The 103,890-nt window shown below is 33.0% G+C and overlaps 8 protein-coding genes, 1 long non-coding RNA gene and 4 pseudogenes across 11 annotated transcripts; 2 read left to right on the forward strand and 11 right to left on the reverse strand.

The window, feature by feature from the left end:
• Nucleotides 1-15,442: 15,442 nt before the first annotated feature.
• LOC120146561 lies at nucleotides 15,443-21,779 on the forward strand (annotated as a pseudogene).
• Nucleotides 21,780-23,937: 2,158 nt separating this feature from the next.
• Nucleotides 23,938-27,935, reverse strand: LOC120146609 (beta-fructofuranosidase, insoluble isoenzyme 3-like). Its single transcript, XM_039160125.1, has 7 exons — nucleotides 27,755-27,935; nucleotides 26,918-26,926; nucleotides 25,970-26,826; nucleotides 25,743-25,904; nucleotides 24,844-25,082; nucleotides 24,646-24,736; nucleotides 23,938-24,105 (listed from the first exon to the last, which is right to left on the reverse strand). The coding sequence occupies exons 1-7, from the start codon at nucleotides 27,933-27,935 to the stop codon at nucleotides 23,947-23,949; spliced, it is 1,698 nt and encodes a 565-aa protein (XP_039016056.1). The 3' UTR covers nucleotides 23,938-23,946.
• Nucleotides 27,936-29,303: 1,368 nt separating this feature from the next.
• On the reverse strand, nucleotides 29,304-29,677 carry LOC120146548. The gene is made up of 2 exons (XR_005518234.1): nucleotides 29,576-29,677; nucleotides 29,304-29,468 (listed from the first exon to the last, which is right to left on the reverse strand). It is a non-coding gene; the product is annotated as an uncharacterized LOC120146548 (long non-coding RNA).
• Nucleotides 29,678-36,830: 7,153 nt separating this feature from the next.
• LOC120146650 (ubiquitin) lies at nucleotides 36,831-37,348 on the reverse strand. Its single transcript, XM_039160160.1, has 3 exons — nucleotides 37,189-37,348; nucleotides 37,026-37,112; nucleotides 36,831-36,931 (listed from the first exon to the last, which is right to left on the reverse strand). Exons 1-3 carry the CDS (start codon nucleotides 37,289-37,291, stop codon nucleotides 36,831-36,833), a joined length of 291 nt encoding a protein of 96 aa, XP_039016091.1. The 5' UTR covers nucleotides 37,292-37,348.
• Nucleotides 37,349-37,879: 531 nt separating this feature from the next.
• Nucleotides 37,880-38,634, reverse strand: LOC120146651 (annotated as a pseudogene).
• A 1,020-nt stretch (nucleotides 38,635-39,654) lies between these two features.
• Nucleotides 39,655-41,225, reverse strand: LOC120146576 (40S ribosomal protein S14-like). The gene is made up of 6 exons (XM_039160101.1): nucleotides 41,134-41,225; nucleotides 40,681-40,800; nucleotides 40,554-40,599; nucleotides 40,225-40,310; nucleotides 40,011-40,140; nucleotides 39,655-39,909 (listed from the first exon to the last, which is right to left on the reverse strand). Exons 1-6 carry the CDS (start codon nucleotides 41,134-41,136, stop codon nucleotides 39,842-39,844), a joined length of 453 nt encoding a protein of 150 aa, XP_039016032.1. The 5' UTR covers nucleotides 41,137-41,225; the 3' UTR covers nucleotides 39,655-39,841.
• Nucleotides 41,226-45,196: 3,971 nt separating this feature from the next.
• LOC120146629 (sorting nexin 1-like) lies at nucleotides 45,197-52,653 on the reverse strand. Its single transcript, XM_039160142.1, is given in 11 exon segments — nucleotides 45,197-45,641; nucleotides 45,730-45,790; nucleotides 45,966-46,045; nucleotides 46,314-46,382; nucleotides 46,543-46,676; nucleotides 46,796-46,955; nucleotides 51,197-51,271; nucleotides 52,003-52,136; nucleotides 52,274-52,409; nucleotides 52,511-52,635; nucleotides 52,638-52,653. Coding segments are annotated over 11 exon segments (1,200 nt in total). The 3' UTR covers nucleotides 45,197-45,431.
• Nucleotides 52,654-55,122: 2,469 nt separating this feature from the next.
• Nucleotides 55,123-58,148, reverse strand: LOC120146648 (vacuolar protein sorting-associated protein 55 homolog). 2 transcript variants are annotated; one of them, XM_039160158.1, is made up of 5 exons: nucleotides 57,949-58,148; nucleotides 57,488-57,633; nucleotides 55,779-55,818; nucleotides 55,601-55,685; nucleotides 55,123-55,444 (listed from the first exon to the last, which is right to left on the reverse strand). In XM_039160158.1, the coding sequence occupies exons 2-5, from the start codon at nucleotides 57,518-57,520 to the stop codon at nucleotides 55,264-55,266; spliced, it is 339 nt and encodes a 112-aa protein (XP_039016089.1). In that variant the 5' UTR covers nucleotides 57,521-57,633; nucleotides 57,949-58,148; the 3' UTR covers nucleotides 55,123-55,263. The 2 variants fall into 2 exon arrangements, with proteins under 2 accessions (XP_039016089.1, XP_039016088.1); XM_039160157.1 differs by having other exon boundaries at nucleotides 55,150-55,444; nucleotides 57,488-57,539.
• A 4,820-nt stretch (nucleotides 58,149-62,968) lies between these two features.
• LOC120146652 (protein trichome birefringence-like 8) lies at nucleotides 62,969-64,491 on the reverse strand. Its single transcript, XM_039160161.1, has 4 exons — nucleotides 64,133-64,491; nucleotides 63,662-64,051; nucleotides 63,427-63,585; nucleotides 62,969-63,341 (listed from the first exon to the last, which is right to left on the reverse strand). Exons 1-4 carry the CDS (start codon nucleotides 64,489-64,491, stop codon nucleotides 63,002-63,004), a joined length of 1,248 nt encoding a protein of 415 aa, XP_039016092.1. The 3' UTR covers nucleotides 62,969-63,001.
• Nucleotides 64,492-76,203: 11,712 nt separating this feature from the next.
• Nucleotides 76,204-78,052, reverse strand: LOC120146646 (annotated as a pseudogene).
• Nucleotides 78,053-85,805: 7,753 nt separating this feature from the next.
• LOC120146600 lies at nucleotides 85,806-86,892 on the reverse strand (annotated as a pseudogene).
• Nucleotides 86,893-94,561: 7,669 nt separating this feature from the next.
• On the forward strand, nucleotides 94,562-95,683 carry LOC120146684 (secoisolariciresinol dehydrogenase-like). Its single transcript, XM_039160183.1, has 2 exons — nucleotides 94,562-94,693; nucleotides 94,759-95,683. Exons 1-2 carry the CDS (start codon nucleotides 94,662-94,664, stop codon nucleotides 95,558-95,560), a joined length of 834 nt encoding a protein of 277 aa, XP_039016114.1. The 5' UTR covers nucleotides 94,562-94,661; the 3' UTR covers nucleotides 95,561-95,683.
• Nucleotides 95,684-96,219: 536 nt separating this feature from the next.
• LOC120146607 lies at nucleotides 96,220-97,147 on the reverse strand. 2 transcript variants are annotated; one of them, XR_005518240.1, is made up of 3 exons: nucleotides 96,930-97,147; nucleotides 96,644-96,752; nucleotides 96,220-96,434 (listed from the first exon to the last, which is right to left on the reverse strand). XR_005518240.1 is itself a non-coding variant. In XM_039160123.1 (3 exons), the coding sequence occupies exons 1-3, from the start codon at nucleotides 97,112-97,114 to the stop codon at nucleotides 96,347-96,349; spliced, it is 372 nt and encodes a 123-aa protein (XP_039016054.1). In that variant the 5' UTR covers nucleotides 97,115-97,147; the 3' UTR covers nucleotides 96,220-96,346. The 2 variants fall into 2 exon arrangements, 1 of the variants encoding a protein (XP_039016054.1); XM_039160123.1 differs by having other exon boundaries at nucleotides 96,644-96,742.
• Between the last annotated feature and the right edge of the window lie 6,743 nt (nucleotides 97,148-103,890).

Consider the following 103,890-nt stretch of genomic DNA (forward strand, 5'->3'; position numbering starts at 1 on the left):
TACATTCTAGAGAAATATATAGGTGTAAGTTGATTTTTGGAAAAAATCGCCCGGGTCTTCGATTTTGGTTTGGGGATCGGCAGATTCTGACATTTTAGTCGACGAAATCGAGGAGTGAAAATTTGAGGGAACGAATGGATGAGACCGGTGAAGACCGGAGTGAAAACTGCTAACTGAAAAACAAAATAAAAATACCAGGGTTTTACGTAAAAGTATCAAACAATGTTCCGTTTTTACCAAAATATCACCTTTGAAAAATGGGGTAAATTACATAAGCGGTCCTCTTACTATAGAATATTATTTTATTGAGTCCTCAACTAGTACTAAAAGTTATAAAATGGTCATCTGTCTATATGACATTAATTTGTTGAGTCATCCGACTATTAAAAGTTACAAAATGGTCTCCCGACTATTAATGTGTTTGAAACTCATATTTTTATGTTAAAAAATTGACGGTCGTCTAAGATGAATGTTAACATGTTAATTGGGATATGATAAAATTTGATATTATAATAGTTAAAGATGTATTTTGTGGATCGACTCTCCGTTTATATTATGTCGTTGAGCCATGTTTGGAAGCAATGTTAACGCTAATATACATCATTAAAATATAAGCTTACCATATAATAATCAATAGCTTAACGTCCAGCTCACACAACCATCAATTTTTTAATATAAAATGATGAATTTAGAACGTATGAATAGTCAAATAACTATTTTGTAACTTTTAATAGCCGAGAAACTCAACAAAACAACGCATTATAGTTGGGAGACAATTTTATAATTTTTAATAGTTGAGATACTCAACAAAACGACATCCTATAGTCGGATGACCATTTGTATACTTTACCCTAAAAATTAATTTCCTAAATTGACTTTTATTTTTCTTATTAATGTTCGGAATTACATTCTTTTCTAACATATATCATAAAGATCATTTTGACATCCTCATCCTTGAAAAAGTATATTTTACGTGTGTTTTGCGGGACACGTTTTTATTACACTATAGATTCAATCAACAGACTTTAAAACAACATTTACGTGAAATACGCAATCGAAAAATTACGTGTTTTAAAGATTTTAAATTTTAAAAAGATAAGGGAGACGGAAAAATGTTTCCTCTCGCTCGTCTTTCTTCTCCACTCACTCCTATAAAAGAAAATTATTTCCTCACTCTAAAACGTGAAGTGAATGAAAGAAAAAAAATCTATTATTATTATTCTATTAAAAAATAACGGAGCAATCTGAATTTCGATATATAATATTTTAAATAATATTTAATTTAAAATAATTATTTTATTTTTAATGATTATTTTATGTTTCATTATTTATATATTTTATATTTTACTATAATTATTATATTTTAAATAGTATAAGGCGATTATAAAATTGTATATGTTCAGACGTAACTACTCAAACCAATGATATATTGATATTTAAGGAGAATAATATTTTCTTTTATCATTGTAATCAGTTGACGACTACTTTTATATAATTATTTTATTCTATATTACAGTTTAATCTTATATTTAATTAATATTCTATATGTAACATATTTTTGTAAAGTTAATATATTTTTATTATTTTTAAATAACTATTGTATTTTATTTCTCTTGTTATAATTAAATAACTATAAAATATTTTGTGTAGTTAATATATTTTCTGTATAGAAATTTATTTTTATTCTAAGAATAATGATTATATTTGTAATAATACTTATGTTAATATATTGTAGTTGAAAATAGAAATGTTTAGATTGGATGTGGATCATATTTTACTCCTAATCATATATGATAAGAAAGTTAATTTTATTATTAATTATTATTTAATTAACATTATCTTCTTACGAAACTATTTATATATTTATTCTGAAAAAAACGAGGAGGATTATATTTTTAATCTATCTATTTACAATTTGAATACAATCTTGATAAGTTGTATTAAGGGATACGTAAGTCAAGTCGATTTTGAGTACATTTCTTAAATACTTAGAGATTAAAAACTACAATTAATATTTATTTTTGCATACATTGAGAGACGAAGGTTATACACATCTTTCATCTTTCGTGTAAAATTGTCAATAGTACATAATCACTTTAGAGCAGAAATGAACCTAGAGTGGGTATGTGGGGGCGGTCGTCCCTCCTAAAAGTTTTAAATTTTTTTATATTTTAGATATTTTTTTATTGAAAATATGTTTTTACTCCACCTAAAATTTTATAAGTTCTTCCATACTTAAAATTTTATAAGTTCATCCATCTTAACATGAAATCTTGTGTTTGTCCCTACTTTGGAGGATGTTCCACTCTAAATAGATCTCTCGATCAATGATGTGTTGTGACCAATATGAGTACTAGTAATTGGGTTGGTATGTGCCACAACTTAAGAGATCCCATACGAATATAATAGTGGTGGAATTTCACTAACGTGGCTCCAACAAAACTTTGACGAGTTAGACGAAAGTTGTTTAGAAGAGAACGTGAAGACATTTGCACCTGTTTGTTTTTTGTCAATTATGGGAATTTCGATGCTTGATAAATCTTGCGACTAATAGATTTCTAAGAAGAATACACCTTGAGTTATAGATCAATATTTTTGGCATTTCTTTTAGAAAATTATACAAGACAATCGATCCAAAAAATGATATCGACAGATGTCAATCATTTTTGCAGTTATATGTATCGTATTGCATGTTTTTTCTATGTCCACTTGTTAACGAGTCATTCGTTTTTTCTCTCGTGATTAGGTATTTTCATTTCTTTTTTAATGAGTAAATAAGTCAAATAATATTATAATTTCAACGTGTTAATATAAATATTAGTGTCTCTTGAAATAGATGGTCAAGAAATTTAGATAATCGCAATATTCTGAACAAGTTTCGAGATATTATGTTACTAATCGTACAAAAAACATGGGTAGAGTACATGTTAATAACTAGAATTTTCATATTACAATCGTGATAATAAAAAAGTTATTTATAAGTTTGTGTTTGGTAATAAATATATATATTTTTATTTTAGAGTATGAATGGACGTCCTATTAAAATGATGAATTGAAGGATTGTATCTCATTCAAGTTGAGTGTTCTATTGCACGAATGACAAGTTATTGTACCTCTTGTTTGTTATGTAACTATTTAACCGTATTTGAGTGGTCGTGTTATACATGTAAATGAATCGAACATTTAGCGAACTGTTCATGAACCGTAAAGTTAGGTACCAAATTTTGGGCTTTGTGGAGGTGCAAATCATTCCCCACACGTGACCGACTTTCGTACCTATTTGTTGGTTTTTGCAAACCCTAAAACTTGATGTTTTGATAAAAATAAAATATTTTATTAAAATCATCCAAATTTTATTGTATCCCAATCACACCTCAAAATGATTGGTGGCGACTCGTCACATTTGAAAACATTTTCAAAGAAAACACCTAAGTTGGTACAAGTTTTTCCCCGTCTAGGCGAAAAACGGTGTCGACACAAGACTCACACAAAAATCACTTGTATTTTTTTAATTATCTAGCATATGATTCATTAATTGATTAATTTAGATCCGTATATCACAGAGAATTTTCTCATTATTAAAAATTTAACCTCTAAATATTATTTAAAGGATGTACATTTCATTTCATTAGATTAATTGATTGTTGATAATAATACTTACATTTTTAATTCTTTTAATAACAATGCATTTTATATTTATATTTTTAAATTTTAACATATTTTAAAAAATATAACTTTTAAAAATATTTTTACACACTTGTGGGTTGATTCATTCGATTCCATAAATTAAAGTTTTGACTTCAAATGTCCTTCACCAAACACTATTTATTGTCAGTGTCTTGGTGACTAGGAGGGGGTGGGAAAGGTTAGTTAAACTATTGAGATAGTATCAATGAGTTTTGGTTTAATGCTATTGGATAGAAGATAAAAGCAGACAGAGGAAATAGAAAAATAAAAACCAAATTTGTTCATAATTTGGAAATTAAAAAATAAATAATATTACATATTAAAATGAAAATTTGTTTTGAAAATTAATATCGACCAAAATTAAATGTCATTTAATAGAATATATGTACGACATAAAATAAAAAGGGTTTAGTAGTAAGACTGGAACAGAAAGAGCAAAACCCTGCATTGTAATTTCCGACCTCCTCTACTGGATTGTAATAAACAGGGTCCCCCACTAAAAATTGAATTATTGTGAAGTATATGAAACAGCACATCAATAGTGATTTTTTCTACATACGTTCCAGCAGTCACCATCAACGTATTAACTTCGGTGACCCCTTTCTCTAAATAACACGGACCATAATTGTTTTGTACTTGCTTCTTTCGCCAAACAGCATCTTCTTCACACTTCTAAATTACAAAACTTAAGTCGGGGTAAGTTTCGACCCTTGGATTTAAGGGGAATAATTAACATGAATCTTGACCGTTCATAAGAAGAAAAAATATTGAAACCGGGAGAAGGCCTCACCGACAAAAGACTTGAAAAGAAAAGAATTTAACAGGCGTGAGATAATAATATATTTGATTTAAGGCTTGAAAAGAAAATAAAAAAGAGGAGGAAAAATGGAGAGTATGGAAGAAGGAAAAGAGGGAAGCCGTCATCTCACACCGGATTTTAATCTTTGTCTACAAATATTATTAAAGTTAATTTTTTTTTCATTTGAGTTTTATTTTAATATTATAAATTCTTAAATGTAATATTTTGAATTAGTTACTAAAATATTACAATAATATTATATTGCCAGAATCGATAATATATTGTATTAATTACAACAAAGAATTTAATATAAATAATACATAAATTAATTGTATTTTTTGTCAATTAATTATATCTTTATATTTTTTTTGATAAATTTTAAATCTAATCTTAGGGATGTTTGTTTACTCCCGAATGATTAAACGCTGAATGATTCAAATGTTGAATGATTCAGAGGCTCTGTATGAATTAGCTCTGAATGTGACATGTTGTTCGATAATGGCTCTGAATCATTCAGAATGTATCTTTGCTGAATCATTCAACACTGTTTGCTGAATCAGTCAGCACTGAATCATTCAGAGGTGCGAAACAAACGCGCTGAATGTTGAACGGTTCAGCATTCAACGCTGAATGATTCCATTAAGATGCAAACAAATAGCCCCTTAATCTTATTTAAAAGGGAAGAGAAGAAGAACTCTAGGGGGAAGGAAGGAGAGTGCTCCTAGTAGGTCTAAAATCGATGACCTAAGAAGATATAAGGAACAAAAATAGCAATTTGACCAACCGATCAAATGTACTTGCTTATCTTTATTATTTAAGTCAAAGAATCCTTTTATTATAGTATAAGTTTAAACTTCCACGTATATACAATTTAATAAAAGCATACTTGAAACTTTTAATATTGTCATGAAAATATTACTCTTATAAGATATTCATAATTCATTTCGCTTAAATTCGTTCATCTAATTTGAGTGTACTTATCTCAAGGTTCTATTGTAAATCAAACAATTAAAATAATTATTACATAAAAAGATAATTAATCATTTTATTCTTGATGAATGATGTATGTTCATGTTTACTTTTCCCAAATTATCACATTTAATAGAGTTAGAATCCGAATTTGATCCGACTCAAATTGATTGGAGAAAGTAAATAACTTAAGAGAAAATAACCTCAGTGACCGAAAATGCCTTATAATATATTATTTTAACCAATTTTTTTTGATTTGTCAAAATGACCAACAAATTTACAACGTGATCTCAAATTCGCAACGCGAACTCTAATTTCGCAACCCAATTTCCAATTTCGCAACGCGAATCTGTAAATCGCAACGCGAATTTGTAAATCGCAACACAGAAGTCAAATTCGCAACGCGATAGTCAAATTCGCAACACAAAAGTCAAATTCGCAACGCGATAGCCAAATTCGCAACGCGATAGTTAAATTCACAACGCGAAACACAATATTAATTTTGCAGCACAAATGTAAACAATATTATCGTAAATCATAACCTAAAACCCTAAATCACAACTCAGTCCCATCTCCATCTCTCACTCTCTACGTCGACATCCGTCCCTCATCTCCGACAAAATCTGTCTCCATCTCTGGCGAAATCCGTCTATCTCCATCTCTCAGAGCAACCCTCTCAACAATTTACGGTCAGAAATGAAAAAACAACCACCGAGAGTTAGTTTTTTAATCTCTTATTTTCATTTTGAATTTTTTGTATTATTATTAGATTTTTCTTATATTGATGATAAATTTACTGGTAATTTCAATATATATAAAGATTAACCATTTCATTGAGATTGCTTAGTAAATTCATTCGGTTGCTGCCAATACTGCTAAACTGTTTAGTCTTTAACCCTGTGAAGTTAGTATTTGTCTTTGTTTTGTCTTTTTGTTGAAGAAATGCAATTCATTCAAGTTTCAATTTGCAGAAGAATAGTTTTTGAAACTTAAATTCGTAACACGAAAATGAAAATCGCAACACCAAAATCGCAACACGAAAATCGCAACGTGAAAATGAAAATCGCAACGCGATTTTAGTTTCGTATTGTGATTTTCTCGTTGCGATTTTCATTTTCTCGTTGCGAATTTAAGTTTCAGAAACTACTCTTATTATGCAAATTGAAACTTGAATGAATTGCATTACTTCAACAAAAAGACAAAACAAAGACAAATACTAACTTCACAGTGTTGCTAATTTAAGTTTCAAGAATAAACTACTACTCTTTATGTTGTTCTTGAACCTACACTAAACCTATATGTTGTCCTTTTAAATGTTTATATAAGTGCTTACTTCTCGAATGTTATTTGATGCATTTTGTGAAATATGATGGAATAATGACATCATGTGAATACCGTGCTAGTTTGAAACATATTTTGGCTTTGTTTTCACTGTTTAATATCATGTCTGTTTATAGTGGATAATTTGTAGTTTTTAGTATATCCAACTTGGTATGTTTATTGTTTTTGTATAAATTTTTTTCGGCTGCATTGACCTTAAGGAATAAATTAAGCCTAGCCACTAAAATTGCGTCGACACTTACACCTCTACAAAGAAATTTGTTTGAGGATACTTGCTTCGGGAAATGGCTGAAAGTACAACATACGGATGGAGATGCTATGTTGACACATTTGTTTCTTCAGACCATGACTAACGATCTACCCGAGAGGATACAACGTGGTGATGAAGAGATATGGTTTTATTTTCCTCCGGCACCGACGTATACTTGTTTTGAGCGGGAGGAGTTTTGCTTAATCACTGGTCTACGCTTCGGACACAATGAAGTAACCCGGTACACTAGTCATATCTTCCTCCCATCATGGTTATCTCGGGTTTTTCCTGAGCTGGCAAAGTCGAAGCCGAGTTTACACGTCGACGACTTGAAGAGATTATTTGTTAAAGATGGTTTTACTCGGATGGATGACCTTGATGTTGTCCGAGTATGCCATTTATTACTTCTGCATGCCAACTTTTTAGGCAAAGAGAACAGACAACCTATCTCTGAGGACCTAATATTATTGGTATAGGACCTAAATGCATGAAACCTGTTTCCGTGGGGTTCATATCTATGGAAAACTACCTGTAAGAAGTTGTCGTCTGCCTTTGAGGACCGAAAAAGTTTGTGGGGCGATGGTTCTAAATACACTTTGGCAGGCTTTACTTGAGCCTTTAAGGTAAGGATTTCTATATAATGTTTCCAAAATTATAATTAATTATTTAACAATTACTAATGTTTGTGTATTATATTGTTTTGTAGATTTGGATATTTGAGGCTTTCCTCAGCATGCGGACATATGCGATAAAAAGATCAAATGATATTCCTAGGGCTATTACCTGTAAGAGGATCCGAATGTTGGATTGGGAAGAGTTACTCCCATATACGACGATGAATGATGTAAGTTAACACATAAATAATACCATATATAAACAAGTTATTACTAGTACAAGTTTAACTTTGTTTGAGCTTTTATATTGTTAGGAGGCCAACTATCCATTACAGAGGCTGACATCCATAGAGGCTGAGCTTGCCACTGATTGGTGGCAAGCTAGTAAGCAATTTTTTGATGGGACGGATGATGAGCACCCCCCACTTCGAGATCCATCACCTGATCGGGCCGATTCTACAGCTCGACACCCAGAGCCATCACCTGATCGAGCCTCTTCTCCACCTCCACCATCACATATTCCATCACATCATCGAGCCTCTTCTCCACCATTACCTCATGATAGACGACTTACAAAGAGGCCACGACATTTATCTCCATGTTCTCCACCTCCACGGGATGAGTTAGGGGAGTTACGTGATGAGGTCGGTGCTTTGCGTCATGAGGTCAGTAATTTATGTGAAAATAATGGTGCATGGCGTGATGAGGTTCGGTCTTTATGTGGTGAGGTGGATTTTTTACGCAATGACAATGGTGCGCTACGTGGTGAGGTATCTACTTTACGTGATGAGGTTGTCGCTCTATGCGAGATTGTTTAATCGTTGCAGAATGAGGTTCATACTCTACGCAATGAGGTAAATTTGTTTAATACTATACTAAAAATGAAAATAACCTTTTTTCAGCATTATTTATTTATTTATTTACTGATTTATGTATTAATTTATTTTCAGCGGCCCGATAAGGTAGATGCTTTATGTCGGGTTTTTATTGCATGACGGGATTCACGCATCAGACGTCGTGCATGTGTCATTACGTCTATGTTCACCCCACTAGTGCCAAGACTCCGTAAGAATAATGCCGATGCACCTATCATCATTCAAGAGGCGCCTCCTATCGTTCAAGAGGCCCCTCTCATCATCGAAGAAGCTCATTCCACCGTTCAAGAGGCCCCTGTCATCGTTCAAGAGGTCCCGTTCGCCGTTCAAGAGCTCGATTCACATGGCGTCATATGTCGACATATTGATAAACTCCCTCCCGCGCCCGATATGATGGATGAGAGTTGGCTTTCGTATGTATTACCGGCCAGTACCATTCCTCAGCAGGAGAGGGAAACACTACCGGACACAATTACGGATAACACCCTTTGGGTTAAGACCGTAGTTGATTTTTATCTACATGAGCGGAGCAAGAGATGTTATTCTGACCTATGCCAACTCGACGATGTTATTCATTTGTTTCTTGATCGGTCTTGGTGGGGTATTTTATTAGGGGTTGAATATAATGACTATCTCGAAGGGGTGGTAAGTCTTATATTCTTCTTATATTGTTCTTATATTGTATTTTGATTAAATTTTTTTAAATTATTAATAAATTCACTAATATATGCATTTTTTTTATAAAACAACATATTGATGCATGAGTGTCACGTCTTCTAATAATAAGGAAATTGAGGAAAATAAGAAATACTCGATGGACTATTATGCCGACGTCTTTTCACATAGCTCACTTGAAGGAACCGAGAGATGCTTTATATATGTTGGGTAATGGAAAAGCTAAACTCTATCCTGCATGGTGGGAGATCGATAAGATTAGTATTTATTTTTTGAATATTTTAAAGGTTTTCATAAATTTTATTTGATGTGTGCAATTATTTATGATTGCAGGTGTTTATCCATGTTTTTGAACGTCGTCATTGGCTTCTCGTCGAGCTTCAGCTCCCATCCCTGAAGACAATGGTATATGACAACATGTTGAATTACATACCATTGTTTGATTTGAGAGAAATTATTTGTAAGGGATGGAGAGCTCATTTGGCGAAATACTTGGACGCGGTTGATTATTGGACTAATTATGGAAACAAGAAGCCAAAAAAGTTCAAAGTTGCAATGATCAGAGACGATACTGTGCCACAACAAATGGAGGGAGCCAGAGGGGATTGTGGTCCTCTTGTATGCATGTGCTTGGAGCGTTTGACGATAGGAAGTAAACACATTCTACCTCCCACAGATAGAGATAGAGCTGCAGTAGGCTTATGGTTTCGACATTTTATGGCTCGAGCGATATATACGAGATGTTGCCTACCTGCATCCGCATGCTGAAAGTTTGCATAAACAATTGGTAAGTTTGAGAAAGTATTGTTAACATATATACTCTTTGTTGGTTTGAAAATGTTTGGTTAAGTACCTATAATTCAATAATTTGTTGTTTGTTGGTTTTTGATGTGTAGAAAGTGTTGTTTGAGCAAATGTTTGGTTTATGCAGGTTATTCCTGACGTTAGCTGCGTGAAATTGATGTATTTGTGCATAAACAACAGTCTGGGGTACACTTTTTTGCTTGTTTAATTGAATTTTACATTGAAAGTTGATTTGTTTAATTGATGAAGAAATAAGAATTATTTTTTGCTTATTTAATTGATTTGTAAAAGTTGATTTGTTTAATTTGATGTGTAAATAAAAATTATTTTTTTGCTTGTTTAATTGATTTGTAAAAGTTGATTTGTTGTTTTAAATTCAATCTGCATTATGTTGAAGGCAAAAAAGACCTGTTGAAGGTATAATTTCGCAACGCGAAATAAGCGTTGCGATAGTCAAATTCGTAACGCGAAAGTCAAATTCGCGTTGCGATTTTCGGTTTGCGATTTCGCGTTGCGAATTTGAATTTCGTGTTGATCGCAACATACAACATCAAGTTATATACAACATCAAACACATTCCAAGCTATAAATACAAGCTAAGGACAGTTGAATAAGCATGAGAACAACTATCCAAGCAATCAAACACAAGAGAAAATCCCAACATGATAAAACCTGAACAGATCATAGCAATGTTCAAACTCAAGTTACTAATGAATGTCTAACTGAAAATGTATGCATTCACACATAAAATAACATAATACAACGTTGCATTTAAAAATCACCTAAGTTAATAAGTCCCAAAAGGTGAAGCCGGTTGTGATTGAGATTTTGATTTTGATTACGATTTTGATTTCCTTTTGCTTGACACCATATGAGCTTTGTATTTTGATGAAGATCCATTTTTTGGTAGAGGAAAAGATGATTGTGATAGAACTGGTGATCCACAGGTCAACCTTGTATGACCACTTTCCTTGCACCGACTACATGTCGATATCCTCTTCTCTTCACCCTTAGACGGTATACGATCGTGATTTTTTGGTCGGTCAGGTAGCCTGCTGTCCATGACTGGTGGCAAAACTGTTTGTAAGTCATCTGGTATGTCCCACTCAGAAGGATGTGGACATGGGTAGACAATCTCGGCATAAGTCTGTCGATATACTTATGTAGTGTAGCAATCCATAGCGTATGCGCTTGAATCATCTTGGTTTAGATGAAGAGCAACTTTTATAACATGGTCACACATATAACCAGATGTTTGCCATTTCTTACAACTACACGCCTTTGGATTTAGATCGACAAGCCAATTTGACTATCGCGTTGCGAATTTGACTTTTGTGTTGCGAATTTGACTATCGTGATGCGAATTTGACTTATGTGTTGCGATTTACAAATTCGCGTTGCGAAATTGGAAACTGGGTTACGAAATTGGAAACTGGGTTACGAAATTGGAGTTCGCGTTGCGAATTTGTTGGTCATTTTGGCAAATCCAAAAAAAGTTGGTTAAAATCGTATATTATAAGATATTTTCGGTCAATGAGGTTATTTTCTCAAAACTTAATTGGATTGAAAGTATGAACTCAATTTTCTTATATGTTGATTAATATTAAAAAACCTACTTTGAGTATATTTCTACTACATAAGTTAATTTCTTTTAAGTCAAGTAACTATCCCTATTAATATATACTAGGCATTAGGGTTAGATGAGAAATTGTTTATCTAAATCCTCTTGTTTATCTGATGTATATTTTATTATATCATCATTATACCTACCTTATCTTTTAACCACAATATCATTGAGAAGATGTCATTTATTCTTTAATGAATTATGATTTTCATATCTATAAATGCATATATACATATATGAGTCACATACCCAATATATTATCTATCAACTTACTAATTTATTTTTTTGTAATAAAAAATAAAAACAAGTAAAACTAACTATGGAGGCTTGTTAAGAAGAAAAGAAATATTATTGTTGTAGCAGCAATTGCAGTTTCGAAGATGACCAGTGAACTAGTTGCAATCCTAAGGATTGGTGTTCATCGATCTTAGCTTGAAATTCGCATCTTTGTTTGCTCCGCGAGGTGTATTAAGTACGTCCCACGTCCCACTCCCGATAAGGAAAGTTTGGATCGGGCTATGGTCGACCTATGGGACGAGAGAAGAATCACTGCAGTCAAGCAATCTGATGCAACTATTACTCGACCCTGATCAACTTACTACTTCTTGATATATCAAAGTATCAAATCATACATACAATGTCTTACATTTACTTAGACTAAGATAAATATTTTAACGTCATAAATGAGTTTAATCTTTAAATAGTTAAGATCTTGTATTCGATAACCAAGATAAGTTCTCTCTCCATTTGAACTTTAAACAACATAATAGTTCTTCTGAATTATTGCTCACGATAATTTATAAAATACAAGCTTGTTTTAGACTATTATCTTTCTTATTACAACCAACCTTATAATATAATTTATATTAATAGGCATAAAATCCTACAATTTTAATATCTAAAATATGATTTATATATACAAATAAAAGTTAATAAATATATATTTTAAAATATATTTCTGCATCATAATATCAATTATTTTTTTTTGTTTTTTAATCAAACATTTAAACAAAGTTATAATCGATTGTCACTCTAAAACGATTTTAGAGTCATTATCAACCTTCTTCGTCACATTATCTTCCTTCATCAATTTTGTTTTATTATTTTTTTTCTCCTCTTTTTTCTCTCTCTTTCTTTATTGTCTCATTATTTTTTTCTGACGCTCAACTACCATTCATGTCAACTCGATCAGTGCTTGTGATGAATCATCACCAAGAGATTTTAGATTATTTACAAATCTATGAATTATTTTGATCAAAGATTTTTTTCCTTATTTACAAGTCTTTTTTTAAGCGAAAATGGTAGAAATGGTAATTTTTTATCTTATCTCATACAAATTATTGATTTAATAATACAACTGTGTCTTATAAGATAATATTATCTCAAACACAGATTACTTTAATTGAGAGTTATTTCATATGTTTTGTTTTTTATTAATGATGATAATAGTTTGAATGTATTGGATAAATTTACTGATTTGAAAGTAGTCGTTGATCTGAAAGTTTTATATGAATGAAATTCTATATTAAAAAAAAGAAATTTATTAATACATCTTAACGTAAATACTCAAAAGAATTGAAATTAGAAAAAGACTGAAGTATATAAAATATGCTCAACTTATGGTTGTTTTTCCAGTGTAATGCCTAACATTTATTTCATTTCAATTTGGTGTCTAACGTTTCATTCCGTTATTCAAAATGGGTCAAGTCATGACAGACCCTTAAATTTGACCGTTAACCCATTAAAAATATCACCTAACATGTTTTTATATTAAAAAATATTTTTTGAAATAAGAAATTAATTAAAATGCACTTCCCTCCAATGTACCCTAAACAACATTAAATCATTACAAATAAAAGTTAATAACACAAAACACTCTAAAGCAAACAAGACTACAATTCAATAAGAAAATTATAACTTTTTTTTCCTGGAAACAAAAATCATGATTAGAATTTTACATTTCTTCATTTTCCCAACAACCAATAACAACCCCACCGGGGCAAGAAAGCAAATTTAGAAAAATGCTAAGTTTTTTGCCCAAACATTCTTCCATGCATGCAAGTTATTACGTATTACAGTGAACTCACAACTGAGAAACTCGAAAAAAAAACCCTCAATACCAAAAAGCCAAAAGGGAAAACGTTAACAAACACAAATGTTAAAAAAATCTCAATTTTTTATTTGAGATCGAGTAGCTTTACCTTCCATAGCTTTTGGATTTTTTTCTCTGGGTACCATTGTTTTTTCTTAAAGTTTGTCCTTCGATAAAACTCAAAATTGGAACACCAATATTTGCAAGAAAAATATGAGTTTTTCATTGCAATACTTACCACTAAAATCAAATCACACATAAATTTATTTTTCAGACTTACCTTTGAACTTGACCTTCATCAACACTTCACTTCTTCGATAGTTCTTCTTCCTTAACTCTAATTTTTGGTTCGCTTTGGGTAGTATATATTTCACATTCCTCAATTGCAACGATAAACATGAATTATTAGGTTCCTTGCAAATTTTTAGATTATCTAGAAGGAATGGGAAAGAGTGGAAAATAATTTAGAGTTAAATAAGGTAAGAGTTAATTTTTCATTTTAATTAATTTATTATTTTTAGAAATCATTTTTAAAATTAAAAAATATGCCAACCACATTTAAATGGGTTAACGACCAACATAATGGTCTGTCATGACTTGACCTATTTTGATTAACGAAATAAACGTTAGGCACCAACTGGAACGAAATAAACATTAGATATTAAACTGGAAAACACACAGGTTAGGCACCTTTTTTACTTAAGCCATAAAAAAACACATTTTTAAATACTATCTTTTCATATAAAATATTTAGAGGGTTAAATATATCAAGGACTTTTGTACTATTTCAAAATTTAAATTTTAGTATTTACTTTTTTTTTAATTTAAAAATCTTGATCAGTTCCTTAACTTTTATTCAATTTCACTGTTAACTAGTTGACCTAACAATTAAAAAAAAATATTTTTAATTCCTTACTTTTATAATTTTTATCAATTTGACTCTTAATCTTTAAAGTAAATAAAAATATTATTAATTGAATAATATAATTTGTAATAATTTGTGTCTATAATTTTTAAAAGTCAAATTGATTAAAATTATAGACATGAAGAAATAAAAATTATTTAATTTTCTTATACTTGTTAAATCAATAGTTAACTGTAAAATTAAATATAAATTAAAGAAGAGATCACAATATTTTAAATAAAAATAATACAAAATCTTAATTTCATAAAATATAATACAAAAATTAAATTTTAAATATTAAAATAATAAAAAACCTTCTATATATTTGAATCGAGTTGGATGCTAATCTTTTATGAATATGAACCAAGAACAAAATTTATGAAATTCTAGAAATTTAGAGCATCGAACAACTGTGTATCAAACGGATGAAAATTTATAGGGCTAAGTCCAAGTATAAATTATGTGGGCCAGGCTTAGCCAGATCATACGGGTAATCCCTGTACAATTTAAAATATTGACCGTCCGATTAACATTTCCAACAAAACCTCACCCGTTGATCTAACAGCTTCTTAAAATTCAAATCCCATTCTAAAGCCCGCTCTTTCATCATATTTTATTTCACAAGCATAAACACCCCCCCCCCCCCCCCCAAAAAAAAAAAAACAAGAAACAGAGAACCAATTTCAAAAGCGGATCTAACAGTAGCAACATAAAAAAAACATAGCTGAACGCACACAACAATTACAAAGAAATTTTTTTAAAAATCGAAAATAGGTTCGTGTGATTCTCCTTCTTTCGACGATTTAAAATGTCCGGTCGCCACGAAAAAGAGAGGCGTCACGTTCAAGTTCTCCTTCGTTGCAGGTTTTGCTTAGTTTTTCTCACATTTTGGCTTTGTTTTGTTAGATTCTTAGTGTTTTTTTCGGTGTAAAAAACAAATTTATAGGCCGTTTAGCGAAGAGGATTAAGGAACCATGCGCCGGAAGTGGTGAAGTGTAACGAGTACCAACGGAAGTCGCTGTTTCTCAGAACATAGCCGGAAAACAGTTCGATAGAGTTTCACATTCGATAAGGTGACTTTTTTGTGATAATTAATTTAATTATTATTATTAATTCGATTTGTTTGCTGCTGTAAATGTTGGATGTCTTTTTAATGGTGAATAGGTATTTGGGCCATCAGCACAACAAAGGATCTATATAAACAAGCTGTTGTTCCAATTGTTAATGAAGTTTTAGAAGGTTTTAACTGTACAATTTTGCATACGGTCAAACCGGTACTGGGAAAACTACACTATGAAGGTGAATGCAAGAGGGCAAAGGTAATAAATTTATTACCTAAGTTTTATTTCACTTCTAATTTTATCCCTCTGTGCAATGAGTGCTCTAATTTGTCAAATACATGTTAACAATGAGACAGACGGGTCCTACTGGCGAATTGCCAGCAGGGGCAGGGGTTATTCCAAGAGCAGTTCAACAGATTTTGGATACACTGGAGGCCAAAATGCGGAATACAGCGTAAAGTAACATTTCTGGAACTGTATAATGAAGAGATTACTGATTTGCTGGCACCGGAAGAAATTTCAAAAGTTGCTTTGGAGGAAACAGAAGAAGCAGTTGCCATTAATGGAGATGGGAAAAGAGCAGTTCAACAGATTTTTGATACACTGGAGGGCCAAAATGCGGAATACAGCGTAAAGTAACATTTCTGGAACTGTATAATGAAGAGATTACTGATTTGCTGGCACCGGAAGAAATTTCAAAAGTTGCTTTGGAGGAGAAACAGAAGAAGCAGTTGCCATTAATGGAAGATGGGAAAGGGGGAGTTCTTGTGAGAGGATTAGAAGAAGAAATTGTTACAAGTGCTAGTGAGATATTTCTTTGCTTGAAAGAGGGTCTGCTAAGCGCCGAACAGCTGAAACTTTGTTGAATAAGCAGTCAAGGTAATGGTTCTTTTGTCTGCTTTATATGCTTGAACTTGAGTGAAGTTAAGCCGTTTTTTCTTTCACATTTTGTTGATTGAAATACATTGGTCTATTTCAGTCGGTCGCATTCTCTTTTTACTATTACAATTCATATCAAGGAAGCTACGCCAGAAGGTGAAGAGCTTATAAAGTGTGGGAAGCTGAATTTGGTTGATTTAGCAGGCTCAGAAATATATCCCGCTCTGGTGCTAGGGATGTATGTATTTCTTGCATATTATCCAATCAATTTGCCTTTGGACTTTGTTACCTGATTATATTTTAGTTAAAATCATTAATTTTTTGTTTGATGTTGTTATTTACAGGGTCGTGCAAGAGAAGCTGGTGAAATTAATAAAAGTTTACTGACTTTAGGACGAGTTATAACTGCCCTCGTAGAGCATCTTGGGCATATTCCGTACAGGTCTGAATTGGCTCTTTTAGTTTCTTGGTACCTGTATTCATTTCATGTTTTTCTCTAATCGTTTAGTTTAATGGGAATTTAGGGATAGCAAGCTTACTCGATTACTTCGTGATTCACTTGGTGGACGGACAAAAACTTGCATTATAGCCACAGTTTCTCCTGCTGTCCATTGTCTCGAGGAGACCTTAAGTACACTGGATTATGCTCACAGGGCAAAGAATATAAAGAATAAGCCTGAGGTTTGTTGTACGCAATAATTAGCCAACAAGTTAATTTCCTTCCTCATGTCACCTTTTGATTGGGTTTATCTTTTCTTGTATTCCTTGAACAATGGCTAGAAACAAGCTAAAATTTACAGTTAATGTAAATGAGTCCTGCTATAACTTCTGGAATATGCAACATTGTTTGCTTTAAATTTTAAACTGAATTTTGATAAATGAAAGTTCTATGTTCCTGGAAACCGATGTATCATTCATGCTTCAACCAGTACTCTGAATTCCCTTGGAGTTTCATGCGCTTGAAGTTGGTTTATAATCTTCAGATTTTCTAACTGTTATTCATATAGTACCGTGGGCTATATATACCTGTGGAGGTAAGTAATTATTCTGTACTATATCTCGAATGTAAGTTGAATATAGATTGCAATTATGCAATCATTTTGCTATAAAAGTATCCACTTATTGTTTCTTGTCCCCACTATGCAACTTCTTGATGTTTTATTGTTATTGGCTGTTATATGACACTCTTGTTTGGAATTCAAAAGGTTTGGCATGTAACCTATTGATTGCTTTATGTAGGTTAACCAAAAAATGATGAAATCAACTTATAAAGGACCTCTATGGTGAAATTGAACGTCTAAAGTCAGGTAAAATGCTTCTTTATTTGGACTTTGTTCTAACAATTAAGGATGTTAGACAATATAGTATTCTTTTATAAACTACATTGACTGTTATACATTGCTTTTTTTTTGCATGTCCATTTATTCAGAGGTGTATGCTACTCGTGAAAAGAATGGTGTTTATATTCCAAAGGAGCGATATTACCAAGAAGAAAGTGAAAAGAAGGTGTGAAGTTTGGTTCACACTTCCCTATTAGATTTAGGGTGTATGTTTACGCCTATAGCAGAGGTTTTATTATTTAGTCATTTCTTTGATGATTTGTTAGATAAGATAGTTTGGATACTACTGGAAATTTTGGTGTGTTTTCTACTCTATCTATGAGTTTTTCTATTCAAGTATAATTGAAGCCTTTTATTTAGTACACTCATTTTTCAGGGCTACTGGATGTTTCCTTTGATTTGTTATTATTCATGTGGTTTAACTGGCATTTGTTTAGGCAATGGCTGAACAGATTGAACAAATGGGGTCCTTCTAGAAACACATCAAAAGGTTAGCCTTTGCTCTGGTGCAATTTTTAATGAGGCCTGGTCATGAGATCCTTGTGTCGTTGTTTGATTTATCAGACTTACCACTTGCTATCTGTTTTTGGTTTGTTACAAAACAGCAACTTCAGGAATTGCAAGATAAATACGTTGCCCAAGTTCGACAATGCTCTGATTTTAGTGGAAAGCTTGAGATTACTGAGGTAAACTGTCTTCAGGGTTTTATCTGATCCTTTATATTGTGGATCATGCTAATTAAATAGGTGGAAAATACAGAATAACTTGATTGAAACAGCCAAATTGCTAGCCAACTCCGAAGAAGAACTGAAGAAGTGTCATTATGTGTTGAAGGAGAAAGAATTTATTATATGTGAACAGAAAAAGCAGGTACATATCGAGATGTACTTAAATCTTGACTATTATATATTTTTTTTGCTGACATAATTCATGTTCCTAAAAATTGGTATGTTGTCTGCGTTGTTATTCATATGTAGTGTTTATGAACTGTTGAATTATGACTCTATGGTGCTTTAATTTATAGGAAGAGAAGACAAACTGAACTCTGATAATAGAGTAGTAACAACTTCCAAGTAGATCTAGCCCAACAAATTGGTTCGCTTTGCAACCTGGTGGCATCAGGTCTCAGCAAAATGAGCCCTTCACAGTGTTGAGAAACTCTGTTGCTCTTTTACCGATATACATGATAAGGTACCGAAGGTTTCCCCTTGAACGAACCTCGAATATTACTTTTAGCAAACTTGGTAGTTCTTTTGTGGATATCATCTATTGCTGAAGCTGACCTTTTATCATAAATCTTGCTTTTAGGCAATCTTGGAAATGAAGAAAAAGGCGACTACTGCAAGAGCTTGCATGTTTCCCATCTGGAGGCAGTCCAAAATGTTGTGCGATTACACCAAGAGCTCCAATGCTGCCTTAGATGAAATTTCAGCTCTGGCTTCTTCAAATGGACATTCTATTGAAGAGGTAAGCACTGATATTTGAGTTTACTGCATTTTATTTAATTTTTTGGAGTTTTTCTTGGTTAATGTCTGCACTTTTGTTTATTAATTATGCATCAGTTCCTTTTGTCCGAGGCCTGCAAAGCAGCTTCAATATTTGATGATCTTCAGGATAGTTTTGTAACTCACCAGGATGAAATGGCTGTTTTTGCAAAGGAACTAAGACAGGTTGTGCTCCATTGTTGAGTTGAGTTTGTCTTTGAAGCGGTAATGCAACTGATTCTGAATTTCTGATACCTTACCTTTTTTTCTCTTTTAGAGCATAGCAATTTAGGAATTGCATTTATTCTGCAATTATTTTTTGTTGCCTACAATTTTTTTGCTTGCACTATTTATATTTAGCATAATTTCCTATAGATGGGTTGCATAGCTAGACTCTTTCTTCTCTTTATATTTATTTCCTTTTCCTTTCTGATTTCACTTTTTCTCCGTTCTCTTTTGATTAACAGAGGTTCCATGTCAGTATTGAGCAAACAAAGGACATTTCTGATTATAGCAGTGAAATTCTGGATAAGCTTTCAGAAGAGTCTCTGAGGGTTCAGAATCACGCTGTGCAAGCTGATAAAGTTCAAATGAAGAACATTGCTAGCTTCCAGAAGGCTTACGAGGTATAATATGCATTTTACTATTTCTTGACCTGAGATACATTATTGAAGTTTCTTATTCATCAAGCATATGCCATGTAGGAGGAATCGAAATCTGATGCAGATAAGCTTATTGCCGATATGACAAATCTTGTGTACAACCATGTTCGTCGGCAAAAAGAGCTGGTTTGTTCATTCCCTATTTGGTTTCTAGTTTTGCTTATGGTTATTTGAAGACCAAGCAATGATTTCTCTGGCAGGTGGATGCAAGGCTTGATGCTATCAAAGAAAGTGTTGACGCTAACAAAACATTTTTGGACGGACATGTTTCCTCCATGGACGGTATTACAACAGACGCCAAACGAAAATGGGAAGCATTCACCACACAAGCAGAGAATGATGCTAAAGACACTGCTGACTACTCAGCTGCTAAACATTGTCGTATCGAGGAACTCCTACAGCATTGGTAAATTATGTCTTGAACGTATTTTGAATCCTTTTCTTCTCATTTTTTGGTTTTGGTTTTGACTTTTCCTTTTTCTGTCTTTAACTCAAGTGTGACTACTGCTGAATCTGCATTCAAGCACTACAAAGTACTCAGGAATCTGTGAATGGAAGGGTAGTAAACATGTTCAGATATGTGTCACTTATCAGGTTGGTAGTGAACATCTTTTGCAGAGTATTTGTCATTGCAAATGCATGCAAGTTAGTTTACTTTTCTCCTCAAAAGATAACAATAAATTCTTTCTAGAGCTAATTTTTTTGTTGGCATATTAGTGCACATGTAATTGGTTCCATTTTGTAGTATTTTGTTGTCTCCTGGAAGCTAATTTCATTATGTTTCTATCAGGAATGCTACTGATGCAAATGAGCAGCATGATGCTGAAATTGATACTGCCCGCATTGTGGCTGAGCAAGATGGCTTGATAAATACAGATGATACCCTTCAGTACATTGATAGTGAGTCTCTTTCTGTATAGCATTTACTGTAGAGTTTATGTTTGATGCCAACTGTTGGCTTATCTAAGATTGGTTTTGAAATATCTTGCATTCAAGGGGACACAACAATTCGTTTGATTCTTTGGTGTCAGATGTTTTAGTGTTTAAACTGTGTGCAATTTAGTACTTTGATAAGGTGAAAGTACCACAAGAGACAAAGGAAAAGTTAGCTTCAGCATGGGAATCCTCTAATGAGATAATTTCTTGGTGGAATTCTGCACAGGAATGTCAGAGCAGGAACAGGGAATAACACGGGGAATTGTGGACTCCATTAAAGCTCATAGGAAAAGCCTGGAAACATTCCAGGATGATCATTCGAGTCAAGCTTCAACGATCAAGCAGAGAGCAGAAGAAACATTCCAACAAAGATACATGGTATGTATGTTAGTGCATAAAGCTTTTGACTTAACCAACCATGTAGACTAAAATTTGTGCATCGACAAAACTATATGTATAGGATTATGAGCCAAGTGGGACAACACCAACACGAAGCGAGCAAGATGTTCCAAGCAAAGGGACGATTGAATCACTACGAGCCATGCCAATGGAAGCTCTGGTCGAAGAATTTCGTGAAAACAACTCGTACAAATCATTTGAGGGGAAGGAATTGAAGGTATCATTAATACCACGCTCACCCCTTACTCAAATCAATTAAAAAAACTCGGTGGTGTTGACTTGTTCATTGTGCAAATCACGTTTATGTGTATGATTATTGTAAAGTGTTATATTCGAATCATGTCTTGGAAGATTGTAAGGATGTAGCGGTTTGGAGGGTTGTATAAATAATCCTTTCTCAGGGTTAGCAATTTTAAGCTTTGAATGGAGAAATGCAAGCTTTGCCCAAACCCCATTATTGGGTTTTGGAATATTATCACCATTTAATTTTTATTTATTGTATTTTACCAAATTTGTCGGTGGATATTGTATTTTTATTTTAATTATTATTATTATTATATTTCTAAATGACATCATGAAATGTGAATTTCAAAATGAATTTACAAAATTAAATACCATTAATTAAAATACTCAGGAAAAATTCGTTGATTTTATTTTCGAGTCTTATTTTCGTAGAAAACCAGCTGGTAAAAGATTTCACCTATATGGATTATGGAGTATGCTACTTCACTAGTTCCAAAGGTTCTTCGTCCTTCGTTTCTTGCTGGAGCATGTGAAACTAAAGGGTACTCTACTATTCATTACTCTTTGTTGTGGTTAGAGATGCACATAGCTAGATTTAAATCCGATCCGGTTTTTTCACTAAGCCAAAAAATCGGTTTATAAAAAAACGGGTTCGGATCATAACCGGTTTGGAGGGCCGGATGATGTAACCGGTTCGGTTTGAAAAAAACCGGTTTTAAAAAAAACGGTTTTTAATCTGTAAAAAATCTGGTCATCCAATTTTTTAAACCCCAGACCGGATTTTTTTCCGGATAAAAACTGGTTTTTTATCCAGCTTTTTTCAAACCGGTTTTTAATCCGGTAAAAAATCCGGTCGTCCAATTTTTTTCTCAAACCGATTATACTATCCGGTTTTAAAATTATCCGATCCGGTTTAAAAAAACCGGTTTTTCCTAAATCCGATTTCGAATATTTTTACACAAAATCGGATATTCAGATTTTTTGTGCACCTCTAGTTGTGGTGATATGTGGATTAGAGGAGTCAAATTGGTTATTTTGGATAAAAAGTTGAAGTTATTTTTTAGGGTTGGAACATCAACAAATTTATGTCAACATTTTAAGTGGATTTTAGGCATTTTTGGGTCAATATGTTTTCTTGCATTAAAATTAGTTGTGTTTTAGTTTTTCAATGCATCTTAAACTTCTTAATTTAATGCCGGAAGTTCAAGATATGTATATTCTAATAAAGGCGACAGATGCAAATATTCCTAAACGGAGTTAATAATTATGAATTTTTAATAATTTTATTAATTATTTGTAATTTAAATAAATTTAGGGTTCTACAATATTTATTATGATTAGAATTTAATTTTAATTCAGCACATATAATAATTTGTGCGTTTGTAATTTCAACTGTTGAATCAAGATTAGATCTAGGATTAAGCAACCTATGCGCCTATCCATGTCATAATCTTTGTGTTTAGCTTATCTTGCAATTTTATTCATTTGATCTAGAAGAGATCAAGAGCTAAGATTGCAACCGCTCAATTGTATTAGGGTTTTAGGTATTCATCTTTGATATTATGTTACCAGAGTTATGCGTATCATTCTCTTATAAATGGGTGCAACCTTTTCACTTGTTTTTTCATATCTTGAATTATAATTTTATTTCATATATGAGTTTAGAGTATATTTTTATAAGTACTTTTACTTGTGTTTTCGAAATTGTAAGGATGAAGCAGTTTGGATTAGTGCAAGATCTGGTGTATTGCACTGTCTTAGACTTCCTCAGGTTTTAGCAAAACTAAGCCTAAACCCCACACCTAGGTTTGTACCATATATCATTACAATATCGTCAACGTTTAATTTCCATTTACCGTATTTTGCCAATTCTGTTGATGGATATTGTACTTATTTTAATGATTATTATCAACTTTTGAGAAATTAATTTACAAATAATGTTTTTAGTAAAACAAATTAACTAATGTTTTTTCTTATAAAATGACATAATGTTCACATTTTAAAAGCGATATGTGCAACTGCAATCAAAAATAAAATTGTATATTCATATAATATAAAAATGTCATAATATTCATATTTATTTTCTAAATTACCTTTTAATTGATTTATATTATTATATATTGAATATATATTTATTTTCTAAATTTAAAATTTATACAAAAATATTAAATTAAAATCCTGTTATTATTTTATAATATAAAGTGCTAACATGTATGATTAAGAAGTAGTAAAGAAAATAAAGAGATATTGAGAAGCATTTGAGGGAAACAAGTGTTTTCATTTGTTCATCCTTTCAGGCCTTTGCATGCTATAAGCACAGGAGCGCGCGTTCCAGAGTGATTGGTTCAGTTCCATTGTTGAATGCAAACACATGAGCCATCTCAAATACTGCTACTGTTGGATATACCCTGTTGCTGATGATTGTTTTCCCACCTGCTGCAAAGCTCTCCACCACCGAGTGATCAATCTGCCAAAACAAAGTGTTTCATTTTTTAAAAAAAAAGTTTGAAGTGATTACGAGATACTATTTGTTTAGAATTTTTCTTAGTCAATTATGCACACACACGCAGACGTAGCTACTTGAACCTAATAACGCTCCCTTTAACTACTGAGACAATTTGATGGGTTCTCAAAATCTTTCTTAGCAATTAATAACGCGCATGTATCCTTCGAATACAGTTGTTTGAATCCGAAACCCCTAGAAAGAACAATATTCATTTTTATCACTGAGGTCGCTAGATGAGTTCAAATGTTTTATATTTATATATATAAAATTTTTTGAATTAATAACTAATATTTGATCCATTGGATAGAGTAATTTAAATAAGATTTTGTAGAGGTCCATTATGGGACGACGCTGCCAATCCAGTTTGCTTCCTTCGTAATCGTCAGGGTACAAATGTCTTACTTAAGAACTCTAATATCTTATTCCCACTAGACCAATGGGTCCTTGATATATTTATATATTTTTAATTGCACACCACTTTATAACAAAAATAATACGTACCAAACTTCTGAGAGAGAGTTTTTTATCAGCCAAATCGACATCTACAAAGCCACCGTACATTGGTTTATAGACATCAGTCTTCAGGGTGGAACTGCAACAAAGAGATCAAACAAAAATCAGGTTAACACTAATGAGTCGAATCTTTTATGTATATATATACATGTAATGGATGAATTAAACTCAGAATGAGCAACAGACTGTTCTTCATCAGAGCACATGAGAACAACAGGTTTGTTGTCTTTAGCTTTGAATATCCTGAAGAAAACTGGAGTGAATTCTTCTAGCTTTTCCGTAGCCAACACCATCAGACCGAACGGACCGATTGCGCCCTGCACTGATTTCTTTTTGAAACAAAGGTCTTGAGGATCTTTCCAACTAGGATCGAACGGCTCAGCTTTGTCCAAGTTGGGTATTGAGAAAGTGACTACAACATCAGCCTGCATAATAAAAGATGAATTTCCACCCTCATTCAATTAATCACGTTGTTTATAAATAAGACATAATATCAAAATTAGCTTACAATGTTTACCAAAATGGACATTTTGGCCCCTATTATTTTATTGGAGTATTTTGGTGCAACGTTTCATTTTAGCAAAAAGTCAATTCGTAAATGAAAACGGTTAGTTAACAAACATTTAACGCTACAAAATATGTGCATTTTAACCCTAAAATAAAATGTTGGGGCTATAATGCAATTAAATGTTAGGAGTCTTTTTACTTTAAAATGAAACGTTAAGGGTCAAAATGCTCCATAAAAAAGAATAAGGTCAAAGTGAGTAGTAGCGAATCTAGAAATATTTATCAGGGTGGACACATGTAGAAATTTTTCGTATGAGGTAGACACAAATAAAATTGTAGGGTAGACACCATTAGTAAAATGAACATCCAACAAAAAGAAATTCGAATTTCAGAGTGGCCATGTACACATACATCCGCCACTAAAAGTGACTATTCAATCAAATATTAGGGACCTTCTTGTCGTAGAATGAAAAATTGAGGCCAAATACTCTAAAAAAAGAATAGGGTCAAAATTACCATTTTGATAAATATTGGGAACCAATTTTGACATTATATCTATAAAAAAAATATGACCAAACCTGAGCGCCAGTTATCCCTTGGGATAGTTTAACAGGCTTCCCTGTTTCAAGCTTATGATTGCTCTTATGGATCATTTGCCCCCTGAGTGTCTCAATCTCTTCAACAGGCCATTGCACCAATTGCTTTCCACTGGGATCAAGCAACACTGTTCTAGGAATCAACTGACACAAAAACATCCATTAATGTTCATCACCATAACTATATATATGTGTGTGTGTGATGGTACCTGAATTCCAGCCCATCCTTTTTTAACATCATCTTGCTTAGTATCGGACTCATTACTCCAACCCCATACAATCCTCCTGTGCTTCACTGGATCAAAGAACGACTTCGATGCATAAAAGTTACCATAATCTAATCTAAGTCCATCCCAGCCATCAGCCTGGCCCTTGTCGGGAACATACTTGTCTTGGTCCGGGAAATAAGTTCCAATCGTGTAATAATCATATCTTGTCGCGTCCAAGCTCACTTTCAAAACATGTTTCACATCGTTCCCTAGTTCAGAAGTATCCAACCCCGTCTTACCAGAAATCGAAACAGGGTAGAAATCCGGACATTCCCAGTTGCCTGTTCCCGGGACCTGGTGCAAAGGAACAGGAGTTTTGACCCATGTCTTTTGATCCTTGCTCTTGAACAAATAAGCTACACCGACGTCGTTTTTCCTACTCCCGACCAATATGTGCCAATACCCATTTGCTTGCCATGCGGTCGTGGGATCACGAAAGGAACTGCCGTTGATCTCATTATCGGGAACCACCATCGGGTTTCCTTCCTTGGGCTTTTTCCATTTACGTAGGTAAGGATCCGACGGGTTCTCCGGTACGGCGTAGTTTTGTAACTGCTTTTCCTTGGCGTCGATCCCTGTGTAATAAATAACCACTTTATCGCCTGGGAAAATGGTGGCTGAACCTGACCAAGTGCCCTTTATATCAAAGGGTTTTGAAGGGTAGATTGCAGGTTCAAGGGGTTCCCAATTCACCAAATCTTTTGAGACTGAATGTGCCCATACTATGTTGCCCCACACCGACCCCTTGGGGTTGTATTGATAAAACAAATGGTAGAATCCATTATAATACATGGGGCCTGCGTGATCAAAAACATTATTTCTCAGGATCATTACTTGCAAAACTATAGGTTAACTTGGGTTCATTAAAATGAAACTAAAAACACTCACCATTTGGATCTATCGTTCGGTTTTCAAACGCCCCCGGTGGAAAAGAAAAGGAAGAAGCCAAAAACAAAGAAACTAGAAGTCAGTGACAATGTCAACTTTGTATCTATCATGATCAAATTGATATACTGGGATCAATGGATCATAGGTGACAATTTATGCAATAAAGATGTGATTCCACTGTTGAAGAACAAAAAGCAAAGAAAGTTGGCAGTGGTTAACTAGTTCTTAGAAGTAGGGTGAGTAAATCTCGACTTGAATTTTTTTTTATATTCGAATAATAACTCAAATAATTTGAAATTTTTAGTAATCAGTAGATTGATTTTTAAGTTTGAGTCGAGCCCCTCAATTATGTATGGTATATTTATATCTCATATGAAGAAATATGGATATATATAGAAAGTTATTTAAATCGGAATCAAATAGTATCATAATATTATAAATATTTACAATTAAACTTAAAAAGAAACTCGAACAACTCGAGTCGAAAAAGTTTTAAATAAAGTTTGAGTTATAAAATAAGACTAATTAATTTGAATAATTCAAAAAAAATTTACTCAATACAATCAAACACTCTTCCCTACTAAAAATATTTATCCACCAAGTAATGGGGACTCTATATAAAATAGAGTTGTAAGTTGATTTTAACTTTGAACATTTCCCTTTCATGTTCACTTCCAATATGGAAGTATGCGTTTGACCTTCACCTTTTTACAATGCTTTCTTTTCTTTTATGCGAAATTATAAGGTTCGAATTTTAACATTTATCGTATATATGGGTTACAAAAGAAGAAAAAATAATATCGAAGTGAAGTATAAAAGCATTGATGGAGAACATACCATTGATCCAATGCTTTGGAGGCTGAAAATGGTAAACCGTTCTATGGAGTTGCTTAACGGTTGTTGCAGCCAAAAACTGATATTCAGGGAAAACCCTATGAGAAGCTTCGACTCCCTTCAGTAATGAAATGATAAGATTCCATAGTAGCAAACAAAGAGAAAGACACTTTGAAACTTCCATCACTAAAGAGGCCAAGTTAGAATTTACGGTAATAAACTAATAATATGGATTGACCATTTATAGCGTTATGAGATCGGTGGTGAATGGTGCCGATCGATTTTCGGAATGTTAACTTTCATTGAATCGATTATATATACTGAAATTGGTGTAATTTTAGATATTTTTCGTTGCATATATCACTAAAAGGTGGTTGTTGACCAGTGATTAGGTCCTCGCTTACACTAGAATTTCAAGAAATTATATTTTAGAAGCTTAGATAACAAAAAATGTAAGCAGACGCTTTAGTAATTATTTTATATTTACATATACTCTGCAGGTATTTCCACTCCAGTCTAGGCCATCCCCACTCTTCCGTATTTCAATCAATATAAATTGAGGTTATAGGTTAAAGATTAATCGATGGATTGGTCATTCACCTGAGCTTCCACACATGTATATCTTTTTCATAATCAATGGCGGATTCAAAAATATTTTTGAGGGTGAATTCATATATATTAATGACATAAATTTTTTATATGAAACGATCACAAATAATATTTCAGAATAGACAACATTAATAAAATAGATAACTAATAAAAAAATTCCTCATGCCCCCAGACTATAAATCCATCCGTCATTGTTCATAATGCCCGTAGTTTTAATTATGAAGGAATGTATGTTTTGAAGTATAATAAGTAATTTGATTGGTATGGTTTTTATTATAATATTTAAACGGATGTGAGTTTGAACATGTAATCGTATTAAACCATAACTTATACACCTGGATAGATCCCAATGACAAGTCCAAAAATATGCTGTCCCAGAAAATTATCTGACGCTTATCTACGAAAATTGATCAAGCCAGCTCATCTCAACCCGGTGGATCCGATGAAGGTGTTAACGCCAGTGCCTTCCTGGTGGTCAAACAGCCGTTGGAGAATGATATTTGGCTGAAAAATGAACCACAGAGGGATAGGCTATCTGCAAAGAAGCAGAGATTTCTTTCATTGAGTTAAAACCAAAGACCCTTTATATTCAGCACCCCATACAGGCACGTGGAAATGGCCTGGTTTTTACCCAGTTTTGTTTATCAGATAAAAAGGGTATGAACACATCTGAGGTAGATGAAAGTAAGCTTGGTACATGCGTAACTGATATAGATCCATATGTGAACGATAATACATCTGTTGATGGCTGGAGTGGCCGTAGATACGACTATGGGAGTCTTTATGCGTCAAAGATTTTCCTTGATCCTGCTAAAAGAGGATTTTATGCATTCACCTAGGGCTTATCCTACATTAGCAGTACTTCAGAATGCTCATTTGCATACACATTCAACAATGGGAGTCTGACAATTTACGAGGAAGTTACTATAACATACATTTGAACATCAATTTAACTCAAATTCTTTATCAGTTGTCAAATCCAGAATCCACACAAATAGAATAATAGCAAAGAAGTAAATGGAAAATTTTCCAAGTCTGGCATTCAAATTGCTTTAAAGCAGACAGGATAACCCTACTCAGTCTACTTGATCTTCTTCTTGGGACTCAACTGCAACAAGTGAAAGGAATATTTAGTTTCATTTCACATTTGCAACAAAAAAGGAAATGAAAGATAATAAAACCTACAAGAACCCAAAAACATAGGGATATGCAAACCTGATTGCTGTGACCACACTTCTTCTTGCGGCAGTTCACGGCTCTTGGATGCAGACGAGCATAACACCTAGCAACCACACATCATCAAGTAATAATTAATTCCAACAATACACAATATTAGAGCAAAGCAGTAACCGAGAGCATGCTACTAACTAGTTCTTGTCACTAGGCTCTTCAGATTAATCATTTACTTGATCTTACCGTATATAAAACATCAATCTCAATAACAATTGAAATAAATAATGACCACATGATTAAAATATTTAGCGATTATGCCACTAAATTGGCTTGATCATTAATTATTAGCTAAAATGTTAACGTGACAATTAAATAAATTCGTATAATTACATATTGGATCTTCATAACTTACATCCTATCAAATTGATCCTAATTTAATTTATTTTTAATAAATTTATTCATCTTAGATGATAACATGTGTTATTATTCATTTAATTTTTGTATTTTTTATGTTGAACTATGTTTCGATATAACAATTTAAGGCAAAATGGTTTTTGGACTTGAATTGAATTTACAAAATGTTTTTGGACTTAATTGAATTTATTCAAAGTTTTTAAAAGGTTTAAAAAATAATTCAAAATCAATTAAAATTCGGATTTGAGCCAAAAATATTTTAAGGGGTTTCAAGATTGCCCAGGGGGTATAGATTCCCTATGAAGGGGTACCGATTCCCTCTATTCTGGGCAACCTTTTTGAGTATAAAAATCATCCCCAAACGGCTCCAAAACATCCCCAACGGCTATATACAACTTCAAACTCATTCCAAGCTATAAATACAAGCTGAGGACACTTGAAGAAGAAAGAGAACAACTATCCAAGCAATCAAACACAAGAGAAGAGTTTTTCATTCTTATTTCATCTTTCTCTTGTAAATATTTTGTTCTTGTGAGCTCAATCTTGTAAACACCTACCTTAGAGAGGTTTTCTTGTTTACATCTTTTATCCTATTGTAAAGGGGAAAGGTTCTAGCTAATCCCGTGTAAAAGCTAGGGAAAGGTTCTAGTTTAGCCCGGAAAACTAGGGAGTTTGTAAGGTTACTCTTTATCCTCAAAAGAAAGAACAAATTAGTGAATTTGTTGGAAAATCCTTGGTGAGGAGCTAAGGTAGTGGACGTAGACTTTGATTGAGAAAGTCGAACCACTATAAATCGCTGTGCAATTCTCTATCTTTCAATCTCCTTACTCCCTAAACACAAAAACCGTTCCGACCCCTCTTTGCAAATCATTCCAGTTGTCGTTTCGAGCTTCCGAAAATCCCAACAATTGGCATCAGAGCCTAACTCGTTAAGAAGGTTTAACCACCTTGAGACGATCCTAGAAGAAGCTCTATCAATTCCCGACGCAACCGAGAAAGAAATGACTTTTTCCTCCGGTGCTTATTATCTTGAAGAATATCCTATTATGGATTCACAACCGGTCAACAAGCCACCCTTCTTCAATGGAGCAAATTATGCACATTGGAAGAATAAGATGATGTACTTCATTCAATCATACAATCTAGGAGCTTGGTACTCAATCATGGACGGTTACTCCTTTCCACCCGGCAAGTACAACGATTGGAGTAGAGAAGAGCAGAAAAATTTTCAGCTTAATTCTAAGGCTATACATATTCTATTTTGTGCTTTAGGCCCAAATGAATATGGAAGAGTCTCATCTTGTTCCAGTGCCAAAGAGATTTGGGATAAGCTCCAAGTCACTCATGAAGGAACCGACGAAGTGAGGGAATCAAAGAAAAGTCTTCTCAACCATAGCTATGAGAACTTCAAGATGAAACCCGATGAAGACATCAAAGCTATGACGGATAGATTCTCTATGATTGTCAACGGTCTCAATGGATATGGAGAAGTAATCCCAAATGAGAAGCTTGTGAGGAAGATGATTTACTCTCTTCCAAAGGAGTGGCAATCAAAGAAGACGGCCATTATCGAAGCAAGAAACCTAAAGTCTCTCACTCTCGACGAGCTAATTGGTTCCCTTCTCACTCATGAGATGATGGTGAAGGAAGATGAAGAAAGGGAAGAGAAGAAAAACAAGCAGAAGAAGAATGAGGACGTAGGCATCAATGAAAGCTATCAAGATTCAAGTGATGAGGTTGATGAAGACGATGATAAACAAAAAGAAGAAATGGTCAAGCTCTTGAAGGAACTCAAGAGATTCATGATTTCCAAGGAAGTGAAACATGAATCAACCAAGAAGAAGAGTCCCCCGGTATGTTTCGATTGTCAAAGAAAGGGGCATGTCATGTATGAATGTCCTCTTCTAAAGAAAAAGGGGAAGAAGACATTTGTTGCATTTTTGGAGTGATGAAGATGATTCCAATGATGAAGATGAAGTAGTCAACCTATGCCTCATAGCCACTCATGAAGAAGTTGAAGTATCTTCTAACTCAAATGAATTTAATTCATTTACTTTTGATGAGTTACAAGATGCTTATAATAGGTTGTATTTGGGATTTGAGACCATGAATTCCAAATATACGAAATTAATTTCAAAACTCAAAATTAAAGATAATTTGATTTTGAAAGCAAAAGTTGATTTTGAAAATCAAAATCAAATTTTGAAAAATGATTTAGAGCTTTCAAAAATCAAAATAAAAGATTTAGAAAAGAAAAATTTTGAGTTAGAAGTTAAGCTTGAAGGCTTAACAAAAGAAAAAGAATTAATTTCTAAAAATAACCTATTATGTGTAAAAATGGCAAAATGCTCACATTGCCATTTTCATGGTCATTTGGAACATACTTGTCCTTTGAAGAAAGGAAAACATTTTAAAATTAGACAAGTATGGGTTCCGAAAGGAACAAGGGGCATTGAAACTAACGTCCAAGGATCCAAAGCAATTTGGATACCAAAATCGAAATGAATGTCTCTTGTAGGTGTGTGTGAGCAATGGTGATGAAGATGATGATATTCAAGATGCTCTAGCCACACATGAAAAAGGAATGGGTAACCTCTAAGCTTAATGCTTTTAATTTTGGTTATTTGGTTGCTCATTTAATTTTAAGCATGCATGAGTTTTGATTTTAAGTAATTATGTATTATTTTTAATCTCATGTATGTTAAAAAGAAATTATGATGAACATTTTAATGTCTTAATAATTTTTCAAAATTTTTAGTTCATCATATTTAAAATTTTGGTCAAAATTGGTTGTAATGCAATTGATATCTCTCTAACAATTGATATCAATTTTTCAAATACTTTGATTTTACAAATTTTAAAAATTTATGACCTAAATTTGAATGTTTATGCATGAGGTTTAAATGAAAATGATATCTCTCTAACAATTAATATCAAAATTTTCAAATGCATAACATTTTTTGGAAAACTTTATGCATATGCACTTAATTTTAACAATTGGTATTAATATCAAATTTCAACAATTGGTATTGCATAAAGTATTTTAGACTTCGATATATTGAATTTCATGTGCCTCTAACATGCTTGTTATTATTTGTAGAAATTCAATATTTTGTTTAAGTGTCATGAACTTAAAAGCTTAATTTTATTTGGAATGCATTTATTCAGGGGGGTTTTGATTTTTCAAATGATTTTTAAAATGTCAAATTTACTACTTACTCTCCAAAGTTATTTTGAACTTCAAAGATTGAATTATTTTTGATATAACAAAAAGGGGGAGAGGTTATGGTTTGAAAAATTCAATTTCTTAATGAAAAAGGAGAAAATGGGGAGCTTAACATTTTCATATGTTTTCCAACAACTAGTATCTTTTTCATTAAACATTTTACTAAAGGGGAGTTTTGTCAAAAACAATTTTTCAAATGTTTTGTTATATCAAAAAGGGGGAGATTGTTGAACTATGTTTCGATATAACAATTTAAGGCAAAATGGTTTTTGGACTTGAATTGAATTTACAAAATGTTTTTGGACTTAATTGAATTTATTCAAAGTTTTTAAAAGGTTTCAAAAATAATTCAAAATCAATTAAAATTCGGATTTGAGCCAAAAATATTTTAAGGGGTTTCAAGATTGCCCAGTGGGTATAGATTCCCCCCCAGGGGGTACAGATACCCCGGGTACAGATACCCCCCAGGGGGTACAGATACCCCCTGCAGGTTTTTGCCTCTGAGAAAAACAAAATGTCCAGGGGGTACCGATTCCCATCTTGTTCAACAGCCCAACGGTCATAATATTTGAATATTATGAAGGGGTACCGATTCCCTCTATTCTGGGCAGCCTTTTTGAGTATAAAAATCATCCCCAAACGGCTCCAAAACATCCCCAACGGCTATATACGACTTCAAACTCATTCCAAGCTATAAATACAAGCTGAGGACACTTGAAGAAGAAAGAGAACAACTATCCAAGCAATCAAACACAAGAGAAGAGTTTTTCATTCTTATTTCATCTTTCTCTTGTAAATATTTTGTTCTTGTGAGCTCAATCTTGTAAACACCTACCTTAGAGAGGTTTTCTTGTTTACATCTTTTATCCTATTGTAAAGGGGAAAGGTTCTAGCTAATCCCGTGTAAAAGCTAGGGAAAGGTTCTAGTTTAGCCCGGAAAAACTAGGGAGTTTGTAAGGTTACTCTTTATCCTCAAAAGAAAGAACAAATTAGTGAATTTGTTGGAAAATCCTTGGCGAGGAGCTAAGGTAGTGGACGTAGACTTTGATTGAGAAAGTCGAACCACTATAAATCGCTGTGCAATTCTCTATCTTTCAATCTCCTTACTCCCTAAACACAAAAATCGTTCCGACCCCTCTTTGCAAATCATTCCAGTTGTCGTTTCGAGCTTCCGAAAATCCCAACATTTTATTTAAATTTTCTTCTTCAAATCAAATAATGACGTGCATCACAATTTAACTAGTGAAAAATAAATGAAACAAGAAAGGAGAAAGGAGAAAAACCAGCAACATATTTGATAACATTACCTTACCTTATTAATAGAAATTAAAGAAAACAAAAATATGATGCAAGGATTTGAACTTGGATCTAATAGGGCATGAGGAGTTGCTTAACAATTGAGTTAAACATAATACTTGATTAAAAATAATATATATAAATATATATATTTCAAATTATAATTAATAACTATTAATATCATAATATATTAATAATAAATTTTTAGTTTAAATAATATAAAATAAACTATTAATATAATTAATAATATTTATAAATAACAAATATTACTAATTACATTAATAATTCATTATATATTATTAATATATTATAATTTTAATAATTAATAATTATATTCAAAAAAATAATTAATAATCATAACTTATACAATATTTAAAAAAAAACATTAGATTCAATTCAATGATTATTTCTCCTGCATGTCTTTATTTTTCTTTCTTTAATTTTCACTAATTAATAAAACATGTCAAGATTTAGAACCTTCTGACTCACATACACCCAATTAAATAATAATTTCTCATTTGACACCCAAATCGAATTAATCTTCAAATTAGCACCCTTTTATGTCACATAAGGCATTTAACTTTATAAATTTAAAAGACTATAGGTGTTAATTTATATAAACATAATTAGATTGTTAACCTTTGTTTATTATTAATGTGAAATTCAAAGGTAAATATAAAAAAATAGAATACTTTTTATCTTTTGAATCTTACATTGATAACAACAAAAATCAATACTCCAATAATACTTATATAAACCAACACCAACAGACTTTCTAATATATAGAGTCAAGTTATACCTTTGCTCTATAACTCTTAATTTTTTGAACTTTTTGAAAGATGCATTTTATTAGATGCACTTTTCTGTCACGTGAGTAGAAAGCACATTTTAAGGAAAACATTTTTCGAAGGCGTTTAAAAACAGAGCAAACGCCTAACCATTTAACTAGAGATATTTTATATAATATATTATATTACCATCACAAAATAAATGATTTCCATTTAATTTGAGATTTTAACCTAAAATCAAAAGCAAAAATAATCAACCATTTAGAATATATAACTCTTAAATTAAAGACTACTATAATTTCAACTGATATGAGAATAAAAAAATTATTTATAAATTTATTATTCAATTATTTTAAAAATTAAATCTATAATAAAATATAAAATATTTAAAATTTAAAAATATTATAAAAATTATATGTTCTTTTATTTAACTAATCTAAATAGAACTTAACCCATACTTTAGTAACAATACACATAATCTACCTCGTAATTTAGACCGACTGACAACGACAAATTGAATTTTGGAAACTAAAATGCCCTCCTTTTCATTCTTTGGTTCAAGAGGGGTTTCAACTTGCAGTATCAATTATTTGCTATACTACTACAACATACTAAAATTGAGACAAAATTCTTGCATTTTTAATTGTGCAATTCATGAAATCAGCTGTCAGAAAGAGTAGATCAGCTAACAAAGCAGAAAAATGGTTACAATCATTATTGGGACCTTTTTTTTATAGGAATCATTATTGGGACCTCGTATGACCTCTATCTCATTTCAAATTAACAGAGATTAAGGTGATTTATTTTTGCAGAGGTAAAAGTATACAATTGCGGACCACATCTGCAGGCAACTACAGCAAAAGAGGTGGACCAAAAGTCTGCAGCCTGCAAGAAGAAGACTGTTTGTTTTTTAACATCTGCAGACTGCTAAAATGAACTGAAATATAAATAAACTGATTTTTAAACTTAAAAGAGTTTTGCAATACTGATTTAAATAATTTTAGTTTTACAATACTGAAATTTAAATAATCCATACAACTACAATAATAAATTATTTAAAATAAATCAATACATACTAATAAATTATTTAAAATAAATCAATTCATACAACTACAATAATAAATCAATCCATATTTTAAAATAAATCAATACATACAAATAAATTATTTAAAATAAATCAATCCATACAACTACAATAATAAATCAATCCATATTTTAAAATAAATCAATCCATACAAATAAATTATTTAAAATAAATCAATTCATACTAATAAATTATTTAAAATAAATCAATCTATATTTTAAAATAAATCAATCCATACTAATAAATTATTTAAAATAAATCAATTCATATTTTAAAGTAAATCAATTCATACTAATAAATTATTTAAATAAATCAATCCATACAACTACAATAATAAATTAAAATAAATCAATCATACTAATAAATTATTTAAAATAAATCAATCTATATTTTAAAATAAATAAATCAATACTAATAAATTATTTAAAATAAATTATGTTAAAATAAATCAATCCATATTTTATTTAAAATAAATTATTTTATAATAAATTATTTTATCATCTTGTCTTGGTTGTATTTGCGAGCCAAAGCCATCAAAGAAGGCTCAATAATCCCACCTCTCAACCTCAGAACAAGATGAAGCGTTGATTCTGCATCCAAAAAAATAAGATTCGAAGTATGTTGATGAACCGAAATGTAGAAAATATCGCTGAAAACGAAAGATGAAAAATTCAATAGATTAACCTTTCTGGATATTGTAGTCAGCTAAGGTACGGCCATCTTCGAGCTGTTTTCCGGCGAAGATGAGACGTTGTTGGTCCGGGGGGATTCCTGTGTTAGTTCGTAAAAAAAATCGATCTAAGATGTTAAGGTGAAAAGAATGGAAATTGGAATGAGGAGCAATTACCTTCTTTGTCTTGGATCTTAGCTTTGACATTGTCAATGGTGTCGCTGCTCTCGACCTCGAGAGTTATGGTCTTGCCGGTTAGGGTTTTCACGAATATCTGCATCTTCTCTGGCCTGTCTCTCCGCAAAAACAATGAGCGGCTCTAACTGTTGATTCTTTGGTTTTTGTAGTCATATTCTAGGGTTTCCTCTTTGAAGCCGAAATAGTATTAGTCCTTTTTCTTTGGGCCTAAAACATTTAGGCTTAATAAATTACACAAACGAATTTGTGAATTACGACTGGGTTTATTCCTTAAAAATTTTAGACAAAAACGTTGAGACAATATATACTATAATACATTAATGATAAAACTCTTTTTTTAAAAGAAAACATTATCATGATTCTTATATTATTTTTAACTTTAAATAGTCACAAACAATTTTATTTAGAAAACCATACCATCAAATGAAGTGTTTGAATATTAAGTAAACTTATAATCTTTTTAATTTAGTATCTCATGTATGCATATATATATATATATATATATATACAAAAAAATTAAAGATAAATTATATAGATGATCCTTTCATTGATTTTGGTCACCGATTTTTAAAAAAAAAATGATTTTGATCCCTACAAAAATCTTTTTCTTCTTCCATAAGGCTAGCACTTTCAAAGAATCCCGATAACATAACGATCAACATCTCTCCTTTTACACTCCAACACATCGAAAAAGATAGGCAACAGTCTGGGATATTCGCTGCATGTTAGTTGCCACTATGTTTCCAGCTTTGCTAAGGAAGTACATGGCATCATCGTCGTTGTCATTCGAATCAGTTCTTTACAATCATCGATTTTTCTCCTCAACATAATCTCATCTTCCCAGCAGTCAGCACTAGAGTTGCAAACTTCGAACGAAAGCTTCGAAAGATCACGAGAGACTAAGACTAGCTTGTAGGAGTAATTGGAATATGCATTCACTGTTGTAGCATGAAGTGGCCGATCGAGAGAGCCCAGATTCACCGAAGGTAGTTCACGACATGATCCTGTCACCGGATTGCATACAAAGTAATCACCGGACATATTGCGGAAACACACAAGCCCATCAGCCGCTACAACCGGGATGGAGACACATTTAGGAGAGACGGATAATCGAGTTTTTTTCCAACTTCTTTCAGCAGAGTCGAAAAATACTGATTGATTAAGATCGGGATCCACCATGAAAAACCAAGGTTCCCTTGAAGGAATCCTAGAGGAAGCCAGCTTAAAACCTTCAGAACCAGAAACCATTTCATCTCTTGCACACTGAACGGAGGCGAAAGAACGTCGAGGTAGGTTACCATGAAAGGCCCTTTCAAAGAGGTCGTCAGTGAGCTCATCCAAGGAGAAATTCAACATATCATTGTCTTCTTGAGGCAACTTTCTCTTCTTAGAAGACCTCAAAATGCAGCCATTAGCCTTCTCCATTGGAAGATTATTTAAGAAAATAACTTGCAATGATAAAGAGAGGACAACAACACTATTAATGAGAGATCACTATCACATATAGCATCATACAGATGAATCAAAACCCAAATTCCTTTTCAAATTTATCCACATCGTAGAGAATATATGAAACGATACAAATAAGGCTTGAATATCACATCAATTAAAAATTAGGAAAAATTTGACAGCCTAAGCATTAAAGGTCCACACATGACTAGAAAGCACTAAGAGGCTCTTTCCCCCCCCCCCCCCCCCCCAAAAAAAAGGTGTCCAACAATAACACGAATCAGTTCTACCCAATTTATCTTCAATGAAGAGAGTAAATTCTTCAAGAAAGTTACAAATTTACCCCTCTTATAGATTTAATTCACCTAGTAGTAGTAGAAGTAGTAATAATTTATCACTTAATTTTTGAATCAGTGACCAAATTGATTAGACCAAAAACATAAGAGACTATCTATATAGTTTACCCTAAAATCTAATATACTTAACATTTTAATTTTAGAATTCAATTTAGATAATAATAAGAGATTTTTATTTTCTATCTTCTTAAGTTTTTATTTTTTTAGGGTGCCTACTAAGCTTTCATCTTTTGTATTGTTTCTAAATGTCCTTTAGGTTTTTTAATTTAGTTAACAAAATATTCACAATAATAATTTATCATTTTCAATAAAAAGAGAAAAATATAATACAGGATAACCTAAAAAAATACTGGTGCACATTATATAAAATTCTTTTAATATCATGCTCACAGTCATACATTCACAATATTGATTGCGAAGGAGAAGAATAATTAGAATGGTGAAATAATTAATTTCTTTCAGCACAATAAAAAATAATCATTTAAATATTGTGTTAATTACCCTGGCGGGGAAGATCAAGGAGACAACAATTCATTGGGGCAAGAATTCTATCTAGATATCGAAAACATTACCGCCATTAAACAAGTTGGAAGTTCTCATTGGTGAAAAGGCCAAAAGACCCATAACCGCATCCTCCACATTCGAAAACCAAGGATATTAAATGGTAGTTCCAAAGATTGTCTTTCCAGATAAAAGATTAAAATCCATTCAAGAAACTAAATGAGCAGCAAGAGAAATGGACAAAACAAGCTTGACTGTAAAAAAATTTGTTCATTAAAGAAAGATAACTCCGAGCATCACTGCAGTAGTAGATATGAAGCAGAGAATCACAGCCTTCTTCCACGTCTGCCACCCTTTCTGCGGGTGCTGTCCGTGGGAATGGGGGTAACATCCTCTGAGGAGAACAAATGGATACATGTCAGTGTACGTACAGGAGTTAAAGGTGACTGAACTCAATAGAACAATTTGCGAAATGAAAGGATGATGGGAATGCACCTATTCGGCCAATTTTCATGCCTGAACGAGCAAGGGCTCTAAGTGCTGACTGGGCACCAGGACCTGGGGTCTTGGTCTTGTTCCCTCCGGTAGCACGTAGCTTTATATGAAGGGCAGTAATACCCAACTCCTGCAAATAACAAACACGAATTGGCATTAGCTCACTACATATTAACTATATACTGAACCATAATTCATAGGGTAGGCTATAAACCTTGCAGCGTTGAGAAACATCTTGGGCGGCAAGCATAGCTGCATAAGGGGAAGACTCATCCCTGTCGGCTTTCACCTTCATACCCCCTATTGTTTGGAAAATGCAAGGGATAAGTTGGGAGAATATTCTTCATATGAGTAAACTCCATACCAGAACATTAATATTACCACATATTGCAATGTGTAATTAACATCCTTTTTAAAATTTGGCCTTTGAATAACCAGTCAGTTTCCTCTGAAAAACCGACAATTTCAAAGGCCAGCAATGGTAATAACACAAAATCCAAGATAGACGAATCACTCATTTTCTAACAGAACCATAAACCATACCAGTGATGCGAACCATTGTTTCCCTTCCAGACAAATCAGTCACATGCTGCGAAATTTCAATCAGAGAATATCAGGCAGAATTTGCAGAAAAACAAAATCAACGTGAACAGAGGGTGTTATAACTTACAATAAATGTATCATTAAATGAAGCAAAAATGTGAGCCACCCCAAAAACATACTCGCCCTCTCTAACAGCAGGTCCAAGGGTAGTATTCTCCTCCTTGGGCTCCCTAACTTTTCTTCTTGACTACAAAATAACCCGAATCAAAGAATACGTCAGCAATATTGATATGCACCCAGGTCTTAATCTAGCAGTCCTATATTAACCAGAAAACCCCAAAAACCTCATTCTCATAGACTCCATTCAATTCTGAAACAAAAATCGTTCATAGAGAGTGCCAATTGAATAACACCAACCCGGGAGCTCATAAAATTAAGTAGTTATGGCAAAACTACATCACTAATTTAATCCGTAAAATTCAAATATTTTCTATGCCCAAATCCTAACCTTTTTTCCCAGCAGCCAAACAATATTTAACTTGTAACCGAGAACTGAAAATAGGTGTGAAGAGGAAATTACCATGGCTTCTTGCAAAATGATAGAGAACTCGAAAACTAGGGTTTAAAGAGAGCACGTTTGCTGAGCTTCAGCCTCCAACGACTCTAGCTTTCGAAGAGATATAAAAAAACCGGTTACTATCATTTTTATAGTTAGGGTTTTGTTAATCCCAACCGTAAATGACGAAAATGGCCTGACTAGAATACGAGTTGCGTAGTGGTAGATGCGTCATTTTGATATTCTTCTTTTGATATGTAATTTGTAAATACTAGATAAGTAGAAATAGTAAAACTAAACTAATTTTAAAAATAAAATGAAATCATGACATTTAATAAAAATATTTTCTTTAGTAAGTAATATTTAAAAAAATAATAATTATAATACTATTAGCAGGAAATAATTTTGGATACAATAATATAAAAAAAAGTATAATAGTCGTAATTAAAAGATATCGTCATAGTATTTGAGGAGACAAACTGGGCCAAAGTATGAGCGGTTTCATTAGCCGACCGACGAATTGAAAAATACTAAAACATGGATGTAAATCTAATATATGACGTGCTTCAGATATAGCGAACCGAATAGTGACAAACCTATATCACAATGAAGTAGTTGATCGACCATATTGGAAGCATCACTTTCGAGAATTATGTGTGAATCCCAACTCAACATCCAGCCGCAAACCTAAACATATTGCATGTGCTTCAATTAAACTAGGATTGTATGAGCCTAAAATACAGGTGGCGCAGTTGGAAAGTACAAAACCAGCAGAATCTCGTGCAATAACCCCAACGGTCAATGGTCTAGATTGAAGTGAACAAGGCCAGTCAACATTAACTTTAACCATACCCTGCAGAGGTTTGCACCAATGAATCTGATGGGAGCAGTTGAAGTTAGGGATAGTGATGTCTCATCATAGGCCACCTGCAACGCTTTACTGAAAGCTACAAGGTTCCATGCAGGTAATGTACGCGCCTCATGCAGATAAATATTGCGTCGATATCACATTTGCGAGAGAAGACTCTAAAAGAACTGTAAAGGTACTAATGTCGACGGTAAAAGAGAGTACAACCAAGTGCCACAAGAAGGAAAATTACCTAAAACCAAGGTGAACACATGAAGAACCTCTGAGCAATCCCTTAATGCATGAATCATTGTTTCTCCAGTCAATCCGCACATTGGAACACAACTATCTAAGGCCATCGACAATAAATAAATGATGTTTCACTGGCAATGCCTCATGAATAGCCCTCTATCCGAATAATTGCACCTGAGGTAAAGTGTGAAGGCGAGAAAGAGATAGCCACAAGTGAGAGATGATCGAGATAGCCAGACATATCCCGAGCGAATGGAGTATGGGCCTAAAGAGTATACACTCCAAACCATCTCCTCAAAAGGAAAATTGGAATATAATACCGACGTCCGAGGAGAGAGAACACCAAAAAGATTGGAGTGGAGTTCGAGGATGGTTCATTATCTCACCTATTACTTTTACCCATTAAAACTTTCTCATTTCATTTCCCCCGAAACCTTGCATAAGCCTCCATAAATTAGATTAAAATATATTTTTTCTTAGAAATTACTCTTCACCATGAAAATATAGTTTTCAATATATCACCTTGAAAATGTGATTGTAGTGGAAAGATTATAGGATAAGCAATTGGCCAGTAATATTCAAAGACTTAACTAAAAAAATAAGGGTTTAATTGTTTTTTTTTACTTTGGTGTTTAATTCTTTTATTAGAACGATAAGGATCCTGACTCCCCAAAATGATTATAAATTATATGATATATAGTAATATAATATATTACAAATAAAATTTTCAAGAAAATCGATAATAAACTATGTAAGATTCTCTTAGTATTTTTGTGTCGCGCCTTTTTTTTCTTTGATTTTTATTTAGTCGGTGGTGGAATTAATCTTAATGTTGGTTGCCGATCGCTTGTGATTATTTTCTATTGTTTTTTCATACTATGTCCTTTATTTTTCTTTTTTTCTTGAGTTTTTTTTTTCAATTTTGAATAAGAATATATGGCCTTGTGACATATTTTTCTTTGCTATTGTTACATGCTTTTTCTATGCTATGTGGCACATTCTTTATGACTTTAGGTACGTTTTTTGTATACCTTTGTGATCGTTTTGGTGCTTGCACAAGGACCCTCATGATATTTATTTTTTGATTGATTTGTCAGTAGTAAAAAAGTCAAATTCACTCTTTGATAAAAGGTTGTTTATGGATATAATCAAAATTGTATAGCGAAACATCTTGCTAAATAGTTTGGTTCGTCCACCACTCCTTTATAACTATGAGAGCCTATAAAAAATTAAATATAAAAATTGAGAACGCCAAAATTTAATTTATCTATGTTTTTAAAATAGTTCGAGTGATTGTAGGATAATAATTGTGCTTAATATTTTCTTAATCATAGACAACACAATGCAGATGTAGTTGTTCTAACTCGGGACCTCAATGAAAAATAACACTCTCTTTAATAATTGAGACCACTAAATGAGTCTCATTTATCCAATTTTAAAATTAAGAAGAATTAAAAAAAATTAGAATTAAAATATTTAGTTGAGACCACGGCCCTCTAACCATATATATAAATAACTCCATCCCTTCTATTAGGAAAATATTATGTTAAACATCGTATGTAATATATATATTAAAAATAATATATAAAAATATTATAGTAAAATACTTTTCAAATTTCAAGTACTATAAACCAGGTTACATCTTTGTATATCTAAACACATTTACATATAATTATTTAAAACATTTATATATAATTATTAAAAATTTAAAGCATGAAAATATAATATAATTAAAATAATATAATGATGCATTTGTTACTGAAAGATGGCTCAATTATGCGTGGTTCTTATTGATTCATAATGTTGAGATGGTGATTGTGATTGCTTGTGACGATTTATACGTTTTAATTTAAACAAAAGGTCATTAGCTAGAAGATCGAAGAATATGATAACAATAGAACTCATGCATAATGACTTAATAGGTCTAAAAATATCATATGAGTTTTTGATATGATGAAATTAAAGCTTTAATTTAATATTAATTTTATTATTATTATTATTCATTTTATGATCCGTAATTGTCATGAATGACTATCCAAGTAGTAAGGAATTGGCTTATGTGTGTGCTGTTGTAGCTTTCTGAACCACATAGCTTGCATGATAAACCCTAGGGAAATAAAAGTACGAGGTTGATTTGATTGTAGTTTTCCAGTCAATCAATTTTGAGTTAATCTTATCATGATTCTTAATGCTATCGTTAGATTTAATATGAAACATTACCGTATTCAGTTGTTTGATGATAATTTTTAGTCTAAATACTTAGTTTGATTGAACTGTATTAAGAAATTTATACTTATTATACATTTTCCGAATAAGTTGACTAAATATTTGAATACGAAAAATTAATCTCCAAGTCTATAATCAAAATCATGGAATTTACACCTTGTCTATTGTGCTTGAATTTAAAGACTAGATTAGAAAGTTTAATTGTGGGTTTAGAATTTTAAAAATTTATTAAGAAATTTGTTAAACGATGATATATAATGAGTGCTAATTTTATTTAAAGAGTATCAATTATTTTTATAGTGGTATTGATATTAATTTAAAATTATATTAATTTTACTTATAATAATTCCTATACAAAAATTCCAAAAAGTTTTTGGGTAATCTAAGCTTATCGAATTGCTAAATATGTACGAGATAGCGATTCGCTTAGTAGAGGTAATCTAAATCTAAGTTTAGCGGGCTTCTTTTAGATAAGCCGTAAAGACTTTAAGAAGAAAAAGGGAAATCCCTTTTCATGTGGAGGATAAGAGAAAAAAAATTCCCCTTTCGTGCATGGGTGGCATCCCTATGCATATGTAACTGTTGGGGGTGATTGGTGGGATTTTTAGTGAATCTCATTGACATTTATTATAAATGTATAATAATATATAAGAAAATGTAATAACAGTGTCCTTTAAATATGTTTTAAAAATAAACCCTGTTATTTCTGTTTGCTAAAAAAATAAAAGATATTTTTCCTAGTCGAGCCTTCAATATAATATATGTCCCATCTTGTAATTTAAGTAGAGCCGGGTCATTGACTTTTAACATTTCGGTTTAAAATGCAAGTAGAACCGGGTCAAACCGTACCACAACTGGTAGTACAACATGAAATGGCAGAACAAGCTCCTGATAGTCGTGCTTTTTTTACATAGCAAGAGCCATTCAGCGATTCCCCAAATCTTAGAACTACCCAGGACGAGGAATAAATTCAATGATAATAACCCGCCTTCATTCGTTACGCAGAGGAGCAAGCTTCGAGCTTAGGAAGGAGACTTCGCCAAGCGTCTGCAACACTATTTGCCAGTCGGGCCTGTCCCTTGGCAAATTCATGAAAAGCAATCCCCATGTCTTGAGTTTTTTGTTCCTGGAAACGTACAATCTCTTCATTCATCAGTCGAACTATTGTCTCAAATCTTCTTGTTGCCTCCTCACTCGCTGCCTTCAACTGCAACCATAAAACTAATTGTTAGCGGAGGTAAAAGCAATAAAGGCCTAAATAGGCATAAAGTGAAAGCTTGGACGGAATGACTTGCCTCCTTGTATTCATGCTCAGCTTCTCCCACCCTGTCAGAGCGTGTTAGCATGAGCTTGTCACTGCAAACATTTGACCTCGAATTACAAACCTTATAAGAAATGCTAGACGTTTTAAAGATTGTCCAAGTAAGCCGCTTGTGCAATTATTGTACAAACAGAACACAGCTAGTGGAAACAAAAGATAGCTAAAAGGGTGGGGAGGGGACGCGTAATGTACGGATAACCAGAAGCATACAGATTTATCTCCTTCAACTTCATTGTTTCAGCTAGTTCACATTGTTGCCTGAATGCATTGGCTCTCTCCTCTATTGTAGCCTGTTATGAAACAAAAATGTCAAGAGGATTGGCAATGAAATTGTTACCAACCATCCACTTCAATATTATCATAAGATGACAAAGGAGCTCAGCTACGAAGATTAGTTCCATCAGCGATTCCACTTCCACAATACAATTTCTTTTTCAGTTAACTATTTCAGTATTGCAAGTTAAAATATATAGATCAAATGTTCAACATTTTCTCAAGGAATGCTATACACTGCAAAGAATAAATGTCATTTAGAACAAAGAGGGCAGTCCAACTCACCTTTATGGATTGAACAGCACGAACATAATCCTTCAAGGGTTCTTCAAAATTCATTAAGAGTTGATGGGCCTGTAGTCAAATTTATGATGGTGAAAATGTAAGGCTATCCATATTATCCACTTAAGGAAAAGCTTGGGCATCATATATAAGGCCACAATTATGCAGGCTTTCAAAGATAGAAGACAAACTTCTGAAAGAAAAGGCTCAGCATTAAAAGACAGCAGCTTACCTCCTTCTGCAGCTGTGCTGATAGCAGCTCAGATTTAGCCCCAAGATCAGAAAATGCCTTCCCAAGAGCTTGTCCTTCACAAGCACCGAGAAGCTTGGCTGCCTTACCAAAATCAGATAGTGATTGCCCCAACTCTGGGAATAGTCAAACAAAAAAAAATGTTCAAATTTTTTTCAAACCAAAAGGAGATAAACACTTGATAAAGATATAAATGAGCAGCATAAAGTGTTCAGAGCCTCAAAATTTTCCTTACCTCTGTGTCTCTTTACAAGACGATATGCATGCCTCTGAGCTTCAGCCAAATGGTTTTCAAGCTCAAAAACATAGTGTTTAAGTTTCTCATATTCGGGATTTGATTCTTCAACAGGTTTTTCCTTTCCGAGGACAACATCACTGACCTTAGACTGTACATCCTGTTAAGTTTTTCAAGACTAGGAATTTGAATACTATAAACATGTCATTCAATCCAGAGTAACCAGCTTCAATAGAAAAAACATAAAATCAGCTAAATATTACATGTTTAAGCAGTAACAAAAGAAAATGAAAACACATTATAGAAAGCAAGTAGTGAGTTACCACTGTTCTAAACTAAACCTTCAAAAAGGAAGAAAGAAAAGAAGGGAAAAAAGGAAAAAAGGAAAAAGTTATTTATGAAAGATCTATAAGGTCAATTAGATGTCTTCTCACCTAAAACTGTGGCCATGTGTTCCTGAAGTGTGTTTGGAATTGATAGTTCAGCTCATTAAAGGGAAACTGAACCTTTAATTCATAAAGGGAGACTGAAATCTTAGACCTCGTTAAAGAAAGACTTTAAATAAATTGGACACTACCATAGAAAGGAAATAAATAAACAGAATTAAAACTATAATCAAGAAACCTAAGGAAAGAAATAAAATCACAATCTAGCATTAATTAGAGAACCGAACAAATGACCTTCCCTGATATAGGTTCGGCCCATAACATTACTCCCCTCCTGTAGTAAAAGCTTGTCCTCAAGCTCGTAGTTAGTATAAACTTGGCGAAAGGCACCTTCCATTATTAATGGTCAAAACTGATAAGGGCAGTGACCTCCACAAACTTATTTTCAATAATCAGCACCATTGAATAGATCTCTTCAAATTTATCCAATCGAGTTTTATCACGTGTTAGTAAGAGAAGCTCCCGCTTCTCTCTAGGGTCCAGGTGTTTTAAAAAATAAAAGTGGTTTCTCCTCCGACAGTGTTTCGTCGTCCGCTGCCGCCGTCTGCTCGGACCACCGTTTGACGCCGTTTTTTCCTGGGATGGTCGTCTGCTCAAGGTGAACACAGATCTGGACCTTTTTTTTGCGAAAAACTGTGTCATTCGTCGCAGATCTACACTCCGTCAACTGCAGATTTACGCCGCCTCCCGCCGGCCGAGTTCGACTCCGCCACATTACCGATCGCAGCGCCTTATTGCGACCTAATCTCGAGCTTTCTAGTGTCGAGCATCGTTAAACAACTGAGAAATCACCATGGAACCCCAACCCCCGTCTCAGCCCAGCCGTCTTCGAGGGTTTGTTTCAGCTGGTGTGAGGCATTCTACCGTCCCTCCTTCATCATTTAGGATTTCACAACTCCTTGAACCAGACAGCAGTGGTGCAGCCGGTGATTTTCCTATGGAGTCTGCCAAGGAACTAGAAGCGAGAGTAAAGGCTCTAAAAGCATTAGTGGCAGATTTGAACAAGCGGGTAAAGGATTTAAAAATGAAGGAGAATGCAGTTTCACCAGGCAATTTTCTCAGAACCTCTGGATCCGCCGGTGCAGCCTCTTCTTCTTACTCCAGTAAAGACATACGTGAAAATGAGAAAGAAAAGGAGAGGTCAAAGTTTCGGAAACGGAACAAACGAGTTTTTACCAGACGCATGCTGGCCGGATTGAGGCAGTTTGGTAACTTCTCAATTCCCCCGCATGCTGCTAGGAACGATGTTCTGGCAGCCTTGGCACGTGAGGCTGGTTGGACAGTTGAGCCCGACGGCACCACTTACCGACACTCTCTTAAGCTCCAAAATCAACAAAATTTGGGAACTTATTCAGCGAGGTCAGGTGATAGTCCATTATCATCCAATCCTTTGAAGAAGTGCTTACAAGAAGGGAAACATAGAAATGGAAAGCTGTCTTTAGCACACGTAAAGCCAGCTCTTTCTGTTGCCATGTTGATCATAATGGATCCAAGGAGATCAATTCGAAAGGGTATTCCAATATAAAATTGTCCGAAGTGGTGGGAAGTAGAAGAAACGGGTTTAATAATCAGTCAAAGGAAGGCCAACCAAATTTCGTCAATGGGTTCAGAAAGGGTTACACGATTTTTATCGATAACCTTCCAGAGAAGATCCATTTGGAAGAGACTTGGATCTATATTTGGCTCACATGGTCAAGTTATTGATGCATTCATTCCCAAAAAAAGAAACTCGAAAGGGCGCTTTGGGTTTATTCGCTTTGCTACAATTGAAGAAGCAAGGACAACGATTTCTAAGATGAATGGTAATCATATTTACGGCAACAAAATTAGAGTCTCTCTGGCTAAATATAAACCTAGACAGTCTTTCTGGCGAAAGTCCTCGACAGCTGTTCAAAGTAAGTCTGGGATGGAAGATCTTCCGAGGTTTAAACACTGTGAAGTTGAGGGTGCTGTGGACGAAGATAAACTTCAAGTGTTGAACAACTGTCTTGTTGGGTGGTGCAAGAACTTTATCAAGATTGGTAATCTTGCTAACCAAATACAAGCCAAAGGACTAGCGGGTTTCACGCTAATGAGAGCTGCTGGAAATGTAGTTCTAATGGTTTTTGAGGACTCGGATTTGTTGAGAAGCGTGAAGGAAGATAAGTTAGAGACTCTTGCAGAATGGTTTTCCAGAGTGGAAACTTGGTCAGAGAGTCTTGTGGTGGAGAGTCGGCTCGTGTGGTTCGTTTGCGAAGGTATTCTTTTTCACGCTTGGAATTGGGATACTTTCAAAAACATAGCTATTAAGTGGGGAAAGTTAATAGCAATTGATAACAGTTGTGAGTTCCCTTCGTCTTTTGACCGGGCTAAAATTCAAATACTCACAAATGCTCAAGGGAGAATTGATGAGTTGTTAGAGTTGAAGGTCGGGGATAATTTATTCAAAATCTTGGTGCATGAAGTTGACCCTTCCTTCAAACCTTATTCTTGAGTCCCTAAAGATTGCGATATCTCTTTAGAACTTGTTCCTCCAATTGGACTGTGATTGTTTGACAGCTGTATTCAGAGGCGTTTTTTAGTTGTGGTTGTAATTGTTGGTTTTGTTTTGCTATGTATCTTACATCTTGAGGTGTATTTTAGAAATAGGGTTATTGTCTTAGGGGCTTTTTGTTTGAAGATGTAAGATTTTTAGGTGATATGGTCTGTACTGGTTTTTATTCCCCTTTAAGGGTTCGGTGTTACCACTTGTACTTGGTCTTCTATTTAATAAAATATGAGGTACTCTTTTCTCCCTTCCAGTGTTCTTCAACATACTTCTAAGTATGTGGAAGAATATGAAGGGAGTTTTTAATGAGACCTCCAACTTCTATCAAAAAAAAAAAAATTAGATCTCTTCAAACTTTGTACCAACATTCAAAATTTTCAAATATACAGCAACAGGTTTAGATTTATCAACTTCCACAATATAGAATAGAGGATTTTTTTTGGATTGGGATTAACAAAATAGGTGAGCAGTGGTATATGAGTTTAGGAAGGGTTAATAAATAAGACAAGCAAGTGAAGTTGGTTGTGATTGCCATGGTTTTTGTCGAGATGAGTTCAGGGGGACTTGATGCATAGGATAAGAAAGAGAGATCGATAGAGGCTTCCATGGTTTGAGTTTGTTCAGTTGAAGGGTCAGCATTCATATCAACCATAGAGTTACTAACATATTTACCAACAGTTATTTTATCCATTCCTTCACGCATTTGATCAAACGATTGGGTTTTAGTTTCAGCAACACTTTCATCAATATTCTACAACGTAGCATCTAATATATGTTTTATCTTTGTTTGCGTATGCTCAAGCTTCTTGTGTATTTCTGCTCACCATTTTGCTGACCTTTGTTCTACCATTAATGATAATCATTGGCTCTAAATACCAAATTGTTATGATCGTGTGTTTGGACTTGATAGTTCAGCTCATTAAAAGGAGATGAAACCTTTCAGCTCATTAAAGGGAGACTAAAACCTTATCTATCTTTAAAGAGAGACCTGGATTTCTTTAGGGTTTTGGATAGAAATTCTGCTCGTGTTTTATTATTCCATATGTCCCTTTAAACAAGACCAGTCTAAATATATACATTGGAAAACTATTCTAGAAAGGAAATAAATCAACAAAAACAAAAGTTCAATCAAGAAAATACAAGGAAAGAAATAAAATTTCAATCTAAGCCTTCATTAGAGAATCAAAATATATGACCTTTCCAATACAGATTCAGTCCATATCGTGTTACCAGATTGAATTTCTAGAAGGATTTTTTTGTGACAAGAATTTTTGTTTATAAAAATTTAAAAACCAAATCATATACTACAGAACAGAATTTGTTTGGATAAAAATTGACATCTCACCAATCAGTATAAATTTTATTAGCACTGTCTACTACACATTCACTTACACTAACTCATTATAAGGTCGTGAAAAACTTATTTACCTTGAAGATCTGCATCAAATCAGCAGGCTTCTTTTTGAAAATACCAGTCTCATAAGATCTCAGTCTCTCCATTGTCTGAAAAGTAGCCACAAAGTTAACATCAATTTCTTGTTTAAAAAGCATCAAATACAAGCGTGTGGTCATAAATTAAAGCGATTTGTTGGCAATTGTCCATAGAACAAGATAATTTACATTAATAAGAATGGCAAGATATAGCATGAATGAAGACATGACAAGACAATTTATTGCCAGTTGTCCCAATAACAAGATAATTTACAGAAGTAAGACAAGTTCCAGCATGAAAGGAAGACATGCCAAGTAATTAAATCACAATGCTTCCTTATCAACATATATTACCCAAAGAAAATCCATAATATCAGCATGGTCCCGGACGGAGCAATAGTGTTACTATCTTCGACAAGAATTCATATAGAAATAAAAGAGCACCTTACCAACAGTGTCTCAAGGAATGTAGAGCTGAACATTGCAATAAAGAAAAATGTGAATAGATTGTTTATCCCTTATCAAAGAATTGTTAAACTTGTACAATTTTATAATAATATAAAAATTCAACACAAATTACATGTTTATAACAACAAATTTACTTGGCAATTTTATAGAACAGTAGTCACCATATCCAAACTGAAAAATGAGTTTAAGAACTTTAAATGAAAAATCACACTTAGTTATAAGTTATAACACTCGAAATAAGAAAAATCCTAAAGGGATAAATAAGACAATAGTAATTCTAACATGCACCAAAAAAAAACTGAAGGATTCAAAGCAACAAAACCTAAAAGCACCACCTCTTCATCCGCCTGCAAAAAGGTTCTAAGATCTTCACTCTGTTGAAGCAAATTATGAGAAGCAATCCGATTAACAAATATGTCCAGTGCTTGGCGTCTCATTTCAATAAATTCAGCACTAAACCGAAATTTCTCTGCAACAGTGACAAGGAAAAACTTGGATTACTTCCTAGTTCACTCACAGGCAATTTTACACTCAAAACGCATTGATCAAAAACTTATTGCTATAAACTAATCATAATTAAGGCAAAAAGGGGTTGAATGTGTTTACCTACAGCACTCTTTTCGGGAAGAGGAGGAATGAAAATGCCTTTGTACTTCTCGAAAAGGCGATCGCGTAACCAAATAAAATCACTGTAACGCCTAATAACAATCTTTTCCGGGCCTTGGTATTCTGGGAAATTGGTCTGTCCAAACAGTTGAATTTCCCCAAAAATACAATTTTTTTTTTACCAAAACTAAAAAAAGGGGGGGATATAAAGCAATTTTGATTAGTAGCAACGATTACCTTGGTGATGACACGATAGGATATGTAAGCTTGGACGCCATTTCCTAATTTAACGGGATCCGTCACGGAAACTGACAGATATGGCTGAGACGATGGAGATCTGGGGCTCTGCGACGACCCGATACGCTTCTTTGCTGCTCCATTTTTCACACAACCAAGAAAAAAAAAGATCAATTAATTAGTATAACAATAATCCGAAGGAAAAGACAGGTAGGTAGTGGTAGAGCTGTAATTATCGTGGGAATTATAGTTTATTTCGGAATTGTGGACTGTGGAGCCCGGTGAATGCAGATGAATTTATGGTGTGTTTGGTTCACGAAATATAAGATTATTAGTGAAGATGTAAGATTATCAGAGAATAAGATTATTGTAAATGTTGATTAGTTTAACAAGAATATAAGATCATCATGTTTGGTTAAAAGAAAAAAAGAGTATTGAAATGTATATTTGACCAAATTATTCGTATTATATATTTATTTTTTTAACAAATTGAAAAATATTTATATATTTTCTTTAAAAAATTAAATTTATAAAACTTATATATATTTTTTTACAAAATTGAAAATATAAAAATGTTTAATGAAAGGGTGAAATTTTATTTTAACCTCTGAACTTCATATAAAATTTTAATTGTAGATTTTTTTGTAAATCTAAAATAGTTTAAGGATAAATTTGTAATTTAACCTTCGTAGAATTTTTATTATTCAATGAAAGAATAGATATTTTTTAAAAAATTAAAGGCATTTTAGTCCAAAACGCCGGTAATCCAACGATACCTAAGGAAATGAAGATAATGACATTTCGGTAATATATCCCAAAAAATCTACTATTAGTAATCAAACATTACCGTGAATGAGATTCACGGCCAACCAAACATGAGAATGTGAATTCCATTGTATGAGAATCTCACATTCCTTGAACAAAACAACCCCTTAATGTTTACTTCTTTGACCAGAAGAGTCGATTATATTTTTCAAGTTGAATCGATCTATATTTGAGAAGATAAAATTTTTAATAGAAGTATGTATTTGGATAAATATATTTATTTATTTAGAAAAATAAGTGCATATCTGATTAAAAAGAAATATATTTGTTTTATCTAAATTTAGTTTTATAGTTTTGCCTTTTTTTTATCTAATTAAGTTAATAAATATTTTAAGATTCAATTTTATACGTAAAGTTTTTTGTCAATTAAGTATATGAATTTATCTTTTTGATTTAATTTAATATTTAAATTTATTTCTTTTTATCTTATCAATACTTACATTAAATGATTTATATTAATTATTTAAAATTAAAGTCAAACTCAGGCATTTAATTTAAAAAAATATTAAAATTAATTTTTTTTAAAAAAAGTCAAATTTAGAACAAAAAATTAACTAAGATAATGATTTGGAAAAAAGAACGACTCATATAGAGTGCTGCAAAAATTATTTGATGAGATAGTGTAAATGCTAGGGGTGTATTCGGTTCGGTTCGGTTCGGTTTTTTATCAAAAATTGAATTAAACCGAAATAAACAGTTTTTCAATATTTAAACTGAAACCGAATAGTTAAAAATTGAAAAAACCGAAACCGGTTTTATCGGTTCGGTTCGGTTTTTTTAACGGTTTGGGTTTTTCGGTTCGGTTCGGTTTTTTGATTTTTCAATGAAAAAATCACTTGAAACTATAATTTTTTTTTACAAAAATTGCCTATTCGGTTCAATATGGAACAAATGGGTTCTATATGGAAAACCCGAACCGAACCGAATAAAAAAAATAAAGCCTTTAAACCGAACTAAAAATCGAACCGTTTAAAACCAAATCGAACTAAACCGAACCGTTTTACTCAGTTCGTATCGATTTTTCGATTTTCTCGGTTTCATTGCTCAGCTCTAGTAAATGCTATAATGTCGGTAGGAAGTTATTCGGGTTATTTGGCTTTTTTTAGAAAGATACATGAAATACATTACGTCTTTGGAATAACGCAATACGACATCTTCCCCAAGCTATATACAATTCGATATTCAAGATTCTAAGAACCGAACAATCCAGATGTCATCAAGTCATCCAGACATCTTCTAGAGGTCACGAAATTATCCAGACGCTTTCCGATAGGTATCGTAGCAAGCACCCTGACATCTTCCCTAAGCTATATACAGTTCGATATTAAAGATTCTAAGAACTGAACAATCCAAAAGTCATCAAGACGTCTTCTAGAGATCACCAAATTATCCAGACGCTTTCCGATAGGTATCGACAAAATAAATTTTCATGTCCCTAATATAAACAAATTCTTCTTCCCATTGCATTATCTAAGAAATTTGACCAATTTAAAACCAATCTATATATATATACCCTCTAAAATGTCAGATAGAACATTAAATCAACCTAATTGGATTATTCAATTTAATAAAAGGAGTTTAAATGTTAGAAAATGTTTTTAATGTTAAATAAGCAATAGTTTAATTAATAACTATACATGTTTAATTTAATGACATGATCGCATTAATAAATTAATTAATATTTCGCCATTTATAGAAATGACTGAAAAAGAAATCAAAAACCCATGTACAACGGTTAAAACCCCATTGTTGTGAAGACGAGGAAGGAATATCAAAATACAAGGAGAAAAACAAGTACAAGTAAAGCTAACACTGGCGTCAAAGGTACACATTAATTAAGATTTTTACAAAATGAAAGAGTTTTCGTTCATTTCCTTACCAAATGGAGGGATTAGATCCCCCCGTGATAATATGAGGAACGGCTTTTATCACCAATCTTCCAGGCTAGCACGGTGAAAACACAAGACGGTGCAGACAAATATGATGAACGATGTAAATTCGATGAACATTGCACCAGTTGCAATCATATGAGCATGCCTAAGAATAATGGGAATTGCAATGCTTCCAACAGCAGAAGCTCCTGTCAGGAATTTGGCAGCATCTATCCAACTGCAATGAAATGAACAAGACGGGAAATTGAGGAACTACTTCTACCAGGAATTCCAACACCGCATTCCCAAAGCAACCGGGGATTTTTACGATAATTAAACAATCAGGGAAAACACTGGAAAAAAATCAGTTTTAAAAGCTTATATTTCTACTCACCCCCCACCATCTCGGCTTGTTAGAAACTGAGTCGATCCACCTCCAAAGAATAAACAAGGCATTGGCACCAGGACATACATAAGAGCTGTGAATAGTAGTAGTAGATTAGCACCATCAATCATTTAAAGGTAACCAGCCCAATTTATAAGTGGTATGATCAACTTGTTAGACCGCTCACCTGAAAGCATTGGCCACCAGTTGTTGTATAATGCACAAGCCTGAAGCAAAAGTTAACATAATTGGGAGCTGAAGTACTCAAAATTTAAGTGAATTTAGAATAATGCAATCCACAAACAAGTACTTTAAGCTCTTAAAACGGTTGGATTGTTGACGGATAGATGAAACTTCTTCGTCGTAAACTCAATTTTATATGGAAAAATCAGAATAGCAAATTAATACAACAAATCCTTTATTAACAGGAGGAAAAAAACTGCATCCTCCAACCAAACCCCTTCAGAAAATGCTTGCTTTTCTTTTTGCTTTACCTGAGGCAGAACTAGTAGAGATACCCAAAAGCAAATCATCTCTTCCATAACAGCAATTAAAGAAAGAGTGGCAGGAGTGCCAGTTAAATCAAGTATTAGTCAGTCAATGTTCTCAAACCACATCAGATCCACGGAATAATAAAGACCTTAAATACAAACAAGCTCAACTTGAAGAAATTCTGGCTTTTAGCATCATTAAACCCTTCCAAATGAAGATAATATAACACATACTATATGTTTTCCACAAAGAGCTAAAGACATATTAGCAAGTACGATCTAATTTAATAGGTGACCCCATGAGAGAGTTCACTTACACTCTAATCAAACAGTGCCATATTGACATATATTTATATGAGATGTTTTTGAGGATGAAGTTGCTAAGTGCAGCCTAGAGACGGGCAGCATAGTTTCACAAGTAAACCCCATTCTACATCAGGTGAAAGAAGTACTCCCACAAGGTCCATAAATTCCATCTTGGCACAAAAGAAGACAGCTCAATCATACAAACCTCCGAAAAATTCAGGATTTCACTCAAATAGTTGATAGCATCACTAAAGACAAGTGTAAGACCATTGAGCTTACTAGATAGTTGAACAAGATGGTGTCAGCACATATGTTCAGTTTACTTGATCTCATGGCACTACCTTAACCCCTAAACTAATTAAACCTTAGACAGCTGTCATAGATCAGGAACATGAATAAAACTCTTACAGATAGCCTACTGATTTATTTAGACAGCCTAACAGAGTTTCACTAATGTGATAACCCTTCATTCATGAGTTAACAATTACACTGCTATTCCAAAGCTGTCTTTTCCCCAAATTTGTTGCCAATTCACTTTGGAACAGCCTCAAAAAAGATCTCTACTAAAGAAAAATGCTCCTTTCAGAAACAAGACATGACCACTCATCAATACTAGCACATTAAATCCATTAACACGAGATAATTCACATTGCATCTTCTCAAGATACGAAGCACGCTAACAGGATACGTGTGGATATCATCTGAATGATGTAATATCATGAATTGCAAAACATGGATAAGTTCTTCGAATCAAAACTGCATACACTTAAATATAAATAGAGCACGCATCACCTACAAATCCTACAATGCAATTAAACAATCACATCATGAATTGTGTAAGGTCCAACAAAGAATAACGCCGAACAATGCTTTTGAACCTACATAATTTTGTGTTGAGCTCGTAAAAAGAATTATAGGTCAAACATTTAGCTCAATGCATATTCAAACACCAGCACTGCTTCCATCACAAGGAAAACGTAGAACATTCTAACTTGCAAACGATAAAAAACACATTAATCACTATTCAGATAATACGAACACGAATTCAGTGCCACCGATGACTAACTGCTTAGAGCTGAATCAGATTATAAAAACATACCAGAACTTGTAACAGTATACTAGATGAAAACATAAAAGCAAGACCAGCAAGCCTGCATATTCCGGAAAATAAATAGAAAAAGTTAATTCCACTTTGCTTATAACTTCATAAAAGCCGATCATTGCCAACAAAGATTACAACTTACACTGCCGTTACAAGAGTTGTCCAACAAGCCCAAAACGCCATGTGAAACACAAAACAAAAGAAGACGAAAAAAGAAATCAGTCCCCCAAAAAATTAATTTGTAAACAGATGAAAAAAAGGCACGCAAGACCCATCTTTAAATAAAGATCTTGCCCCAACAATTAATTTCGCTTGATAATTTTATTTAACTACAAGATCATAGTCAAACACAGGGCAACATTACAGTTTGTTGAAAAGAAAGGGACGGGCAAAAGAATCGAGGATGAATCGAAGAGCAAAGATGAAAGAATAATAAAGAAAAGAAATATAATTATTACCTTCAATAGTCATCGCCATTTTTGGCAGAGGGAAAATTGGAGTCGCTGTCGATCGAAATTTCGCTCAACAAAATTGAGAAGGTAAGGAAGATTAAAAAGAAAGCAAACAGATCATAATACCACAGATTTTTTCAAAAAAGGGTTCGGTTTTAATTTAGGATTTTTCCGAAAGTAGGCGTTGTGCGTCCCAGTTTAACTATCTCTCTCTAGAAATGATCATCTAACTAAGTTGGTAGATCACAAGGATTTTAATTTAGAGTCGTAGGATCGAGTCCTACAGAAAATATTTTATAATTTAGAGGTCTCCTACGGAAGCTGTTCTCAACCTGACGATGGGTTCAACCTACTATCCTACCTCCCTTACTCCCATTACATATGAGAATAAGGGACTTCTAATTTTTTTTTTTGTTTGATAAAATAAAATGATTAAATGCTAAATGATTCAATGGCTTGAATGATTCAAAACTCTGTATGAATTGACTCTGAATGTGATATATTGTTTAATAATAGTTCTGAATGTACAATCTGAATTATTAATATTTTCATTTTTATCTTTATAATGATTTATTATATTATAAGATATGATTGTTTAATAGACAATATGTGAAAAAATAGGTATTATGGTTTTGTTGTTTCAATGACTTCAGAATGTATTTTAATGTTGAATCACTCAGCATTGTTTTGCTGTTTCATTTAATATAGTCTTCATTCAGAGGTGAGAATCAAACACGTTGAATGTTGAACGATTCAATATTCAACGCTGAATGATTACATTAACAGTAAACAAATGGCCCCTTAGTAAACTAACTTTCACACATTTTCATTTTGGTCAATGAAATTGAAATATTATAAATCGGTCACTTCCGTTAGACACTTGTTTATATTTAGGCGCTCACTTTAGATTTTATTTTTATTTTAGTCATTTTTGTTACATTTTATAAATTTTATTTTCATTTTAGCCTTTCCTCTTATATTTTACTGTGATTTTAGTCGTTTCATGTTAAATTGGATATAATTGGAGTCTAAAGTAGATTTTTATAATTATAAATAATTAAAATATTTTCTCCACCCAAAAATATGATTTCCATGTCATTTGAAATATTAAACTCAATGACTAATTTTTCCTATTTGTGGAGTTGACTTTCTTGGAATTTGAGCATTTCTTCGTCTTTTTCTTAAGTTTTTTATGATCATCGTTTCTAGCCTCACATACCTTAAATTATTCATTTTCAACGGACTATCTGCTGAAGAGATTTTTAATTATTTGATATTAAATATTTAAATATTTTTGTAGACGTTCGCATATTTTTTTATAAGAGAAAATAACTTAGTGACCAAAAATCTCATATAATATATGTTTTTGTTCAATTTTTTTGGATTTGTCAAAATGACCAACAAAATCGTAATGCGATTTCTAATTCGCAACGCGATCTCCAGTATCGCAAATTCGCCGTGCATTTCGCGTTGCGATAGTTGAAAAACGCGTTGCGATTTTTCATTTCGCGTTGCGATAGTCTACAGTGTCGTTGCGATTTTCCATTTCGCGTTGCGATAGTCTACAGTGTCGTTGTGATTTTCCATTTCGCGTTGCGATAGTTTTAAAAATGGTATTGCATTTGTTTCTTAAGAATTTTCTCTAAAAAGATAGTATCCGCGCGGACGTGTTGAAGACACGTATTACCACGACCACGACCACGACCACGACCACGACCACGAGACGAGACGGCGGCGGCGCGCGAGAGTCCCCTTGTTCTCTTTCACTCAACAAGGAAGTGCAAAATCCAAACCTTAAATACCATTCTCAATAGTGTTTCCAAAACTATGTGGGATTGATCATTACTAACACTTAGATAATAGAGTATATTTATACAATGTTCAGCTCAATAATATGGTAAATCCTATAGTAGTTTCAGCTTTTTATACATTCAAAGATAAGCCAAATTCTATATATTTAGTCTTTGCATTTTATTCGACTTAAATAATTACGTGTTGATATATAAAACGATAGCGAGATCGAGATAATTTGTTTAATGAATTATGTTGTACAATGATTAAACTTAAGAGTGGAGAGAGGATGGTGAGGTGCTTGAAGGAGAGGTTGTGATTAGTAATTGAATGAGACTAATGATCCTGAATGTTATGCTTGATGATTTTTCAAAATATTTAAAGAGACTCTATTATCTATGAATTGATAAAATAATTTATGAGTTGAACATTGTATAAATATCTCTTCCTCATATATTTTCTTATGTGATATAGTTTGATATGATACTCTAAGATCCGTGATATTACTATTGGGAATGCTCAATCCCACATAGTTTTGGAAATAATATTGGGAATGGTATTTAAGGTTTGGATTTTGCACTTCCTTGTTGAGTGAAAGAGAATAAGGGGGACTCTCGCGCGCCGCCGCCGCCGTCTCGTGGTCGCGGTCGAGGTAATACGTGTCTTCGACACGTCCGCGCGGATACTACCTTTTTAGAGAAAATTCTTAAGAAACAAATGCAATACCATTTTTAAAACTATCGTAACGCGAAATGGAAAATCGCATCGACACTGTAGACTATCGCAACGCGAAATGGAAAACCGCAACGCGAAGTGCAGCGCGAATTTGCAATACTGGAGATCGCGTTGCGAATTAGAAATCGCATTACGATTTTGTTGGTCATTTTGGTAAATCCAAAAAAAATTAATCAAAATCGTATATTATATAGGATTTTTGATCACTGAGGTTATTTTCTCTTTTTATAATGCATTCACAAAGTCTCGCAAGCTTAACAGTATCGTGGGGAACAAGTAACAAGAGAAATAGTTCTATTTTTTCTTTCATTAAATTTAGACTGGACACCAAGCTTACAACAAAAATACTTGGTTTTATAAGAGGCAGCTGGCCAATTCCTTTACCATATGAACTATGTTGACTATGTTCGGTTCGATGACATTTCCTCGGGCTTCAATCTTTAGTGGAAAAATATTTAATTATTTATTATGGAAAAAGATTCATGTAAGAATATCGTTATACTCAATTTTATACTAGTGACCCAAATGGCAATAAAGTTGAAGATGAGTGATTAAAATGAAAAGAATTTTTTTAAGATGTGACTAAAATGTAAATAACACCAAACTTAAGTGACTAAAAATACAAATAATATCTTCATTATTAGGCACCAGTCTTGATGATGATATTTCTTGTTTTTTCTTCACTTCACTTGTATCATATCTTTGTTTTTTTTTGGATAATTCAATTTTTTATTACCCAAGAAACAACGTTAGTTACAAGAATCACCGATCCCAGAAAACATGAAGAATATACAAGCAAATACAAAATAAACGATCGGTATTAATCAATACCCCAAGCAATGCAAAGATTGGAGTTAACATAGTCAAGCCTATTAATATTTCCCCCCTAAGTTTAATTCCTACATAGTCTTTAATAATGTTAAGTAATTTATCAGTATTTCGAGAGCAACCTTTGAAAATCCTTCGGTTGCGCTCCTCCCACAAAACGTAGATGGTTGCGCTCCAAGCAAGTTTGAGGATAGTGATTAATAAAGATTTTCCTTTCCAAGTGCTGCTCGCCCAAGAGATCATGTCTTCCCAAGAAGAAATAGTCTTGTTAATCCCATTCAGAAGAAGAGTTTGTACCCGTAGCTGAGTGGCAATCGGGCATTCAAAGAACAGATGGTTTCGATTTTCTAAAGTATCATTACATAAAACACAGCTTCCAATAGAAACAATTCCATCCGTTGAAGGCGATCACATGTAGGCAGCCTATCAATCATATCTTTGTTCTTCCCTTGTTTTTCTTAGTTTTTATTAATTATGCCTTTGTGATACGTTTTCTTTTATCTGTATAACACATTTTTTCTACTTTTTGGCATGTTTTCAGGGTTGCATTTGACATTGTCTCGATTGATGCACTTATTTGTTATCATGTTGATCTTCTCTGCCTTGGACCATCGGATTGAATTTAGATATGTAATATGCGTTCGTGATAGTTTTCACACGCTGGACTTTGATTTGTAGTTTGTCTGTGATCTTTCAGTAGCTTGATCTCATTTTGTGATTCATTTGTTGATGCTATCATATCTGTTGATATATATCTTTTGTTCAAGGTTTTTTTTTTGTTAGGTTTTAACATTTTCCTTATATGATCATTGTGTGACATTAAAGTGACTGATTTTTGTGTCAATGATTATAATAACATATTTAATTATGTGTTTAGTTTACATATATTGTTATAAACCTTTATTATAATTATATATATTTCATCTTTTAAATAAAATTAGTGACTTATATCAATTTTTTATATAAATTCCTTAAAAAATTATATAAATAATCTTTAAAGGTATGTTTTATTAAAAATTATTAAAAATTAATTTAAATATAACTGTATTATAATTATAATTAAACTTTTATAAAGGATTAATCCTTAGAGATCCTTGAAATTTTTAATATTTTATAATAAAAACAATTTATTTAGTGGTGTATTTTGATGCATCATAATAATGATGTACTTCAATGTGCGACGTTAACTTTAAATTTTTCTATATATTATAAACAATACCCTAACTATGGTGTTAGGATTTATACGGTTTGATTCTAATTTTTTAATAGTTTACCATTTTTTTTTCAATTCAATTAACTATGATTTTCGATTTTTATATTAACTTTAAATTTTTAGATTTTACATATTATTTTAATAAAAAGCTTTATTTTATTACTATTATATATTATTAATAAATTTTAAAGTATTTTTCATAAATATTTATTAAAATAAATAAATTTTCAAGTAAATAATAAATAATTAATAAATTATATAAAATAATTTTAAATAAATTCACTATTCTTCAAGTATACAACTTAAAAAAATATTATAATTTAAATAAAAGTTATTTTGGAATTAGAAATTATAAATCATTCAAACACTATAATTTTATTGGTGATCCCTACTTTCGTATGTTAAAATACGTAATCCTTTTAACATTTTGTCTGCCAATTCATAGCTTATCAATCATTTCTTCTTTCAATTTCTATTTTCTGTCTTCTTTTCCTAGTTTGGGAGTTCGTTGGTTCTAAAGGCCATCGACAATAGTTGAGCATGGAGAAGTTGATTCCATGTGTCTGGTATACCAGGCAAGCACCAATGGCTGCAGTCTTGTGGAGCCTCAGCCGGAGTCCCCAACTCCCGGTGCCTTGACGGGTGACCATCTTTCCTGAACTCCGTCATGTACGTTATGTTCAACAACTGGACCTTCCAATTACCGTTTGTCATTTGATTAATCACATCACCAATGTATCGATTATTCCAAGGCTCTGTTTTGAGCTTTTTGTCGTTCTTTTCTGGTTCCATTTCTGCATCGCACAGGCCACCATCATTCCACGTGCCGTTCCTGTACGCATAAAAACACTCATCAATCGTTGCTACAACCGAAGCTTTTGTTTTCCAATATGGCGAATAGTTTCCAATTCTCTTACGTGTAATGAGCTGGTGAATAGTTTCGAAGAAAAACATGGCTCCGTTCGGGGTTTAAGTTGTTGGTTATCCACAACTTCAATGTTTGCAGAGATTTTCGAAACCCTTCCATCACATCCATCGTCATGTTCACTTCCCCTCCTTCCTGAAAATAGCAGCCCCTGCAAATGCAAGATATATTCGTTTAATATTCCGTTGGAAATGGAGGCCGTGAAGAGAGGACGATCGAGGCCATACATGTTAGCAGTTTTCTCCTTGTTCCACCAGTGTCCTGTATTGAAGACTAGAACATTGGCCCCCGTCCATCGAGCGGAATACTTGTGCAACTCGTCAACCAAAATGGTTACTCGAACTTGAGGTGGTGAATCCTTTGGTGGGTGATTCATGGCAGCAAGGAACGGAGCCCTGTAATATTCAATGGTGAGGTTGAAATCTCTGAACTTCATAGAAAGAAAGCCCTTGTGCTTTGTTATTGGGTTTCCGTTTTGTTCGAAGATCGTGGACTGATTGGAAACTGCCTGAGCCAGCATGCATATGAGCGACTCCCATTGGTTTCTTCCGATCGAATCACCGGCGAACACTATCCGTCCATTTCGACTCCTCTCTAGAAAGTCGCTTGCATTGAATCTAAGGTTGATTGAATCAATTTAGTTTACCATAAACACAACTTAAAAAAAATGGGAAGGAAGGAAGGAAATAGAGAATTGCCTAGGGAAATCACAGCCATGGGGTTGCCATCTCCATTTTAGAAACTCAACGTCTTTTCGTCCATTCCGACGACACCGGAAACCAGGATCGAGAAACGCGCAGTTCTCATCGTACAACTGAATTGGATGATTCTCATCCCGAACCCATGTACCGTAGGAATAATCACAACCTTGGTTTGGTATCAGCTTCTGAACAGCAGGGGAGAAATTACCGAAACGGAAAAGAAAAGGCGATCGTGAAGAGTCTGGGAGGTTGAAAACAATGATGAAGGAGATTAATATGACCAAGACAAAAGAGAGAATATAGCAACGGTCTCTCTTAATTATGATGAATCTTGTTTGGGTCGTGCGTTGATCCATAAGATGAGAATCGAGGAGGATGATGGTGGACAAGACGGTTTTTTTAGACATTGAAAGAGTGTTTGTAGGAAACTTTTTGCTTGTTTTTATCATTAGTTGTGCACTGCATGTTTTTTGTCTTTTTTACCCGGTTAAAGTACCGTAGTAGTCCCTAGACTACATCTGGGGTTCCATTTTGGTTGCCCTATTGGAAAAATGAGTAAATTGATCTTGTATATTTCTTAAAGAGAAAGTCCCCCCATTAAAATTCCATCCTTTTTTGTTTTGTTAATTGATAGGATGTAGATTATAAAAAAAGGTAAAACAACCATTTTAGTCTTGTGTGTTTTTAATTTTTTTTTCTCAATTTAGTCCTCAACAAATTCAATAACACTAACTATCAAGAATGAAAATATAAGCTAGTAAGTTTCTAGTTATTCAATCATCCATTAAGTTATTGGGACAAGGTTCCCCAAAACTTGTAACTAGATATTGTCTATAAAATATGTGAATCACATAAATAGAAGTGGTGATCGTTGGGTTGTAGAAATTATGTACGCATATATAGATGAACCACCAACTTGTAAGTACTATCATCTACTATATGAGAGAACTACCACAAGTAGTAAATTGCTAAAACATGAGTGAGGACCACTAAGCTTTTTCATTCACAAATTAACTCATGCAAAAATACATGGCATGCTTTTATTTATATGATAAAGTAAGACATATGATGCAAGATTTCAGAGAGCATGCACAAGTATAAAAAATCGCGGTGATGTGAAACACATTTAAATATCTAATAGAAAATTCAAAACATAGATCATAATAACACAAATAAAGACACATAATGGCTTAAAATATTTATTGATATCGATAAACTCTTAATTAAATTCATATTTAAGAGATTATTCATTCATGTAAAACTAGTCAAATTAGTCAAAGTCATATGTTAAAATCAACTATTTGGTTAAAGTAAAAAATTCATTCAAAGTCAAAGGGTTAGAATGGGTCTGGTCAATGGGTCAAATCGGGTATGCTCAACAGGTGAAATCATACATGGTTAACTAGTCGAATTAAGTTTGGTCAATGAGTCAGATTGAATCTAGTTAATGAGTCATATCAAGATTGGTTAAAATGTTAAATTAGGTATAGTTAACAGACCGAATCAAGTCTTACCAACGGGTCTAGTTAATGGATTGGACTGGATCTGGTTAACGAGTTAGATCAGTCAACGAGTTGAGTCAGTCAATGGTCAATGGGTCGGTTCGATTTAGAGTATGTAAAGTACATGTTTGGTTGAAAATGGGTACGAGACAAGCAACCTGGGTCAAGGTTTAACTATACCATCTCAAATTTCAGGTTAGTAGAATCGGGTTTGTTTTCGAGTAATTGGGTGAAATTTCATAACTTTTGGAAATATTTTTTGAGTAAATGTGAGGTAAATATTTTTGAAAAATAATAATTATGATTTTATAAAGTATTATTGAGATTTTTAAAATAAGGACTAAATTGAATTTTAATTGATTTTGAAGCTTTGGTGGCTAAATTGTAAATAGATCAAAATTTATAATTATAAAAACAATATTTTCAAGATTATTTTTCCTTCCAAATTCTCCGTGAGTCATTTTGCTTGATTTTAACAATTTTTATAACTACTATTTAATTCGTTTTAACTACAATTTTTATAACTACTATTTAATCCTCTGGCCAAACACATTTGCAACTTACCAAATACTCTCAAAATTCTTCTTCATTTTCTCTCAATTCTCACCGAAAACCTCTATTTTTCTTCTTTCAAATTCTTTTTGTTTTTGGCCGAAATTCCATTGATCTATTCTTCAAGATCTTCAAGCATTCATTCTTTATCTTCAACTAAGGTGATTCTTCATCTTTGGATCTTCTTTTAATCAGCTTGCTTTTATGTGATCCAATCTTGCATGGTTAAATGATTATATGTTATTTTGAAAAGAAAAATAGAATTGAGTTTGGTTTGATTTGATTTTCAAAGTGATCAAAATTGATTTTGAGTTTTTTTTTAATGAGATTTTTTAATGATTTGATTGAATTGGTGGACGTGATCTAAACATCATCTCTAATTGTTTCTGATCAAGTTTGATCAATGGCGATGCGCTTTAAAGAGTGTGGAGGAGTTCTTGACAAAATTAGTAAGAGTTTGATTTTTAGAATTAGAAACGCGTTCTATTTTGAAATAGAGTTTGCCGTTGTGTTTTTGAGTATTTATTAATTGATAAATGTTTTCTTTAATTTGAATAAGTAGTGGTTTAAATTGGTGTTGCATTAGAGAAGATTTGACAGTAAATTGGCGTGTTTCCCTTGTATTCTTCGAGCAAGAAGTGCATCAGTGAGTGGCTGCACATTCTTCCTAAGATGTGCATTATTAATGTTAATTAAGGGCTTAGTTTATAGGTTGATTTCATATACAAGACCCTAGAGTAAGTGTCTACTTCTCCATAATCTTGGATTAATTGACAAATTGTTCATATCGAGACCTTTTATATGAAAGACATGAAACTCTTTGTTTTTTTTTATCTAAGTGTAAGTGAATATCGAGATACGAGGTAAGTTTGGAAGTGTTAGAACTTGCTCCACTTGAAGTATAAGGGGTAAGGTTAGAATGTTAGAGTTTGCTCCACCAATTATGTGGTTTTGAATTTATGTGAGTCCACAAATAAATGAGAGTTGTATGAAGTCAATTTATCCAATGAGTAAGTATGCATATGCTTCATTTCGAACAAAATGCCAACGTATCTTGATTATGAAATATGTTATGTGATTTTGATATGCATTGATAAATGCAAGGAAATGGTAATTGTATATGTGTATTGTGGCAACCATGATGGTAAGATGATAAGAATGAATGAGTATGACTTATGGTTCTGATTTTTATATTATTCATGTTCATCATGTATGTAAATTGTATGACATTTGAGTGATGTGTTGGGAAATAAAACGAGTAACAAGTAATTTCCCTATAACCAGATTAGTGAGAATGCGATATAAAAGCGGAAAAATAATACCCGAAATTGATAACGGAGTTCAGCCAATTTACTTACGTCTCCGGACTGCTGCAGATCTTTTACTAAGAGAGAAAATTTACAGGTGTTTACAAAACACTCACTACTCACAAGAAAGCTCTCTAGTATTGGGAGAAAGAAATGATTTTTTTGGATGATTTTGAAGCTAAATGAGCTATGATATTTATAGTTGAAGGTTAAAGACTAATCTTATAAATACCCTAAAGTCCAATGACTAATAATAATTACCCCATTACAATTTTTCAGCAAACATCTACCAAACTTTGAAAAACCATTTTTCAAAGAAACATTTACCAAACTTTGAAAACCATTTTCAAAGAAACATTTACTAAACTTTGAAAACCATTTTTTCAAAGTTGGTTGCCAAACTTTGAACTTTTAACAACCTCCCACTTGAAGACTGATTTTAATATGTCTTCACACCTCGATCAATGCAGCAGCTTTTCTAGTCTTGCTACTCTAGCATGCCAACTGAAGTTGAACACAACTTCAGTTTGTCAGTAGTCACCGTCTTTGTCAACATGTCTGTCGGATTTTGAGCTCCACTAATCTTTTCAAGTTTCAAAATCTCATCTTCCAGAAGAGACCGGATAAAATGATATCTCAATTGTATGTTCCTCGTCCTGAAATGAAAAGACGGATTCTTTGCTAGATGTATAGCACTTTGACTGTCGCAATACAAGATATTGTTTTCTTGTTTCTTCCTAACTCTTCCAAGAAACTTTGGAGCCAAACCATCTCCTTGCTGGCTTCCGTAACAACGACATATTATGCTTCAGTTGTGGAGAGAGCAACTATCTTCTGTAGTTGAGAAACCAACTCACTGCAGTTCCTCCTAGAGTATAAACATACCCTGTAGTGCTCCTTCTGATGTCAATATTTCCGGCTAAGTCAGCATCTACATAGCCTGTCAGTATCGTATCTTCACCTTTGAAAGAAAGTGTTGTTTGTGGTACCCACAGATATCTGAGGATCCATTTGACTGCTTCCCAATGTACATTGCCTGGATTATTCATGTACCTACTAACAGCTATGTAGATATCTGGTCTAGTACAAACCATGGCATACATCAGACTTCCAATTGTTGAGGCATACGACACCTTCACCATGTGTGCACGTTCTTCCTCCGTCTTTGGTGACTGTTCTTTGCAGAGTCTAAAATGAACACATAAAGGTGTACTTTCTGGTTTAGCATCTTGCATGTTGAACCTGGAGAGTACTTTGTTGATGTACTCCGCCTGTGATAACATCAAAGTCCCCGACTTTGTGTCTTTCTTTATCATCATCCCAAGAATATGCTTTGCAACACCCATATCCTTCATAGCAAACTGCTTCTACAATTTTTGCTTCAAGTTTATAATCTCTTGCATGTCTGAGCTGCAACGAGCATGTCATCAACCTACAACAATAAAATAATGAAGCTATTGTCGAACCTCTTGATATAGCAACAATGATTTGCTTGGCATCTGGTAAAACCACTACTACTCATGAAGCTATCGAACTTCTTGTACCACTGTCTAGGAGCTTGTTTTAAACCATACAAGCTCTTCTTCAACCTACATACCAGGTTTTTGTTTCCTGCCTCTCCGAAGCCTTCTGGCTGCCTCATCTAGATTTCTTCCACCAAATCACCATGAAGGAAAGTTGTCTTTACATCTAACTGCTCAAGATGTAAATTCTCTACAGCTACAATTTTCAACACCAGTCTGATTGTAGAAGTTTTACAACTGGAGAGAAAATTTCATTGTATTCAATACCTTCTTTTTGCTGAAAGCCTTTGACAACCAATCTTGCTTTGTAGCGTTTTCTCCCATCGTGCTCTTCTTTGATACTGTAAATCCACTTGTTATGAAGCGCTTTCTTGCCTAATGGTAATTCAGCTAATTCTCATGTCTGATTTGACATAAGCGAGTCCATCTCATCTTTCATGGAAGACTCCCACTTGACTGAATCCTCTATTTGCATTGCTTCATCATAGCACTCTGGTTCACCATTGTCAGTCATCAACAAGTAGTGCAAAGAAGGAGAATACCGCTAGGTTGGTTTAGGAATTCTGGAGGAGCGTCTTAGTTCCGGTGTGCCTGGTTCTTTTTGAACGGCTTCGGGACTGATCTGAACATCATTTCCAAAAATCTCCTCGAACTCAGCAAATTCCTTTGTTTCAGCTTCGGTGTTTGAGCTACTTGATTCTATGGTTGATTTGTCTTTGTACATCACATTCTCATTGAAAATGACATCTCTGCTTATGATGATCTTCCGATTTTCATAGTCCCAAAACCGGTAACCGAACTCATCACCGCCATAACCAACAAAGGCATATTTGTTGGACTTAGCATCAAGTTTACTTCTTTCAGCGGAGTCTATGTACATAAGAAATACAACCAAACACTCTTAAGTGTGAAAGGTTTATTTATTTCTTGCTCCAAACTTCCTCTGGAATTCCGCCATCTAAGGGAACTGAGGGCCCACGGTTGATCAGGTAAGTTGCAGTGTTGATAGCTTCAGCCCATAGCAATTTGGGCAAGCTGGCGTGTATCCTCATGCTTCTGGCACGTTCATTCAGAGTTCTGTTCATGCGCTCTACTATGCCATTCTGCTGTGGTGTCATGAGAACTGTTCTCTCATCTTGATCCCATTGTTTGCGCAAAATTCTCGAATCTACTATTTCTGTACTCTCCTCCATTATCAGACCTCTACCGCTTGACTTTCAAATCAGTCTCGTTTTTCACTATGGCTTTCCATTTTCTGAAGGTAACAAAGACTTTTGATTTATTCTTCAGAAAATAAACACACACCTTCCTTGTTGAATCATCGATGAAGGTGACATAATATAGTGAGCCTGCAAGGGATGGAACTGGAGATGGTTCCCATACATCAGTATGAACCAACTCTAACTTTTTTGTCTTGGGTGTCTTGCCAATCTTTGCAAAACTAACTTTCTTTTGTTTGTCAAATATGCAATCCTCACATAGTCCGACATCTACATTCTTTAGATCCGGCAGCTTCCCTTTTGACAAAAGTGTCTTCATCCCTTTCTCGCTCATATGGCCAAACCTTTGGTGCCATAGGTTTGATTTTCCATCAGCATCTGTTGTAGCAATGATATTCTCTAAATTTGAGGTTACATAGAGAGTACCAGTCTTCTTACCCCGAGCAATGACGAGTGCTCCTTTGGTGATCTTCCATTCACACCTGAAAAGTTGTGCTATATCCTTCTCCATCAAGCTGTCCTACAGAAATCAAATTTCTTTTGAGGCCAGGAATATGTCTTACTCCTTTCAGCGTCCAGGTGGTCTGGTTTGGCAACTTTAATCGGATGTCTCCTTTTTCGACAATCTTCAAGGTTTCATCATCAGTTAGATGAACCTTCCCAAAATCACCACTAACATAGTTCTCCATGATTTCTCGGCATGGGGTGGAGTGGAAAGATGCCCCTGAATCCAAGATCCATGATTCAATCGGACTATTGACGCTTAGAATCATGGCATCACCTGTCTCCTCTGTCATGTTGGCAGATTTCTGTGCGCCGGTATCTTTCTTCGATGCTCGGCAATCTCTTTTAAAGTGACTATTTTTGCCACAATTATAGTAGGTATAATCTTTCTTTCCCATTCTTGATTTCCTCTTCTGGATTTGGATCTGCCACGATTTGAATTTCTCTATGAAGTTCTCCCTCTAGACTCCGTGTACAAGGCTGAGGAGGTTGATGTTTCACCTGATTCTCTCCGTCGAATTTCTTCGCTCAATACCAAATCTCGAACATCGTCGAATTTCAATTTATTGTTTCTTGACGAGCTGCTGCTGCTGTAACAGTAGCATTCAAACTGTTTGGTAGAGATGATAAAAGAATTAAAGCTCAAACTTCATCGTCAAATTCAATTTCCACGAAACTCAACTGGGTTGTGATTGTGTTGAGTTCATTTAGGTGTTGAGCCACTGATGCCCCTTCCGCCATCCGCAAATTGAATAATCGCCTCATCAAATGAACTTTGTTTGAGGCCGATGGCTTCTCATACATACTGGAGAGAGCAGCCATAAGACCCGCTGTGGTCTTTTCCTTTGCTATGTTGAAAGCAACATTGCGGGATAACGTCAGTCGGATAACTCCGAGGGCTTGTCTGTCGATAAGGACTCAGTCTTCATTCTTCATGCCCTCTGGTTGTTTTCCTGAGAGATGTTGATATAGATTTTTCTGGTACAGAAAATCTTCAATCTGCATCTTCCAAAAACCAAAGTCCGCACCATTGAACTTTTCAATTTTTACCTTCCCTTCGTCTGCAGTCATCGCTCACACTTGAATCTGGCTTCATTTGGATCGTTTCTGACAATTCTTGCGAACCACCGTGTATTAGAACACCTCCGTCGACAAATTCGTATCGCCGACAAATTTTTTACTATTCACGAAATCACTATTCATGTGAACAGTAATGAATAGTAACTTCGCAAAAAAATGACGAAATTCACAACCAAAAGCTCTGATTACCAGTTGTTGGGAAATAAAACGAGTAACAAGTAATTTCCCTATAACCATATTAGTGAGAATGCGATATAAAAGCGAAAAAATAATACCCAAAATTGATAACGAAGTTCAGCCAATTTGCTTACGTCTCCGGACTGCTACAGATCTTTTACTAAGAGAGAAAATTTACAGGTGTTTATAAAACACTCACTACTCACAAGAAAGCTCTCTAGTATTGGAAGAAAGAAATGATTTTTTTGGATGATTTTGAAGCTAAATGAGCTAGGGTATTTATAGTTGAAGGTTAAGGACTAATCTTATAAATACCCTAAAGTCCAGTGACTAATAATAATTATCCCATTACAATTTTTAAACAAACATCTACCAAACTTTGAAAACCCATTTTTCAAAGAAACATTTACCAAACTTTGAAAACCATTTTCAAAGAAACATTTACCAAATTTTGAAAATCATTTTTTCAAAGTTGGTTGCCAAACTTTAAACTTTTAACATGATGTTTATGTGAGGTAGAAATCATGAGGTTATATGACATATATGATGCTTTCTTTTGGTCTTAATGTTTGTATCTTATGTTGAATGTTGGTCATTCAATGAGTCTTTATAAACTCACACTCGTTGTTAACATTTTTTTAGATAATCAGAGGCTTACACGGAGTTCGGAAGGCTAGCATTTGGTGGTGATCAAAGCAAGAAAGATTTTATGAGTATATGTTGAAGTTTGTTCTGAATTGAGGCAATATGGAACCTTGCTGGTGCTTATGACACCTGACATTTTAGTACCTTGCTGGTGCTTATGGCACCTGACATTTGTTAGTTGTTGGATTATGATTTTTCAATTGGTTGAAGCATGTTGAAGTTCAATTCCATGTTATGGAAGTTGTTCAAGTATGTAAATTTGGTCAAATTGTGAATTGTGCCTTAAGTGTAACGGACACCTAGACAATTGGAATAAGAGGAATTATTCTTCAAGTATATAAGTTGTAACTATCTTTCATCACTATTTAGGTCTTGAAGGAGGCATCTAGGATTTATACTGCAAGTTGGGTAAGGGATAAGAGTAGGACTAAAGTGACAGAACCTTCAACATTAAGATATTGGTAAGGAAATTTGATTTCATATCATGAAATGTATCCGATGCATAAGTTGTCTATAATGAAACAATAAGTATATAATATGACTTGTGTAGTACGTGTCAAATCATCTATGCAACAGTTCACTTGTGTAAAAAAAACATCAGTGTCCGAGTCAATATACATTCTAAAGGGTTCATCTCTGATCATATTGTTGGCACCTGTGTTCAAGTCCTAGATTTTATGCTGCCGTTGGCATATTTTTGTTAAACAATTCCTTCTTCACCAGGGCCAAGACCTAAGACTCTACTGTTAATTAAGGAAGATGTTAAACGATTGTTGATCTCCTAGGTTCCATGCATTGAAACCCAGTTAACCAAAACCACCTGAAGAATGATAGCACGATGTGCCATCTGCGAAAATTTTATTTTCTGAACATCTTGATATATTTCTTGTATTTTTTTAAAATTGGAAAACTTTTAACTGCTGATAATTTTTTACTTATTCTGCATTTACCTTGTGGGTACAGCTTCTGTTTTTCAACTAAAATGTATTGAGGCCAAAATTCTTTCCTTTCTGCCTTGTTTTCTATTTTTCTTGTATTATTTATCATGTTTGATTGTTTCACTGTTTTGATGTTTACGGAAATGATTTAACAACAGTTGCTCCAAGAGGAGGGAGGGAGACTTTGAGGCCTGCTTTAAAGAGGTTATACATGACAAGGGCATCTGCAGATATAGACGCTCTTAAGAGTTTTATAGAAGGATATCAAGAAGGTATCCAGCAGGTCATGGAGAAAAAGGAAGATTCTTCTGAACCGAAGCAAGAAGGCGATATGAGAAAAATTCAACTTGATGGCTGATGAGTTCATAAAAGGAGATGCTTGTGAGTGCTTATCCAACATAGTTTATAGCTTTTCTGGAGCTGTGTTGGCATGAAATAACAAGCATGATACATATCCTGACACTTCCTGCAGTGAGAAAGTGAACTTTAGAAACTATGAACATTATGGTGGTCTCAATTCACAGTGGTGAAGCTTTTCCATCTTAACGTTTCTTGTTTGCTAGTTTAGTATTCGACATGCTTATGCTTGGAGAAATGTAAATGAACCATAATGCCTTGCGTCTTTGTTAAATGCAACTGAAGAATTACTTAGGTATCTACTGCTAGTTGCTTAATAGAGTCAGTTTCAATGCAATACTTGATCTAGGCTTTTCCGTTAGCCCAGATCCTGAATGAGCTGCTCGTACACTAAAGAAACCAGAAATGTGCTTGCATAAAGAAAGTGTTGTTCTACTCTTATTTACAAACAATTTGATTGCTCTTCTGCTATTTTCTTTCATTTTGCTTTTTGCTTTTGGGTTTTAGCATTTATTCAAAATAGCTAAAGCATTAAACAGATGAAGCCTAAGAAAATACATAATTTGGCAGGTATCCCTTAGTATTAGTTTGTATTAAACTATAATGAAGCATCATGTAGCAAATAACTTCTGTCTTTTTGTTGGAATGCATGTGGACATTGTTTCTTTATATGGATCCATAGAAAGGTGCTTCAGGTTTTCCTTCTCTGAAGTGATGATCTTTTCTGGCATCTTGAGGATACTCTGGAATGTATCGGGTTAAATATTCAGCGTGCAATCAGTCTATGATTTGAACAGATACTGCTGGATTCTGCTTTTAGCTTTTCAGGAAAGTCTTGTAGAAAACAAATTTTGCCAAATTAGCAATAGCAAATGTTTGAAGTAAGTAGTTTGTCTAGAGTAGAGATTGGAAAAGTTGAAAATGACTTGCACAATACTAATGGTTGAATGGAAATGGGGGATCCAGAATTAGAGTTTGGAGAAGAGTTGAAATTCCAGTTAGGCTTGCACTAACAATAGGACAGAAATATTCTCATGTTTCTACTATATTTACACAGTACTTAGTCATGCATGATTGAATTATTCATGCTGGACAAACCCATCATACAGCAGGAGACCCTTCAATCTCTTGAGTAGCCATCACCCTGAGGCCAGTGATAACAAATACCCGGTGACCCTCCCACTTGCAGAGCTACTAAAACTTTGGAGGCCATTTCCAGTGGAGATCAATGGGTAACTCTCTTGTCCAAATCCTCATGGCCATCATGATTAGTCACTATCTTGTCACCAAGTCCACTGCACGTATTAGCATCACTTACTTAACCTGGAATGTATTTCAAACATGTGCATTGTAGCTAGAATCCTGTAGCCATTATTCCATACACATTGATGTATGGTCCAAGGCTCCAAGCTTCGTTTAAACACTTTGGTCATGGAAATCTTTGTTTAACTACTGGTTTGGATACTTAATGTAAGCCATTTTTTCAAGGGTCATTTGATTTTTTTTTTCACTGGATTGCCCTCAATATCAAACTCAGTTGACATCTAGCGAGTTCACTGAACTGTTGGAGCTTAATGGTTTTAATCATAACTTACAACTATTCTTCTCTATAAACTTGCTTTGAGTCGCCCGTATGATTGCTTTGATTAAGAACATCCATTTGATGTTTTGATTCAATGGTTAAGCATCAGTTGCATAAAGCATAGGAGCTACACCATTTGAAGTGTACTGATTAAGCATAGGTGTTATATCCTATTCAGCATGTGGGTTCTGATTCTTAATGGTAACATTGTTCCTTGAAGATATCTTAATGACTTAAGGAAACATTATATTATAAACATGAGAGGCAACCTTCATTGTTCCTTGGTATTTTTAGAGCTTTTCAGATTTTGATATCTGCAACTTACAAAGTAGTAAAAGAGAACATCAAACAACAGGTAGCTTGAGGTTGGTCTCTGGGGACTTGCATAATTAGATTCTACTATTTCTAACATCAAAGTCAAATATAGAAGGATAGGGGGAGAGTAGCATTCATCCATTGAATAACATTCCCCACCCACCACCACCATCTCCATTATTATGATTATCAATATCTCTCCCCCTATGCAAAATCTTAAAGAGGGCTGAATCCCAACAGTGCCCCAAATAGATTCCAAGACCACTTTGTTTTCTCCATTTGGCAATTTGCTTGCATCACCACTCTTTGCCTGCACATCTACCTCTTCTTCTACCTTGGAAATCTGCCTACCTCAATGGACTGATTGAGAAAAATCAAGTTTTAATTTTCCACCCATTTTCTATTACTATTTCAAGTAATAATAACAACAATAATATATAATAATTTCTTTGACATCTCCAAGTGGGGTTCAACTAAAACAAAATTTTGAATGTCAAATCTTCAGATCTTATCTCGATTTCTCATATGCTTGATATCTCAAAGGAACATTATATATCCTGTTACAATCACCAAACTAAATTAATACATATATATTTTAGGAGTATTTTGGAAAAAGAAATTATTTGGAGAGCATCTTCATTATTGAAAAGACCATCAATTTGAACACGGAAAACAAAAAACCTGTTTGACTTGGAATTTAACAAACAATCTGACTTATGTGGATTCCCAGTCACATCATTCAATTCTAAAGTTGTAAATAGTTTTTGAATTAAACTCTACTTCTCAATATCAAAACCCCAATTACTCAATTTCTTGCTTTCCCAACCATATCGACCAATTTTGTTCTATATATCTTCAATTTAAATTTAAGTAGATTAAATGTAACTTTTTAATTTATATTTTTATAAACGTATTAATATTCATCAAGGAAACAACATCAATACTTTGTCATACTGTAATAAATGCAATTAGGCCACGTGCCAAATGGTAAACACGACTTACAAATTAATTATGAATCGCAGCGCCAAAATCTAACTAGAGTAGTAGCAAACAAAAAACAACAGACAGAATCCCTCTACTTTCTATATTAATTTACATTATCATTAATTCTCAACTACGTAGTTTTATAATCAGATTAGGATGATAATGATGAAATATCAGGATGCATGGCTTACCATGTAGTTTGAAGTGTACGACTGAGAGTTATAAAATCGGTGGGTAGTTGGACCCTGCTGGCTGGACACCGACAACGACGAGCCGGTTGCCAGCGTCGGTGGCTCTGACTCATCGAGCTGGCACTCTAGGTTCACCCCAAAGAGCCGCAGCGGCCTCCTTGGGCTCCCAGCTACTGCACCTTTACTTTCAACAATGCTCCCTGAAAACATGAAAAAAATGATAATTTCACATATTCTAATTGCATATGTGTGTGTATGCGTATATACATACCTGCATGAAGGCAGTTGGTCGGTATAGCAGATTAGCAGCATCGCCTCCACAGCCCGTATTATTTCCCGGCACGGTGTTTCGGCCATCATCTGACGCTGAGGCTGCACCGCGCCTCCTGCAACCTATAAAGAACCTATCACCATCCGAACGGTTCCGTTGGAATAAAATAATGTCACCGGCATCAAGCTGTTTCTCTTTTACGTATCTGCTCCACCCTTTGGTAAAGACGTAGCTTTGGCTGCTGTTCCAATACGAATAACGGAAACGCCAACACTTGCCCAGCTCGTCTTCGAAACTCAGCAGCAAGGTTTCGTCACTGGAATCAGGGCCGAGCGGGAATTATTTCTCGGCATGTTGTTTGGGTATAACGAGCCTGTTGAGCTTGCCAACATCGCTCGGGGTCAAGGGTTTTTCAAACATGGATTCCTTTAGATGGTTCAGGTTAGGGTTTATTTCAGTGTGGTCCGCGAGTCCTTGTTCTTCATGGTGGTTAAAGTTGAAGCCACGGGAAGGATGGTTGGAAGAGAAGAACATGGATGATTGGAAGAGTTTTAGCCAAGTTTGGTGAGGTAGGAATGAGAGGTGCAAGGGGTGGCCTTTTGAAGAGGCTTTAAAGTATTTGATGCGGCTAAAAAGACATGACAATCAGAGAGATAAGAAACAAGCACAATTTTTTATTATAGTTTTAAAAGGAAAAAGTTGGGGTAAGGTGGAATTTTAACTTTACAAGTACGAGAGTACTTTTCAAGGTTTTGGGTGGGAATTTTTCAATCATTATTTCATTATTTATATGTAATTTGAAAATATCTTTTTTTACTACTTACCTTACCATTAGTTCTGCTTTTTAAGCATTATAATATGCTGATAAGCATTGCAGCAGAACATGTATGGTATGGGGATGACAGAGTAAATCAGGTCAGAGAGGGGCACATGTTTAAACTTTTTACCCTGGCCTGCAGAAACAGAAGAAAGGGTTTTCATCATTTCAAACAGTGAAAAATCTCAAACTTGACAGAGATGACCATGCTTGTTAGGTTTGTATTCGGCGGAAGTTTTGTTTTTGTTTTCAAAACAATAATAATAAAAATACTGAAAAAGGATCTGTGTGTCGTGTTTTCATGCCTATCCTCACATTCCCTTCGTCGTGGGTTTCTTTTTAACTGTATATCTTGATGAATTTAATTGGTCTGCAAGATACAGATACTGTACAAGCTCAATTCACATAATCACATGCCATGGAACCAAGACTTTTGGCCTAAAGTAGAGGGTTAACGCCGTAAAATTTTATATTAGAAGATAATTTTTGAAAAATAGACGGATGTATAATTATATATTAGAGAATAACTTTTAAAAAAATATATAAATTTATAAAATTTTAAAAAATAAAATTATATTATCAATAAAAAAAACATATAAAAAATTAATTTAAAATTTTCGAACAAGACGATTTTCCCTATTCACTTTTCTCAGTCCATGCCTCGATCAATTCATATTTATAATAAAAACATATTAAGAGCTTCCTCAATTTCCAAGCAAAGCAGCTGCATTTGCAAGACCTATAATACCTACTCAATTCTTCCTCACAAAAACCCAACACGCGCTTTCTGCCATCAATTATTAGTTTAGAGTATTTATTTTATTTTATTGTTATCAATTCACACTTTACTTCTCTTTATGGAAAATAAAATTCTAGGTGATCAAATGAGTACACTTAGGGTTAAGTGAAGGGAGAAAATAAAGAAAAGAAAGTTACCACAATATTGCTAATTATTTATTTATTTTGCGAAATTGATAACAATTGTCGTATACAGCAGCTTTGAAATTAAAGCTAGGGGGACAGTTTGGTTTGGTTTGGTTTGGATTGGATTCTCACAAATATCAAGTTATAGAATTAAACAAAAAAGTAAAATAAATAAATGAATTAAAAACGTTATTCGTTTGGCCTAACCTTTCTTTATATATAAAGTTACAATACTTCGAGGTACAAGGGATCAGATATAAGGTAAATATGTTTAATTGATCGGTCAAGTTCTTATCTTCATTATCTTATAATTTCTTAGATTATAAGTTTTGAATATACTAAGAACACCCTTTTTCCTTTTTCTAAAGTCTCCTCCCCTCTAAATAAATTTAAAATTTATCAAAAAGAAAATGGACAATATATAATCTTTACATTTAAAAATTCATATATCACACATTTAATAATAAACATAAAAATTATATATATTAATAAATTTTAATTATATTTTTGTCTACCTATTTTTATATCAGTTGCGCTCAAGTAATGTTAGCCAAACAAAGGAGGTAAAGCGTATAAAAGAAGGGAAGGGTGTGGAATTTGTGGGATGTTTTTACAACCACGTCTGGATAAGCACCACTTCCTACATAAAATAAATGACGCGTGATTCTATGCCATCGCCTAAACATATTTTGCAAACATACAAAAAACGGGGACCATTCCATTCTTCAGTCTCACATGGGAGAATTTACATATTTTGATACCAAAGAGGGGGCAATTAAAATATAGTTGGAAATTAACACTTATCTACGCAGCCGATAATTTGGACTAGCTAGGACCAGGCCGCACTTTTACGCTCAGCTTTATTTATGTGAATAAAATATATAAATGATCATTCAATTATATGATTTTAATTTATTAAGTAATCAATAAAATGATCATCGATTATTGAATATTGTTTTGTTGAGTCTATCGACTATTAAAAATCATAGAATAGTCGTTCGATTATTCAATATGTTCTAATCTCACATTTTTCTATTAAAAATTTACGGTCGATGGAGTTGAACGTTAGCTTGATGACTGAGATATGATGATCGTTTGAGATTACGAGATCATATTTTATCATATCTTAATTTGCAGGTTAACGTCCAGTTCAGACCAAAGTTAATTTTTAATAGAAAATAATAAATTTAAAATATAATAAATAATCAAAAAAATATTTTATAATTTTAATAATTAAGAAATTTAATAAAATAATATTATATAGTACGGATTATTTGTATATTTTATTCTATTTAGTGGACTTTGAATCATGAATTGCATCCACACATCGAGTATCGAGGAGGCTTGAGGATAAAACAAAATCATAGTAACATGTTAGGTTTCCAAATGGCTAGACGGTGCATGCTATTCGGCAAGGCTAGCTGTTAGTTGGATTGCTCTCGCATGCAATGAGTTATATATGGGTAGAGGTGGGTATACGGGCTACCGTCCATTTAGATCGCGGGTTTTGACTGTGTGGTTTAAACAGAACGGTTTAAAAAGTCTGCATTCATAAACGGTTTTGAATTTTAAGATCCGCGACCTGTCCATTTAACCCGCGGGCTAAACGGGCTTACCCGCGGCCCGTTAAATAACAACAATTTTAAATGCTTTAAATACAATAAAAAATAATGTTCTAACTTGCTACACCTTCAAAAATGATCCAGGAACTTGAAAAGAAAGGTAACACCGTCAAAATAATAAATAATATTTAAATTTTATTTTAAATAGCCGGAAATGCTTATAAAATAATATTGTTTTTAATTTTTTAAATATTAATATATATATATATATATATATATATGATATAATTACTTAAACTCAAATTAAAAAAAAACAATATTCACTTATATCACCAAATTGAAAAACAAATAAAACAATAACCACATTATACTTTTATAAAACACGATTATTCAATGCTATAATATGAAGACACAGAAGTGTCTGCAAGCAGAAATTCAAACATAAAAATTTAACAAAGTCAAACATTATACAAATTTAACAAGAAAGTTGTTAAGTGGTCCTAATAATTATATTTTATGGATACTTTAGAGAAAGACTTAAACATAATATGAAAATATAAAATAAAATACTTACAATATAAGATTAAATTTGAAAGATACAATTATATTAAAATTGATAAAATATAAGTCATTAATTTGTTAAAATATATTTATTTTGTTAAAGTCTTTAAAAGTTGAAAAGTATGTTTTTAATTTTTTCTTTTACTTTTCTTCTTATTTTTAATCCAAATATTACGTGTCATGTGATATATTATTAGAATATCACGTGACTTTTTATAATAAAGAACGAAATGAATAACATACTTCATGAAAAAAATAAAGGTCAAAATTAAATAAAAAAAATCTTTAAATACCAAAGTGATAATGATGTAAATTTTATAAGACTAAAATATTATATAAATCTTTAATTTTTTATTTTTTAAATTGAAGAATAATTTGATACATTAATGATGTATATTTAAATGAAAAAAAATATTAAGCATCAGTAGAATTATGACAAACGCCCTAATAAATTTAAGAACTACAATGGTTATAAGTAACATAATATTTATATGTAATTTATTATTTTTTTCTATAAAATTCTTTAAGTTTATTTTCTCTAAAATTTTATAAATTTTAAATTAAGCGCGCTACCCGCGATTATACCCATTAAACCCGCGGGTTTAACGGTCCGGGCTAAAAAACCCGCAATTTAAACGAGCTTTAATTTTTTATGTCCAAAACCCGCACGGGCCGCGGGTTAAACGGGTAGTCCGTTGACCTTAGCCCATATATCCACCTCTAGGTATGGGTTGAGGGTGAACGGAGAAGGTCATTTCTCTAGAATTTTCATATTGATATATATTTTAGATATTTTATTTATATTTTTTTATTAAAAATATGAATATTGATTAGTTTATTATTGCATATGCAAACAAATGGAATTTTATCAAATCCATTGTGAGTATATGATAAAAGTTATGATTTTTTTGGTAAAATTAAACGATGGGCAATACTCCAGAAATAAAAGCAACTAATTTAATAATGAGAAAATAACCTCAGTGACCAAAAATCTCAGTTAATATACGATTTTGACCAACTTTTTTTGGATTTGCGAAAATGACCAACAAAATCGCAATGCGATCTCTAATTCGCATTGCGATCTCCACTATCGCAAATTCGCGTTGCATTTCGCGTTGCGATAGTTGAAAATCGCGTTGCGATTTTCCATTTCGCATTGCGATAGTTGAAAATCGCAACGCGATTTTCCATTTCGCGTTGCGATAGTTGAAAATCGCGTTGCGATTTTCCATTTCGCGTTGCGATAGTCTACAGTCGCGTTGCGATTTTCCATTTCGCGTTGCGATAGTCTACAGTCGCGTTGCGATTTTCCATTTCGCGTTGCGATAGTCTACAGTCGCGTTGCGATTTTCCATTTCGCGTTGCGATAGTTGAAAATCGCGTTGCATTTCGCGTTGCGATAGTTGAAAATCGCGTTGCGATTTTCCATTTCGCGTTGCGATAGTTGAAAATCGCGTTGCGATTTTCCATTTCGCGTTGCGATAGTTGAAAATCGCGTTGCGATAGTTGAAAATCGCGTTGCGATTTTCCATTTCGCGTTGCGATAGTTGAAAATCGCGTTGCGATTTTCCATTTCGCGTTGCGATAGTTGAAAATCGCGTTGCGATTTTCCATTTCGCGTTGCGATAGTTGAAAATCGCGTTGCGATTTTTCATTTCACGTTGCGATAGTTGAAAATAGCGTTGCGATTTTCCATTTCGCGTTGCGATAGTCTACAGTCGTGTTGCGATTTTTCGTTTCGCGTTACGATTTTCCAAATTCGTTGCGATAGTCGAAGACACGTATTACCACGACCACGACCACGACCACGACCACGACCACGACCCGAGACGAGACGGACGGCGGCGGCGGCGCGCGAGAGTCCCCCTTGTTCTCTATCACTCAACAAGGAAGTGGGAAAGCCAAGCCTTAAATACCATTCCCAATAGTGTTTCCAATACTATGTGGGATTTGAGCATTACCAACACTTGTTCCCAATACTATGTGGGATTGAGCCTTAAATAGTGATATTATTTTTGAATGTTTTGCTTAAAATTGCAATAATCGCGATTGATTGTAGATTGACTTTTAATTATGACATATTTAATCGTATAATACTAATGTAATTGGTTGTTGATTCAGTTGTTTTAAGGTGCATGATTATTAATTGTTTCATGAATAATCACATTGTATTGAAAACAAGTGTTGGTAATGCTCAATCCCACATTGTATTGGAAACACTATTGGGAATGGTATTTAAGGCTTGGCTTTCCCACTTCCTTGTTGAGTGATAGAGAACAAGGGGGACTCTCGCGCGCCGCCGCCGACGTCCGTCTCGGGTCGTGGTCGTGGTCGTGGTCATACGTGTCTTCGACACGTCCGCGCGGATACTATCTTTTTAGAGAAAATTCTTAAGAAACAAAATCTTTTTTTTTAACTATCACAACGAATTTGGAAAATCGCAACGACAACTGTAGACTATCGCAACGAATTTGGAAAAGCGCAACGACAACTGTAGACTATCGCAACGCGAAACGAAAAATCGCAACGCGACTGTAGACTATCGCAACGCGAAATGGAAAATCGCAACGCGATTTTCAACTATCGCAACGCGAAATGGGAAATCGCAACGCGACTGTAAACTATCGCAACACGAAATGGAAAATCGCAACGCGATTTTCAACTATCGCAACGCGAAATGGAAAATCGCAACGCGATTTTCAACTATCGCAACGCGAAATGGAAAATCGCAACGCGATTTTCAACTATCGCAACGCGAAATGCAACACGAATTTGCGATAGTGGAGATCGCAATGCGAATTAGAGATCGCATTGCGATTTTGTTGGTCATTTTCGCAAATCCAAAAAAAGTTGGTCAAAATCGTATATTATCTAAGATTTTTGGTCACTGAGGTTATTTTCTCTTTAATAATTTATAAGTTCTCTAATTAAACCAATTTTTGAAAAAAAAAAAGAAGAATTGAATTGAAAATTTTAAGGTTTAAAAACTTTATATCTAGAAAATTGTGAAGATTCTCCAAAAGATCAAGATAAATTCGATTTGACGATGAAAAGAAAATGAATCTCGTGAAAAACCCCTCAAAATGCGACTTGGGTTGAAGGTTTTTGGATAATTTTTGAGAATGACAGGAATTTTGAGTATTTTTAAGAGTTTTGGTTCAACGAAGGATGATGAGAGAGTGGAATGGGCACGATTCAGCCCGCTCAGTAAAAAATGGTTAAAGAGATTAATCGTTTTAGAAAAGTGATCGATCTTTGCACAAAAAAAATCAATCTCTTTGAGAAAGTAATCGATATCTTTGCAAAAATAATCGATGATTTTCTTAAAGGGATCAATCTTTTTTAGAAAATTATATTTTTACTTCAAGAACCATTTTAAGTGATTTTTTATTCGAATTTAATGCAACTTAAGTCATTTGAATGATATGAAATGAATTTTAATGACTTAGAGAATACTTAAGTGGCATGAACTTCAACTTTAATCATCAGATTATGCCAATTTATAATATTGATCAATTTAGTCTTTTAATTGTCATACTTTATCATTAAAAGCATAGCGAACATGATTTCACAAAATCAAATAAATATTACAAGTTTAAGGAAAATCATAAACATATTAGATTATAAAAATATAACTCCCCCTTACTAATTATATTTAAGCATTATTTAAAGATACTCAATCATGCTTAAAAAAAAGACATAAATCACACAAAGCAACATGAAAAAACTGAAATTATATTAAACAAAAAAATACCACTTGACTTAGTGTCTTTCCTTTTAACATCTCTACAACTTCCAATTTTACTTATCATAGCTCAAAAAAACCTACAATAGATAACTATACATATTTTGGTACCAAAATTATGTTGAGTCTTTTAGCATTAGTATCAAATAGTGTTGTCCCCTCAGGTATCTGTTAAAATATGGTATCTTTATTTGTAGAGGCAATGAGTTCTTTAAGAACTCGTATACTTTCAACCAATTTTCCTTTAAAAGTTTTAAGGAATAATTTTCCTATTGTAAAAATTAGTTTTAACAAAATTTATTTGAACTTGATAATTTCTTTTCTCAAATTAGTTTGAACTTTAAAAGATGTAAAAATTAGTTTTAAGGAATAATTTTCTCTATTCTCAAATTTATTTTAATAATTTTGTTATTTTTTTCTAAGATCATCAATTTACTTTTAATTATCTTCATGAACTTGATAAATAAACTTTTGCAAGCTATCTCTCATTTTGATCCTTTAACACATATCTAATAAAAAATCTGGACATGACAATCAAATTAAGTAAATTATTGCCTTGCGTATATAAGATGTACAAGCAAATGTTTTAGAAAGAAGACGATCTTGATTCTTAATTTGTGGAATTTCACTGGAAGCATGTGCATACAAGTCAAACTTACCCTTTCGAATAAAATTTAATTAAATTATTTATACTACAATATAAGTTTAGAATATTTTTTATTTATCAATTAATTTTGGTGCACCAACTAAACAACACTTGTTGCAATATGATCACTTCCACACCATAATCAAATTACAAGTAAACAGCTAATCTGAAATTGATTGAAAATTGTATTTAAATAAAAGTAGTGCATCAATCAACTACATGAATTCGACACTATATTTATTTATTTATTTATACGAAAAAGTCTGAAATTTTGCATCACTGGAAAAGAATTATATTTTTTCGAATGTCAATGGCTTGTTTGCTTGGGTGCTAATTAATCACCAAGGTTGGCAAACTTGAACATGGTTGGATTCACAACACTGTAGCCTCCATCAACCAGGGATTGAGTCCACTCACATAATTTGCTTCGTACTAGCCAGGTATAGTGCGGCCTTGGCTACACATTCTGGCTTGAGGATTTCACCTTTTAGATTTCCCATATTGCTCAGATTCAGTTCCACAATCGATCTCTGTTCTTCAGTAATCCCCGGAAAGCTGGTTACGACGCCGTAAGGCGAGATACAGTTTACTCTTATGCCGTATTGCCCCAAATCAGGCGTCAAGTTCTTAACCAGCCCCAGAATTCCATACTTTGTTGCAGCGTAACTATGGGATGCAAGCCCTGCAATACAAGCAAGCACTGGCAGTGAAGAGAATACTACCTTTACGTTGGGGAATCATTACCCTTGCCGCATGCTTGGCTCCAAGGAAAGCACCCATCAAGTTGACTTCAAACATCTTTTCCAGGTCTGATTTTTTAGCATCCAAAATCCCTCCGATTGCTGGCACGTCCATGATGCCTGCATTATTGTACATGATGTCCAGTTTTCCATGTTTCGAGACGGTGGCGTTGATCAGATTGCAGATATCGTCTTCGTTCGATACATCGCAATGGATGAAACTAACATTTTCACCAAGGTTGTTGGCTATGGCTTGGCCTTGGCTATCTTGGATATCAGCAATGACCACCTTGGCACCATTTTCGTGGAAAACATGCACAGCACTTGCTCCAATCCCACTGGCGCCACCCGTTATTATCGCCACCTTGTTTTCAAGCCTGAAATTCGATGATTATGCAAGTGTACATGCAAATTAAAGAATATGATTATCTTCGGAAATATGAATAAAAATCACAGAATTCAAACATATATGCTAATTCTGAAAATCAGTATACGAGTTCTTTGTTACCTCTTTTGAGACATTGCAATGCTTACTTTCACACGTCAATGAAAATTATTAGACTTTAGCAGGAACAGAAAGGAACTTGAGGATTGTTTCTTTGTGTATTTTCTCTCAGTGGCATCCAAGCACTTATGTAAAATCTCTTATCTATTTCAAGATGCACGTTATATATTTCAAGATAATCTCATATCGATTTGTAAAATCTCTTGATTATGCTTTATATATTATTATATAAAGGCATGGTTTGTTTTTGTTTTTAATAAACCATTTATTTATTTACTTTTCTTATATATTCAAAGAACCCTTTTAAAAATCTCAAATTTTCAACCTTGACCAAAATCAACTATTCGAAATTTATTTAATCTCAACGTGTAAAATATAGTTGTGATTGATTTTCACCTCTAATGTTCATATATTTTTTAATCCTTTTGAGGCATGCATGTTACTATAAATGTCATGCACCAAATGCATCTAATTGCTACTTAATGCAATCTTTGACAAACCATTCTCAGATGTCTCCAAGATCGAAGTGTTTAATGGTAACAGATTCAGAAGGTGACGAGAACACATCCACTCTATACTAGATATACGCGGTGTTGTCTTCTCAATGACATAAAAATCATCTCCAAACACATCATTCTAGCAAATAAAACGTTGGATCTATGCCAACAAGGCATGTAGACATGCACTAATTTGTGCTTTATCCAATAAACTTTTTGATGTCTACTATTCGTACAAGGAAGCAAAAGAGATTTGAGATAATTTAATCTTAAAGTAAATTGTCAAGGATGTCGGTAAACAAAATTTTGTCATAAAAAAATTCAATTATTGAGAGATGACTGATGAAAAAAAGATCAAGGTCCGGATCAACGAATACCGTAGACTATTTGAGGACCTAAAATCAGAAAATATTACTCTATAAGAGGAGTTCGTATGTGGTTACTAATTTATCAATTGCCCCATCCTAGAATGATTGCAAGCAGTAGCTCAAACACAAACACAAACACAAACAAATCTCTCTGATAGAAATGATCACCTACATTATCATAGAGGAACCAACCGAAAGGAAGCAACAACCGCCAGCTAAAGAGAGTTTACATCTAGAGTCAACATCGTCGAAGGAAATTGATGTGATCATGCCTTAGTTGGAGTCGAAAGAACTTTCACAAAAACCTATCACTTGTACTAAGGACAACCTATTCAGGGATGTCTTCTCACACAAATGCATGCAAGCATGGAAATCATTTGAGTCCACACAAGATCAAGCATTGACATTGAACTTATTCAATATGAATTTCATGACAAGACAGAGACCGTTGTGTGACCCAAATTCCTTTTTGATCGAGTATGCAATGATTAGGAAGAAACTCACTTATATTAGATGTTAAAATGAGATCTGTGGTGACGGAAGGAGGCCTTTGGCCCCTACGATACGGAGCAGTTCAATCTGTGTAAAACTTTACTTCTTTTACAAGCCGATGAAGAGTTGATTGAGTAGATTTCTTTTTATGAAAGTTTCATTTGTAAACAAGAAACTTATCCCTATAAATACATTTCCGATGAAAGTATTCAAATTCTTTAATATTTTGTAAATATTTTTATTTTTTATATTTATAAAAAATATTTTATAATATATAAATTCTATTTTTTTTTAATTTTTACCTATTTTTCTTGATTTTTTAATAATTTTATAATATTTTTAAAAGATTAATTTTTTAACAATTTTTAATATTTTTTATTGAAAATTAAATAAGTCTTTAAACTTTCAATTAAAATCAATTATACCCTTAAACTCAACCTAAAAAAATCAATTAATCTCCTCTATCACATCATAATTCACATATGAACTGCTACGTCAACATTGTATATTGTCGCATCAATATGAACTGCTATGTCAGCATCGTATATTGTCACATCAATATAATTAACTATCATGTTAGTACTGTTAACTGTCAAGTCATTCAGTGGTAAAATCACATGTATCGAAGGGTGGACACGTGTCTACCTTGAAATTCAATTTTTCTTTGATTAATTATCTATTTTATTAATGGTGTTCATCTTTAAATTTTATTTGTGTCCATCCCATTTAAAATTTTGTATTATTAACATACTTGTGTACACCTTAAAAAATATTTATGAATCCATACTGTGTCAACATAATAACTATTAACATCGATCAAAGAGCAAAACTAATACAATTAAATAAGTTCAAATTAAAATAATTAAAAATACAAAATTCAATAAAACAATTTTAATATTTCACCTCGTTTTCGTAGCTAACGTAGAAGTGTTAAAATGCATACACAATTTCCAAGTCAATGAAATTCAATAAAATGAAGATGAAGAAGAAAAAAAACCATGTGAGATGGTTACATTGGCAAGGAAAATACGTTAATTGTTACAGACACATGTAAAGGAGATGTCGATCGTTTAAAGTCTTTCCAACAAATTGTGCTCTTATCGCCCTCCTTTTCTTGTTCAAGTTACTAATCGATTGCTTTTGGCTATGGTTGACTTTCATCGATTAATTAATTAATTTTACCGACCAAAACACAAACTACACAAGTATTATATTTGATAATTGTTAGAGATAATTAAATAGGTTAAGTTCTAAAACAATTCATAAGTTAATTTATTAACTTCAAAAAAAATAAATAAAGTTCATTAATTAATCACAATTTCATGATTTGAAATGATTAGTTTTTTTTATATCATCTTTTTTATGTTTCATATTCTATTTTAATTATTATGTATCACATAAAGAAAATCTCTTTAGTCGATTGATTCTTGTTTCTTTTTTTTCTTTGTTTGACAAGATGCGACACCAGTCTTAATATTAATCGCCGATCGTTTGTATTTTTTATTTTTTTATTTGTTTATATCACATCTTGTTTTTTATTAGATTTGTTTTTTTAATTTTCAACAATTCTTTATCTATGACATACTTTCATATGTTTTTATGACACATTTTCCTATATCTTTTGGCATGTTTTTGGTTGCTTGATCATTTGATCGCTTTCCTATGATGCATGTTTGTTATCATATTGATTTTCTCTACTTTGGACCCTTAAATTTGATTTGGATATACAATTTATATTCGGAGATAGTTTTCTTACGTGCTCGACTCTAGTTTGTGATTTTCAGTAGTATTTTAATAGTTTGATTTATATTGTGGTTCGTTTGTCGATATAGTCAGATTTGTTCGTATCTATCTTTTGTTCAAGTTATTTAGATGTGTTTTTAATTTTTTTTCTTTGTATGGTCCTTATTTTACCTTAAGTGATTAGTTTTTTGTGTTAATGGATGATTAATGTTTAATATTGTATATATTTATTCTTATTTACTCATTATTTTTCGCGTATTACTGATTTATCTTTATCTTGGACAGGAGATTTATTGGATAATTATCCCAAAAAGTAGCAGATTTCGACGGTACAGTCAGCATCTTGAATATTTAATTGGAATTTACCTAGGATAAGGTTATCCATGAGATGAAACATAAATAATCTAGAAGTACAAGACTTAAATATTTATTTTTATATTTTGTGATAAACCTTTTAGATTTAAGATTTTTAGTTTGATTATTTTATTATTACTTTTTTATTTAAGATTTTTAGTTTGATTATTTCATTATTATTTTATCTAGGAATTAGTTGTTTTATTAGAACTCTTGGTAGGATTTTTAGTTTGATTAGGAATTAGTCATTTTATTTACTTAGAACTTTCGGGTTGTAAATACCCTTAGGTTCAACTTTGGCTATTTATTGAAGTTCTACTTTTCTTTCATTATTTTCTTTTCATAATGCTAAGCATGATCTAATTCATGTTTGTCTAAACTCAAATTAGCCGAAAGCTGAGCTACAACTCAATCTGTTTCGTGAAAATTGAAAAGTGTTCATACCTTAATGTATCTTTCTTGATTTTCTGCAAACTAGGATTGACAATCAGCATTTTCTTCAAATATCTCAACACTTTCAATTCAAATATTGCACCTTGGTTTGAATGTTTTTTGATCTGCCGTTGGGGAGAAGAATCAGCTTGTAGCAAATTCAACTTCCTAAAAACAAACTTAGCGACGGTCCGCTAAGGAAATCAAGATCAATTTCGACTCTCATTGAGACACCATAATATGAGGACGAGCTTTTCTAGCATTTAAAGTAGCGTTGGTGTTAACATCGATAGTCATTGTTAATCCAAACAAGAATTAAATTTCAAGGATTGACTTTGGAAATTAGTTCACATGAAAGAAGTGCAAGTTTCAAGGGTTGAGCCTTGTAGACTATAACCGGCAAGAATCCCGAAGTAAAATCTATTTCAGTGATCGAACAAATTGATGCGAAGCTAAGCTGAAGGCTATCTATCATCATAATTATTTTTCAATCATCTATTTTTCTTCTTTTTATTTTTTCAACTTATTTTACTAAACCTCCTTTATTTTACTTTAGCAATTTTCATGGATCAAGATCAATTCAAACCGATATTGGAAATTTCTAAGCCCCTTCGGATCGACCCTTTCTTCTATATACTATGTTTTTAGTTTATTTATTTGAGAAAAAATCTTTATTTATTTGAAAATTTCGACGCTTGTCAATGAGTATAGAGATATGTTCTAATTGTATGTTTATTATAATATTAAATATTATTTTTTTAAATAAAATAATGGTTTCTATTTGCATAAAAAGTATAAAGTAAAATTATCAAAAGCATAAATAGAGCCTTAAAGTTAAAATGACATAATTTTTAAGGATATAAATACCATAATTTTTTTGTTTTTCTCATTTCTTCCTCTCTCTCATTATTCTTTCTTTTTCTTTATTTTCATAAGCCCAAAACGCGAAAGGCTCATTTTCTAGCCTAATAACACACAAAAAAATCCCCAATTTCAAAAAGCCTGAATTAAACCCAATTAATGAACTGAAAATGTGATATATCAAATGAGTCTAAAATTGAAAGACCTAACTCAGTAAATCTCACTGATCGAATCATAAGCTTTAGCTAATCGAAAATTTGAGTTAAGTCCGTTTAAATTATTATTTTTATTAAAAATTATAATTATTTTAAGATTTTTTACTTGTTTAGGATTGGAACACTTAATTTGTATAAGTTTACACATTAATCCTTTATTATTATTTAGTTTAAATTTTAATAGGAACCTAATTAAATCATATTTTTGTATTAAAAATTATAATTATTTTAATAATTTTAACTTATTTAGGATTCGAACACTTAATTTATATAAGTTTACATATTCATCCCAACAACAACCATTAAAATCAACCGCTGGCAATCCTTTTCATCGTCAAAAAATTATGTTATTCAACGTACACTGGTTATCATATTTACAGTAATTGTTTTCAAGAACATTTTCTTTCTATAAACAGCTGATTTTTTTCAAGAAATCATCCATGGGTGTTACTCCACCTGTTAATACAAATCAAATATTTTTGAAGTTTGTTAAGGATGGATGCATGAATTTGTGTCAAGGGTACAAATATAAAAATTATATTAAAAATTTAGAGGGTGCGAAATCAAATAATTTATATAAAATATAAAGAAAATACTTAATATATAAAAGAATTTAAAATTTTTAGAGGGGTACGATAAGCACCCCTCGTCCATCCTACTTGCTATAATCATACCATTTATGACATAAACTGTTATCCTATTTTCAAATTCTGGATGTTCACAAGAGTCGTTTATTACGACTCCACGTGCAATTTTCTATCAGAGTGAAGATGTGAATGTAGATATAAATATCGATAATAATATTTTCTTTTATGAGATTAAGTAATAAAACAAAAAGACCAACACTTTTATTACTATTTACTAGTGATAAATAAAAGTTCAATATCTTCTACCTTATTTTACGTACTTTACATACAGGAGTTGAGAATACAAAAAAAAAACATTTTCTTCAAACTAAAATCAGGATAAGTTATCTCAGCTGTCCCCCCCCCCTTAATTTTGACCTTAAACTGATTTTATTCTGATTTGGGTCTATAAAAACATTTCTGATCCATAATTATTGATCTTCACAATGATTAGTTACAATAAACAATTACTAATCCACCTTAACAAAAACAATTCCATATCTTTTCCTTGTAATATGCTGATTTGGTTACATTTTGAGTTCATACTTCACCATGCCTTACTACAAAAGCCAGCTAACTGAGGTATTCTTGCGTATCTAAACATACTAATGGACAAGGTAATAATCAGAATAGGATTCATATTGATTTTGAGGTATTCTTTTTGGTATATGTTGAAGAATACAATTTTCTAGCTATGAATATGGTCACGGTTTTGATGGTTGTTGATGGGATGAATATGCAAATTTATATAAATTAAGTGTTCCAATCCTAAACAAATAAAAATTCTTAAGATATTTATAATTTTTAATAAAAAATATAATATAATTATATTCTTATTAAAATTTAAACTAAATAATAATATAAGATTAATTATGGATAGATCATAATATTTTTTTTAATTTTATTTAATAAGGATATTTTTATTAATGGTGTACATATCGATATATTACATTAGTGGTGTGTTTTGGTATGCGACGTGTGTTGTAGACTCATCCTTATTATCACAATATCATTCACACATATACTAACATATAAAAAAAGTTTAATAGCTACATATACACAATAATAATAAAAAATAAATTTTATTAGTCGAAAGAATTAAATAATTTCTAAAATGAATAACTCGACTGGAAGCGATTTAAAAAAAAGATTTAATTATTTTTTTAAAAATATTGTATGGACTCTTTTATCCTTTGAGCCAAAAAATTATACTCCTATATATATTAATAATATTATCAAAACTCAATAAAAATAAAATTTATAAAATTAATTTTATTATATTTAAGCAAATAATTCTTTAAAACATCTATAAATCCCCTGCTTAAGCGGGATAATTAACCCCAGTAAACATAATTCAAGCACGAAGTGATTCGTTCCCCTATCCAATTAACTTTGACTTGAATAGACTCCCAATAATATGCGATTGGATATTTTTTCCTCAATATTATGTATGGATAATAGCAAAGGCACGAAGTGATTCGTTCCCCAATCCAATTAACTTTGACTTGAATAAACTCCCAATAATATGCGATTGGATACTTTTTTTCCCTCAATATTATGTATGGCTAATAACAAAGGCACGAAGTGATTCGTTCCCCTATCCAATTATTGTACATATATATGACAATTACAAAGAAGAACCAAAACGTCTGTTTTCAAACAAATATGAACCACACAACGGAAAGAGAAACCTATTTTTCAAAGTTTTAATATATCATTTAGTACTTGAGTTTATCACTTTTATAAATATAGTACCTATATTTTTCTTTGAATAATTTTAGAATCTATATTATCAAACATTACATATTTGACATTTGTATTTGTGAAACATCATACAAAATAATGTATATCAAATAAATTAAGAATAAAGAAATTTACAATTAAGTTATTTTAAATTTTAACAACTAGTAATATGTAATCCGCATTGTACTTTTAAACATTAGACATTGATTTAATAAGTATATGCACCAAAGGTGTAATAATTAACAAATATAAGTACCAAATTAGTTAAAAAGAAAACGCATGCACGACAGTTGTAAAAGTAACAAATTCATGTACCAAATATATAACGTTTGATAAATATACATATCAAATTGTTAAAAAAAAACACATGTACCACATTTATAAAAGTGATTAATTGTGATACCATATGGTATATTAAGCCTTTTCCTATTAAATAAACAAAATTCATACAGACACGCTATCCGTGCTTAATAAACCAAACAACAATGAAAGTGAAACGCTTGAACACAAAAAGCTCAACACAAATTTCATATTTGGAAGGGAAGCTATGATGAAATCAGAGTCTTCGGTAGGCAAGAGGTAAACTGTTTTAATTCCCTCAACCACTTTTTGTGTGTGCATAAACCACTCTTTCTTTGGCGCAGACTAGAAGGTAAGGTAGCGTTGATAACCGGTGGCGCTAGTGGCATCGGAGAGAGCACGACAAGGGTGTTCATCAAACATGGAGCCAAGGTTTTAGTTGCCGATATCCAAGACGAATTAGGCCAATCCCTCTGCAAACACCTTGGAACCCCGGAAACCATCAGCTACATCCACTGTGATGTAACATCTGAATCCGATGTTCAAAATGCCGTGGACCTCGCGGTCTCTAAGTACGGAAAGCTAGATATCATGTTCAACAACGCCGGCATTTCCGGTGACCCGGAACCGAGTGCCGTAGCTTCGAACATCCACAACTTCAAGAGGGTGTTCGATGTGAACGTGTTGGGTGGATTCTTGGGGGCTAAGCATGCTGCTAGAGTCATGGTACCAGCCAAGAAAGGGTGCATTCTCTTCACCGCCAGTATAGTTTCAAAGATATACATGGGACTTTCTCATGCATACACCACATCAAAGCATGCTGTTGTGGGGTTGACCGAAAGCTTAGCCGTGGAGTTAGGTGAGTATGGGATTAGAGTTAATTGCATTTCTCCTTATGCAATTGTTACTCCGTCGTTCCAAAAGGCCTCTGGGATTTCGAATTTGGAGAAGGTGGAGGAGATGTTGTCTGCCGCAGGAGTACTGAGAGGAGCCATATTGGAACCGAGTGATGTTGCACAGGCCGCGCTGTTTCTGGCAAGTGACGACGCCAAGTATCTGAACGGAGTCAACTTACCGGTCGATGGAGGCTATAGTCTCAACAATCAAACATGGAAAACTGGACTCAAAGACCGTTTACCTGAATAATCGTTAACACTTATATTCTACACTCTTACTAGTAAATTGCGGTTTAGGATTTATATATTTGTATGGTTAACTTGGTGGATGCATTTATCCATGTAAGCTATGTTTACTCTGTTTCCCCCCCCCCATTTTTTTGTGGATGCAAAAACTCTTATAACTTGCTTAATACATGCAATACAATCATGTTATAATGTGATTTAACTCCCATCATATTTGTTATACCTTCAAAAAGACCCTTCACAAACTATCAATAAAGACTCTCGAAAGATTCAATCCTCTGAACGAAACCTCCAGAAGTTTTTCAAACACGCCATATCATTTTCAGAATCATCCTCCATCAAGATCACTCTCCAGAGTTTATACCTCCATGTCTTTAATGTGACCTTGACAGAGTTAAATCTCATAGTTGACAAACATATCTACATAGTCTACCAACCTATTAACAAGCACGATACTCTAAATTTGACACCAATTATCCTATAGCCAAGATATAAAAATCACTGATATAAAATTTCATAAATACATATATGATTTTAGATTCAATGTGTAGACACTCGTTTTTGTCCGGATTATAAATATTATATTAAAATTATATTATTATTATTACAACTGTTATATTATAATACATTATTATTATTATTATATTATTAATGTTACATATTATATTTTACAGGTCCAAAACCCAGTTACAAATATCAACCCAATTACAAGATGGTTCAAGCCCAAGACGCAGATTCAGATCCGGTTACAAGATCTGACCCGCCAACCACCAGAAATGTGTGTACTTCACTACTGCTCCCATCTGCGTGAATGAGGCCGCCAATCATGCCACCATTGAATCCAGCAATCACATGCCAAAGTCAAAAACAGATTCCACCTACCCAAACCAAATCCATCAGCGCAGTGGGACAACATATTATTAAAAAAAGGCAATTAAGGGTGGAATTATTTTTACTGATGGGATTTCGAGCAATAAATAGAAGGTGAAAACAGAGGAAAAAACCATTAGGAACGAAAAAGAGAGGAGGTCAAACACCAAAGGAAAACGAAAACAAGAAAACATCAAGAGGAAGGAAGAATACTCACCAACATGAATGAGAGGTGACCGTTCGAACAGGAGGTATTCTCGGTTTGCAACAGCAAATTTCCAGCAACAATTGTAAGGGGATAGAGGGTTTTGCTAGGCTATTCGAAACTAAAAAAACAGTGTAATCTCATAGTAAAAAAAATAATGTATCTACAGATTTTCGTTTCAAGGTATTTTCCATCGATCTCTTGTTATATATATATATATATTATTTATATTATTTGTTTGTGTGTGTGCTATTATTGTTTAAAAACAAAATAGAGAGGGAAATAAGTATAGTATTACCTTAGCCATGGATTTTGCCGAGAAGTAGGGGAATTTTCTTTGAGGATTTGAGTTTGATTTAGGGGGTTTTTAGTCTCATCGATCGTCATAGGCAGTGTTTGGAGATCAGAATAGGGCTGGGTCTTGGTGGTTTCGTTCAGTTTTGGGTCTAAAAAAAGAGACTGGATGAGAGAGTGGCGCCGCATGGAGAGGGAGAAGAGTTGAAAAAAATAGCATACTTGTGTGTTTTAGTTTTGGTTAAAATCCATTAGGTTTAGGTTATATATTAAAGTTTTTGGTTATATTAATTTTTAGCCACCTATTTAGAAAAGTAAAATTAAGTTTTAGTCCTCTGCTTGTTGATTGTTTTGTCCCGATTTGATTTTTTTTATTTGATTCAAATGCATTAGTTTACCTTTGTGTACATATCCATCTCTATTGTGTTCCTTTTGCTGTTAATAATTCATTCGAACTTAGAAAGTGGTTGGGTTATGGCTTATCCTTTTCCTTTGATGTTTGTGGGTAATTTACTATGCTTATAAAATGAAAATAAATTTATATATTCATTTTTTAATGAGATATGTCATGTATGCTTTCAACAACCCTTTAGTAAAGTATTTAATTTTGGCATGTCTGCCATCATAATGTTTCCCATGTCTTTTCTTTCATGATTAACGTAATATATATGTATATATTAATATTTTTTTTTGTTTTAATAATTGGTTAAAGCTTAGTATACGTACATATTAATTTTTTTTTTGTTTGTTTGCATATAAGTTTAGTCATATATCTATTCGATATGTATGTTATCCTCATATTGCAACTTGACTTAATTACATAATTTGATTATGGAAAATATCATTTTAATTTAAAATTGTTGGAATGACTTTTCTTAACTCACTAGATAGCTTATTCTCGACGATTTTAAATTAAAAGCGTATCCTGTTATTGACACTTTAAAAAATGGTTCGCTACCTTAAAATTTGGGAACGAAAAAAGGAATATTCGACTATTTAAATTTCTCGAGAAAATATCGTTAGAATTCACCTAAAGATCTGGTCTCGATATCTTTAAATAATCGAATATTCTTTATCTTTCTAATGACTTGGTAATTCTAATTAAATATATTTTGTTATTTTTTAATGTTATAAAATTTCTATTTTTGTTTTTTTAAGGGATCATAAATCAAATAAAATTCAAACTTATGAAATTCGTTGCAAAGACATTAATTAATCGAATAGGTATCGATTTAGGGCGCTGTGGGGGTGCTAATCCTTCTCCACGCGTAACCGACTCTCGAACCCGGATTTTGGTAACGTAGACCGCAAATTTGTCGTTTTAATTGAAATTAAATTTTTTTATAAAATGACAACATTTTTGGGTGTCCAATCACACCCTAATCAAATATTTGTGGCGACTTCTCGAACTGTATATTTTTTATCGTAAAGGAATTTTTAAATTTTTGAAACGAGAGGTTTTCTAAAATCGCATTATTTTTAATTAAAAATCAACCATTAAGAGAAAAATTAAAAAATGACGTGTTTTTCAAAATCGAAATCTTACTTCTTTAAGAAAAAAATCTTTTCGACACAATGGTTGAACATGCTTGAGTGATGGCTTAGTAAACTCAAATACAATTTGAAATAGATTAAAGATTAAAGTGAGACTAATTACAAAACTTGAAAGAAGGAACTTTGCAATATGGTTATAAAATGAAATTAAATATGAATATAAAAATAATGAATTAGTTAATCGAATGGTTTGAATGATTGTTATGCTCTGAATTTTGTAAATTTTAATCTGATTTACGATTGAGCAGGATAAAAGATATTACAAAAATTCTGATAATTATCTACACATAGTCTGATCATGACCAACTACAATATCTCAAACAAGTGCTAAAAATCCTATGTCATATTAATTATATCCGTAATAAAACTAAAGTAATCTCAGCTCATTTTAATGAATATTCAAAAGTCATCGTTTAGAACATTCAAAACATCATTTAACACTTTCTCAGTTCAAACTTTGTCGTATCGTAGGAGTCGAATCACATACATGGTTAATACAAAGATTAGCTTAGAAGCTCATTACGCATTCATATATAAATATAGCATGTCATAAGTGATAGCAATTTGTAATAACCCTACAACTACACAACATATATCAAACTAACACAATTACGGCTACTCTCACATAATTCGTTTTTAAAACAACTTTGGGTCATGTACCTCAACCTTCTACTTTCTCCTTCGCTTTCGAACCGGAAGCCCAACCTTGACCTTGAAATTTACACATTCAAGCACTAATTTACCATAATAACTCATCAAATTCAATGATAGAGCCAACACGTGTTGGTACAAGTGGTTAGAATTCAAGAATTTGAGTTTGTAAGGTGAAGCTTGAATCCTACTACCGTCACTCTTGATGGGCAATCTATAAATTCCTATATAAATCTCAATTGATCTTAGGTTTACCCTGACCTTAGGGGAACTACCCTTAATCTAAACTTTTCGTGACAAAAAAAAAATCAATGATAGAAAACACAAGATTGATGCTAAGATGATGAAAATGGTTTCCAAAACTCTTGCCTTGCTCATAAGCCAATCGACCACTAATTCAACAAACCTTACACAATCAAAACTAATCTTATGGGTTCACCAAATTTGAAATCGATTCAAAGAGCTTTCTAACAATTTTAACTGAATTAATTTACTTTCCTTTCACTCTAGACATTCCACTATGGTGGAGTAAAGATGAATATTCCATTATTATCAATTTGGTCCAATTACAAATTAAGGACCCCTACTTCCAATTATTTTCCTTGGTCACACAATAATGCCACTCAAGCCATTCATTTTCCAATTCAGTTCTTGGAAAATATTAAAGAGATTATTATTTTTATATAGTTATTAAATTAATAGTTAATGATAAAATATAATATAAATTAAAGGATAGATCAAACTTTTTAAATGAAATATAATGTAAAGATTTAATTTTTATAAAAATAAAATATTTATATCCAAATAAGTATTAAAATTATATTTTTTTCATCTAAATATTTAGAATAGTTTTTTTTGTCAAAATAAGTAGTTAAAGTTATCATTTTGATCAAATTGGTTTGGAAGGGTCACTCTGGCCTCAACAGTACCCGATATGGATTAGTCGATCAATAGATCAGATACCAGTGATTAATTCAAAAACATTTTTTTATCAAAATAAATACTTAAAATATTTAATCCTTTTCATCTATGTTCTAAAAAAAATTGACACGTAAGATTAATTAAAGAATATTTTAAGTACTTAAATAAAAATAATAATATATTTTAAATACTTGTTTTAATCAAAAAAAGCATTTTAGATATTTATTATGAATAAAATAGTAACTTTAAATATTTATTTTAAAACATTTTAATCAAGAAAATACTTTAAATACTTGAATAAATAATAATAATATACTTGAAATACTTATTTGTGATACAAGACAAACAAAATACACATTTGAAACTTGCCTGTTTTGATCGCAAATAGAGTAGCGATACAAGACTCTCAATCCTTATTTGTGATACACATTTACAACAACATACTTGTTTGTGATACAAGACAAACAAAATACACATGTGAACAAGACTCTCAATCCTTTCTGAATAAACCTTGTTGTCTTAACTACTACTCTTGTTCTCATGTTCTGCAGTAAGGAAAATAAACTTGTCCAAAACTCTAAACCAATAATAGAGGATTGCCTGGGTGTGAATTCCACTTGTACCCGCATTAAATCATTATTATAATCCAATCAATTTTCAATGGTAATCAACCAAAATTAAATCAAATGACAATTAAAGATTTTGATTCTTCGGTATGTAGACGGCATTGTTTTGATCAATCATCCCTCATTCTCAGGTGAATCTAGAACCTGAAAAATATGGTAAACAACGAATGTGAGCTCAATTAAACTCGGTGAATGCACTACAAAATCAACAACATCGAATAGATTACTCAAGTATTTTCAACATGTATGCATGTACAACTCGCTTCAAAACCTCATATAACTTTGCTTATAAATCATGTACCTGTTCGAAACCATTTATTGCCTTTTCAAGGCCAGAAAACATGGACATTAGGCTGAACAACAATGGCTAAATAAATTTAAATTGTTATCATATTCAAGCATTATATAATATGTTTGTATTGATTCATAATCACACTGAAGACACTAAATTTTTATCCCGTTTTATTATTTTTTTATTATTATAATTATTATTATTATTTATTAATATTATTATATTTACAGGCCAAAAATAAAAAACAACCCAACCCAATTACAAATCCCAAAGGCCCAACAGCAGGAAACCCTAAACCCAACAAGGGTTTCATCACCTCAACAGCCAGCCGCCTCAATCTCAACCGTTGGATCTGGTAAGATCCAACGATCCAGAAGCCTCCAGAGGAAACCCTACGTCGCCGCTTACCTTGCTGCTGCCACCCCGCCGCCTCAGGAAGCTGCTACCATCGCTTCAACAGAACGCTCCAGAAGATCCAGCTGCCCCTCCACGCTACAACTCTATGGTGAGTCACCACCATAGTCTGGTGACTCACCAAAGAGCCCCTTTTGGACTGGTTCGAGGCCATCACCATGGTGGCTATAAAGCCACCAAACCTGCAAAAGAGAAAGAGAGGAGAGCACCCGAGAGATACCGAACAGACAACAACAACAGAGAACAAAAAAAAATAACCCACAACAGAAACATAAACTAAAAGAAGAGAAGCACTTACCAAGAGGAGCACGGCCATCAGAACCTCCATGCACAGCCAAAAATAACTGAAATACCGAGAGTATTTCTGTAGATCTAGGTAATTACAAAGCTTTTTAGAGAAAAAGGACATCAGATTCGTCTTTAGGACGTTCTGAACTTTATTTTGGGGGATTTTGAAATTTTCCGGCCACAAATCCCTTTTTATTATTGAAAAGAACGAATTTTTGGTTAAAACGCAGACCAGTTTATCTTTTAACTGATGTTTTCTTAAAAACTATTTTAAAAGATCATTTTAGGTATTCGACCTACCTGACTCAAAAGGCCGATGACGACTCCCAAAACATTTTTTAAATCAAAATCATTTATTTATTCATTTTAGTTTTCCCGCCAAATAAAAATTTTGTGCCCGGGCGAAAACCGATTACGACACACACTGGTCCTTATAGATTTACATCATATATATTCATGCATCATAGATACCAAAATTCATGTTAATAAAATACATGAATATAATGAGATAGTTCTTGTATCATAGTAAATAAATAACGAACCACCAAAATGACTCTTCAGTGTCTTCACTCAACGACCTTCTCCTTTCCTTTTTTAACTGTCTTTCTTCTTTATCCTTTTTAGAAGCTTTTCACATTAATAAAATATAACCAAAATTAAAATTATTAACATAATTCAAATACAAGCTTATATGAATATATGTAGTAACTACATGTATGCATGAATTTTCAAACTCTTCTAATTTTCTTCCCTCTCATGTCTTTATCCCTTTGATAAATTTAATTTCCTTGAGTTTTAGACAAATCATTACTTAATAAGATTTAATTAACATATTAGGTGTAGGTCATGCATCAACCTGATTTCACGTTTATTTTTAAAACATTGTTCAAGCTACCCAACTATATATTTTGATATTTAAATTTAGTTTTAAAATATAATTTGCTATTTAATTTTTGTGTAGTTAAATATTTAAATTTACTTTTGAGACTTAAATTGATGTCTAAGTTTTGGGTAAAGTACATAAATAGTCCTCTCCTTAGGTAAACTTGGCAAAAATGATATGTACCCGATTATCCGAATCGGTTTACTCGATCCAAGATCCGATATAGAGCCGAATAGGATGATTTAAAATTGATCCGAAATCCAAAATAACACGAATCAAACCGAAACCGACCCGAATTTTAGTAGGAACGAAAGAAACCTGAATCGAAATCAATCCAAACCAAAAGCAATCCAAATTTAGTTTACCCAAATTTGGTCCGAATCGAATTTCGATCCGATTTTAACCCAACAACTGAGTCTAAGTAAATGAATAATTTATTTATTTATTAATATCTATTTTTTAATATTGATAAATAGTAGAACGATGTTTGTTTTGTTCTCATTTTATATTATACTACTAGTAGTTAACCACTTCTAGTAATAGTTTAAGGGTTCAATTTTAATATTTTCTTAGTTAAAATATCGTCTCTATATTTGACAATAAGAATTAATATAAATTCTTGATTTTAAAGATTTATTGATTCATTGATTTAAACTAAAACTTCTAGCTCTGAATTTGGGATGTGACAATATATATTCGTGCAAAATTATTGAATTATAAGTAATAAAGAGCATTACCGAAATTTATGACAACAAAGAGCGACAACGGTTGACTTGAAAATCTAAAGGTTTACTCGAATTGATCCAAAAATCTAATGATTGACCCAAATTGAAACCAACCGATCCGATATTGACCTGACAACCCGAAGCTAATCGATTCGATATTAACCCGACTTGAAAACCAACCGATCGGATTTTAACTCGAACCGAACTAAACCCAGACTAGATCTAATCCAAACTGAATTGAACCTAAACTAAATGTAATTTAGACTCAATGACCTGATCCGAACCCAATCCGAATGACTTGATCGACGCGTCTATGACTTAAGAGAGGACAATGATAAAAGGGCACCATTCCCATTCACTCCTTAAGACTCCATCTGATGTAACAACAGAAAAAATGAAAAATGAATATAAAATGTTTTGGATCCATGGAACGGTAGGTCTCGAATACCATCTTCTTGGGCTTGTGCATTTCTTTGTTGATTGAGCTTGTCCCATTGAAAGTATTGTTTGGAAAAATGTAGATTTCAAGGCGATTGTTCTTTTTTTTTTTGGACATTTAAATCTTTTAGTGATTAATACGAGGAGAGTATAAGATAGTATATGTTTAAAAC

This window comes from Hibiscus syriacus, unplaced genomic scaffold, assembly GCF_006381635.1.
Source record: "Hibiscus syriacus cultivar Baekdansim isolate YM2019G1 unplaced genomic scaffold, ASM638163v2 tig00110930_pilon, whole genome shotgun sequence".
Lineage (NCBI taxonomy): Eukaryota > Viridiplantae > Streptophyta > Magnoliopsida > Malvales > Malvaceae > Hibiscus > Hibiscus syriacus.

Coding starts and splice junctions, on each gene's coding strand:
- LOC120146609 (XM_039160125.1), bottom strand. CDS start 27,935: ATGGAAGTTTCAAAGTGTCTTTCTCTTTGTTTGCTACTATGGAATCTT. Junction 25,905..25,969: donor AAGGATGGGCTGGAATTCAG/GTACCATCACAC, acceptor TTTTTGTGTCAG/TTGATTCCTAGAACAGTGTT. Junction 25,083..25,742: donor AAGGGATAACTGGCGCTCAG/GTTTGGTCATAT, acceptor TTTATTATGCAG/GCTGATGTTGTAGTCACTTT.
- LOC120146650 (XM_039160160.1), bottom strand. CDS start 37,291: ATGCAGATATTCGTGAAAACCCTAACCGGCAAGACCATAACTCTCGAG. Junction 37,113..37,188: donor TAAGATCCAAGACAAAGAAG/GTAATTGCTCCT, acceptor GAACTAACACAG/GAATCCCCCCGGACCAACAA. Junction 36,932..37,025: donor TGACTACAATATCCAGAAAG/GTTAATCTATTG, acceptor TTTTGGATGCAG/AATCAACGCTTCATCTTGTT.
- LOC120146576 (XM_039160101.1), bottom strand. Junction 40,600..40,680: donor CATTTAATGATACATTTATT/GTAAGTTATAAC, acceptor GAAATTTCGCAG/CATGTGACTGATTTGTCTGG. Junction 40,141..40,224: donor ATGTTTCTCAACGCTGCAAG/GTTTATAGCCTA, acceptor TGTTATTTGCAG/GAGTTGGGTATTACTGCCCT.
- LOC120146648 (XM_039160158.1), bottom strand. CDS start 57,520: ATGTTTTCATCTAGTATACTGTTACAAGTTCTG. Junction 55,819..57,487: donor GTATACTGTTACAAGTTCTG/GTATGTTTTTAT, acceptor CTTTTGCTTCAG/GCTTGTGCATTATACAACAA. Junction 55,445..55,600: donor ACAAGCCGAGATGGTGGGGG/GTGAGTAGAAAT, acceptor ATTTCATTGCAG/TTGGATAGATGCTGCCAAAT.
- LOC120146652 (XM_039160161.1), bottom strand. CDS start 64,491: ATGGATCAACGCACGACCCAAACAAGATTCATCATAATTAAGAGAGAC. Junction 64,052..64,132: donor CATGGCTGTGATTTCCCTAG/GCAATTCTCTAT, acceptor AATCAACCTTAG/ATTCAATGCAAGCGACTTTC. Junction 63,342..63,426: donor TATTCACCAGCTCATTACAC/GTAAGAGAATTG, acceptor TTATGCGTACAG/GAACGGCACGTGGAATGATG.
- LOC120146684 (XM_039160183.1), top strand. CDS start 94,662: ATGATGAAATCAGAGTCTTCGGTAGGCAAGAG. Junction 94,694..94,758: donor GAGTCTTCGGTAGGCAAGAG/GTAAACTGTTTT, acceptor TCTTTGGCGCAG/ACTAGAAGGTAAGGTAGCGT.
- LOC120146607 (XM_039160123.1), bottom strand. CDS start 97,114: ATGCGGCGCCACTCTCTCATCCAGTCTCTTTTTTTAGACCCAAAACTG. Junction 96,743..96,929: donor CGGCAAAATCCATGGCTAAG/GTAATACTATAC, acceptor AGTTTCGAATAG/CCTAGCAAAACCCTCTATCC. Junction 96,435..96,643: donor GTCACCTCTCATTCATGTTG/GTGAGTATTCTT, acceptor TGGTTTGGGTAG/GTGGAATCTGTTTTTGACTT.